General features: G+C 41.3%; 4 protein-coding genes across 8 annotated transcripts; all 4 read right to left on the bottom strand.

The window, feature by feature from the left end:
* Positions 1 to 47553: 47553 nt before the first annotated feature.
* Positions 47554 to 55183, bottom strand: LOC123587006 (apolipoprotein R-like). The gene is made up of 4 exons (XM_045456727.1): positions 55015 to 55183; positions 51421 to 51591; positions 48551 to 48726; positions 47554 to 47995 (listed from the first exon to the last, which is right to left on the bottom strand). Exons 1-4 carry the CDS (start codon positions 55097 to 55099, stop codon positions 47855 to 47857), a joined length of 573 nt encoding a protein of 190 aa, XP_045312683.1. The 5' UTR covers positions 55100 to 55183; the 3' UTR covers positions 47554 to 47854.
* Positions 55184 to 69246: 14063 nt separating this feature from the next.
* Positions 69247 to 122266, bottom strand: C4BPA (complement component 4 binding protein alpha). 2 transcript variants are annotated; one of them, XM_045456724.1, is made up of 12 exons: positions 122028 to 122241; positions 112028 to 112194; positions 111038 to 111220; positions 109876 to 109975; positions 104871 to 104956; positions 104501 to 104695; positions 103313 to 103495; positions 102436 to 102636; positions 98010 to 98195; positions 70870 to 71043; positions 70217 to 70392; positions 69247 to 69660 (listed from the first exon to the last, which is right to left on the bottom strand). In XM_045456724.1, the coding sequence occupies exons 2-12, from the start codon at positions 112167 to 112169 to the stop codon at positions 69487 to 69489; spliced, it is 1800 nt and encodes a 599-aa protein (XP_045312680.1). In that variant the 5' UTR covers positions 112170 to 112194; positions 122028 to 122241; the 3' UTR covers positions 69247 to 69486. The 2 variants fall into 2 exon arrangements, with proteins under 2 accessions (XP_045312680.1, XP_045312681.1); XM_045456725.1 differs by lacking the exons at positions 69247 to 69660; positions 70217 to 70392; positions 70870 to 71043 and adding exons at positions 93175 to 93590; positions 94113 to 94288; positions 94766 to 94939 and having other exon boundaries at positions 122028 to 122266.
* Positions 83685 to 84838, bottom strand: LOC123587005 (anaphase-promoting complex subunit 13-like). Its single transcript, XM_045456726.1, is given in 2 exon segments — positions 83685 to 84600; positions 84603 to 84838. Coding segments are annotated over 2 exon segments (303 nt in total). The 5' UTR covers positions 84676 to 84838; the 3' UTR covers positions 83685 to 84370.
* Positions 122267 to 127009: 4743 nt separating the features above from the next.
* On the bottom strand, positions 127010 to 137871 carry C4BPB (complement component 4 binding protein beta). 4 transcript variants are annotated; one of them, XR_006707063.1, is made up of 8 exons: positions 137191 to 137540; positions 136497 to 136667; positions 135117 to 135293; positions 129892 to 129985; positions 128071 to 128138; positions 127919 to 127977; positions 127567 to 127676; positions 127010 to 127222 (listed from the first exon to the last, which is right to left on the bottom strand). XR_006707063.1 is itself a non-coding variant. In XM_045456723.1 (7 exons), the coding sequence occupies exons 2-7, from the start codon at positions 137246 to 137248 to the stop codon at positions 127070 to 127072; spliced, it is 780 nt and encodes a 259-aa protein (XP_045312679.1). In that variant the 5' UTR covers positions 137249 to 137368; positions 137784 to 137871; the 3' UTR covers positions 127010 to 127069. The 4 variants fall into 4 exon arrangements, 3 of the variants coding, with proteins under 3 accessions (XP_045312679.1, XP_045312677.1, XP_045312678.1); XM_045456723.1 differs by lacking the exons at positions 127567 to 127676; positions 127919 to 127977 and adding an exon at positions 137784 to 137871 and having other exon boundaries at positions 128012 to 128138; positions 137191 to 137368; XM_045456721.1 differs by lacking the exons at positions 127567 to 127676; positions 127919 to 127977 and having other exon boundaries at positions 137191 to 137539.
* Between the last annotated feature and the right edge of the window lie 6308 nt (positions 137872 to 144179).

Here is a 144179-nt window from a genome sequence, read left to right as displayed (position 1 = left end):
CATGCATAAGAATGAAACTGGACCTCTTTCTTACACCACACACACAAAAAAACTCAAACTGGATTAAAGACCTAAATGTAAGCTCTGAAACCATAAAAATCCTTGAAGGGAGTACAGGCAGTAATTTCTCTGACATTGGCCGCAGCAACATTTTTCTAGATATGTCTCCTGAGGCAAGGGAATCAAAAGCAAAAATAAACTATTGGGACTTTATTAAAGTAAAAAGTTTTTTCGCAGCAAAGAAACCAATCAACAAAACTAAAAGACAACCTATGGGATGGGAGAAGATATATGCAAATGACACATCCAATAAAGGGTTAGTATCCAAAAAATACTATATGAATATATGAATATTCATATAGTAAAATTCATATATGAATTTTATATATGAAATAAAGAACTTATACAGCTCAACACCAAAAAAACCCCCCAAATAATCCAATTTAAAAATGGGCAGAAGACACAGACATTTCTCCAAAGACATCCAGTTGGCCAAAAGACACATGAAAAGATGCTCCACATCACTCATCATCAGGGAAATGCAAATCAAAACCACGATGAGATACCACCTCACACTTGTCAGAATAACTAAAATTAACAACAGAAGAAACAACGAGTGCTGGTGAGGACGTGGAGGAAAAGGAAGCTTGTACGCTGTTGGTGGAAAGGCAAACTGGTGCGGCCACTGTAGAAAACAATATAAAATTTCCTCAAAAAATTAAAAATAGAACTACCATATTCAGTAGTATTTATGGAAGGATACAAAAATACTAATTTGAAAAGATCTATACCCCCCCCCCACGTTTATTGCAGCATTATTTATTACGGAAGCAACCCAAGTGTCCATCAATGGATGAGTGGATAAAGATGTGGTACACACACACGCAGACACACACACACACGCACATACAATATTATATACGGATATGTCATATTTGAAATATATATTACGTATAATATACATGGAACATTACTCACCCATAAAAAAAAGGATGAAATCTTGCCATTTACAACAACATGGATGGATCTAGAGAGTATAATGCTAAATGAAATTAGTCAGTCAGAGAAAGACAAAGACCACGTGATTTCACTCATATTGTGGAATTTAAGAAACAACACAAACAAAAGAGACAAACCAAAAAAAAAAAAAAAAAACCGGTTAACTATATAGAACAAGCTGATGGCTAGCAGAGGGGAGGTGGCCGGGGGGATGGGGGAAATAGGTGAAGGGGATTAAAAGAACACTTATCATGATAAGCACTGGGTAGTGTATAGAATTGAATCATTATATTGTACCCCTGAAAGTAATGTAACACTCTACGTTAATTATACTGGAATTAAATTTTTTTAATGAAAAAAATACAACACATTTCAGGGCAGAAATAACATTTTCTTCCTGTGTCTGGCATCTCTGAGTATGACCAGCCCACCCAAAGACAATTATGCTGAGCAAGTCCTTTGTCGTTTGTAAACCAGACAAAAGTCTCTGGGAAAAACCATCTTTCCCATAAAAAAAAAAAAAAAAAAAAAAATCTGACTTTTATGGCTAATTCATGGGGAGGATTTGGTTTTGTATTTATAGTTCTTTAAAACAGATACAGCAGTACCCAAACCAGGGTGAGTAAGGAAAAATAAGCTCTCTGTAGGAGGGAATTTAAAGAAAGAGCCCCACAACCCATATGGCATCTGTTATAAATGCTTTATGAAGCGATTCTTTGGAATCAGCAGTCTTATTGCCAGAGAAGGAAAGCTGAGAAGCTGGTCACTATGGACTCCTAGCCACAAAGAAACTACCGAGCAACTGCCACATCCTTCTATTGTGTTTAGTCAGTTAACGTTGCTCCTCAAGTGGAACCTTCTCGCACCGTGTCTGAGAAATCTCTTCCGGCGCCATTTAAAGTGCAGATCTCTGGGGGAGGGGGAGGGGAAGGGGGCGGGCAGATTCCAGCCAGAAGGAGCCCTGCCTGCTTTGAACCAGGTGTCTCAGTGGCTCAGATGATGCTCAACCCAGGGTGTTCTGGGCACACCCAGGCCTCTAGGGCTTGACGATAATATTACAGGAAAGAAAGAAGAGTGACCGGTGACGAGGGAAGAAGGAACACAAGAGCTGCGTGTTGTGTCCTGGAAAGGGCTTCTACAGTGTACCATGCAGGGTGCCTATCACCCCCGAATTCCTATACGTGGCCCTGAGTTTAACCAAAACAGCTCTGACTTTCCACTTCGTTATTTTGCTACCGACATTTTGTTTTCCCACATGGATTTTGGTTAGAGGGAGGAGGCCTTGTGTTTAGCTTTCCCTTTATTTCCTAGTAACACCTGCTTCAATAGGCCTATATTAAGCACTTGTTAAATCCTTGCTTAATTAATGAACAATTCTTCCTCCCGTTCCCTTCCGTCAGTCCCATCAGACTAAATGGATTCCCTCAACATTTTACACTCTAGAGTCCAACTGGTAAACTGGTTCCGCAGTTCCTCTGTGAATCCTCACGGTCTTACTGTCTGCAGCAAAATCAGACGGACACCATCGGGGAAGAGTTGCCCAGTGGTATGTTCAACGTGAGACCCTCGACGTGCTTTTTGCAACTCTCCTTCTTCACCCTGCCAACAACCTTCAAAGAGGAAGGGAGGGGGCAGAACACAATTTCCCGACTACAGTGTCACTGGGAACCAAGTAAAATGGACAAGGCGGCGAAGTTACATAGATCGTAATTAATGTTGGGAATACAAGCCTGGTTAGATGACACTCTGCCTATGTCACTTGCACGGCAACCCTCAAGGTCATTGCCATTTCTAAACTGAAAAGAAAGCCGGTCAATGAGACAGCTATCACCAATTCTAAGCAGCCTGGACGTAGGTAAAGTTTGTCCCGGGGCGCCTCGTACCCACTGTTCCGTATTCTGCCTCCAAGTCTATTGTTTTAGACTTGACTTGTCACAAATGGTCCAGTTTTCTACTATTGTTCCTGCTTTCAAACAAAAATTAAAAAAAAAAAAATTCCTTCCTTACAAATAAATGGAGCTTGTTAACTTTTCCCCTGTGAGGAAAACCGCTTTTGAAAACATGTAGGAAAACAGTGATAATTAATACAAATACATTGGTAATGACAGAAACTCAAGCATTAGCCCACTCAAGATTTTAAAAAACACATTTTTTTTTTTTATTTAGGAGAAAGGAACTACTGACAGTATGTATTAATGAGGCCAGCTGTAACTGTAATAATCGTCTCTTACAGAAAGAAGTCGTCAGATACTGTTACACAAATCACTTAATGTTATTTTATTTTTAAAGGGAGGGATCATCTCGCCCAGCTGTTTGGTGATCCAGTATCCTGGAATAAAAACAACTAAAGGTCAACAATGAATCTTTCCTGAGACTGTGATGATATTTTCACTTTAGAGGTCTGGGTTTGCCTGGAAGGGAACAGCCAAATGCATTACTTAAAGGAAAGGAAGCACGTCTAAGCTTTTATTTTGTAAGAGAATCTTCAAAAGGGCCCAACAGCCAGCCAGTGGCTCTTTTCCTCCTCTACCTGCTCTCACACCTGGGTTGTTTCGGGCACCTTACACTCACCTGTATTTCAACTCCGTGCCCTTTAACTTTGGCCAAAGTGCAGACACAAACTCATCTCTTGGCTTCTTCCTTAGCACGGCGAAGACAGATTGGAACTTTCACAAAACTTTTCTAAAATACCAATTAAAACAAAACAGAAACAGTAAATATAAAAATACACAAAAACTGTGGTATATGAACTACAGCTTCCTGATTTTTTATGTGCTGATGTGCACCGAAGCCTTATAGACCTCGTCCTATTTTATACGCTATCTGAGATGGTTTACTTACCCCTAAATGGCTGGCACACATTTACAGCCTTCTGCCATAAGGAAGGAAAATTTTTCCTGACCCTCTTAGTGTCTCTGGCTGGGTGTGAAAGTGAGACTGACAAAGACAGATTCGTAGGAGAAAAGCATGCGATTTTTATTAAATTGGTTACATGTGCGTGGGAAACTTCGCAAGACAGTGAAGACAGAAGAAGTGAGCAGAGCAGGGAGCTTTCATACCTTTTAGATGAGGGAACAATAAATACGTGACAAACAGGCAAGACAAAGAGGTTTGGGTAGGGGTAGCAAATGGTGAAGAGGTAAGAGGGTTTATTTATTACCCTTGTCAGCTCTGAAATCCCTGTTTCTGGTGATAAGGATGTTTCCCTTTCCCCTCATATAGGGAGGATACCTTTCACATGAGAGATTTATCTCCTACTCTTGTATTTTTTTATAAGAGGTTGGGGAGGAGGAGACAATCAGAGTGAGCTTCCTATTTCTGGCGTTTTCTCAAATTCTTCCAGCATAAGATATTCAGTAGGCTAAAGTACCATATTGGGGGGTGATGTGTTCTGAACCTCACTCATTCTGCCCGTGTTCTGACCTCCAAAGTCTGATTTAGCTTCCTATGGAAGAAATCATTTGAACATCCTCAGGCTCCTTCTAGACATGTTGGCTACATGGTGGTCCAGATCAAGAGAGAGATTTCTGGGCTTCCCTCTTCCCTTCCCCACCAGTACCAACAGAGCCTCCTTCTATGTTCTGATGGGAGAAACACATATTTTAGTCAAGTGACTGGTGCCATGAACCCACAAACCACAAGATCATGACCTGAGCCAAAGTCAGACGCTTCACCGACTGAACCCCCCAGGCACCCTTAGATTTTTATCTCCTGAGTTAGGTTTATTCCTAAGTATCTTATGGGTTTTGGTGCAATTGGAAATGGGATTCATTCCGTGATTTCTCTTTCTGCTGCTTCATTATTGGTATGTAGAAAGGCAGCAGATTTCTGTACATTGATTTTGTATCCTGTGACTTTCCTGAATTCATATATCAGTTCTAGCGATTTCTTGGTGGAATCTTTCAGGTTTTCTGCATAGAGTATCAAGTCATCTGTGAATCATGAAAGAGTGACTTCTTCCTTGCCGATTTGGATGCCTTTTATTTATTTTTGTTGTTGTTGTTGTCTGATTGCTGAAGGTAGGACTTCCAGTACTATTTTAAGTAACAATGGTAAGGGTGGACATCCTTGCCTTGTTTCTGACTGTAGAGGAAAAGCTTTTAGTTTTTCCCTGTTGAGGATGATATTAGTTGTGAGTCTTTCATGAATGGCCTTTATGATGTTGAGCTATGTTCCCTATATGCCTTCTTTGTTGAGGGTTCTCATCAAGAGTGGCTCTGTACTTTGCCAAATGTTTTTTCTTTATCTGTTGGGAGGATGGTTCTTATCTTTTCTTTTGTTGAAGTGGTATAGCATGTTGATTGATTTGTGAATATTGAACCACGCTTGCCACCCAGGAATAATTCCCACTTGATCATGGTTACTGATTCTTCTAATGTACGACTAGATTCAATTTGCTAGTATTTTGTTGAGAATTTTTGGATCCATGTTCATCAGGGATATTGGACTATAATTCTCCTTTCTGGTGGGGTCTTTGTCTGATTTTGGAATCAAGGCAATGCTGGCTTCATAGAATGAGTTTAGAAGTTTTCCTTTCACTTTTATTTTTTGGAACATTTTGAAAAGAATGGGTATTAACTCTTCTTTAAATGTTCGATAGAGGGGCGCCTGGGTGGCACAGTCGGTTGAGCGTCCGACTTCAGCCAGGTCACGATCTCGCGGTCCGTGAGTTCGAGCCCCGCGTCAGGCTCTGGGCTGATGGCTCAGAGCCTGGAGCCTGTTTCCGATTCTGTGTCTCCCTCTCTCTCTGCCCCTCCCCCGTTCATGCTCTGTCTCTCTCTGTCCCAAAAATAAATAAAAACGTTGAAAAGAAAAATAAATAAATAAATAAATAAATAAATAAATAAATAAATGTTCGATAGAATTCCACTGGGAAGCCATCTAGCCATGGATTTTTGTTTTGGGGGAGATTTTTGATTACTGATTCATTTTCTCTACTGGTTATTGGTCTGTTCAAGTTTTCTATTTCTTCCTGCTTCAGTTTATATGTTTCTAGGAATTTATCCATTTCTTCCATGCCGGAGTCCAGCCCCAGCCGGTCCAGGGGTTTCCGAAGGATGAACGGCATCGGCGAAAAAGTGAGAATAAAACAAAACTAAAATAAAAAATGAAAATAAAAACAAAAAATAAAAATGGACACAGACAACAGCAATGTTGAACTGGCCGATTTATTGTGGCAAACGTAGCATTATATTTGTTAGTGATTTCCTTGTAGCATACGTCATCTATGTTTTCTTGCATTACCTAATTCTAAAAATGTTCCTATGTGTCATCACCCTTTAAGGAATAACATGGTTATTTTCTCATAACGTTCCCTCCTGCCCTTTGCTTACTGATCAATTTCTTACATTATTTTCATTACGTATCTATGTTTATCTATAATCTATGAAGCGTTTGCTTTGCTGTTTTCATGAAAGGTCATCTGTCTCTCAACACCTCAAGTGGAACAGTTACAGGGACATGACCTCTTAGTTGTTTCCCTGAACCATTTGTGGTTTGAGGAACAAAAGTGTTCGCCTCGGTCCGAGGTGCCAGGAGGGGGCCAAAAGGGCCTTAGGAACCCACACTTCATACATTCTCAGAGATACAATTGCACCTAGGAACGAATGAACCATTTTGTGCTTTAACCGACTAGGTTCAATCATCATCTGAAATGCCTCCTGGGGGCCAAGAGGGCCTAGGGGTTAGAGTGACTTGTGCCTGTAGATACACTCCTTAGTTGGCGGAGTGGGGCTTTCAAATACATATGTCTCTCCTTTGTTGGTCTCCTTTGTTGGCAAATGTATGAGGCTATCCTTCCTGTAAGTAGAGGAGTCTCCATAGGGGATGTCAAGGGCCAAATGCAGGGCCACACAATTTTCTTGCGGAACCTTATTTTCTTTTCCTAATGGTTCTTTTCCCAGGGGGGCCTGTCGAGGACAATTCGCCCACGGACAATACCCCAGGTACTTTTATTAAGGCCAAATTACCTAAAAGCGGGAGTACAAGAAGCTTCACTGTCGGTGGGCCGCCTTGAAGTCACCAATCCGTCCCCAGCCTTGGCCTTGCCATCAGGCTGGGATAGCTCGGCTTCCAGCATTTCCAGTTGCCCAATTTGTTGACATATAATTTTTCATAACATTCTCCTGTAAATGTATTCCTATGGCGTTGGTTGTGATCTCTCCTCTCTCATTTGTAATTTTTTTTTTTATTTGGATCCTTTGTCTTTTCTTTTTGATAAGTCTGGCTAGGGGGTTATCAATTTTATTAATTCTTTCAAAGAACCACCTCCTAGTTTCATTGATTTGTTCTACTGTTTTGTTGTTGTTGTTTCTGTATGTATTTCTGTTCTGATCTTTAGTATTTCCCTTCTTCTGGTGGCTTTAAGCTTCATTTCTTATTCTTTCTCTAGCTCTTTTAGGTGGAAGGGTAGGCTGTGTATTTGAGACTTTTCATATTTCTTGACGTAGGCCTGTATTGCTATATACTTCATGCCTATAACCACTTTTTGCTGTATCCCAATGGTTTTGGACTGTAATGTTTTCATTTTCATTTGTGTCCATGTATTTGTTATTTCTTCTTTACCTTGGTTAACCCATTTATTCTTTAGTATGATGTTCTTTAACCTCCATGTATTGTGGTCTTCACAAATTTTTTCTTGTGGTTGACTTCAAGTTTCATAGTGTCATGGTCAGCATATATGCATGGTATGATCTCAATTTTTTTGTATTTGTTAAGGCCTGATTTGTGATCCAGTATGTGATCTATTCTGGAGAATGTTCCATTTGCATTCAAAAAGAATGTGTATTCTGCTGCTTTGGGATGAAATGTTCTGCTATTTCTGTGAAGTCCACGTGGTACAGTGTGTCATTTAAAGCCATTGTTTCCTTGTTGATTTTCTGCCTAGATGATCTGTCCATTGTTGTAAGTGGGGTGTTAAAGTCCCCTACTATTATTGTGTTATTATCAATGAGTTTCTTTATGTTTGTTATTGATTGGCTTATACATTTGGCTGCTCCATCTTGGGGGCAGAAATATTTACAATTGTTAGATCTTCTTGTCGGACAGACCATTTTATTATGATATAATGCCCTTCTTCATCTCTTGTTACAATTTTTGCTTTAAAATCTGGTTTGCCTGATATAATTATGGCTACTCTGGCTTTCTTTTGTTGTCTATTAGCATGATAAATGGTTCTCTATCCCCTCATTTTCAATCTACAGGTGTCTTTTGGTCTAAAATGAGTCTCTTGCTGGCAGCATAAAGATGGGTCTTGTCTCGTTATCCATTCTGACAAAAGACATCCTATGTCTTCTGATTGGAGCATTTAGTCTATTTACATTCAGAGTAATTATTGATACATATGAGTTTAGTGTCATTGTATTACCTGGTAAGTCATTGATTCTGGGGATCGTCTCTATTCTTTTCTAGTCTTTGTCAATTTTGGTCTTTCTTCCCCACTCAAAGAGTCCCCTTTCATATTGCTCGCAGGGCTGGTTTAGTGGTCACAAACTCCTTTAGTTTTTGTTTGTCTGGGAAACTCTTTATTGCTCCTTCTATTCTCAATGCCAGCTTTGCTGAATAGAGTATTTTGGCTGCATTTTTTCCCATTTAGTAGATTGAATATATCATTCCACTACCTGCTGACCTGCCAAGTTTCTGTGGAGACATCTGCTGCTACCCTTATTTGTCTCCCCTTGTAAGTTATGGAGTTATTTTCCCTTGCTCTTTTTAGGATTTTCCCTTATCTCTGTATTTTGCAAATTTTACTATCGTATGTTTTGATGTTAGCTTGCATTTGTTGATTTTGATGGGAGTTCTCCATGCCTCCTGGATTTGGATGTCTGTTTCCTTCCCCAGATTAGGGAAGCTTTCAGCTATAATTTGCTCAAATAAACCTTCTGCCCCTTTTACCCTTTCTTCTTCGGGGAATCCTATGATACAAATGTCATTACGCTTTATGGAATTGCTGAGTTCTCTATATTTGCATTTGTGATTCAATGTTTTTCTTTCCCTTTCCTTTTCTGCTTCTTTATTTTCCATAGTTCTATCTTCTATATCACTTTCATTCCTCTCCTTCTCCCATCTTTGTGGTCATAACATCCAGTGAGTTTCACATCTCAGTTATTGCATTTTTTTATTTCGGCCTGCCTACTTTTTAGGTCTTTTATCTCTGCAGTAAGAGACTCCTTGATATCTTCCATGCTTTTCTCAAGCCTGACTAGTATCCTCGTGCTTGTTGTTTCAAATTCTGGATCAGTCATATTACTTATTATCTGTTTCAGTCACGTCCCTGGCCGTGATCTTTTCTTGTTCTTTCTTTTGAGATGAATTCCTCTGTTTTGACATTTTGTCTAGGCCTCTGTCTTCTTCTCTGTGTTAGGAAAGCCTGTTCTGTTCCCTGCTCCTGAGAATAATGCCTTTATTAAGAAGAGGTCATATACTGTCCAGGGCCTGGTGCTTCAGGAAGTGTCTCTGGTGTATGGTGTGTGCACTCTGCTGCTGTGTTTTACCTGTTCTTTCCCTCAGGTCAGTCCTCTGCAGAGCTTCTCCTTGTCTGCAGTGGGGAGTGTTTGGACCTTGGCCAGAGTGTGACGAGTTTTAACCAGATGTGTTCTGGTCTGCTTGTTAAAAGAGGCTATTCCCCCTAGAGCTGAAGCTTTGCAGCTCTCTATGGTCTGTAGATTTGGTGCGTTTGGGTGGTTTGTGTTGGTCTTCTGGGCAAGGGGCCCTTTGCGCTGGTTCTCGGGCACACTTCCCTAGTAAAGAAGCCCCTGCAGAGTACAGGAGGGTGGGGCTTGGTGTGAGCAGCTCAAGCCTCCACTGTGGGTGTTGTTCTTCTCAGTGAAGTCGGTCCAGGCTGACAGGTGGGGAAGAAAAACCGCACTAGCCTTCTCCCTTTTTTTCTGGAGAGGGAAGTTCATAGTCACTGCTCCCCGAGAATCCCTCCCAGAGGAGCGAACAATCTTCCCTCCTGTGTTCCAGGCATCCTTCCTATCCCTGCCTTCACACTGTCTGTGTCTGAGCCATCTGTCTGCCCAGGATCACACCGTGCACTTGTCTTCTATATCAGGCAGACTGGCTTTGTTTTAAAACCTCAAACTTGAGGGAACCAGCATGGTGAGAACCCATGCTGATCCTCCGGGGGAGGGTCTCGCCACGCTGTGGGTGGTGCCAGTTTGTCCCAGAAACGTAGTCTCATGAATATGGAGGAGCTTGGAGTTTAAAGCACAGCAAAAAGTCAGAATCCAGGTTAGCTGCCCTCAGCGGGTGTCTCTGCCACTATGCTAAGGAATGGGGCAGTGCAAAGGCACCCGCTGACTTTTTGGTCCCCTGAGAGGCAATGTCAGCTCTCCCAGATAGGCTCCAAGAAGGGGGAATGCCTCTCCCAATATGTCCTGGGGATCCTCAGATCATGCTGTCTGCTCCCAGTCCTCTGCTATCCTTCTCTACAGGAACACCACAGCCCCTGCCAGGCTCAATAACAGCCAAGGAACAGACCTATAAACTCCAGCCTTGGAGCTCTGCTGGTTGCAAAAATTGACAATACTCAGCCTCTCTCCTTTTCCCAGTCAGTTGCTTTGGGGAAGTGTTTTCCTTGTGCGATCTGCTGTGTGCCGCTCTCTCTCCCTCTCTCTAACTCTCTATCACACTCTCCTCTCTCTGTGATCAGGGTTCCCTCACCTCTGCATCTATCTCACATCAATTTTATTATTAGATCGGTCAGAGGAACAGAGAAGAGTAGAAGAATCCACCCCAACCACACAGACACACATACACAGAGATTCCCCAAATTGAGGATTAGATATTTGGTCATTACTAAGAGTGTGTGTTTGTCATTCTAAGTTCAGCCATTCTGACTGCGTGACAAATGTCTGAATGCTAATGGGTAGGAAAAAGGAACCTGCTGAATTATGGCAACAGCTACTTCCTATTTATTTACTTATTCATTTATTTTTAAAGATTTTTTAAATTTTTTTTAATCTTTTTTTAATTTTTTTTTATTATTTTTTTTTAACGTTTATTTATTTTTGAGACAGGGAGAGACAGCATGAACGGGGGAGGGTCAGAGAGAGAGGGAGACACAGAATCCGAAACAGGCTCCAGGCTCTGAGCTGTCAGCACAGAGCCCGACGCGGGGCTCGAACTCACAGACCGCGAGATCATGACCTGAGCCGAAGTCGGACGCCCAACCGACTGAGCCACCCAGGCACCCCAAGATTTTATTTTTAAAGTTTATTTATTTGAGAGAGAGAGATAGAGAGACAGAGAGAATACAAGCAGGGTAGGGGCAGAGAGAGAGGGAGAAAGAGAGAATCGCAAGCAGGCTCAGCACTCTCAGCATGGAGCCCGATGCGGGGCTCAAACTCACAAATTGCAAAATCACAACCTGGGCAGACACCAAGAGTCGGCCGCTCAACCAACTGAGCCACGCAGGTGACCCAAGATTTTATTTCTAAGTAACCTCTATGCCCAAAGTGGGGCTCAAGCTCAGAACTCTGAGATCAAAAGTCACACTTCCCACTGGCTGAGCCAACCAGGCACCCCATACCTCTTCCTCTTTAAAAAAAATGATGAATGATCTGAAAAAAAAAAAAAAAAAAGATTCACTTTCACTTCTGGCCTCTGAATTCTGAGAAAAGCAGGATATGGACTTCTGACCTATTAGTCCTACCAAGTTCATAAACATGAATTCAGACAAAACCAATGTGTTTTCTATTCATCGGAGAAGGAAACAGCTCTAGAAAACATTCATTGCTCAACTCTTAAATATGTGGTCAAATTCAGGAGTGATTACTTGAACCAACCATGAATAAATGGACTATATAATAAACAATGAATAAATCTAACAACTCAGAATCTTTCTTTTTTTTTTTTAATTTTTTTAACGTGTATTTATTTTTGAGACAGAGAGAGACAGAGCATGAACGGGGGAGGGTCAGAGAGAGGGAGACACAGAATCCGAAACAGGCTCCAGGCTCTGAGCTGTCAGCACAGAGCCCGACGCGGGGCTCGAACTCACAGACCGCGAGATCATGACCTGAGCTGAAGTCGGAAGCTCAACTGACTGAGCCACCCAGGCGCCCCTCAGAATCGTTCTGCCACCCACCTGAAGCACCCTCAACCAACTGGATTTGCTCTAGCTTGTTCTTCCTGGCCGGACTGCCAGATTTTGTTCCCAGCCTACTACTTAAGCCTTCAGTTTTACTTCATCCCCGCTATTTACTCCGACAACCTAAAACAAAACAAACAAAGCCAAACAAAGCAAAAACAAACAGATCAAAACCATCACGCCCTGCTTTCTCTTCGAAATAACCCGAGGGACTCCAACCTTGCCATCCACCGTCAGACTTTCCTACTAGGCCCGCACACCACACCCCAGGCTGGCCTGTGGAACAAGTCCCTCTCTATTCCCTCCTACCTTGACAGAAACTGAACTACCTTGATCATACTCCTACCCAGTTGGCGTTTCCTGGGAAATGCTAACCTCCTACTCCCACTTATTTGATGATAGAGATGTCTATCTTGTTGTGCCTTTAAGCCCATCAATCCATTTTTATTAAAAGTCTTGCCAACCGTTGGTGAAATTACTTTCGGACTGTGAGCCCACTGTCAATAGGGCTCCGATGATGACATTTGCTCCCCCATTTTTTGGTCTCAAGGAATTTATCTCTTCAGCAGGGGCTGGAATCATCTTTCTAAATTGCATATCTGATTCTTTTATTTCTCCCTTTTCTTTTTTTTTTTTTTTTTAACGTTTATTCATTTTTTGAGAGACAGAGAGAGACAGAGCATGAGCCGGGAAGGGGCAGAGAGAGAGAGGAAGACACAGAATCTGAAGCAGACTCCAGGCTCTGAGCTGTGAGCACAGAGCCCAAGGCGACACTTGAACTCTTGAACCGTGAGATCGTGACCTGAGCCGAAGTCGGACGCTCAACCGACTGAGCCACCCAGGCGCCCCTAATCTCCCTTTTAAATTGTTGAACGATTCTCTGTAACTTATCGGGTAAGTTCCAAACCTCTCACATGCTTGAAGGTCTTTTATTATGGCACTGTTCCAATTTGACTTTCGCACATGCCCCGTCCCCCAAATGTCGCGTCTGTCGTGCCAGCCGTGCCAAACTGCTGTACCCCTATGTACACACAACACACCCTTTCTTGTCTTCACCCACCCGTACTTGTTGCCTCCTTTGGTGGGGTGCCTGCTTCCGCCCACCACCTTCCTGGGTAACTACAAACCCCTCCGTATTCACGGACACACCCCGGAAGCCCGTCTTTCACTTTTTAGGAGGCATAAGTGTTTTTCTGCTATGTGGGTCTTGCCACAAAATATCCGATCTCACTGTGGCAAGAATACAGCACGTCTGGGGATGGATCGCTGGCTCACTGCTCTTCAAACATATGCTATCCGACCCGTTCTCGGAGCATCCTGGACCAGAGTGTGACACGTGGGTGCTTGAATAACCGGCACCACCTTACGTTGTTGTTGTTGAAACCGTGGTTCAATACTGATTTAGTAAAATGGGAGAAGATGACCTTTAGTGATAAAAAAAAAAAGTACGTCGAATTATGCTAACGCTTACAATACGGGATTCGTGCGATCTTCATTAGCATTCTCCTCCTCACGGCTAATATTGTTTACAATATATCACATACTGTGATAAGCATGTGATACCCATTATTTGATTTGTTCCTCAAACTATTTAATTCTAGTCTTATCATCTTATTTCAGGTCACACCCCCACCCATTTCTGTTGTTTTTGCTATTTCCCCAACCTGCGATACTTTCTCTTCCTTTCCAGAGCATGGTCACACTCAGATATACTATTTACCTGCTTTTCTGTCTACTGCTTCTTTCCTGGCTTTTCTTGTGGACTATAAATTCCACAAGCACCAGCCTTTACAAAAAAAAAAATCCTAACTCATCATAGAAGCACCTAGTAGGTGCTCTATAAATATTTGGTTTTTTTAATTTTAACTTTTTTTGAGAGAGAGAGAGAGAAAGAGGGAGGCAGAGGATGAGGAGGGGAAGGTCAGAGGGAGAGAGAGAATCTCAATGTGGGGCTTGAACTCATGAACAGTGGGCTCATGACCTGAGCTGAAATCGAGAGTTGGACGCTTAACTGACTGGGCCATCCAGGTGCCCCAATATTTGTTTCGTGAGTAGCCAAAACTCTATGAGATAAATATTTTTAAATCTTCATTTTGTGAATAAGGGAATTAAGACACAAAGAAGGTAGGGCACACAGCAGGTTGATGGAGGACTCAGAATTTGAATCGATAGTAGGTTCCAGAGTCTGCTTTTTTAACATTACATGGAACACAACACAGCAATCTATTTGGAATTATCTTTCATTTAAAAATTACCACCAGTCAGAGGAGCCAACAGGGCAGAGCAGCATGGAAGTTTTCTGCTTCTCTTGTCCCTGAAATGCAGCTAGATCAACACCAAACCATCTTGCACACCTAGAAAATTGAGCTGAGGATTAGTACAACAATCTGCATAATTTGAGCCACAGAACCTGGCAAGTATGCAGCACTGAGAGGCTAACTGTGGGAGACAGAAGCCATGGAGGATACGGAGCTATTTCTGTTTGCTGAGTGAGGAGGGAGTCAGTGGGGAGAATACAGGAAAAGCACTCCTCCTGAAAGCAGCTGGAGAAAAAGTGGAAGAAAGTAAACACCCACAAAAGGTGGAACAAGAAAGGGAGAAAGGAGAAAGGAGAAGGAAAAGGGTTCATTTTTATTTTTTAAAAAATTTTTTTCAATATATGAAATTTATTGTCAAATTGGTTTCCATACAATACCCAGTGCTCATCCCAAAAGATGCCCTCTTCAATACCCATCACCTACACTCCCCTCCCTCCCACCCCCATCAACCCTCAGTTTGTTCTCAGTTTTTAAGAGTCTCTTATGCTTTGGCTCTCTCCCACTTTAACCTCTTTTTTTTTTTTTCCTTCCCCTCCCCCATGGGTTTCTGTTAAGTTCCTCAGGATCCACATAAGAGTGAAAACATATGGTATCTGTGGAAAGAAGAGGGTTTAAATACCATTAGGGCTCTATAAACAGGGGATTGCAGAATCTGAAACTGCGTAGCAGCTTGATACCTGGCGGAGCTCTGGTGGGAAGGACGAATTCCCAGAAGCAGACAGTGAGGTCTGAGGGGTCCTCGGGCCACACAGGGAGAGGCAGATCCCCTGCTGAGAGGACATTGGATAGAGTCTGTGCAGCCTCCCCGCAGACAAAGGTCCCAGCACACCCTTGGAGAACAGCCATGCTTGCTGGTGTTGGAATAAGGACATTAATGGGCATTGAAACTTGGTGCCCGATGTGTGTTGTGATTTACCATAATCCCTGACATGCTGCGGTTACACCATCGCATGAACTTTTTCTGGGGCAGGCTGGCACCTGGATGCAGTCTCTAGGCATCTGCAGCAGCACAGTCGTGCAAACATTCCTGGGGGCGGGCTGGCACCCAGCCATCGCTCGGCGAGACCGTCTCCCAGAGGGTCAGAGCGGGTCAAAGCCACAGGGCCCTCGGAAGTGAGCAGTTTGGAAACACAGCCCAACCTGAGATAAAATTCAGGAGGGAGGTGCGGTCTGGCAGGCTGACGACTTCTTCGAGGTTGCAGACAGCATAGAGGAGGGGAGCGGATGGAAGCCAGAGACAAAAGAGGGGTGCTCAATTGACAGTTGGTGAGAGCACAGGGTTCTGATGCTAGAAACTGGGTAGCTGAGCAACACCATTTTCACTTCTCTGGAGCATGTGCATACTCACCTACAGGCACCCCTATCATCCACCCCACTAAGGTAAGAAGCGCCATCTAGTGGAGAACAGAGCCATTATGCCAAGCCCCATCAAACTGCACCAACCATGCTCTGGAGGACCACCACAATCTCTCCGCCTGCTTAGTTTATGGACTATAATGTACTTCATAGTTTGACTTCTAGGGGAAACTGGATGTAATTTCAATAATGTTTCATTCTGTTCTCTGGCCCATGTATTCAATCTTTTTTTCTTGTTCTTTTCTTATTCTTAAATACAGAAAGAGAGAAAATTTATTTTTCTCTTCCGTTTTTATAAAAAAGATTTTTCCTTAATTTTTTCTGCCACATTTTTAATTTTTTTTGTAAATTTTTAAATTCTATTTTACTTTAATCATTTTATTTTATTCTATTTTATGTTTTCATTTTTTAATTTCAAACATTTTCCTACTTTTTTTTACTTTTTAAAAAATTTTCTTTTCTTTCCCTTTTATCTCTATTCTACCAAGCTTCTTTCAACAACCAGATCAAAATGCAACTAGGATCTGATATCCTTTATTTGATTTTTTTGTGTTGTTTTAAATTTTTTTATTTTAGTTATTTTATTTTATTTTTTTAATTTTTTTAATGTTTATTTACTTTTGAGAGAAATGCAGAGTGTGAGCAGGGGAGGGGCAGAGAGAGACAGAGACACACAATCTGAAGCAGGCTCCAGGCTCTGAGCTATCATCACAGAGCCTGACGCGGGCTCAAACTCACGAACCATGAGATCATGAACTGAGCCAAAGTTGGATGCTCAACCGACTGAGCCACCCAGGCGCTCCTAGTTTTTTTGTTTTATTATTTTTCTTCCTCCAAAGTGACAAAATGAAGGAATTCACCTCAAAAGAAAGAACAGGAGGAAATGAAAGCCAGGAACTTAACACAGATAAAAGCAAGATGTCTGAACCTGCATTTAGATTCATGGTAAGAAGAATACTAGCTGGGGATGAAAAAAAGCATAGAACCCCTTTCTGCAGAGATAAAAGAAGTGAAATCTATTCAGGATGAAATCAAAAATGCTATAACTGAGATGCAATTTTGAATGAATGCCACAGCAGCAAGGATGATGGAAGCAGAGCAGTGAATCAGCAATATAGAGGACAAAATTACGGAGAATAATGAAGCAGAATAAAAAAGGGGGAACTAAGGCAAAAGAGCACAATATAAGAATTAGAGAACTCAGTAATTCATTAAAAAGGAATAACATACAAATCATAGGGGTCCCAGAAAAGGAAGAGAAAGAGGGGTAGAAGGTTTATGTGAGCCAATCATAGTGGAAAATTTTCCAAACCTGGAGATCGACACAGACATCAAAATCCAGGAAGCACAGAGAACTCCCATTAGATGCAACACAAACTGACCATCAATAAGGCATATCATAGTCAAATTCACAAAATACATAGACAAGGAAAGAATCATGAAAGCAGCAAGGGGAGAAAAGTCCTTAGGCTACAAAGAAAGACAGATAAGGTTCGCAGTAGACTTATCCACAGAAACTTGGCAGGTCAGGAAGGACTGGCAGGATATATTCAATGTGCTGAATCAGAAAAGTATGCAGCCAAGAATTCTTTATCCAGCAAAGCTGTCATTCAAAATAGAAGGAGAAATGAAGAGTTTCCCAGACAAACAAAAACCAAAAGCATTCATGACCACTAAACCAGCGCCACAAGATATTTTAAGGAGGATTTTCTGAGGAGACGAAAGATGAAACAAAACAAAGAAGACAAAAGCAACAAAGACTAGAAAGGAGCAGAGAACACCACCAGAAACTCCAACTCCACAAGCAACACAATGGCAATAAATTCATATCTTTCAGTACTCACTCTAAATGTCAATGGATTAAATGCTCCATTCAAAAGACATAGGGTAACAGAATGGATTAAAAAAAAATCCATCTATATGCTGTTTACAAGAGACCCATCTTAGACCTAAAGACACCTTCAGATTGAAAGTATGTGGATGGAGAACCATCTATCATGGTAATGGCTGTCAAAAGAAAGTCAGAGTAGCCATACTTATATCAGACAATCTAGATTTTACAAGAAAGATTGTAACAAGAGATGGAGAAGAGCATTATATCATAAGGTGTCTATCCACCAAGAAATGTTAACATTTATGCGCCCAACGTGGCAATCCCCAAATATATAAATTAATTAATCACAAACATAAAGAAACTCATTGACAATACTACCACAGTAGTAGGGGACTTCAACACCCCACTTATAGCAATGGACAGATCATCTAAACAGATAATCAACAAGGAAACAATGGCTATGAATGACACACAGCACCAGATGGACTTAAGAGATATATGTAGAACATTTCATCCTAAAACAGCAGACTACACATTCTTCTCAAGTGCAGTGGAACATTCTCCAGAATAGACCACATATGGGACACAAATAAACCCTCAACAAGTATAAAAAGATTGAGATCATACCATGTGTATTTTCAGACTACAGCACTATGAAACTCAAAATCAACCACAAGAAAACATTTAGAAAGACAACAAATACTTGGAGAGTAAGCAACATCCTACTAATGAATGAATGGGCTAACCAAGAAGTTGAAGAGGAAATTAAAACGTGCATGAAAGCCCATGAAAATGATAACACCACAGCCCCAAACCTCTGGGACACAGCAAAGGAGGTAGTCAAGGGAAGTATATAGAAATCCAAGCCTCCTGGGGCGCCTGGGTGGCGCAGTCGGTTGAGTGTCTGACTTCAGCCAGGTCACGATCTTGCGGTCCGTGAGTTCGAGCCCCATGTCGGGCTCTGGGCTGATGGCTCAGAGCCTGGAGCCTGTTTCCGATTCTGTGTCTCCCTCTCTCTCTGCCCCTCCCCCGTTCATGCTCTGTCTCTCTCTGTCCCAAAAATAAATAAAGGTTGAAAAAAAAAAAAAAGAAAAAGAAATCCAAGCCTCCCTAAAGAAGGAAGAAAGTTCTCAGGTACACAACCTAACCTTATACCTTAAAGATCTGGAAAAAGAACAACAAATAAGACCCCAAACCAGCAGAAGATGGAAATAATAACTATTAGGGCAGAATTCAATAATATTGAAGTCAAAAAAAGAGTAGAGCAGTAGAACAGTGAAACCAGGAGCTGGTTCTTTGGAAGAATTAACAAAATTGATAGACCCCCTAGCAAGTTTGATCAAAAAAAGGGAAAGGACCCAAATAAATATAATCAAGAATGAAAGAGGAAAGATCACAACCAACACTGCTGAAATATAAACAATAATAAGAGAATATTATGAGCAATTATATGCCAATAAATTGGGCAATCTGGAAGAAATGGACAAATTCCTAGAAACATACAAACTATCAAAACTGAAACAAGAAGAAATAGAAAATTTGAACAGACCCATAACCAGTAAAGAAATGTTATTAGGCATAAAAAAATCCCCCCCAAAACAAGAGTCCAGGGCCGGATGGCTTTCCAGGAGAATTGTACCAAACACTTAAAGGAGAGTTTACACCTATTCTTTTGAAGCTGTTACAAAAAAGAGAAATGGAAGGGAAACTTCCAAACTCATTCCATGAAGCCAGCATTATCTTGATTCCAAAACCAAAGACCCCACTACAAAGGAGAACTACAGACCAATTTCTCTGATGAACATGGGTGCAAAAATCCTCAACAAGATACTAGCCAACCGGATCCACAATACATTCAAAGAATTATTCACTATGACCAAGTGGGATTTATACCCAGGATGCAGGGCTGGCTCAATATCCACAAAACAATCAATGTGATACATCACATTAATAAAAGAAAGGACAAGAACCACACGATCCTCTCAATAGATGCAGAGAATGAATTTGCCAAAATACAGCGTCCTTTCTTGATAAAAACTCTCAAGAAAGTAGGGATAGAAGAATCATACCTCAAGATCATAAAAGTCATATATGAAAAACCCACTGATAATATCATCCTCAACGGGGAAAAACTGAGAGCTTTCCCCTAAGGTCAGGAACATGACAGGGGTGTCTATTCTCACCACTGTTATTCAATATGGCAGTGGAAGTCCTAGCCTCAGCAATCAGACAACACTAAAGAATAAAATGCATCCAAATCAGCAAGGAGGAAGTCAAACTTTCACTCTTCACAGACAACGCGATACTCTATATGGAAAACACAAAAGATTCCACCACAAAACTGCTAGAACTGATCCATTAATTTAGGAAGGTCACAAGATGTTAAATCAATGCACAGAAATCAGTTGCTTTTCTATACACCAATAATGAAGCAACAGAAAGAGAAATCAAGGAATCAATGCCATTTACAATTGCATAAAAACCATAAAATACCTAGGAATAAACCTAACCAAAGAGGTGAAAAGTCTACACACTGAAAACTATAGAAAGCTTAGGAAAGAAATTGAGGAAGACACAAAAAATGGAAAAATATTCCCTTTCTCCTGGATTGGAAGAAAAATATTGTTAAAATGTTGATACTACCCAAAGCAATCTACCTATTCAATGCAATCCCTATCAAGATAACACCAGCATTTTACACAGAGCTAGGACAAACAATCCTAAAATTTGTATGGAACCAGAAAAGACCCTGAATAACCAAAGAGATCTTGAAAAAGAAAACCAAAACGGGAGGCATCACAATCCCAGACTTCAAGCTGTATTACTAAGCTGTAATCATCAAGACAGTATGGTACTGACACAAAAACAGATACTCAGATCAATGGAACAAAATAGAGAACCCAGAAATGGACCCACAAATGTGTGGCCAACTAATCTTTGACAAAGCAGGAAAGAATATCCAATGGCATAAAGACAGTCTCTTCAGCAAATGGTGCTGGGAAAACTGGACAGCGACATGCAGAAAAATGAATCTGGACCACTTTCTTACACCATACTCAAAAATAAACTCAAAATGGATGAGAGGCCTAAACATAACACAGGAAGCCATCAAAATCCTAGAGGAAAAAGCAGGCAAAAACCTCTTTGACCTCGGCCACAGCAACTTCTTACTCAACACGTTTATGGAAGCAAGGGCAACAAAAGCCAAAACGAACTGTTGGGACCTCATCAAAATAAAAGGCTTCTGCACAGCGAGGGAAACAATCAGCAAAACTAAAAGGCAACCTATGAAATGGGAGAAGATATTTTCAAATGACACATCAGATAAAGGGTTAGTATCCAAAATCTATAAAGACTTCATCAAACTCAACACCCAAAAACAAATAATCCAGTGAAGAAGGGGGCAAAAGACATGGATAGACATTTTTCCAAAGAAGACATCCAGATGGCTAACAGACACATGAAAAAATGCTCAACATCACTCATCATCAGGGAAAGACAAATCAAAACCACGTTGAGATATCACCTCACACCAGTCAGAATGGCTAAAATTAAAAACTCAAGCGACAACAGATGTCGGCGAGGATGCAGAGAAAGAGGATTTCTTTGGCACTGCTGGTGGGAATGCAAACTGGGGCAGCCGCTCTGGAAAACAGTATGGAGTTTCCTCAAAAAGTTAAACAGAACTACCCTATGACCCAGCAATTACACTACTAGGGATATATCCAAGGGATACAGGTGTGCTGTTTCGAAGGGACACATGGACTCCAATGTTTATAGACATGTTATTGACAATAGCTAAAATATGGAAAGAGCCCAAATGTCCATCGACAGATGAATGGATAAAGAAGATGTGTGTACACACACACACACACACACACACAGACACACAATGGAGTATTACTTGGCAACCAAAAAGAATGAAATCTTGCCATTTGCAACGTGGATGGAACTAGAGGGTACTATGCTAAGTAAAATAAGTCAGAGAAAGACAAATATGACTTCAGTCATATGTGGAACTTAAGATACAAAACAGATGAATATAGGGGAAGGGAAGCAAAAATAATATAAAAATAGGGCGAGGGGACAAAACATAAGAGACTCCTAAATACAGAGAACAAACTAAGGATGCTGGGAGGGGTTGTGGGTGGGGCTTGTGGGGGGGGGGAGATGGGGCAAATGGGCAAGGGGCATTAAGGAAGACACTTGTTGGGATGACCACTGGGTGTTACACGTAGGGGATGAATTACTGGGATCTACTGAAATCATTATTGTACTATATGCTAACTAACTTGGATGTAAATAAATAAGTAAATAAATAAATAACCAACGAAGAGGAAAAAAAGAATAAAGACAAAAAAAAACAGGGAGGGGGACAAAACATAAGAGACTCTTAAATATAGAGAACAAACTGAGGGTTGCTGGAGGGTTGTGGGTTGGGGGGACAAGCTAACTGGGTAAGGGGCATTAAGGAAAATACTTGTTGAGATGAGCACTTGGGTGTTATACATAGGGTATGAGTCCCTGGAATCTACTCCTGAAATCATTGCACAATGTGCTAACTAACTTGGATATATAGATAAATAAATAAGTAAATAAATAAATAAATAAGTAAAAATTATCATCAATCTTGCTCACAAAGGCTAGCAGTCCCTTTTTACAGAAACAGGCATGAATTCTCATGAAAACGTCCAATATTGTTTAGGAAACTTTATTCCTGGTTTTTATGTTCCAAGAAGTGTTTCCTTCTTTAACATTGCTCATGTTCTCTCTTTAGGTTTTATTTGTTTCTATTGTTGTGGTATCTTTCCAAAACAGGAAACTTCTTTGGAAGTATATTTAGGGTGTTTAAATTTAGATTAAAAAAACTAAATTGCTTGTTCCAGGCAAAAGTGTCACGTCATCATGTTTTCTGTGGTTTCAGAATTCTAACCGTCAAACCCAAGGGCTCATCAGCCAGCTGGCTCTTTCTGATGGCTGGTGTCACTACTTTTAGCAATATACATTCACACTTCACAAAAATCTCCGCAGAGACATGACTCAACCAACAAGGGCTGGTGAGTTCAGTTCTTCTAAAGGATGTCAGCATAGAAACGCACAGGGATGAGACTAATTTGCATTTTTGCTACTAAAGAAAAACACACTTCTCCTGTGTCGCCTCTATTCTCAACACTTCACTGCGACACTACTGCACGTCTCCACCAGATGTGTGGGGTTTACACACACCAAGCAACTCTGAGATACCACCTGGATACCCTACAATTCAATTCAATTCTGATACTATCGACCTGGTGATAGCATCAGATCCCACACACTGAGGGTCAGTCCTCCCAGACTGCTCCCCACCCCCACCTAGATACCAATGGCAGGTCCAAGTTGTCACCTGTACTTCTGACCAATCGGTATAAATTGGAGACTCCTATGACACCCTCCTCGGGTTCCATTGATTTGCTAGATTGGTGTGTAGAACTCAGGAAAACATTGAACTTACTAGATGACCAGTTTATTGTAAAAGGATATAACTCAGAAACAGCCAAATGGAAGAGACACATAGGCACGGCATGTAGGACGGGGTATGGAGTTTCCATGCCTTCTCCAGGCACCACTCACCCTGTATCTTCACATGTTCACCAACCTGGATGCTCTCAGAACGCAGTCCTTTGGTTTTTGTTTGTTTGTTTGTTTGTTGTTTCTATGGCAGCTTTATTGCATAGGCACAATTGATGAAATCATTGGTCTTTGGTGATTGAACTCAATCTCTAGCTCCTCCCTTCTCCCTTGAGGTCAGGCGGTGGGGCTGAAAGTTCCAACCCCATAATCACAGGGTTGGTTTCCCTGGCAACCAGCCCCCACCCTTAGGGACTTGCCAAAAGTCACTTCATTAACCTAAGCTCAGCTGTAATTGAAAGAGGCTGGCTGTGAATAAGAAGACGTACATTTCCCCTTTATAGGTCTGAAGACATTTCAGGAACTGAGGGCAAGAGACCAACTATTATAACCACAGATGCTCCCTTTGTTCTCATCACTCAGGCTCCAAGCATTTGGGGAACTGTGAGCCGGGAGCATGGGCAAAGACCAAAATGCATATTTATGGTAAATCCCCAAATCACAATGATGCCGTATACTTGAACAGGAATGAGACTAAGTTGCGTTTTCTCTACAGAACTGTTCATCCTGACATTTTGTGCCCGAGATGAGTGCCTCACTTGTGTCACTCTGGTCCCAGCCTGTGGCTCAGGGTGGGTACAGGAATAGCTGTAGTAGTGGCAACTATTTTGGACTCACTTTGGTTGCATTTTGCATATGCCCAAGAAGAGAGTATATGAGTTTACTGACTTGGCCTCTCCCTTTCAGGTTCTGAGTGACTAAATGTATGTTTTGTACATTTCTTTGGCTTTTTGAAAAATGTCCTGAAGATCTCCCACCAAGATCTATCAGTAATTTACAGGAAGCTGAGGTTTTGGTGGTGTTCACTGACCTGGTGAAGCATGAATGATGAAAATAGTACTTGATATAAAATGGGTGTGTTCTGAGTGAGGATGAAAGTAACATAGACAAAACCCCACTGTGCTGGGAAATCAATACCCAATTATCATCGTCTGCTTTTTGGGTAACTGTTAGCAATTATTCCAGGACTAATTTGATAGATTGTGTCTGATCCTGTTCGGTGAGCACAGATGTGGAGAGCCCTGGGGCTGAAAGGGATCTTCAGGGGCACCTGGGTGGCTCAGTCCGTTCAGTGTCCCACTTTGGCTCAGGTCATGATCTCACAGTTGGTGAGTTGGAGCCCCCCATGGGGCTTGCCACTGTGAGCACAGAACCCACTTCGGATCCTGTCCCCCTCTCTCTGCCCCTCCCCTGCTAGCGCTCTCTCAAAAATAAACATTAAAAAAATGAAAGGAATCTTCAGGCACATTTTGAGCCTTGGGAGATGAAGCTAAGCCAAGCAGCAAGATGGCCTCTGGAAGCAGAAGGAACTGTGGGAAACCTTAAAGTCTGGCTTGAAGGTTAGAAGTGTGCCACACTGGAAAGGGTGCCTCCAAGGTTTCATCGAATGTACGTTTTGGCCTGGTGCCGAAAGGCCAAGGGTTAGAGCATAATATTTGATCAAAGTGGAGGCCAAAGCTTATCACCAGTATCTTGGAATGCACTGGGCAACTGGAGGGAAAAAACTTCAACATGCTGGGTAAACAAGTATTGCAAATGTATTATGAAAACTGAATAGTCAGACTTTTAAAGTTTGCTATTCTCATGCGCAAAGAAGAATTTGTCAAGAATTTATCAGCACCACCAGTGGCTGGATTGCTCCTAGGGCTACTAGGCCACTTCTTTGTGACACTTCAGAGACCTTCATTTTCAAACTGAAATCAGAAGAGGAAGGTATTTGGGAACTACTTGATTTTTTCTTAACAATTTCTTTTCTTTATCTGTTTTATAATAATGTATTGCATTATGATTGATAATGCTTTATCAGGAATGCCACATATGATTTGGAAGTTTTTCATTTCTTTTTTTAGGTGAAGCCCAGCGCAAGGCCAGGCGTTGGGCTTGAACTCATGACCCCGTGATCAAGAGCTGAGCTGAGATCAAGAGTCAGAAACGTAACCAACTGAGCCACCCGAGCGCCCCTGAAAAGTTTTCTTTTTTGGTCAAATTTGAAATGGCAGCGTTGAATATTCATCTCCTTTCTATTCTGCTTGGGTGAGTTCTTCTAGGACTCATGTAAAAACATAGTGGCCCAAAGGAAATAAAGTAACTCAATAGAGCTATAAAAGATCATTTTGTTTAACACAATGAGTACTACTATATCGAGCAATTCCATAAAAAGTATCACTTTGATGCAAACTATTGTTTTGCCTTCTACAATTATTTAATTTTGTTAGATGTTTGTTGGCTACAAAGTTATGTTTTCCCTAAAGTCATCTCTATAATGCACTGTCGATATTTAGTATTAACTATCAAACTATTTCCTTTCTTATTTAAATATGTAAACATTTTTCTGTGCATACAATCAATAGGTTTAACAGCCATTAATCACACCAATCCACATAAGGAATATTTGTAATAATTCATGTATAGTGTATATCCTTCAACTGACTGATAGAATTTTAATGCAAAGCACATAAGGTGACTTTTCACCCTGAGTTGCATCTAGAATATCTACCCATATTTAAAAGAGAATGTTCAGTAGTGACTATAAATTTCAATGGTATTCTTTTTATGCATTATCATCATTGTCATTCGGATTAGATGTGATTAGATATGGCTTTGAGGAATGCCAGAAATTACACTGCAAGAGGCATTGAGCTCTTTGACCTTCCCGTGACAAAGCTGAAAAAGCAAATAGTGGTCAAGTACTGAGGCTACGAACTGCCTCTCTGGTATCTGTACCACCAAAATGGTATTGTGGGGCTGGAAGAGAGTTACTCTGTTATGAACTCAAATGTGATCATTTTCCTGGCTCACAGGGACAGAGGCAGGTGCATGCATTGCTGGCCTGGGTGCCTTGTCACCGGTAGTGACGAGCTAAAGGATGTTGTCATCCTTCAATTGTTGTGGGCACATCACCAGAGACCCACTGGGCCCTGCTTCCCAAGAACCCATATTACTCATAAAAGATAGAAATTGCATAATAAGCTTTACAATGACTTTAGGTTTCCCTCCCATACAAACTTTGAAGTTTGGGAGAGGGGCAGCCCTGGCAGGATTGGGAGACTGTAGAGATAGGACCCGTGAGAGGGAAAACATCTCTAGCAGAACCTCACCTAATGAGCTCTCAAGGGTTGCTACGTCCGTTCTTGGGACCATATTTGGAGGGATGGTGGCAGGGAATAGAATGTGGCCACAAACTAAACCTAGTAAATGGCATGATAAAGGAAACAGCTTTACAGCAAAAATAGCTGAGCTCCCCTCCACCCCTTTTAGAGGACTTGGGACACTCTTCAACCAGACTAGTGATGGGAGTTCAGGTCCCAGGAGGCAGGAGCTAAGGCAGAGTGTTCTGATCTCCAGAGGGCCAGGGATGTCTATATTGGATATTGCACAGGGATTTGGATGGCAATAAATAGCAATACACCCAAGGAACTCAGGAATACCTGAATTATGCCTTACCAAAGACACCCTGCCTTCTCTGTCATCACTCTATGCCTTCCCTTGCTGCCTTGCCCTGGCTTCCTAACTGAGGGATAGAAGTTTGGGAAATTACTGCAGCTAGGGCCTGGCCTCCCAGTTCCTTGAGCTCCGAATCTCTAGTGACATTCTCCTCACTCAGCACCCTTTCTAACGGCTATTTTAGACTTTGTCATTACCCAGATCTGTTTTGCCTGAAGAGTAAAAAATTTCAGAAAGGCCATTTCGTGACTGCAACTTCTTGTCTTTCCAGTTTGTTCATTCTTAATAGTTTCCTGCCATTGAACATTTTGCTCCCAACATCACTACCAACATCCCCCCTTCGGACTGAGTCAATGCACCATTTTGGTCGCTTATCAATATCTTAAAACTGCCTTGTCCCTTTGCCCTTTTGTCGTATTCACCTAACAAATTTTAAACTTAAAATAGAGCTCAGTCGCTTTAAACCAACAGAACTCTTGGGGGTGGGGGGGGAGAAAAAAGCCCATAAAGTTAGGCAGATTGGTACCACCATAAATTGATGGGTACCCACTTCACCTGGGTCTTCAACTCTGACTCTGGAAATTCTCTTTTCAATAAGGTTGCTCTTAATGCTATCACATTTTCAACCCTTCTCTTCCCTCCTTAGAATGTAGACTTCCCTACTTCATCCCTATCTTTGAGGAAATGTTCTTTACCCCTACACAAGTGGAAAAACAGAAACTGTAATATACATCTCATATAAAAACAAATAGCATCCGTACTTAATCTTTTCCATGTCCCCCTCTAACATGGAGATGCCCAGCCTCCTGTCTGAGATCATTCTCTGCAGCTGAATTCTAAATCTTATCCACTATGGCTTTATGAGGAAACCTATGTTATTCTCCCAGCCATTGTCCTCTGAGCCACCCCCTGTCTACAGCAGCTAATCTACCCCTCAACCCAACGTGCCACTGCAGCCCTCTGTCTTTACTTTCTTTCGCAGTCAAATATAATTTTTGTTAGTCTTTAAAATTATACTAGTGTTTTCTATTATATGTACATAAAGTTATGGTTATTATGTATAAAAACACACTCACATTACAGGAGTATGACACGTCAAATAAATACTTTCTCTTCCTACACATCTCCCAAATACCTATCCCAGAGATAATCACTATGAAATTGTGTATATGTGTATGTAATATACAGAGATGCATAAGAATTTCTTACACAAATGGAATCATATGATACATGCTGTTTTGCAACAGGCTTTTTTCATTTTATATATTTTTGGATATCTTTCCACGTTTGTACATATAAATACCTCATTCTTGTTAATATCTGCATTAAATTTTAATGGTTTTTTAATATTCACGACTCTACATTCAGTGCCTAGAACGGTGCCCAGCACATAGTAGGTACCTTATGAATATTGGTGAATAAGTGAATTAACTTATTAATCCACTCATTCAGCAATATTCATAAATGAATAAATTCATAAATCCCATTGCCCCTATGCACTCGGCAAATACGTCACCTCAGCTAAGAGAACAGCTACTCGAGGACAGTGAAAGACCATAAGATAATAAAGCTTGGAGTCAGCCACAGAGGAGTCCTTTTTTTTTTTTTTTTGGAAACTGAAGTTACTCAAGAAACATCTGCGACAAGGAGACATTGTTCTGTGAATACTTGTCAGGAGCCAGGACCGTATGAATCCAGAATCCCCAAGTACCTCCTTCCCTACACGTCAACAATACTCTCTGGTTTTGAATCTTTTATAGAAAAGAATCTTGGGGGGAAATTTTTTGTTTTAATTGCTTGAGTGATGAAATAAGAATTAACCCACGTGAAAAGACATTGTGTCAAATTTCATAAAGCCTTCTTGGAGAATTGAGTAATATATTTTAGTACATTGGTAAATACAGATAATTTTTTTTAAAAAGAGGTTTTAGGGAAGATCTCTATGGGGATCGAGAAAGGTTTTATAACTGTGTATCTTCTGTAAATAAAAGATTAAAGCCATAAGGCAATTGTGAGGTTTTTAGAAAACCTTTTTCCTGGCTTTGCTCTTTGAAAATGCATGCTCAGAGAGCATTCTGCCATCATGCTTTGGATTTCCAGATCTGTGTCTTTACTTAATGCAATTTTTTCTCTGTACCATTTCCTTGATCCTTCTGCCTTCCCTGTTCTTGGTGTTCTTGGACCCAATTTCAACATGTGGGGTGGGGGCAGGGAGAGGTAGATCATGCCCCATAATACCTCCAACAAGCAACCCTCCAGAAACCAGCTGGGTGCCCTACCGCAGATGGTGTCAGATTCCACAAGTGAAGGGTTCAGTCCTACCAGACTGCATCTCCCCCCAACTTCAGACACCAGTCTCAAGGCCAGATTGTGACCTGTACTTCTGACCAAGTAGCTAGAAGTCAGGTTTCCACAACCCCCCTTAGGTTCAATTAATTTGCTAGAGAAGCTCATAGAACTGAGAGAAATTTTACTGAATTTTACTTACTAGGTCACCAGTTTATTAGAAAAGGCTATAACTCAGGAACAGCCAGATGGCTGAGATGCACAGAGCAAGCTATGTGGGAAGGGCCAAGAGCTTCTATATTCTCTCCAGGCAAGCCACCCCTCACCATCTCTGCATGGTCACCAACCCAGAAGCTCTCTGAACCCTGTCATTTTGTTTTTTTATGGCAGCTTCATTACTTAGGTATGATTGATTAGGTTATCGGTCATTAATGATTGATTCACCCTCTAGCCCCTCTCAGGTCCCTGAAAGTCAGTCAGTTTCAGTCCTACCCCTGGCAACCCTCCTTAGGTACCTTACAAAGGTCATTACATAACAAAAGACACCTTTGTTGTTCTCACCACTTAGGAAAGTCCCAGGGTTTGGGGAACTGTGATCCAGGAACAAAGGTCACCTGAATGACCAAATATATGTTTTTCTTATACACTACAGTATCACATCTGTGAACCTCCTTGGCTGCCCTTGGTACGCAACAATCTTTGGTTTCTCTGAATTACAAACTGCTTGTTAGTAAAAACAGAAGTATTTATCTATGTAGCAAGCATTGTGTTAAGCTTAATTCTTAGATCAACCTTATTAAGTGTTACTATCATCCGCATTTATAGATGAAGAAACAGACTAACAGAATAAATAAATTATAAATAAAAAGGGTAAGTAAATAAACCACACAAGGTCACTCGATGAATGGAGTAAAATTCAGGTCTATTTGCTTCCATAATCTGTGTTCTTACCAAAATTCTATTCTTTGCCTCACTGATTTGGCCACTGTATTATGATGTGTGTGTGTATGTATCTATGTCAATGGATAGATAAATAAATGGACAGGTTTTTTTTCTTTTTTTTTTTAATGTTTATTGTTGAGAGACAGAGCATGAGCAGGGGAGGGAAGTGAGAGGGAGAGACAAAGAATCTGAAGCAGGCTCCAGGCTCTGAGCTGTCAGCACAGAGCCCAACGCAGGGCTGGAACCCACAAACCACAAGATCGTGACCTGAGCCGAAGTCGGTTGCTCAAATGACTGAGCCATCCAGGCGCCCCATAAATGGACAGGTTTTTATTATAACTTTTGCACTTTGAGAGCAAGGAGCACATTTCCTACCTCTCCATGCCGCAGGCATTTAGCCTGCATGCTCCTCTGAAAAGAGTAGTTCCCAAATACATATTAGCACGAAGGTGATATTGTTACCTATACAGAAGGTTTAGAGCTGCAATATGGCATTTTTCTCGACTCATACAAAATAAACTTTTATTAACACAATGGACACAAGATTGTTGCACTAAACTCCATGGAGAAGACTGAGGCACATACTCGTATTTTGTTGGGATCCTAAGGCATAACACATGAGTAGTTAAGTCAGAATACCAAGGCAGAGCCTGGCAAATGTCCAAAGAGAGCAGACAATAGGTAGAATAGGAAGAGAGAAAGAATCAAATCAAATTTGACCAAGAGTCAAATAGGTCAGGAAAATCCCTCCTGGTGTCAGGAATTGGAATTAGATAAGTAGCTGCATTCGTGGAAGGCTTTTTATGTTAGGGAAGAATTATATTAGCAAGAAGGGGGAAGGGAGAAATGCATGGAAATACTCATGGTTAGTTAATAGACTAACTTAACGAGAGAATCATATGGAGCAGAACTGAGAGATAAGACTATAAAGGTAAATTGAGATCAGAGTACAGCAGGCTTTGAACAACACATTGAGTTAAAGACGTAATTCCATAGACAATGGAGGAATTTTTAAGGGAATGAAAAAGAAGGAATTTATTCAAAAGCTAACTGAATAACTCACAAGACTTATTGACCAATGGTGTATGGCCTTCCTTCATTAACTTAGTCAACATTGAATAAGAAATTCAATGACGAACATGAAAGATTGGTAGAAAAAATACACCACACACACAAACATACATGCACGTGCACAAAAAGAAGAGAATTTGACTATTTACTAAATCTGATCAAAAATCACCAGATCCAATTCTTAGCCAAAAATTAAGAGGTTCATAATCTGACACTAACCCTTTTGCCTAACTTTCAGCCTTCTATAGATTATTCTCATCTTTTGCTGTAGAAGAAATAACCAAAAGAAAGATGCCTCCATGGCTTCTTAGAAAAATTGCCCCAATGTCACCAGGGCATTAAGGCATTTCAAAAAGTCTGAAAAAGTATAGTTAAACTTAAATTTCTTTAGGCCCATAGAAATCAATCAGCACATCTTCCGTTAATATTCAAAATCTTGTATTTTAATGTTAAAAGAGATGGTATGGGAATTTCTGAATAAACATTTTCAGATTCAGGTTAAAAGTTAACTCACAAAAAATCACATAAGAGAAAGGGAGGGATCTGTAAGTTCAAAAGGCCTTAAGAGACGTATCAAGCAATTGCAATGCGCAGCTATTATTTGGGTTCTAATTTGAACAAATAAACTGTTACAAAAACATTTATGAGACAATCAGGACAATTTGAACACTACCTACATATTTGATCTTACAGATTTCTCATTTAACTTTAGGTACGATAAAGATTTGTGGCTATGTTCTTAAAAATACAATGCTTATCTTTTAGACATACATGTTGAAATATTTGGAACTGAAATACTATACCTAAGATTTCCTTCTAAACAACTTAGAATGGGCAAAGTGGAGACAGATGGATAAAATAAGATTGACCATGAGTTGAAAATTGTTGAAGTTGGGTGATGGCTACATGGAGTTTTATAAATGTTTCAAGGAAAAAAATCATCATCACCTAACTAAAAAAAAATCACCTTTAATGCATAGGTATTCATTTATATAAAACTTAATGAAATGCTGCAGTCACCATATTTCCCCCCATGGAGTCCTATAATACTTCCTAACCTTTTCAATGTTGATTAATTTATACTTCCTTTGTGGGAAGTATAAGTTGTTTTATTAATGTTAATTCTTATCAACAGTTAAATTGCTTTATCAATGGTATTAATACATTGTTTACCAATTTCCATTTTATCAATGAAAAGATTGAATTCCAAGATATTTTCGAAGGTTTTAATAATTTTAGGTGTATGTATTGCTATTGTCAGAGAAAACAGTTTTTCGATATGCATTCCTAAGGATCTGCCCCTGTAAACGGATAAGAATAAGTTGCAAGTAACTTCACTTTGATAAATATAAGTTCATTAATGCTTAAATTTCCTATATATTTTTAATTACTTTTTAGTTTATTTATTTTTTGAGAGAGAGAGAGAGAGAGCAGGGGAGGGGCAGAGAGAGGGAGAGAGGGAATCCCCAGCAGGCTCCACACTGTGAGCACAGAGCCCTATCTGGGGCTCGAACTCACAAACTGTGAGATCATGACCTGAGCTGCAATCAAGAACCAGATGCTTAACCAACTGAGCCACCCAGGTGCCCGTTAAAGTTCCTTTATTTTTTAAACGAGTTTTTTATTCCCAGTGATATTTTTGTTTCTAATTGATTGTCACATTTTGATTACCTATAAAGCAAAAGTGAAATCATAATTATCACTCATTATGAGAAAATGCACTAAAGTCTAAATTCATGAGTTATGGGTATAAAGTTCCTGTGTAAACTGTAAGACATTTTGTAAATGTAAAGTTTTATTTATTTATTTATTTATTTATTTATTTGCAGTTTGGTAAGTAATTGTCATAAATGAATCAACATGGAATAAATTTGATGTACTGTAGTCTGATCATACTTTAAAAATTCCTAATACGGAATCAATTTGGAATTAATTGGTCTCAACGACTTTGTCTTCATTAATTGAGCACTTCTCTCTTTTTTTTTTCCTGGGGCTCTAAGTGAGTAACTGCCTTACTCACCATGTAGGCTGGCTGGGCATAGGAACACAGGCAGAACCCCAAGGAGGCACAGAGCTGGGGCGTGGCTCCCCGGGGCAGGCCTCATGGTTCCTGCCTGCACCAAGGGAAGTTCAAAGGTCTCAGATTTCACCTGGAAATATCTGGAAGAAAGAGAGTAAACTGGCAGCCACGTTTGCCAAACTGGAGTTCAGCTGTGCAATAGTCAACAAAATCCTAGGAGAAAGTCCAGGTCACGACCCAGCCCTGAGTTCGGGAGAAGCCAAGCAGAGATGGGTGACATTAGGGCTCCAGGAAGCAACTGAATCAAAGGGCACTTGAAATCTCTCTTCCAGCCTTGGTGGTTGATGCCAGGTGCAAGCAGCCTCTTGGAACTCTGAGGGTACTTCGAAGTATAAACCTAGTCTTTTGTTTTCATGATAGAAGTGGGAAGCTGCCATCTAGAAATGTAAATCATTCATTTTCGCGTAACACACAAGGCATTGAGTGGGGGGAGGGAGGGAATAAAAGCCTTTTAGTTCAGAGTGGGCAGGCTCAGCAACCCTCAAAGCAAAACTTGAGTACCGTAAAGCTGGGTGCTAGGCCCACTGGCGTTTGAAAATTAGTGTGAGAGAAAGCTATTCCTGAGAAGCATTACCCATTAGGAGAAGTTGTGACTTCGCTTATGAGTTTGGTCTGGCCACAACAGAATGCAATTAAAAAACAAATGCAACAAAAAGTGTCAGAGAAAGTTAAATTTCCTTCCCGAAGTTCTAAAGCCTAAGTGGGGAATGAGAAGGATGAAAAGTCTCAGGAACACAGGCTGGCCTGAAAAACATTCCTCAGGCAATATTTGAGTATGAAGTTCCTGTTTTGTCATTCCTGATTTACCTAAGACACGTAATGAATCACACCCCCGTGCTATTCTAGTCTGTTCGAAGAAGGAACGTGGTGCCTGAAGCATCAAGAAAGTAGTCCCAGACATGAAGGGGTTGGAAGTGGTAAACTATGAAGAGAGGAAGGTTCCATAAGGCTTGAAGAATATTTGGAATGTGTTCAAATCAGCCAATAGATACACCCAGTCCTGTGTTATGTCGCTGGCTAAAGCAGCGAATGGTAAGTATTTATATGCACAATTTTTATCTTTCAGGGGAAGTAATATTTGAAGATAAGCTAATGTTTATCGAAACAAGACAATGAGTTTTGAGAAATGCCTAGATACAACCTTCTTACAGAGGTCAGCTGCAGACTATTATTGGTGTTCAAAATCCAAAGTACTTAGCTCTCCCCAGAGATAAGGGGGTAAATCATGATGAAATATTTATTGCAGCACAATTAAATTTCAACCTTCCTGAGAAAAAGAAAGGCAAATAAATTCACCATGAATTTGCTTTACTTTGGAAAATGAATCCAAGACAATACTAAACATTAGTTAGGAAAAAAACAAGCAATTAAAATATTCACTAGAAGACTATTTTGAATCATTCCTTCTATTAAGCACCTACTGTGTTCAGAACATGTTCCATAAATGCTTCCATTTACTCTTACAATAATCCTGTGACTTTTTTTAAATTTTTTTTAATGTTTATTTCTTTTTAAGAGAGATGGAGACAGAATGCGAGTGGGTTAGGGGCAGAGAGAGAGGGAGACACAGAATCCGAAGCAGGCTCCAGGCTCTGAGCTGTCAGCACAGAGCCCGACGCGGGGTTCGAACTCCCGAGCCATGAGATCATGACCTGAGCCCAAGTCGGACGCTCAACCGACTTAGCCACCCAGGCGCCCCAATCCTGTGATATTTTTAACCCTCTTCTCAAAAAAGGTTAAGTAACACTTGCCAAAGAAACTCACAAACAATAAGTGGCTGAGCCAGGATCTGTGCTAAATACATGTTTTCCACTATAACCTAATACTTTTAAAATAATGTAAATAATTGTCAAAAAAGTACATACCTATTTAGAGACAAGGTAGAGACAGAGAACATGAGAAAATGTGGTTAAGATCCAGAATGCAAAAGCACTATCTCCTTCCTCCAAACCACAAAAGGACTTCATCAAGAGCTATTGAGTGGATGAATTTGACCTTGATACAATCCACTGATCTTACTCAAATTTTTATACTTGTGTTTCAGTGCATTCAGTTCTATACAGTTCTATCACATGTGTAGGTTTGTGTATCCACCGCCCCTGTCAAGATACGGAGCAGCTCCAAGGATCCCTCATGTTGCCTTTTTATGACCACATCCACCTCCCTCCTGGCCATCTCCCCAGCCCTAACCCCTGGTAACCACTAATCTGGTTTCCTTTCCTAAAATGTTGTAATTTCAGAAGTGTATAGAAATAGAAGGATCCAGTGTGTAATCTTTTGGGATTAGATTCTTTTCACTTAGCATAATTCCTTTGACATCCATTCAAGTTATTTTACGTGCCGATAGTCATTCTTTTTCACTGCTACATAGTAGTCCATGACATGGATGTACCCTAGTGTGTTTATCTGTTTGTCTACTGAAGGACATCTGAACGGTTTCCAGTTTTTAACCAATGTGAATAAAGGTGATAAGAACATTCACGTACAAGTTTTTGTGTGAACGTAACTTTTCATTTCTCTAGGATAAATAAAAGGAATACAATTGGTGAGTCGTGTAGTGGTGGCATGTTTGTAGCTTTAAGAAACTGTCAGGCTGTTTCCAAAGAGGCTGTACCATTTTACATAACTACCAGCGTGTATGAATGACCCCGTGTCTCCGCATCCTTGCCAACATTTGAGGTTGTCACCATTTTCCATTTTAGCCAATCTAATAGGTGTGCGGTGATGTCTTGCGGTCTCAATTTGCAATTTGCATTTCCTTAACAGCTAAAAATGTTGGACACCTTTTCACCTACTTGTATTCTTTTGAATGAAATGTGTATTCATGATTCTTGCCCGTTATCTAATTGGATTGTTTGGTTTTTTACTGTTGCATTTTGAGAACTCTTTATTCTAGATGTTAATCTCTAGTCAGATATATGGTTTGAAAATATTTTCTCCCTGACTGTAGCTGGTCTTTTATCACTTTCACATGGTACTTTGTACATAAAAAGGTTTTACTTTTTTTTTATTATTATTATTTTTTTAATTTTTTTTTTCAACGTTTATTTATTTTCGGGACAGAGAGAGACAGAGCATGAACGGGGGAGGGGCAGAGAGAGAGGGAAACACAGAATCGGAAACAGGCTCCAGGCTCTGAGCCATCAGCCCAGAGCCTGACGCGGGGCTCGAACTCACGGACCGCGAGATCGTGACCTGGCTGAAGTCGGACGCTTAACCGACTGCGCCCGCCACCCAGGCGCCCCCATAAAAAGGTTTTAATTTTAATGAAGTCCAGTTTGCCATTTTTCCTTTTTGTGAATTGTGTTTTTGGTGTCAAGTCTAAAAATCTTTGCATAGCCACATATCCCAAGACTTTCTCTTATTTTTTTTCTAAAAGTGTTATAGTTTGGGGGCGCCTGGGCGGCTCAGTCAGTTAAACATCTGACTTCAGCTCAGGTCATGATCTCGTAGTCTGCAAGTTCAAGCCCTGCATCAGGCTTTGTGCTGACAGCTCAGAGCCTGGAGCCTGCTTCAGATTCTGTGTCTCCTTCTCTCTCTGCCCCTCCCCTGCTTGCTCTCTGTCTCTCTATTTCTTTCAAAATACATGAATAATGAGTAAATGAATAAATGAATAAATGAAAAAAATGAATAAACATTTTTAAAAATCTTTTTAAGTGTGATAGTTTTATAATTTACATTTAAGTCTTAGATTCTTTTCTCTAAAAGTTTTTTTTTAATTTTATATTCTACATTTAAGTCCAAGATCCATTTTGAGTTAATTTTTATATGAGATGTGAGGTTTAGATCAAGGTTCTTTTTTTGCCTCTACATGTCCTGTTGCTACACCATTATCTGGCAAAAAGGTGACCTTTTCTCCATTGATTTGCTTTTGCATTTGTCAAAAATCAGCTGAACATACTTATGTGTAGATGTATTTTTAACTGTTTAGCGTGGGCTACTAATTTAACGAGTATTTATTGAGCCCCTACTATGAGCTAAGATTTCTAGGTGTTGAGGATGCAACACTATCCAAAGCAGACAAAAATTCATAGAGCTAATAGTCTAGTGAGAAAGATAATCATAAACAAAAATATCAATTAATGTATTCCATAAAGTCGGGAAAAAAATACTATGAAAATAACGCAGGGTGAAGCGGTAGATAGCCATGTGTGAGGTGGGGTGGGTGGCATATATGAAATAATATGGTCCAAGAAGGCTTCTCTAAACAATTGACATCTGAGAAAAGAGTGAAATTAATAGGGGAGTAAACCATGCAAATATCCCGGGGAAATTTTTCCCTAAAGAGAAAACGACATCCTGCAAGCTTGAAAGATTCCATATGTGGAAGAGTGTGGAGGGTATGGGTGTGTGAGTTTCTATAGCTTTATTCTCCCACAGGTAACTCTTACAAATTCTAGAAAAGATATAAGGTGAGGGGAAACCCACCTGAAGGGACCAGAGAGTGAACCAAACATACGCATTTTAGAAGAGTAATGGGTACTGGAAGAAGGGAACAGAATCGAATGTGTTTCTCGTTTGTCATGGCTGTTGACCTGAGAGAAGATGGTATTTGGCCCGGTGACGGATGGCTGAAACTTAATGGGAAGCTAGCAGTCTTTCTGACATGAAGAAACAGAAACAGAGTTTGGGGCCACAACAGCCACTGCAAAATGAAGGGATACTTGGAAATAAAAGAGCGAGAGAGACAGGGCGACCATACTGGGTAGAAACTCTGCCCGAATCCCTGCTGATTCCCAAATCACTCATTAGTGGGACAGACTGAAAGCAGGCCAGCTCAAGAGGAAAAGAACGGAACTCAAATCTGAGCTGCTATTCAAGATAGAATGTTCAGTTTGGATCCAAGTAAGTTAATTGCCTGCTTAAACAATCAAACAAACAAACAAACAAACCGCTTCTTATTAGAGGAGTGTAATAGAATCCAGGCCCAATGTCCTGGGTACAATCCAAAATTACTCAACATGCAAAGAAGCTACAAAACCTGAATCAAATAAGGAAATAACCAATAACCAATATACCCATATTATAAAAAATTTCCATAATCTAACACAGACTTTTTGTCCATTCTCTCAAAAACATTTCGGAGGAAGCAGCAACTAAGTTACATGGCCAATTGGATGCAGAGGACAAGAAAAAGAGAAGAAAAGAAACTTTAAATGTTTATTTATTTTAAGAGAGAGAGAGAGCACAGCAGGGGAGGGGCAGAGAGAGAGAATCCCAAGTAGCCTCCACACTGTCAGTGTGGAGCCTTATGCGGGGCTCAAACTCACGAACTGTGAGTTCACGACCTGAGCTGCCATCGAGAGTGGGATGCCTAACTGACTAAGTCACCCAGATGCCCAAGAATGGTACTATTGAAGAAAAATACAATGATTCGGCTGCAGAGAATATCAGGATAGGCCTTAATGGCTTATTCACTTGATTTCAAGAGGTCCCAGTAACTAACCCTTATTCCCATTCAGAAATGTATTAGCCAGGGCCAGGTTAGCCAAGGAGGCCATCTTTATACCTGGGACCATTCTGTATACTGATGAGGGACACTTTGGCCCAGATGAGCGAGTTCAGCCCTTAGCAAAAGCAGCCAATGCGTAGAACTGCTCCAATGTTTTCAGGCAGTCCTCAGAAGGTAACATTTGAATTCCCAGAAGTTCTGATGAAGCTCTTGCTCAAATGAAATTATCTCAAGAGTGCATTCACTGTGATGATTTTGGAGGTCTGGAAGCTTGACCTCTGCCTCACTTGGAAAATGTGACTGATCTCTCTGCCCGATGTCCTGAACTTGATGATTCCCTTCTGTATCTCTGGATCTTTTCTGTAGGCAAAGGTTGTGATTTACTTAAGCATTTGATCTTCTCATCAATCTGAGATTCATCTTAACATTTGTCACACTGTAAATACTATTGCTGAGTTGATTAGTGGTAACAGTAGGGTTGAGCAGAGTCCTCACCTCCGTTATGCCTAAATCGGAGTGAAGAAAAGTTGGGACAATGAAGCGGTATAACATCGTGCCCCCAGATTATCTTACCGTTCACAGTTTGAGATACCTAAAGCCTTGAGATGTATAGAGGGAGGTAGAGCTTACCAGTAGGGCATAAAATCTACACCGTTAGCCCCCAAGAATCTGGTGTAGTGGAATCATCTGGAGAACACCACCACCAAAATCTAATGCCCTGTTTATGGTTTACTACGCTGGCAAAAATCAGTGAGCCATTAGAGGGAGCCAAAACAGCACAGACGAAACTTCTGGATACTGGGACTGCTATCCCACAAAACTGGTGCCATAGTAACTAACAGTGGATATAGGGCGTAGCGGTAAAGGGGCAAAAAGTGGCAGCCGATAAAACCATTGAAAAGATGAACTCTACTGTGAGGAAAACAACTTCTCCTATACCACAATGCGCTATGGTCAAGAATACTCTAAGTAAATGAGAAAACCTGCCATTACCTCCCAGATCGCTAGGGTATAGAAGATCCACTCTTTTCAATCTTTAATGTAATTTCCATTGAAGTGCATCATACATGCAAAAAAAAAAAAAAAAAAAAGTGCAATCTCTCCTAGATCTAGCTGACTTTTTACACACTGAGTCACGCCCACGTGTCACTACTGAGGTGAAGAAACAAAGTATTACCAGGACCTTTGTGGCCCTGCTGATGCCCACTTCCCAAGAGCGATTTCTATTCTGACTTCAAACACTATGGATTACTTCTGCCTGCTTTTGTACACTCCATAATCAACCAATCAGTACGTACTATTTTGGGGTCAGTCATCTTTCGGTAAACATTGTATGTTTTGAAAATTCATCCATACAACCATTCCTTCCATCGTTGGGTGTTTCATCATCTGACGTGCCCCAATTAATTCATCCCCTCTACCGCATGTGAGCACTTCGGTGGTTTTCGGTTTGGAGCTGTTACAGACCGGGCTGCTACAAATACTCTAATACTTGCGTGTTGTTGACCGGATGCATGCACATCCGAGGGGGAAGGCCTATGGGCGGAATTGCTGGATCACAAAGTAGGCAAATGCTCAGCATTAGTAATCACTGCCACAGAATTGCACCGGGCAGTTGGACAAATGTACACTTTCACCAACAGTTTTTCTGAGTTGGGGTTGCTACCACTAACATTTTTTTTTAATGTTTATTTATTTTTGAGAGAGAGAGAGAGAGAGAGCAAGCAGGGGAGGGGCAGAGAGAGAGGGAGACACAGAATCCAAAGCAGGCTCCAGGCTCCGAGCTGTGAGCACGGAGCTGGATGCGGGGATCCAAGTCATGAACCGTGAGATCAAGGAGAAGTCAGCCGCTTAACCGCCGGAGCCACCCAGGCGCCCCTATCCCCATGAACATTCTTGCTAACAGTTGCTGTTTTATCATTTTAACAGTTCTTCGGGGTGTGTAGTGAGATTGTTCTGTGGTCTTTTTTTTTTTTTGGAAGGAGTTGTTTTGTTTTAGATAGTTGCTCTATTTTTGCTGTTGGCAATAAACCCAGTTTACCTTCTCAGTACATAACCATTCACTGTACCTATATTTGAAAGTTCTTATGAAAAAGGCTGATCCCTTGCAGGTTTGTGGGTGGGGTGTGTGGGGGGGGTATGGGTGGGTGGGTGTGCGCGCGCGCGTGTTTTCTTGACCAACTTTAATTCTTTTTTTTTTTTTTTTCAACGTTTATTTATTTTTGGGACAGAGAGAGACAGAGCATGAACGGGGGAGGGGCAGAGAGAGAGGGAGACACAGAATCTGAAACAGGCTCCAGGCTCTGAGCCATCAGCCCAGAGCCCGACGCGGGGATCGAACTCACGGACCGCGAGATCGTGACCTGGCTGAAGTCGGACGCTTAACCGACTGCGCCACCCAGGCACCCCTTGACCAACTTTAATTCTTAGGAAAATTAACAACCACTTAAAACATCCAACCAAGTGTTTCTCTCCAACTTCCTCTCTAAGAGACAAAACTTAGCTGGGGTTCTTTATGTGTGCAAAATTATATCCCACTTCAAGTTCATAGTCAAGTGAGCAAATGCATTTCTAGAGAATTAATTTGTTTTCTGGAGTTTTTATGCCCTGTAGAACATTGAAATATTATTCTTTTGCTGTCTGAACGCATATTTATAGGAAAGTATTTCATCAGTGTGTGATGTTTATTCTTTCATGTTAAAGGAATCTTCGTTTTATTTTTAAAAATGCATTCAATTTGTTTAAATAACAACAAAAAAACAGTCTACCCATTTCTCTCATCCCTCCCACCCCTTTCCTCTGACAAGCAACCATCTGTTCTCTGTATCTGTGAGCTTAGTCATAAACATATATTAGATTCCACACAGAAGAGAGATCATATGCTCTTTGTGCTTCTTTGACTTATTTCACTTAGTATAATGCCCTGAAGATCCATCCATGTGGTAGTCCTACCATACACTGTTGTTTTCATTTCAGTTTCCCTGATAATTAATCAAATTGATCATCTTTTTATAGGTCTATAGGCCAGTTGAATGTCTTTTTTGTGGAGGCACTTCTGGTCTTTTGTCCATTCTTTTGGTGGGTTGGTTATATTGTTCTCATTGATTTGTAAGAGCTCTTTATATATTTTGGATATAAGTCCTTAGCTGGACACGGGTATTACCAATACCACTTCTCAGCTTGCAGCCTTTGCACTCCCTTAACGGTGTCTGTGTTAGCGTGCCCATGCTGCCGTAGCGACCTATCAGAGATTGGGTGCCTCAAACAACAGAGATTTATTTTCCCACATTTCCGGAGACTGGAAGTTTGAGATCAAAGTGTTAGCAGGTTTGGTTTCTTATGAGGGCTGGGAGGGAGATTTCTGTTCCTGAATATGGTCATCCCTTTGTATGCACACATGTCTAATCTGTGTGTGTGCGTGCGTGTGTGTGTGTGTGTGTGTCCAAACTCCCTCTTCGAATGAGAATACCAGTCATATGACTAAGGCCCACCTCAAAGACCTCATTTTAACTCAATCACCTTTCTAAAGACTTTATCTCTGAATACAGTTACATTCTGACATACTAGAATACCTCAGACTTGAACATATGAATTTGGGGGGTGGGGGGAGAGACAGTTTATCCCAATTCACTGGCCTTTTCTTTTGAGATACAATGAACATTTCACAAATTCACCATTTTAAAGTGTGTGATGCATAAGGTCATGCAACCATCACCACTATCTAATTGCAGAACATTTTCTGCAAAATGAAACCCCACACCCTTTAGTAGTTACTCTTCATCCTTCCCCTCCAGTCTCTGGCAACTAGTAGACAGTTAATCCACTTTCTGTCTCTATAGATTTGGCTATTCTGGACATTTCACATAAATGGAACCATTACCTTCATGTCTGGCTTCTTTGACTCAGCGTAATGATGTCAGGGTTCATCCATGTTTAGTAGGTGTCAGTATTTCATTCCTTTTTATGACTGAATAATATCCTATTGTGTGGTTAGACCCCATCTTGTTTATCCACTCGTCAGATGGGTGGTGTCCACGTTTTTGGTTATTATGAATAATGCTGTTATGAATGTTCATGTGTGCACATGTTTGTACGAAGATAAGCTTTCAATTCTCTTGTGTGGATAACTAGAAGTGAACTGCTGGATCATATAGTAATCTAATTTTTCAAGGAACTGCCAAATTGTTTTCATAACAGCTACAATATTTTCCATTCCTACTGACAATGTATGAACGTCATCGTCGAGGATGGGAACTGTGGCGTTATTGTGGCTTTGATTTGTGTTTCTCTAATGACTAATGACCCTAAGTATCCTTTCATGGGCTTATTGGCCGTTTTTACATCTTATTTGGAAAGCCTTTATTGTGTCTTTAAATGAGCAGAAATGTTTATTTTAAAATTAGATAATTTATAACTTTTTTCATATTGCTTTTTATATTGTTGTATAGAAGAGATACTTGCCTACTTTAAGATCATGAACATAATCTTCTATAATAGTTATTTATTTTTTACCTTTCACATGTAGACCTATATTCCACTTTGGATTTCTTGGGGGCAGGGTAAGGTAAGGATCAAGGTATAATTTTTTCACGTAGCTTTCCAACTGATGTAGAAAATATGTATTGAAAAAAGCATCCGTCTCCACCACACTGAACAGTCAAATTTGTCATAATTATGGTGGCTATTTTAAGGTAAATATAAATTTTATATATCAGCTTGATTCTACTTGTACCAACACTGTCTTAATCTGGTTTTATAACCAGTCTTGAAATCTAGCAGTATTAGTCCTCCAGCTTTGTTTTGTTTCCAGATTATTTTGGCTGTTCTTGGCCCTTTTCATAGCCCTGGGCTTTTCTGTTAAACCCAGAAAAGGAGCAGATTACTTGTTTTTGGTTTGTGTTATCGTAGAGGGAATTACATTCAGCAGAGAATTTTAAAAATTGATCTTTTGTACTAAGTCTTAGCTCGTGTAACTCCAAACATCCCTTTATGAAATGATTATTGAACACTTACTGTGAACCAAGCCCACAGATGAAATGGTAAGTGTATCGTATGGCAAAGGTTAGTTCTACCTTCGATGGGTAGTGGTCAAAGATGTTCAACAGAATCAACAGAATCAAAGTTTTTATGTAGTAAAAACTCAAGAGAAAGGAACAAGGTTGATAGATCAATATGGAGGGGATCATAGAAATCCCAGGAGACACTGATCATCCCCTTAAAAAGACCTATAGATACATGTCCCATTTAAAAATAAAACAGGGGAAGCATGCCCTAGTGACTCAGTCGGGTTACATGTCTGACTTCAGCTCAGGTCATGATCCCATGGTTCGTGAGTTTGAGCCTTGCATTAGGCCCTGTGCTGACAGCTCAGAGCCTGGAGCCTGCTTCAGATTCTGTCTCTCTCTGACCTTCCCCTGCTCACGCTTTGTCTCTCTCTCTGTCTCCCTTAAAAATAAGTAAACATTTAAAAAAAAAACTTTTTAAAAGTAAAAAGTTCATTTCAGAACCACTGAATAGGGGACCCAGAAAGGAAATCTCTAGGGTGGAGGGCAGGAAGGGGGGTGGAACTGAAATTGCACCTGACGTGTCTGAGCATTCGGAAGTAGAGCGCTAGATTGCTTTTCCATCTACAGTACAAGAGGGTTCCCGTTTTTCCATATCCTCGCCAGTGTCTGTTGTTTCCTGAGTTGTTCATTTTAGCCACTCTGACTGGTGTGAGGTGGTATCTCAACGTGGTTTTGATTTGTATTTCCCTAATGATGAGTGATGTTGAGCATCTTTTTATGTGTATGTTGGCCATCTGGATACCTTCTTTGGAAAAGTGTCTATTCATGTCTTCTGCCCATTATCTTCACTGGATTATTTGTTTTTCAGGTATTGAGTTTGGTAAGTTCTTTATAGATTTTGGATACTAACCCTTTATCTGATATGTCATTTGCAAATATCTTCTCCCATTCTGTCAGTTGCCTTTTAGTTTTGTTGATTGTTTCCTTTGCAATGCAGAAGCTGTTTATATTGATGAGGTCCGAATAGTTCATTTTTGCTTTTATTTCCCTCATCTTCAGAGATGCGTCAAGCAAGAATTGCCGAGACTGAGGTCAAAGAGGTTTTTGTCTGTTTTCTCCTCTAGGGTTTTGATGGTTTTCTGTGTCACATTTGGGCCTTTCATCCATTTTGAGCCAAATCATGGAAAGAGCCCAGATGTCCATCAACGGATGAATGGATAGAGGAGATGTGGTTTATATATACAATGGAATACTATTTGGCAATGAGAAAGAATGAAATGCTGCCATTTGCAGCAACATGGACAGAACTGGAGAGTATTATGCTCAGTGAAATAAGTCAGTCAGAGAAAGACAGATATCATATGTTTTCACTCATATGTGGAACCTGAGAAACGTAACAGAAGACCATGGGGGACTGGAAGGGGAAAAAATAGTTTCAAACAGAGAGGGAGGCAAACCATTAGAGACACTTAAATACAGAGGAAAAACTGAGGATTGATAGGGGGAGGGGCAGAGGAGAGGGGAGAATGGGTGATGGGCTTTGAGGAGGGCACTTGTTGGGATGAACACTGGGTATTGTATGTAAGCGACAAATCAAGGGAATCTTGATTCCCTCCAAAACCAAGAGTATACTGCATACACTGTATGTTAACCAACTTGACTATTAATTATATTTAAAAAGTAAAATAAAATAAAATAAAATAAAATAAAATAATAACCCCCCCCCCAAAATAAATATATCCTCCTTCTGGTTAAGTTTTCAGGATACAAAATTTATTTAAAAACAGGAAAGAAAAGAAATATAGCGCTAGACTCTAAAAAATCAATGGGAGCATGTGGCAAGAATCGGCAACAACAACAGAAAACGTAACCAAAAACCAAGATAAAATATTCATGCCATAAAAAGTAAAGCATTTTCTTGTAAGGAAATACATTCACAAATCATTGCTTGGCTTCCCTTGGGTTAGCAAAGCTTAAGATTTGCTCAGTCACAATAAGGTAAACCCTGACTATTAATTCAATCAAGGAGTCGGATACAAGTATATCGAGGAAAGATGGTACACTGTAAAGGACCTAACCTCTAGTCTCTCTTGAGAGTGAGCCAAAACATAATGAAAAAAAATAAATAAGCATAAGTGGAATGAGAGTGTTATTTGGAAATCTGTAGATAAATATCCTAAGAAAGAGCTAAAGGTGTTGAAAGTGGTTATTTGGGGGGGCAAATGACCAAAGGATGGGATTGGGTGGGTCGGGAGTACTAGAGTTTTCATTACAAGAGTTTTTGGATTATTTGACTTTTTAATTACCTGCTTGCATTCCCCTAATAAGACAGTAAGTTACTGAAAATTAAAGTTGTATAAATAATGGAGGTTTAAATGAGTTATTTAAAGCCATAAAGATAAGTCATCAATAAGAGAATATAAAATTAAATGAGACCGATGGAAAGAGAGACGGGAAAAGTCAGTGCTAGATTGATCATTTTGTAGCAGGAAATCAACATATATGCTTCAGAGAGAACAAGTCAAATCATATAGTGCGTGCTTCCTCTCTAGAATGATTAATCTCACCAGTAGAAAAACCCAAAACAGAATAGGACTTAGAAGGAGAGAAGAATTTCATTTTTATTTTTTATATACACCTTTGTAAGGTTTGAATTCCTCTGTGTATGTGTGTGTGTGTTTTCCCTGATTATAATTATGTGTAATTAATTTAGAATTCACAAATACAAAGACTGTGGCATAATTCTCATCGGTGTGAAAATGTCTCCACACTGTCCTCCCTAGAGACTGCGGGAAAGGAAATACCGAAAGATTCGTTATTTCAGAGATTCTTCTGCATCTTCTCTACAGCGTGGGACCCATGCCTGGAATGGGTGACTCTTTGTTTATTTCACACATTCATGAGTTTTGGGGTAAAAACCCTGACTGAGACTAGGGAAAGATGGTGAGCTAAATGCTTTCCCTAATAAAGTGAAGGGAAACGAGTTTCCAGGACAGCGGGAGCGAGAACGGATGAAGTTCGACGAGGAGAGATTTGAGAAGGGAAAGTGTCGGACTGGAATGGCCTCGAGGCTGACAAGGTCATGCAGAGAAAATCAGCCAGAAGATATCCCCTGGTGGAAGGGAAAAGCAACGGTCTTTTAACATCACAGTTCTGGAACATTCAGTGTGGAAGTCCAGTCTTGGGTAGCCATCCGTATACCCCTCTGTTAAGTCTAAAGCTTTATAAAAGTCTGCTATGAAACTTTCTCACGTGGCACCTGTTTTGACACAACCAAAGAAAAGAATAGAGATTTTCTCTATTATGGATCAAGATGCGGTGGAGAAGCAGAGGCCGGGGTAAAGCAAGCATGGGTGGCAATGAGATTTCAGAGGACGTGAATGATTGGAAGAAGAGGCGACTGTCCCAAATGAACATTTCCCCAGAGTATCCACAGCTGTAAGGGGAACATCTGACGGACAAGCCCCTGAGGAGTTTCCCCAGCCCCTTCGGTCCTTTCTCCCATTTCTGTGTGCTCCTCTACAGGCTTCCCTGGGCTCTGGCTTCTCAGGGTCCGGCCTTCTATTCTCTTGGGGAGACTCCCTTCAGGCGGCTAGACAGTTTGTCCCCCAGAGAGAGCTGGGTGGCCGAGGAGCTCGTAGGCCGCCAGGGTGGCTCTTCGCCAATAACAGACAGGTGCTGCACAATGACAACCCAGTTCCTCTCCCTGGAAAAACTTACCTGGGACAAAAGTTCAGCAAATTCGTCATCCAGAGTTCTCTCTGGGTCAAGGCTAAACCACTAGGGAAAGAAAGCAGAAGACTTGGAGGAAAATGAGATGTTTGGCCTGGGCACTGAAGGCGGAGTACGAAGTGGAGAGGGCGGGTAAAGATACCCCACACAAGGCACAGGGATATATTTTTGAGGACTACATACACCTTGTGAGGCCATATAATAGAGACGAGAGTTAATTAGAGAAACATTAGGAGGTGATTTGTACGGGGCGTTACGCTTTCGTTACACGGGATTTTTGACAGGTGATTATTTCTGTCATGCCATCACATCCAGGACAGCAGAAGCGTAGGCTGAGCAAAGAGACAGACCCATAGCTCCACGTGATCGGTGGCACTAAGGATATCAACAGATTCTCCTAAGACAGGTTTTTTTTTGTTTTGTTTTGTTTTGTTTTGTTTTGTTTTTTAGTAAACAGTACTTAAGGAACAATTAGTAGGGTTGCTAATGGAAAAATGTACATAATTCTCTCTTTTTTGCAGGGAGGCGGCAGGCGTGGGGGGTGTGGACGTACTGGTTTCTCAACGGCATTCCCCTCAAGCCGAACTCTTGTCCAGGCGCTCAATCTCCACCGACAGCTTATACACCTCCAGGGCCATTTTCACGTCCTCCGGGGAGGGGAGGCATTCCAGGAGCTTTTTGCCTTTTAGCACGTGCTCACAGCCCATCTGCTCTACCTAAAAGAGATCCAAAGATAGATTCAGAGATTTCTCTCCAACTGTGAAAGTATTAAGATTTCTTCAGGAGGCCGCAGTGATGACAGCAAAATGGGAGTAACGCGACCATCCTCGGGGCTGGTGGAAGAAATGAAAAGATTCTCTGTCTCAGCAGGGCGTTCGCCCTAGGGCCCAGCACTCGCCCAGACCTCCCCATCCACGGCGAATAAATAACTGCTGAAGCAGGGAAGGAGCAAGCCTGCAGAAGACATCCAGAGGCTTCTTCAGGGACAACTGGCAAAATCATAGCACGCGTTGTAGAAAACATGGCGCGAGGGGCCGGGTGACCTGGATCTACGGAACCCTCCTACCGAGGGGCTTGGTTTTTCTTGCCAGAAAGATGAGAGAATTAGAACTTGCTTTAACGAGCTCACCAAGTGCTTTGAGGCTGATTTTCAACAACTCAGAAATGAGTCCGGGTCAAAGTCAGATCTCATCCATGTTGGTTGACAGTGCTCTGCCACCGATGACCAGTTTTAGAATGGGATGGGACATCCTGAAATGTGTGCCACTTACCCACTGACACTTGGGCACTGCTGGCAACCACATTCCGTTCCCGGAGCAGGTAAGATTTGGAGAACCAACCATATCATAGCCATCATCACACCGGACGGTCACATTTTCAGGCTCAACGTACTGGTCCTTACGCACAGTCAGGTCTCCATTCTTTATCTCTGGTTTCTGACACAGGGCTAGAATGGAAACACAGTTTTGATCATCCTGTGATTCTCAGAGTAAGATCTTATGAAAGCGAAGAATCCCGAGGGGGTGAGAAACACGGATGGTAAATTATACCCGCATGCTGAGAGTTGTACTTTGTCTCCATTTGTTGTATGATTATGACAATAAAATTGGTAATGAGAATAATGCTAGTTTACACACTATCGTCAACATAAAACACTATGATTGTCTCCATTGGACTAGAGAGGAAAAGCAATCATGTAAAACGCTATTATTGTTTCTATTTTGCTAGAAGGAAAAACTAGGTGCAGAGACTTTATGTGACTTGTCTAAGGTTGCACAGCTTTTAGGTGGCGTGACTATAATATAAGCCTAAGTACGTGGTGCCAGAATCTGAGTTTTTAAAACTACTCTATCTGGAAACCTCACTCTTCTTATGATCTTAAGTACGTAATTTTTCTTCACATACCCTTGACCGCTTTCTGTGTTAAGTGAAGACAATGGTGAGAAATTAGCCCCTTGTGTTGCTATTTGCAGTGTGATTTTTAGGCACACCTAATCTTGGTGGTCAACCAGAAATCTCCTGTTAGGCCAATTTCATTACGAGAAGATGAATGGGATGTGTGAGGCTCTGATGGAGATATCAGACACCCCGGGGAGGTTTCGAATTTATCCATAAGAACAGTCATTGAAAATGAAGCAGGTACTCACAGAAATGTTGGGAAATCCTCACTGATACTTTCAAATTAAAAACTGCTATCTCTCTGTGCAAGAAACAGAACCACACACACATAGACACTTGAATTATGTCAAAGGCAGCAGTTGTGGAAACTATGGCCCGTTTAATAAGTGGCACACAGCTTATTGATGATCCACCAGGGAAAACCGAACTTTGAACCCCACTCTCTACCACAGATGCATAGGAATTTCAGGTAGGTTGGCAATATCAGTGTGAAAGGTGAAACAGTAAAGACCTGTATTTATATACATATATTTATATATATATAAACACAGGAGAGTATTTTTGTTGTGTTTTGTTGTTGTATAGGCTGTTGCCTTGTGGTGAGCAAATATTTCTTCAACAAGACACAAAAGTTTCCAATACCAAGGAAGATACTGGAAAATGGAAGTAAATTGGGATTTAAAACTTATGTTTATCGAAATTGGAATTTAGAACTTATGTATGAATGTAAATTGTTATAACCGCTTTCGGACAAAATTTGACGTCATCTACTAAACATGAATATATGTACACTCTACAAAATAGCAATTTACTCCTGAGTTTATTCCTAATAGAAAGGTTTGCACATTTGTACCAAGAGACATGCACAAAAGTGTTCCTAAGAGTATTATTCATAATGGCCAAAAACATGAAAAACCTCAAACGTTTATAAAGTACATGAAGTGTGGTCTATTCACCCAAAATAGTATTATAAAGTAGCGGAAATGAATAAACTATCACTATGTGTAAGAACACAGATGGTTTTCCAAACCTAATGAAGAAAGAAGCCACGCACCAAAGACAAGCATGACCTCCTCTGTATAAAGTTGGCAAAACTAATCAATAGTGTTGGAAGGTGCGAGAGGGACAGTAAAGTATCTCCCAGGCTGAAAAGTTACTCTGAGACCAAAAAAAAAAAAAAAACCAAAGCAGGCCATTCCAAACAGTTCACACAGAATTTTATTGAGGGTACCTTACTAATTCAGGGGGCGGGCAGAATCAGGCAGACGACGATCCAGGCCCTGCACAGCAATTCTCGAAAAAGTCTGGACTTCAGTCCACAGATTTCTTTAGAGCGAGGGGGCATTGTAGTACAGGCCACTATAGTAAGATCAAAGGGTTCAAAGCACCTAACTGACAGCTAACGTTTAAGCAGATCTTGTGGTGCTATCTAGACTTTAGGAAGAGGAAAGACTTTTATCTCTAAGATTCGTGAAAGGCCAAAGCAAGCCTCCCCCTGTACCAGCCTTGGAGGGCATTTTTAAGGTATGTTTAGTCATCTCCAACAGGCCTGAAACACATAGCCCCAAGAGAGGTCATCAAGGGAACAGGAACAAGGTGCAGTCAGTGTCATCAGCACTTCTACACGTAGAATGGGCATAGCAACCGCCTTTGGGGAAGAGAGCCATGCGGTGTGTCAAGGTCAGGTTCACATTGTGATAATTGTTGACCTTCACACCCAACATTGCTACACTTTTCTGTAGTATGTTACATTTCAGGTAAAACTTTCATTGAAACAAAGCAGGGGCGCCTGGGTGGCTCAGTTGGCTAAACATCCAACTTCAACTCAGGCCACGATCTCGTGGTCTGTGAGTTCGAGCCCCGCATCGGGCTCTGAGCTGAAGCTCGGAGCCTGGAGCCTGCTTCGGATTCTTTCTCTGCCCGTCCCCCACTCATGCTCTGTCTCTCTCTCTCTCTCAAAACTACATAAACATTGAAAAAAAAATTAAAAAAAAAAGCGAAAAGTGGCCCTCTAGATTACCTCTGAAAACATACACAATTGGTAACAATGGTTACTTCAAGAATGATAAGCTGGATGATGGTTCAGACTTTTAAAATATTGTATATATGCATGTGTTAATGAGTCGATAAATAAAATAAAAATTTGTAAGTGTTTCCCCTGGCTGGGAAGAGACGCTACAGTCAGAACTTTCCTGGAGGCTCTACTTTTTTTAGTCAGGGTCATCAGTAAAATTGAGGTTACCTTTACATTCAGGAGCCGAAGCCGACCAGCGGGAGTTTCTGCAGGTGATTTTGGACTGTCCAACCAGAACGTAACCTTCATTGCATTTATACTGCACCGCAGTAGTAAAGGAGAAAAATGAGCTCACGTCTTTATGGAATCCATGGGCAACGCTTGGGAACATTTTGCAATCTTGAATGATAAAAGAGAAGGGTGGAAGGCAATGAGCCAAATATAATGAACAATTCCGAATGAGGGACTCTTCCTGTTTCATAGAAGGAAGTCATTAAGTTATACTGTAGAGGGGTATTTTATTTCCTTGACAAAATCAACAGGAATGATTTGCCAAGGTCTTAGCAACTTGCTAGCCACTGGGTTAACCATTTTATATGTTATACCAATTAACGCTCACACCAGCTGAGTCACTATGATCATCAAACCCATTCTAGAGAAAAGGAAACACAATCTTAGAGGGATCAGATGTTCCGCCAAAGGTCACAGCTAGTAAGTGCTTGCAACAGGAATCGAATTTAGACATTGAAGTAAGGTTTGCCTCCAAGTCCAAGGGTACTTACTGGAATACTGTTATTTTCTTTTCTCTGCCGTGATCATTGGATACTTATTCTATGTGGCATCAGTGGGTATGTAAAGGCCATCAAACGGAAGTCTTTGTTCCTATTTTTTGCAAAGTCAAGTGGCATCTCATAATTGATGAACTTGGTGGCTCAGAATCAGTTAGAAAACCCTTAACTTCTTTGCCCAAACCAAAGGCACGAAAAGATTAGGAATTTCATTTTTGCCATTTAAATTAGTCTCAGGTGAGTCAAATGAGGTGGGTGCATTTCTCCTTCGCAGTGACAGGGCGCACTGAGAAAGCCCAAGACATCTCTTTTCAACTCGGAGGGACATTAGACACAGTGGCCTAGTGTCGCGCTCCTGCCTGGGAAATCGAAACTGCAAAGGTGGGCTGCCTAGTGGCCCCGCTGGTGAGAGAGAAGGACAGATGTCTGCTGCCTTGAGATTGGCCTGTACTCCTGACATTATTCGGGACAAGGGATGAACGCATACTTCCGGTGAATTGGAAATGGGCCGCATGAAAAAGACAGCCCTGGTGGTGTTGTCTTCAGGCCCCGTGCAGAGGGAGCCCTGGAGGTGGGAAGAAAGCCTCTGGGTAGATAACATCTCCAGGAGTCACCAGGTATATAGGAGACAGGAAAGAGGAAGTGATCAGCCAGTATTGGAGATGGATACGGGATCAAGCCGACCAGGGGACTGCACTTAGCAGATCCTCAGCCATCGTGATGAAGGCTCCACCAAGAAACAACAAAAACACGGGCGAGACAGCACGCCCGAAACACTCTTGCTGGCAAGACTCGGCTCAGATCGAGTACTGTTTCCCTTACCTCTGCTGTTCGCAAAGCTGCAACTCTGAGGCGTTCGGAAAGCATAGGCATAGGGATCCCAAAGTCAGTCCTGTTTTTGTTACGAGGAAAAGGAACCGGCCTGTGTAAGTCAACAGCTGCCATAGAGCTTTCCTTGAACTGCAGATCAAGCACCTCCATAGAAATATCAAGAATAGCTCTTCATTTTTATGAATAAACATACAGAGGGAGTTTTGTACCTCAGGCTCTTCAGGTAATATTAAGGAAGCATACTCGCAACGTACTTAGCAAGATAAGATGTCGCCGCAGGCGGGGTTATACCACTGTCCTAGTCACTGAAACGCCAGATTCGGACCGGAAACGAGTGCTGTAGGAGAAGGTGTTGGCAGAATGGAGGGAAGGCCTCCAGGTGTAAGCTGGAGATACATCCTGAAGGACGGGGGAAAGCTGAGTCATTGATAAGATAGGCGAGGCAGCGTCATACGGAGGCAATGAGCCAAGTCTGGCGTCAGAAGCTTATTACCGTGAAGGAAGGGAGGTTCAAGTCAGAGCGGACAGACATTATATACCATTTCAGAGGGTTGGGGCCATAGGGAACAGGAAGAGAGGAGGCAACAGCAGAGAGAGGGGGAGGGAAATGGACACATGAAGAAATCATTGGGAGGCTTGACAAATTTGACGGGGCCTTCCTCTGCTACCTCCGACTCCAAGAGAGAGGGACTCAGAGATGAAGCTGGAAAACTAAAAATCCCCCGAGCACGAGGTTCTTTATCCCGCATCCACTCTACAACCTAAAATTAATACTGCCACCCAACAATTTTCATGCATCTGATGTGAGAAGTCATCCTCCAGAGAAGGATGCTTCCTTAGTAAACCCACGCTTTCCACCCCCTCCCCCCCCACTCTCAGTGATGAAGAAAGCATGGCTTCTACACTCTGAAATCAGTAAGAACATGCAGCCCTTGCTCTGGGTTGGGATTTTCCAGCCAAGCCATCTCAAGTCCTCAGTCTTCAGGCCATGAAAATCCTTTCAGAGAATATGTTTATAAATATTTTTTTTTCAACGTTTATTTTTGGGACAGAGAGAGACAGCGCATGAACGGGGGAGGGGCAGAGAGAGAGGGAGACACAGAATCGGAAACAGGCTCCAGGCTCTGAGCCATCAGCCCAGAGCCCGACGCGGGGCTCGAACTCACGGACCGCGAGATCGTGACCTGGCTGAAGTCGGACGCTTAACCGACTGCGCCACCCAGGCGCCCCTAAAATTTTTATTTATTATTAGTTTTTAATTCCAGTATAGTTAACATACAGTGTTATATTAGTTTCAAGTATACAATACAGTGATTCAACAGTTCTCTATGTTATTCAGTGCTCATCATGATAAGTGTGCTCTTAATCCCTTCACCTGTTTAACCATTGCCTGCATCCGTCTCCCCTCTGGTAACCATCAGTTTGTTCTCTATACTTAGCAGTCTGTTTTTTAGTTGTCTCTTTTCTTTCTTTCTTTCTTTCTTTCTTTCTTTCTTTCTTTTCTTTTCTTTCTTCCCTTCTTCCTTCCTTCCTTCCTTCTTTCCTTTTCTTTCTTCCTTCCTCCCTCCCTCCCTCTTCTTTCCTTCTTTTCTTTCTTTCTTTCTTTCTTTCTTTCTTTCTTTCTTCCTTTCTTTTGTCCTCCTTCCTTCCTTCCTTCCTTTTCTTTATTCCTTCCTTCCTCCCTCTTTCTTTCTTTCTTTCTTTCCACATGAGTGAAATCACATGGTATTTGTCTTTCTCTGACTGATGATTTCGCTGAGCATTAAACTCTCTCAAACCACCTGACAACAGAAAATATTTTTGCTTTTTCAATGGAAAGTATTTCTAATCAGTCAGTAACTAAGATTTTGGATGGCACAATTAACCTATTTGGAAAGTAAATTCGTCTTAAGCATCTTGCAGTATTTAAATATAAGACATTGATTTGAAAATTCAAGATTATTCCTTGCTAAAGCAGCCTCACAAGGATTTTTGCATATCAACATGTTTTTATTCTAGACATAATCACAGCTTCCACCTGAATTAAAATAATTTCTTTTATATTTTAAAATTCTTCATTTTTATTAGCATATAGTTGATTATACTCTCTCAAAAAGGTTACGAACTACCACTACTTGACTATGTTCAGTTAGTTCTTTATTAGATATTTGTCCTCCACATCTTAGAGAGACTACCCTCCTTTCCCCGTAACTATTGTACTCACCACACAAGCCAGAAGGGCACAGAAGTAAGGTCAAGACCCCAAAGAGACACAGTGCTGGGAAAGCGCTCTGCAACTTGGAAGCCATAGCACAGTCTCAGAGGTGCCACACTGGGGCTCAGTGCTTCCAGACCCTTGAAATCGATATGAAGAAAAGATCTCTAAATAACAATTGAAATGGTGCGTAAGTCAAAGCCTTGGCAAAGTCTCAGTTACGTGTCACTAAAGGGGAGGGGCTGGGGGAGTGACCAGAAGACCAAGTGCTGAGCACAGCTCTGATAGGGTAAGCTTTCTGTCTTCTTGGGGAGAAGAGTCTGGAGATTGATGGAAGAGCCCTCTGGAATTGTGCATGTCGTTACTGTTGTAATCCCAAGATTCTCTTGCTGTCCAGATGGGGCACATGATGAGTTCCTTTCTGGATATATTCATGATTCCTCTCCAAGTAACCAAAAGCAAAAAGGTAAAAGGGACTGCAGCCCATGATGCATAGTGTCTGTGGTGGGTTCCACAGGAATTAGAACTCATAGCATGACAGAAAATAGAACATCTGAGAAGTGGTATCTGTTTGGGAAGTGGTTTCTTTAATCAGAAGTAGGTATAAATTGCCCATAGAAGAATGGATTTTTTTTTAATCTCAAAAATTAAATGTCTTTCCAGATAGCACATGGTCTAACCAGAATAGAGTAATATGAGTCTCCAAGTGTGAAAATACTCAAGAGCTTGGTCCCTATAATTACAATTACAATTATAATTACAATTACCATATTTCAATGGTAACTCCTTTTCCCTAATCCTGTGTTTTCTTTCCTTTAAAAAAAATTTTTTTTTGTTGTTTACTTATTTATTTTTGAGAGAGACAGAGACAGCGTGAGGGGGGTAGGGGCAGAGAGAGAGGAGGAGAGAGAATCCCAAGCAGGCTCTGTGCTGTTAGCACATAGCCCGATGCAACCAAGAGTCAGACGCTTAACCAACTGAACCCACTCAGGCACCCCTGGGTTTACTAACATACATAAAAACACCAAATGATTCCCTCTATGAAACTATTCTAGTGTGGAAGTTATTCTAGTCTGTGTTGCAACACGGAAAAAGCATGCACTGAAAGTTAAATGGTTGAGGGTGATTAATTAAGAAAAAAAGGAAGATTTATTAAGCTTTCAGAATATCCGAATGATGCTGGATCCAGGAGAAGCTCAGCATTTTGTTTCTAAGCACTAAAGACAAGATGATGGAAGGCACATTCATTATTCTTCTTGGATTGTTAACCCTAAGACTATGGTCTCCTGAAGCATCTAGGCTTGCCTAGATATTCGTTCAGATCACTTCCTAAATTTAGTATTCTTTTTTTTTTTTAATTTTTTTTTTTTTAGCGTTTATTTATTTTTGAGACAGAGAGAGACAGAGCATGAACAGGGGAGGGTCAGAGAGAGGGAGACACAGAATCTGAAACAGGCTCCAGGCTCTGAGCTGTCAGCACAGAGCCTGACGCGGGGCTCGAACTCACGGACCACGAGATCGTGACCTGAGCCAAAGTCGGACGCTTAACCGACCGAGCCACCCAGGCGCCCCATAAATTTAGTATTCTTAAGCGGGACAGATGAACCTGCCAACCCGGATTCTGTATCTTGCCCACCAACTGTGGATATCTGTTCCTAGAAGAGACAAAGACAGTTGTCTAAATAAAAGAGCAAACTTTGGAAATTGTCTTCACTACTCAGCTGTACTGGAATGACTGCTACATACCAATAATAGCCAAAATGCCTATCTCTCAAAAACAAGGATTACCAAATATAACTGAACAAAACTCTCCGGAATATTGAGGAAAGCACAATTAAATTTCAACTTGTTAAAGAGAAGTCTACCAAGTTAAGTCTACCAAATGGCTGTTTCCTTTAAAAAGAGGAACCACAATAAAGAGAAGTCATTTAAATGATCACCCAACATGTTTTGTTAACCTGTTTTTAATCTTTAAGCACGTAGTATGCCAGAACTCTACATAAATTATTGTAATTAATCCTCAAAAACTCCGGTGACAGGGCTCTTGCCTTTCTTGTTGCATAGATGAGGAAGCAAGTTCAGCTAGATTAAATAAACTGTCCCCTAACCTCCTCAGATAATTAGAGGCTAAGCCAAATTCTGAACCAAGACTGATACTTAAATCTCAGCTTTTTATTTATACCAAAAAATTTTGCACTTTTTGGCCAATCACTATTTCCTGTCAGGACACTGAAATAGTCATTTGGGTGTCATTTGGGAGTTACCCAATGGTGTGCCCACCCCCCAGATGCTGCTAGCACTGCAATTAATGGCTTAGACCTGTGACCTCCAAAGCATGCACTGTGATGACAAGGGCCACCTCATCCTGATAACCTAGAAAGTTATACCCTGTACCCCTAGGAGCAACCAGTGCCCAACTGGCATTGGGATACCAAATCCCTGATTCCTTGCCTCGAGTCTGGACAATTCTGTGGTGCAACTGATGTCCTAGAGACCACTGTGGATCGGGTAAAGATTACACTTAACCTGAGAGTACATTTTTGCTCAGCTCCTTTCCCTCTTGTTGTTTCATTCTTATACTTCTCCCCCCACCCCACCCCCGAAAAGCATACCATCAACAGCTCATATGCATCTGAATCCCTTCTAGAGACATTGACTCAAGAGAGTTTATACCATAAATGGGTCTAGGGAGCAAACTCTAAGAATGAGATTCTAGAATTGGATCACCCACCAGCCAACTGGCAATCAAGACTCCATCATTAGGGACAGATGAAGTATAGATAGCCCCGGCCTGCAGCAGCATTGCAAACATGAACATTTTCGCTGTCTGGTAAACTGTCATGAAACATAGATGGAAGAAGATGCATTAGCTAGTGAAATATCTCTGCCATTTGAGAGCTACAGTGGAAATAGCAACAAAAAAGGATTGTGAAGTTGGGTGACTGAGTACTGTTGATGCAAGCTCAGTGCCCTTTAGCTGCAAATGCAAGTTCAAGGAAATAAATAAATGTGAAATCCAGGAGGCCCCCCTGTTAGTATTTAAAGAAACTCTTATCTCAGCTAGCTTGGAGATTAATTATTTGAAGGACCAGAGTCAGGATATAATCATAAAATAATAGTAAAACATCAGTAAAAAAATAAATTCTTAGCCCTGGCAAGTCTCTACTAAAAGGAATGTTATGGAAGGAGTGGCGCCTTTAGACTTGGCATTAGGGTACCTGAGCAGATGCACTACAGAACCTCGAACTCCAGATTTCCCTAAACCCAAAGAGCCTGCATAATTGGCCTTCTTTCCCTTGTTATAAGACAGTGCCCCTGTTGTCTGAAGACCATGCATAGTAATCAAATACAGCAGGTTTCTTCTAAGGGCATAACTGCTCTCCTCAAGATCCGTCCCCAACTCCCCTCTAGGCATCAGAACAGTAGCTGACATCAAAACTTGGTATGAATGGACTAAGGACATCTGAGCCTGCTAAGAGAGGAAAGGAATCATATACAGGATCTGTGAGACCTAGCTAGCATGTGTTAGCAGGTGGGAGAGTAAACGTAGGAGGGGATCCTAAAGCTGGATAAGGGAGAGTTTGTCAGGATGGGGACACTGTTCCATAACACAAGATAGCAATGCAAGTGCCCTGGGGGTCAGCTCTCGTGTACTTCTAGGATGCTTTGGGAAGCTTAGGAAAAATGATGGTCAATAAATGGAATAAAGATGCCAGAACTGCTAAAGTAGACTAAGTAGGAAATGATGAAGGACTCAGAGAAGAGGACATATTAGAATGATCTATTTTATAAAACCAGAAGTCCTACCAGCTCTTTTCTTCACAGGAACACTGAGGATATACCATTTACCAGGAGAATAAGGAATACACCAGTGACAGGGACCAATATTATAAAGAAACTCTATTGTGGCTAATCATCTGTAGGCTACATTTTTGGTAGGAGATGCTATTATCAAATGTGGCTGCCTAACAGCAGTAAGGATTATCGAATCCTGGGATAGCAAGGTTAAGTGACAGCCCTTCATCTTCAGAAGCAGGTTGGATGAAAAATACTAGAGGGCCGGGACTAGGTGATGCAAGAATGTGCCTACGATGCACAAAGAAGGCACTCATTCTCAGGGTTTTGCAAGTGCCGACCCTCAGAAGGAGTGCCTCTTTAAGAATAAGGCGTGTAAGGCAGCAAGGTTGGGATGCAGGCAGGGGAGAAGACACCCTGACCTGTAGGAATCTCTGAAGAGCGTTAACAGAATATGGTGTTCCTTAGGGTAAGGGTCAGCCCACACAGAATGAAATCTTGCCATTTGCAACGATGTGGATGGAACTAGAGTGTATTATGTTAAGCGAAATAAGTCAGCCAGAGAAAGACAAATACCATATGATTTCACTTGTATATGGAAGTTAAGAAACAAAACAGATGAACATAGGGGAAAGGAAGGAAAAATAAAATAAGATAAAAACATAGAGGAAGGCAAACCATAAAAACTCTTAACTCCTAATCATAAGAGAATAAACTGAGTGTCACTGGAGGGGAGATGGTAGGGGGAAGGACTTAAATGGGTGACAGGCATTAAGGAGGGCACTTGTTGTGATGAGCACTGAGTGTCATATGTAACTGATGAATCACTAAATTCTACTCCTGAAACTAATACTACACTATACGCTATGTGTTAACTAACTTTACTTTAAATAAAACCTTGAGGGGCGCCTGGGTGGCGCAGTCGGTTAAGCGTCCGACTTCAGCCAGGTCACGATCTCGCGGTCCGTGAGTTTGAGCCCCGTGTCAGGCTCTGGGCTGATGGCTCAGAGCCTGGAGCCTGTTTCCGATTCTGTGTCTCCCTCTCTCTCTGCCCCTCCCCCGTTCATGCTCTGTCTCTCTCTGTCCCAAAAATAAATAAACGTTGAAAAAAAAAATTTAAATAAAATCTTGAAAGAAAAAAGAAAGGTCAAGAATGAGTGATCCAAAGACTGAGATAAGCAACTCCAATAAAAGTCATGATCTCTTGCCCAATTATCTTTTTTGTTTTTCTTCTTGGCAATCTTCTCCCCAGTTCTCAGACTCAAATTAAGGACAGATTCCTATGAGGAAGGACCATGGAACACCACAGCAAGCATATATAGTAGTATTTCTCCAATCCTTCCCGAAAGAAAACTCCAGTGACTGACTTTCGTAATTGTGCACTAGAATCTTTAGAGACGTGTTGGATCTGGGCTGTCTCTGAAACCTGGGAACAGAAAGTATCACCATAACCCCAAGGAGCTACAGGAGCCAGGCAATAAAAGGATCCCTAGTTCCTGTTTATCTCACAATGACCCATTGGGCTTATGGACCCACCTGGTGGTCATTTCTATGGCTCTGAGGTGTGTACAATTTGTAGGACCCTCACATTAGTTCTTTGATCTTTGGAACAGGAGCTATCAAAGTAAGAAAACCCACGTAAAAAATTCTACAAACAATATTTAATACTGAAACACTGAGTGATTTTCCCTTAGATTAGGAATCAAAGCAGGGAGGGGCGCCTGGGTGGCTCAGTCGGTTAAGCGTCCGACTTCGGCTCAGGTCAGGATCTCGCAGTCTGTGAGTTCGGGCCCTGCATCGGGCTCTGGGCTGATGGCTCAGAGCCTGGAGCCTGCTTCTGATTCTGTGTCTCCCTCTCTCTCTGCCCCTCCCCCGTTCATGCTCTGTCTCTGTCTCAAAAATAAATAAACGTTAAAAAAAAATTAAAAAAAAAAAAAGGAATCAAAGCAAGGATATCTACTCTCATCATTCCTATTCAGCAATACATTAGAGGTCCTAGCTAGTGCAATAAGGCAAGAACGATAAATAAAAGACACTCATTTGGGAAAGGTAGAAACAAAACTGTGCTTATTTTCAGATAACATGATTGTTTATTTGGTAAATGCCAAAGTATTTGTAGAAAACCTGCTAGCACTTATGAAAGAATTTCATAAGGTCACAATATACGTGGTCAATAGAGAAAAGTCCATTGTATGTCTACTACTAGCAATGAAAAATTAGAAATCAAAATTTAAAAAGTCCTACCATCTCAAGGGCAATATGCTAGGTGACAAAAGCCATTTTCAAAAGATCACACATTGTATGATTCCATTTTGTAAAACTTTGACAAGGTGACAAAATGACAGAGGTGGGGAAGAGATTAGTAGCTATGAGTGGCAGGCATGGTGGGCCAGGGGAGAGGGGTGAATATAAATATAAAGAGGTAGTTCAAGGGGGATCTGTGATGATGGAATAATTCTGTACCTTGATTGCTGTGGTTGTTACATTAGTCTACACTGTGATAAAATAGTATAGAATTATACATAAACATTGACTAATGTCAATGTCCTGATATTATCAATGTTATTATAGTTCTCTAAGATGTAACCATTGGGAGAAACAGGGTGAAGGCCACATAGGACCTCTCTGTACTATCCTTGGGATTTTCTGTGAATCTAAAATTATTTCAAAATAAAAAGGTTTTAAAATGACACAAACTCTATATGATGCATGGTAGCTGAAAACTCCAAAGCATTCATGAAAGAAAACAGAGAAAACCTAATTAAATGTAGTAATATACCGTGTTGAGGAATTGAATTCAAAGACTCGACATTATTAAGATATCAGTGATCCTCAAATTGATCTAGAGATTCATAACATTCCAAACCAAATCCCAGCAGATGTTTTGTAAAAGTTGATGAGCTATTTCTAAAATGTACATGAATAAGGCAAGGCCCTAAAATAGCCAAAAAATTTTTGCAAAAGAATGAAATTTGAAAGACTCATACTTCCTGATTTCAAGACTTGCTGTACAGCTACATGATCAACCCATTTTGACATTGGCATTGGGAATGGACTTATAGATCTATAAGGTCCAGAAATACACTAACACATATATGGTTAATTACAGACAAAAGTGCCAAGGTAATTCAATGGAAAAAAGATAGTCTTTTCAACAAATATTTCTCAATGGCACAATTGGACATCCATATACAAAAAAAATTTTTTTTAATTAAAAAAAAAAAAGAACCTTGACTCTTACCCTTCACCATATGCAAAAATTAACTCAAAATGGATCATAGACATAAATGTTAAACTAGCCAATTTGGGAATTACTGGTTTATTTTATTTTATTTTATTTTAGGAGATAGTATTTTTTTAATATGAAATTTATTGTCAAATTGGTTTCCATACAACACCAGTGCTCATCCCAGAAGGTGCCCTCCTCAATACCCATCACCCACCCTCCCCTCCCTCCCACCCCCCATCAACCCTCAGTTTATTCTCAGTATTTGAGAGTCTCTTATGTTTTGACTCCCTCCCTCTCTAACCTTTTTTTTTTCCTTCCCCTCCCCCATAGTCTTCTGTTAAGTTTCTCAGGATCCACATAAGAGTGGAAACATATGGTATCTGTCTTTCTCTGTATGACTTATTTCACTTAGCATAACACTCTCCAGTTCCATCCATGTTGCTACAAAAGGCCATATTCATTCTTTCTCATTGCCACATAGTAGGGAATTACTAGTTTAAAAGAGATAATATTTACGTATTTCTCTGTGTATTTCACAATCTAATCTTTGTTATAAAATTAGATATTTAGCACATGCATGCCTGGACCTCAGTAACACTTTGCAAAAGAGTCAATGCTGACTTATGTTTTACTATGTCATCTCAGTTTCAATATATTTGGCTTTCTGAAAAACCCATGAACTGAAGTTGAAGGCAATATTACATTTTTCACTGTTCCTTGTAAAATAATTGCTGTAGTTAATTTACTTCCTATTTTCAGAACAGAAAAAAAAAAAAACTTCTAATATTTTCTTTTACCAAACAATGTAAATATTTGATTCATTATATTTTCTACTTATTTTAACTGAAAATAAACTCAGTTGCTATATGAATTAAATTTTTAAAAATTAACTTCTATCTCTTGGGGTGCCCAGATGGCTCAGTTGGTTAAGCATCCGACTTCAGCTCAGGTCATGATCTCATGGTTCATGAGTCTGCTTTGGAGTCTCTGTCCACCTCTCTCTCTGCCCCTCCTCCACTTGTACTGTCTCTCTCTCAAAAATAAATATTTAAATATATATATATATATAATATTATATATTATAATATATTTAATATATCTCAATAATATATCTCAATAATAAATATTTAAATATATATGTATATATGTGTATATACATATATGTATATATACATATATATACATATATACATGTATATATATGCGCATATATATGTATATACATATATATATGTTTTTTAAAAAGAAAATTAACTTTTATCTCTTACACAATTTTAATTTTTCATTTTTATTTTAGCAAGTTTAAATTATGCATGTCTACTATAAACTGATATATTCTACTTTTTAAAAAATTATTAGGCTTCTACTGGGTGCTGAGCAAACCGTAAAGGAAAGGAAAACTACTTAAGAAAACGCTTTAGCATGAAAAATTTTCAGTTATATAAATATGCATCATTTGTTAAGTATAGATATTCATAATGAATGGTAATTAATCTTATTTTTAAACCTAAAACTATCAGTACCAGAAAGTTGATGATCTGCTAAAAATGATGGGAATACAGGATTAAGAGTTACTCACAGGACTATTTGTGAATCACAGAAAATTTTGGAAAACAATGTTCCTTTTCTGACCGTTTGCATCCCTCATTACAAAATGACAGCTAAATCCACAGTCTCCATTCATACACAAATTCTCATCTGAAAGCCTCTGATTTACCAACTTCCTTCTCCCCAAGATACTTTCTTGGGAAGGGAACAATCATCTGAAGGAGGAAAAAAGGCTGTCGGTACTGACAGAGTGAAAATAGTGTTGCATTAGAAATAGGCTGAGGGATTTAGGGAGAAGCAGAGGAAGTAATCCCATCTTGCACGGTAGAAATTCAAGTTACCGTGAGAGATTCAAGACTGGAGAATCCTTTTCAGAAGAAACTGAACAGCAACAGAGAAGACACCTATAAACACTGATATTTGGGGAATCCTCTGAATTTGTTAGTGTGAATTTGCTAGTTAAGCTAAGTTGCTAAAACCAAGGCAGGAGTTTACATCTCTTTCAGGCAACAATCCAGAGGCAGAAACGTATTCAGGTTGATCAGCTGTTCTGTCCAGCAAGGGCATCTGGGGTTAAGGTCCCTTCCTCTTTGTCACTTTAACATCCCCTGGGGCGTTGTCCTCAACAGCTCACCAGCACCCTGTCAGCATCTGAGAGTGAAAGAGGAAGTAGAAGACAAGCAGCTTCTTTTTTAAGAAAATAACTAGGAAGTTGCACCCATTAGGAAGTTGTGCCAAGGGAGCACATGTCCTGCTGATATTTAAAGGGGCGAGGGTAGTTCTATTACCTAAAGCAGGTAGGGGGAAATGGATACTGGGAAATAATCATGCAGCCTCTGCTATAGCTCCCAAAAAGAAAAGCACAGCTTACTGTCTAGTCTCTCCGTTTACGTAGAACTTAAATCAGCCTGTGTGGGTCTCATCCTTAAGAATGGACATGTAACCTAGAATCATTATCAACAGAGGTTTGCAGAGAACAGAACTTCCAAAGAAAGTATTATTAATATTCTGACATATGTGAGTAGTTGTTACACCCATAAAGAACAGAACACTTTTTTAAAATAATGTGAACATTTTATAAAATTGATAAAACAATTAAAACACAAAGGCAAGGAAATATCCCCAAAGAACATGGGGGAGGAGGGGTGAAACAGAGATGATGGTATAGGAAACAAAAAATATATATATAAGAAAATGACAGGATTGACGAAGAGGTCCAACATCTGAGCAGTAGGATATCCATAAAGAAAAAGAAAAAAATAGACAAGAGAAAATTACTGAAAAAACTATACCAAGAAAATTTCTCAGAAAAAAATGAAGGCGTTTCCTTATGGAAGAAAAGAGATAAAGAGAAAAACTCTATACAATCTGTAATAAAAAATAGCTTCTGGGGGCGCCTGGGTGGCTCAGTTGGTTAAGTGTCCAACTTTGGCTCAGGTCATGATCTCGCAATTCATGGGTTTGAGCCCCGCGTCAGGCTCTGTGCTGACAGCTCGGAGCCTGGAGCCTGCTTCAGATTCTGTGTCTCCCTCTCTCTCTCTCTGCCCTCCCCTGGTCGCATTCTGTCTCTCTCTCTCTCAAAAATAAAGATTTTAAACAAATTTTTTAAATAAATAAATAAATAAATAAATAAAGCTGCTGAGGTTTCGATTGCAATACTGGAAACTAATGTACAAAGAAGATCCTCTTTAAAAGTTCTAAAAGAAAATTACTTTTAACCCAGTTTTCTACATGCAATGAAATTATCAACCAAATATTCAAATAAAACAATTTCAAATACGTAGAAGTGCAATATGTATTTTACTTTCTACGTGTCATTTCCGAGGCAGCTTATTGAGGAAGTCCTCCAGTAAATAGAGGAAAGAAACCAAGAAACAGGAGAACTTGAATCACAGAAGCAAACGCAGAGCAGGAAGGCGAGGCTACAGATGTGAGATCACCCATTCATATTAAGTAGGTAGCAGATGCTATCAAGTTCCCACCCATTTTACTAGGGTTCTATTGCTTTGGCACACTCTTGAAAACCTCTAAAAGGCAGTATCTGCTTTGCTCAGGTTTTTTCAAGAACTATTGAAGGTTACTCCGACAACATGCCCAGCAGGTCAAACATAGCAGGTGATTAACACCTTAAGATCCATAGAAGTTACTGTATCACTACACCAGCTCCTTAGCGGTTTGAGTGGGATAACTCTCAAGTTTGTGTTTGACTCCCCTTCATAGTTTCCCGTGGGTTCAGGTCACTCACAGAGGTAGGTGGCTTGACAATGCACCTCTGATCGGCTGCTAAAAACATTTTGAACACGTACATAACAATGCATCAAGTGTTCTGAATATATATCACACGTAAAACATCAGTTACCTAAGTATCTATCACTCAGTGAACTCAAGAATGAGTTTTTGCAAGCAGAATGCAGTGCTATGGTACAATACAAAGTACAAATTAGGTGTCCATTCTATTCTCAAAAACAAAAATCGTTTATTCTACTGTAAATGACCAGTGGAATACCTTGTTTAAGATATAAAACTAATTCAAATAGCACTTAACAAAGAAAATGAGAAGTAGAGTTTACATTTTATTTTTAAGGATTGAAGACCTGTGAGCCAGTCTTGGTGGCAACAGGGGGGACATGGGGAGGGTCTAATCACTCTGGCTAGTGGGAGAAGGTGAGTGAAAATTAGTGAGAGCAAGTGGAGAAATAGTTATCCATATCTAACCTTAGGGAACTGGTTAACATCCTCTTTTTCAGGCCACGCGGGCCTTGGAAGTACATAGAAAGCTCCACTTCAGGAAGCTAAATACATAAAATGGTCATCTGTTGATGGCGTGACCGCACTGGTGGTTCACCAGCATCCTGGGGACGGTGATGGAGGGAAAGCAGATGTTGAGAAGAGACAAGTTGCCAAGGAAGCGGAACATGAGGCTGTGGAGGTGAGGTCCAAGGGGATGGCCAGGATGTTGAGCAGATTCCCCATGTACCCAGTCAGATACAGGCTGCAGGACAAGCCAAAGAGCACCTGTTGCTACAGGGGCCGCTCAGAGAGGCAGAGGAGGAGGGATTCAAAGACTCAGGTTTGATGGTCCATGTCCGGACAGTTATTTTTTTAATGTTTATTTACTTTGAGAGAGAGCATGTGCGTGCACACGCACACGGGTAGTGGGGAGGGGCAGAGAAAGAGACAGAGAGAGAATATCTCAAGCAGACTCCCTCTGTTTTCAAGGTGGAACCGGACTTGGGGCTTGATCTCAAGAACCATGAGAGCATAGCCTGAGCAGAAATCAAGAGTTGGACGCTTAACCACCTGAGCCACTCAGGCACCCCCCTGACACTTCTAACGCCAGAAACAAGGGTGTCAACAAAGAGTAGACCCCCCCTCCCAGGGAAGAAATGGATCATCATCCCATTACTGTCCTTCCCAACCCTTCATGGTGCATCTCACTAACCTTTTCTGAGCCTCAGTTCCCCATCTGTTTCATGGGACTAATAATTTCAGCCTGTTAGGATAATTACGGATTAAGTGAGAAAAATACAAGGGCTTAATTCGATACCTGACATATAACATGAACAAATATTTTTATTACTGGGAACTGCTAATGAGGCTATCAAAATAAAGAGTGATATGTTACATAAAATAAAATAAAGTGGGAATGTGTTAGGGTTTCCGTTGCTTACAATCACACAGCTCCTGCTGAACGTGAGACTACGTTGGCCATTCAGTTTTTGTTTTTGTTTTTTATTGTGATGCGTTGGCCCACCTCCTGATAAGGCAATGGCAATTATTTTTCTGTATGTTTTAAAATTAATTCTTAATATTTGGTATAAAATTATTTAGGCTCTTTCCCTTTCTCTTCCTCCAAGATTCAATGAGCATCAGATTGAACAAGCTCCTCTCTTATAAATTCTGCTGATAAGTCTCTTTGCTGCCTCTTGGTCTCACCGGCAAACTTAACAGTCTTCTCTACTTTCATAGATCAGATTTTCAGTAAATAAAGTGGAAAATGGTATTTAAAATGCACGGGACATCAAGCAGTGAGTAGCAGATTTACTCCTCCTGTGAAAATGTCTAAGTTACCCCAGGGGCTCACGGCACATCCTCATGCCCTGAACCCAAGAGGGAAACTCAATATTTGTCATAATGGATTTTTCACTTATTTATAAGTTTTAATTAGGTTGTGTTTCAGGAAGGTTTAGTAAGAATTTGATTTGCGAGCCTGCAGATAACAAAAGATACATCGATAAGCCCAGAGTCCAATGGCAGATAGAAAGGTAAATGACTAAGAAACTGAAAAGAATTCTGGTGGACACAACTGATATAAAATAGTGCAGGGATCGGATAAAAGGAGGGTTTTGAGGAGAGAGAGAGAGGTAGACCAGAACAGATGTCAGAAGAGAGCCATAGAGAAAAGGAAACTGGAAGAGGCCACATGTGCCCTGTGCACGTCCCGACCCTGGAGGCTACTGCAGGCAGAGCCAAAGAGCCATCGGCCATCAGGGTCTCTGTGCCTGATGGTGCTCCCTGGCCACAGGAGACTGCTCAGGGGGCCCACAGGGTTGGCTGTCGAAGATGTTGGAACAAGTCTCCACCAACGGGAGAGGGGAATTGGTGGACAAACGTTCCGGGTCCTCATCCCTGGAAGGACTCTGCACAATTGTGATCCACAGGCTCTCAGAGAACAGTCTCAGATCTGCACACCTGTCTGCAGCCTCAGTCGACACCCTCAGAAAGCTCCCTTCTTCGCTGTGTTCCCTTTCTCATCTTCTCATCCCGCTACCCACTCGCTCACCATGCTTTCTGGGGCCACCTTCCAAGGAAATTAGTCACCCACAAACCTCTGTCTAAGATGAAATCCAGAATAAACATCTCCTGGGTTCCCCGAGGCTGGGGCAGACGAACGGCTTCCGGGACCGTCAGTGGAACCTTCCATGCCAAGTGGGTTTCTCTCGCAGTGCCAGCCCATCTGGGACATGTAAAGTTCAGTGAAAGCCTGTGGGACACCAGTGCCTCTGCAGAGTACGTTTGGGGAAATTGAAACAAAGAGGCCAACGTTCCCCTAGAGAAGAGACTCGCTGAAGGAGAGATTTCAGAGGATGCGGGCGTCGGAGGAGGTGGTGAGAGAAGGAACAACAGCCTCCAGGATGCCACCTGTATATCACAGGGGATTGATGGGGGTTTCTCCTCACGTATGGGATAGTCGCTCAGGCCGCGTTACATTTCCATCAAGGACAACGGGGCCAAATCAGATGGTGGACTTGGGAACACACAGGTGGCCATCATGTGGGCCTCACATTCGGCAGCCTTTCAGCGTTGCTTCCCTAAAAATGGAATAAAGAGGTTCGGACACAAACACAAATCCCATTCGTGTCAGGTAGAAGTCGAGGGGCAGCATTCGAGAGGCAGAGGCCAGGTTCATGGGGTTTGGTAAGGGACGTGACTCCCTTCAAAGGGGGGAGAGTGGACGAGGATTTGAGGGTGCATCAACATTTCATCTAGATGCTGACTGACTTGCACATGGGAAACTGTGCGGTGAGGAAAGTTGGAGAAATGCTTTTCTGTGAGCCCACATCCATGTCCGAGGCCCTTACAATGAAGTGAGTGTATAACTTTAAGCAATGGGTTTGTTCAGGTTCCTCATTAAAGACAGAGTTGTAATGACCACACAGACAAAATTGTTTCTGATACGTAAATTTTTTACTTGAAAGAATAATGGGCACTTGGTGTCCAAGAAAGCAAAAACATGAGCCACGAGATGATCAATAATTCTATAGTCTCAAAGCACTAAATGTGAACAAATTGTCCTTTCTAGACATTTATTACCATGAATGATGGTGCAAAGGGGACAGGAGCATTGGTAAGCTGAAGTGATCTGCGCTGAATTGAAGGCAGCGTGTTTTTCCCTCTTTTGGGAGAAATTACAGTGGGGGGTCCGCAGTTGTTTTTCTTGCGTTGTCTCTTTGCAATTCCAGTAGTTCAATCTCTAAAGACAATTTATACATCTCCAGGGATATTTTCAGATCCTCGGGGTTGGGGAGACACTGCATGACCTTTCTGCCTGCGAGCATATGGGCACAGCCTTCAGGGACAACCTAAAAGAGACATAGGTGTTGAGTGTGGTTGAGTGGTTTCTCTCCAAATCAGAAGGGGTGGGGGAGGTGGGATCTGCTGACAATGACAAGGCTACAGGCTCAGGGCCAAGGCGAAGCCCAGAACTTGCAGGTGAGCAGGAAAAACAGAAAACACCTCGGGCCCCAACTTAGTCCTCCCTAGATGAATAGAGACTGGTTCTCAGACAGCTTCACAAGGGGCCTCTGTGAACACAGAGGCTGTTTCTGAGACCATCCAGAAATGGAACACAGAATATTAGATAGTCTAGAAAAAGTCAAATTGGGTCTCAGTGCTGCGGGCATCCGACACCCTCTTCTCCCTAAGGGGCTCAGGTTTTCCTATCTCCAGTGAGAGAGGAAAACTTGTCACTCCTAAGGGACCACAGTGCTTCAAGATAAAAGAGAGTTCCTTGGAGGGACTCAGGAGTGAATCCTGACAAGTCAGATCTCACCTTTGCTGGCTGGGACAGCGCTTGTGGAGAGGCACCATTTTTAGGGTTTGATAGGACTGGAACTTTCCTTGAACTGTGCCACTTACCCACTCACACTTGGGTACCTCGGGGTCCCAGGTTGTGCTCTCTGAGCAAGTGATGCTTTGGGGACCGACCAACTTATAGCCAGAGTCACACTGGATGTTGACATTTTCAGCTTGAACGTATTCAGTCTTATCCACGGACAGCTTTCCGTGGGCTATTTCCGGTTTCAGACAGAAAGCTACAAAGAAAACAGGGTTTCAAGGAATCCATAAGTACAAGAAAAAGGACACGACAACAGGCTAGGATTATAAGATTAAACTATCGTGGGTGCTGCTAATTGCTTTATCTTTTATTCGGTAGCAATAATATTCGTTAGCATTTTTGTTGCGCACTGACCACATATCAGACTCGAGCTAAGCACTTTATGTGATTCTCTCAGCTCTGTGAAGGGAGGACTGTTATTAGTCCCATTCTACTAGGAAAAATTTCAGAATATTTCTTGAAAGTGGGAATCAGACTGAGATGTATGACTGGGAGAAAGACTGGGGAGGTTGATGTTAATGTAGCCCCTTTGTAATGTTTGCATCCGGAACACAGTAATGATTTCAATCAACCACATCAAATGTTTCTGTGCTGCCCCTGGCAGGAAGAAGCTGTACTCTCAGTGCTTTTGTGACATTTCCACCCACCTGACTGGAAAGGGGGCAGGAGTTACCTTTACATTGAGGGGCTGCAGGAGACCAGCCTGAAGAACTGCAAGAGAGTCGAGCTTCACCAACCAGAGTGTATCCTTTGTCACATTTATATATCACCTCCGTACGAGCGAATACACCGAATCCTTGGGTTCGTACATAATATCCATGGTCAATGGTAGGAGGAAAATCACAGCCTGGATGGTAAGAGATAAAAGTGACAGGGCATGAGCTTATAAAATGTAAAATATAGCTTACCCCAGAATCTGCGTGGTTTGTAGGAGGCTTCATTGTGTCCTGTCGTCCTCTCTGCCCATAGGATCACTTAGCCAAACCCAAGACCTGGGCTGCCCTCCTATAAGCCTCAGGCTGAGGAACCACCATGGCCCCCCTCATTAGACCACTTGATGGTCATTGCCAATATCTTCAAAAGTATAATGGGAATAAACAAAATTAATACTTGGTCCAAACCCCATGTCGAGTTCCTAGTCTATGGGGTAGGACAAGTCATGTTCAAGAAATCGAATAGAAACTACTGATACTGTCCTACCACTCCCCCTGAAGCAAAGACACTATATTAAAAAATATATCATATACCAAGGGGAAAGTGGAAATGGGAAAATTGGTGCCACTCTTGAAGAACAAAAGCTACGTTCCCATCGTATTGACATTTACTTCCCCAATCTGTCTACCAGGAAAATTAGGATTCTGGGAAACTACAGTAAAGTATTGAAAATTGAACATTTTAGTCTCATTTCACATGAGGTATCTTTGCTAGAGTAGATTTAGTTATCCTCAGGTAAATGGGGTCACTGGTTTAGCTAATGCCTTCTTTTCATCCTAATCAGAAAAAAAAAAAAGGGTCAAAAACAGCATACACATGAAATGATCAAATCACACATTTGTAGTTTTAGACCTGGGTATGATTAGTCACTTGCCCCTGTCATAATAGAGCCTGAAGATACTACAACTATCTGGACATCCACATTGATCCAGTATATCAATGGCATCATGTTAATTCTGCTGTGTGGGCAAGAAAAAGCTAATGTGTAGGTAGATAGATATATCATCTAGATCTAATTATAGATATACATATGACATCATGGACAAGAAGATTCTAGCATAATGTCATATATATAGATAGATATCTAGAACTACATGATAGATCGATGGATGATAAAGAGATAGAGAGATAGATTGATGATAGATAGATAAATAGATAGATATCTGTCCCAGTTTCTGATGCAGACTTCCTAAACCCTTGTAAATTCCTAAGGGCTGAGAACCCTAAGAACATCTTTTGTTCTACTGAGGCAACTTTCAGTGGCTTCTGGATGGGAACCGGTCACCAGAAAGACCAAGCCATGAATAAAGCATGGAATTTTTCAGCCCCACTCTCCTCTCCAAAGAAGGGGGAAGCAGTGTCAATAATTGGAGGGTAAGCCTCCATAAAATCTTAGGAGTGCATGGTTTGGAGACCTGCCAGGGGGGTGAACGCATCCGCATCCTGGGAAGGTGATGGATCGCAATTCACAGGGACAGAGGCTCCTGTGCTTGGGACCCTTCACCTAAGTGCTCTTGGTGATGGAGAGGTAGACATTTCACACTGGGGCAGAGTCTGAAGGTGAACGAAGAGACAGCAGAAGGAAAGAAGGAAGTTTGAGGAAGGAAGGAAGCAAGTTTAGATAGATGGTTTCAAATAGGTTTGAGTGGGTATTAAACTGCAGATTAAGGCATATGGATCAGAAAGAAGGCAAGAAAAGACAAAAATACCAAGAGAAACAAGGCAATAATTGAAAAGTCCAGCTGATCTATTACATGGGGCCGATTTCCTGATTCAGAAAAGCAAAGCGAAGCAAAGCAAAGCAAAGAAGCAAGGTCAAGAGGATGGGAATAAACAATGGGGGGGGGGAAGGAAAGGTGGACTGGGGGTGGGCAGTGCTCTTTAACAAATTTATCCACTCCAAAAACCCTGCAGGGTATACAAAATCTTTTAGCGAATTTCAAACCTTCCCTTAATAATCTCCATCGCTCTGATACAAAGAAACATCTAAAATAACACAAATCCAAAGCTCTTACTCTCATCACATGTTGGTGTCTTGGGATACCACTTGCCATCTGCTTGACATCTAGCTTCAAACTGGTATTTCTCATGACACGTATATAAAATTGTGTCTCCATTGAAAAAATCACAGCTACTGACAGAACTAGATCTCTGTTCATTGATTTTGCCATTCTTCAGCTCTGGTGTTGGGCAACATACCTCTAAAAAATTAAAAGTGAGACTAAAGGTTAGTAAAATCACTTCAATGAAGTTCCTATGGATAATAAGCTCATTTCCACCTTCCGAAGATGTCGCCACTGAAGAGAAATTGGAGAAACAGAGGAGGGTACCAGAGACACTTGGATCTGCTCTCCCTGCCCCTGATTGCTCAAGGACTCCAACCCAGTCATTTCCCTCCAACTAAATAATTTCATTAGGAGCCTCCAAAACGAGAAGTGGGATGAAACCTCTATGAAAATGTACATTTTCAGAAGTATTCAAAAGCAATGACAAATGACACCCATCGCTTTGTGTTTTCACTAGGGTCACAGCATTACTAACCCCTCTAATAACTTACGCTGCCTCAGTAACAGGAGGAAAACCATCCTTAAAAGTTTATAGCCACCTGACAACTAATGCACAGAAAGACATTTAAATTATTGCATATGGCCAGGAGTTTTCTTTTTTGATGCCAAATTTAAGAGAAAGAGCTATTAAGGTCTTTAATTTTAATGCAATAAGAGCTGATGTAAAGATATAATTTCTTATTCATTAGTAGAACTACTTTAAGGTAGAACTTGATATAGTTTGAGGTAAAGAAAATATCAGAGCAAATTAAAATGTCCTGTTCTTCACATGAGGAGATTGACTAGCACTACAATCGGGATCTTTTGGGCATACTCAAATACTCTCACCACTCATTTATTTATAAATTACAATAAAAATATCCAAAACTGATATGTTTTCTAAATTATAACATTAATATTTAGGTAACACTGTATAAAATACTTGTATTTAAGTCATGAGTGCAATTCCACACTGAATCAGATTTTCTGATTATTTCAGAAGTAATTCTATTTCAGTGAAATAAATTCCATTTCACTTCTGCTTTTTATTTATTTTTTTAATAATTTCTTTATTTTAAGTTTATTCATTTATCTGTTTTAAAAAAATTTTTAACGTTTATTTATTTTTGAGAGAGAGACAGAGCGCAAGAGAGGGAGGAGCAGAGAGAAAGGGAAACACAGAATCCAGAATCTGAAGCAGGCTCCAGGCTCCAAGCTGTCAGCACAGAGCCCGATGTGGGGCTCGAACTCATGGACCACGAGATCATGACCTGAACCACGCAAGTGCCCCAGTTTATTCATTTATATTAAGAAAGAGAGAGAGAGGGAGAGAGAGAGAGAATTAGCCAAGGAGGGGAAGAGAGACAGGGGGAGAGAGAATCCCAAGCAGGTTCTTTGTTGCCTTATCTCACGAACCTTGAGATCATGACCTGAGCTGAAATCAAGAGTCAAATGCCTAATTGATTGAGCCCCCAGGTGCCCCTCACTTCTGACTTTTAAATGGTTAAAAAATATCCTTTATTAAAGAATTAAATCAAGGGGCGCCTGGGTGGCGCAGTCGGTTAAGCGTCCGACTTCAGCCAGGTCACGATCTCGCGGTCCGTGAGTTCTAGCCCCACGTCGGGCTCTGGGCTGATGGCTCAGAGCCTGGAGCCTGCTTCCGATTCTGTGTCTCCCTCTCTCTGCCCCGTCCCCACTCATGCTCTGTCTCTCTCTGTCTCTCAAAAATGAATAAATGTTAAAAAAAAAAATTAAAAAAAAAAAAGAATTAAATCAATAAGACTCTAACGGGTAAAATAAATGTGAGTTTAAAGTAGGTTTTCAAATTTCCAACAAACAAAAGCCCCAAACCTGGTAGCTTCACTATTCACAGATGAATTCTACCAAACGTTTAAAGAAGAGTTAATAAACAAACTGAGGGGTGATGGGGGGTAGAGGAGAGGGGAAAGTGGATGATGGGCATTGAGGAGGACACTTGCTGGGATGAGCACTGGGTGTTATATGGAAGTCAATTTGACAATAAATTATTTAAAAAAAAATAAAGAAGAGTTAATATCTATTCTCAAACTATTCTGAAAAAAGGAGAAGAAGGAAAAATTCCAAGTTCATTCTACAGGGACAGCATTACCTTGATACCAAAGCCAGAAAAAAACACCACAAAAAAAGAAAAATGTAGGCAATAATCCTAATGAACACAGATGCAAAATTCCTCAACAAAATATTAACAAACCAAATTCACCAATACATTAACGGGACCATCCAATATAATCAAGTGGGATTTATACCAGGGATGGGAGTGTGGTTCAATATTTGCAAGTCAAGGAATGTGATACATCAAACAAATAAGGGAAAAAATTTTAAGATAATATGATCATTTCAAAACACGCAGAAAAAGCATTTGACAAAATACAACACCCATTCGTGACCAAAAGTTTCAACAAAGTGGGTTTAGAGGAAACATACCTCAACATGATAAGGTCACATATGAAAAACCATAGTTTTTCATCATAATGATCATGGCAAAAAACTGAAATCATTTCCTCTAAGACCAAGAACAAGACAAAGGTGCCCACTCTTGCCACTTTGATTCAACGTAGGACTGGAAGTCCTAGCTGCAGCAATCAGACAAGAAAAAAAAAAAAAAATAAGAGGCATCCAAATGATAAGGAAGAAATAAAACGATCACTATTTGCATAGGACCTGATACTATATATAGAAAATCCTAAAGACGCCACCAAAAACCTATCAGAACTAATACATTCAGAACAGTCATAGAACACAACATTAATATGTAGAAATCTATTATGTTTCAGGGTGCCTGGGTGGCTCAGTCAATTAAGTGTCCACCTCTTAATTTTGGCTCAGGTCTTGACCTCACCGTCTGTGAGTTTGAGACCTGCATCAGGCTCACTGCTGTCAGTGCTCCGCCCACTTTGGATCTTCTGTCTTCCAATATCTCTGTACTCCTCCCTGCCCCCCACGCTCTCTCTCTGTCTCTCTGTCTCTCTCTCTTTCTCTCAAAAATAAATACATACTAAAGAAATAACTTGTCTGAGGTCCTCATACTCTTAAGATGATATAAAAAAGCATGTGACTTACAGGGTATATAAAAGCATGTGACCCCACTTTCTCAGCTTTCAAACCTTAGCCCTGGAAAATAAGTCATAACCGCATAATTAGCAAAACCACAACTTCAGTCAGTTTACAAAAATGTGTCCAAAGACAAGCAATGCCAACAAGATAGGTATAAAAAAGAAAAAAGAGAGAGAGAGACAGAGAGAGCCAAGGGAGAAAACATAAGGTAACACTTTCTAAGGGAGGCTGGAAGTATTTCTTACGTTTTGGATAAAAGTTGCTTGGATGGATGAGATACAGGCAGGAATTTTGTCTTGGAGCGAGAAGGTGAGCAAAGGTTTACAGCAGCAATAAGTTGGTACTGAAAAATGAGGAAGAAGGCAAGCTCAGAGACCGAAATGAGACAGATTGCAGTGTATGTTATCCTGAACATGGACCAGAAGAAAGATGGGGTATTGAAGGAATAGAAGAGACGGGGATAAATCCAGAAAAATCTAAAGGTATTGTGGCAGGTCTCAGTGACTTGCTGGACATAATCTACCTTCACTGTTTTGTAAAGGAAGAGGAGGCCAGGAAGACCAAGGTAATGGCGCTCATGGAAAACAATGAGAGCGTCGGGAGTGTGGCTGAGCTTTGGAAGAACAACAGAGGCAGCCATTTCAATTTCCAACCGAGGAGAATCACCCAGGATATATGAACTTCTCTACCTAGCATTGAAATTTCTCTTAAAATACCTGCCACTATGATGAGGTAAAAAACTTCCCAACTAAAATGCTTCAGTACTCCGCTTACAAAAAAACTCTGAAGTTATTCTGTACTCTTAGGAACATTCCTAAAGCCGGAACAGCACGGGATCATGCTGGGGCTCGAGAAATTAATCTTGACAAAGGATGACAAGAGGGCACCTTGGACCTCCGCATTCTTCTGCTTGGCAGGTAATCCTTGTATCATCAGAATTTGGAAAACACCCAACGTCATGTAAATAGAAAACATAGTCTCCATTGAAAAAGACATAGTTCTTGGGGAAATTTCTTCTCTGTTGAATGATTTTGTCATTCTGTGCAAAATGCTCTATGTTAAATGCTCTGACAAATGGTCTAAGGGACACAGATGTAAATATTTAAAATAGTCTTAGAAATCCTTTCTTTTGAATAAGAGATTGTATAGGCAGATGAATAAGAAATGTTACTTTTATTGGCATATTTCCACTTAGAAACTAAAAAAACACTCATGTCTGCATTTATAATCAGCACTACCTTGGTGGGGCCTGTAGGTCCTGACAACCCTTTCGGGGCTCAGTGGTTAGGGACAATTATTCCCTGACCTGCAATACGGTATCTTGCACTTATATAATGTTTTCAGTGTATACAGGGCTTTGTAATCTTACTCTGATAAATTCGCTCATTGTTTGTGATAATATAAAATTTTACTTTCTGGTTGGCAAAAGTTTTCTACTCAGTTATTAATGCCATAGAAAAATAATGAAACCTGTGAAAGACTGAAATCTTTAAGAATTGAACAGCATCCATTTAAATATAATACATTGATATAAAAATTAAGGGGCGCCTGGGTGGCTCAGTCCTTAAGCGTCCGACTTCAGCTCAGGTCACGATCTCGCGGTTTTTTGAGTTCAAGCCCCGCGTCGAGCTCTGTGCTGACAGCTCAGAGCCTGGAGCCTGCTTCGGATTCTGTGTCTCCCTCTCTCTCTGCCCCTTCCCTGCTCACTCTCTGTCTCTCAATAATAAATAACCATTAAAAACATTTAAAAAGAAACAGTGTGTGTCATGGCACTGTTTGTAAAAAATTAATTAGTTAATTAATTAATTAAATTAAAATGAAAAGATTTTTGTGACTAGATGGGTTGCTCTTAGATTTGTTATATTATGTGTTCTGAGTTACCATGGACTGTATCTGAAGGACTAAAAATTTTTAAATATATTTCTCAATACATACTTCATGGTTCTTCTCCAAAATTGTACTGAATTATTGTCATACGATTATATGTAACTAATTCTTAACCAGGAATTATTTTCCATACCTTGGTTTCAACTCGCCCCCTTTCCTTATCATGAGTGTACTCACCGCACAGGACAAATGGGCATTGCAGTAGAGACAGGACCCCAAGGAGACACAGTGCTGGGAAAATTCCCTGCAACCTGGGGTACATGGTGAAGAGTCTCAGAGATCGTGCACTGCGACCCAGTGTTCTCAGATGCCCCGAATGAGGCTGAAGTGAAGCTCTAAGTCAGTAGGAAATTGATGCCCGAACCAAAAGTAAGTCTGAGTCACTAAAGGGGAGGGGCAGAATTAAGTACACCCGGTACTGGGCAGGATCTGATAGGGCTCCAATAAAGCTCCAGGTCTTGGGAGAATGATATGAGCCTGACATGAATGTTCTCTCGGATTCCATGAGGATTTACAGATGTGACCCCGAGAATTTCTCAGTGTTGTGGGGGGGCACTTGGTGGCTTGTTGTCTACATGCAGACAACATTTCTCTTGGAGAATTCTAGATAAACGAGGAAAATGGTACGGGATGTGTGGCCGTTTCTTCAGGGATGAGGGCGAGGTGCTGCTCTATGCCATCTTCCTGCTGTGACCTGTCTTCATGCACTGGCGTGAATTCCCGGTAGAAAGGCAGGAATAAAAAAGATGTGTAGTTCAATTTTATTTCTACACCCGTCAGAGCCTAATTGGAATAGAAAAAGCTTGCAAGTCTACCTTGTGAAAAGACAAAAATATAGTCAAAACAGCAATTATTCCCTCAGTATTGAAGTTTCCTTGAGTATCTATGATGCCAAGTTTAATCAATTGTGGGGTTACGCCATTTGGAGAGTCAAGGGAAATTTCTCAGCATGGTGTTCACAGCCAAGATAAAGCGCGCATGGAAAATTAAGTGGGAGAGGATCAAGCGTGATAAATGGACAGAAGGTCGCGACAAATTCAAGACTTTCTCAATGGCACTGGATCGGAGTGAAGGAGCTTCCAGCCTAGCATTGTATTTCTAACTAAAGCACTAACTTCTATATCGTAGAAGGCATATTTGTTCATTTCCAGACTTAGCTTATTAATAGCTATCTGGGTGAAGACTGGTCCCTTAATCACTGCCTTAGTCTTTCACTCAGCTTATTTCTTTTAGTCTCTGCCAAGGGCACAGAAGAAGTTACCAACCTGAATTTCGTGTGTTCCCTCTTGGACCAGCTGTGTATATTTGTCATTTAAAGATACACAGATATTCATCCACAGAGGGTCATAAGCACTGGGAAATGTCTGAAAATGACCTACGCCGCCCAGCTGAATTGAGGTAAGTGCAAATGAAGCATGCAACAGCCAAAGTGCTTAGCTCTCAAAACTAAAGAGGAACATTCCTCAGAAATAAGTGACTCAGAAATAAGTGCATCCGTCTGTAATATTGATGACAGCACACAATTCAATTTCCTTCCCTGGAGAGAAAGGAAAGTGGATAAACACACCATACAGTTGCTTCATTTTATGAAGAGGAACTAGAATAAACCCTGAGGATGTCAGATAAAAGAGGTGATTTCAATAGTTTAACAGAAGATTATTTTTTAGAAAGCACTTCTGCTTATTAATCATGTTCCAACGTCCACATAAATCATTGCATTTAATTTCTTCAAATAAAAATGTGACGTAGGTGTTATAGCTACATGTAACAGATGAGGAACCTAACTGGGAAAGACCTAGTAAATCTCCCCCAAACCTTTCTCCTCAGTGGTCGTGTCAGATTCTGAGCCCAGATCGGATTCAAATCCTAAGCTCCTTCCACTGTACCTTTTGGGGAACATCATCGGAACGACGGGACCACCAGTTTGCCTATGAGCTGGACCTGTACCCTCGAAGGCTCCCACGCCTCCCCTGTCCTTGGAATGTGGGTTCCTCTCTCCCTTTCTCACTCCTCCAGGCTGCTTGAAGGACATATCCTTGAAACAGTGATGTGGTGTTGAGAACACCTGCATGGTATATGCGACTGAAACCAGTTTAGGCCTCTTTATAAACTCAAGATTTGGTGGAAAGGTACAGGGGTCCATCTGTCTTCCCGCCACCCAGGACAGCACTCATATGTCAGTTCCCTTTGCTTATTAAAACCACCCATCTGGAGGTGCCTGCCTCTTCTGTCTCTCCCTGCCCTCCTCGTACAGGGGTCAGTTTCCTATTATAGCTGGGAAGCTACCAGGAGTGTTGCAAACCAACAGTGTCAAAGAATTTCCATCTAATGTACGGGATCCTGAATCTATTACTTAGGGAAGTATGCCTAGGAACATTCTGCCTCTACCAGGGTGGAGAAGACCCCAGAACAACTCCTTCTTCATCACGTTGTATGAATGTCAACGCCTCCTTAACTGACCTATGGATACATTGCATCATAATCAAAATCAATAGCATTTTGATTTAAACAAATGATAAGCTGATTCTACAATTCATATGGAAAGTAAGGGATCAAAAGTTGTAAGAGCAATCTCTAAGATGAGGGAGGAGAGAGATGGAGGGGGGATGAAGGGGATAAGTAAGGGAGGAGAGGAGCAAAACCAAAGAACTACATGGCCACATATCAAGACCCGTTATGAATCTTCAGCAAATAAGATAGTGTGGTATTTGTGTAGGAAACCAAATGGACTAAAGGTTAACAATTGAGAGTCAGGTAATAAGCCCCAAGCAGGCACGATCAATTGATTTATGACAAACTGACACACTACAGAGCAATGGGGGAGACGAAGGTCCTTTCAATAAAAGGCACCAGGTCAATTGGATATGTACATGGGAAAAAAAGGAATCTTGGTTCTTTACTTCACACCGTGACAATATTGGGTGGTCATGAATATAACTGTGAAAGTAAAGCCATAAATCTCCTAAAAGAAAATATGGGGCAAATACAGTTGTGATCTTAGGGCAGACATAGATATCATTTCTTTATTTTTCCCCCTTTATTTATATCTATTTTGGCACAAGTTTATTTTTAAAAGGCATACAGGCAATAACCAAAGAAAATACTTACTCCAACCTTAAGTCCTGCCAAGTATTGTCTGTCATAAAATTGTTCCATGAAGTTCCAGTCTGCTAAAGATTTTAAATCGATTCATCGTCATCCTCCTCAGAATGTCTTTTCTTCTGTTGAATTTAACTGTTGTGTTTCAAGAGTTTCCACTAAACTTTGTCCTGATACCTGCCCACTTAGTCGTCCGTCTCTTGCCGTCTATATAAAGTCATTCTCTATTGCTTTCGTCTTGGGGGACTTTTCAGGTGCTAAGTGGTCTGGCTGGCTGACCCGCCACTTTCCACTTACTACCATGTTTTGTTAAGCTTCTAAAGCCATAATCTGACAGAACGTTTTTGAATACAAGCAGACGTTAGGGAAGAAAATCGCTGGACTATGAAACGGCATTTTACGTGGTAAGAATAATCTCTGGAAAATAAAATGTCCTTCAGTATGGGGGATGCCGATGATTCCAATGGCCCTTCCTTCCAGGCCATGCCACTCCATCCCTAACACAGGACGCTCCCTCTGTTTCCAATACAGTGGTTATTTGAACATTTTGTTGATAGGATTAATGTTTAGTAGCTGGCTCCCGCCCTGGACTATCAGCTTTTGTGGAGTGTGTGTTCGTCTATTCCCTGCTGTACCCTCAGCACCCGGCACACAGCAGACTGCCAAAGGATGTTATGATTGTTGAGGTCAAAACAACTACATTCTAGAAAAAGTTTTGGCATATGGCTGCAACACTAGTTCAAGCAGGCTAGATCAAGTAGCTAAGCATACAGAGTGACCCAAGGGCCTTGAGCATTCTGCCTTGGACGCCTACCTGAGCACAGCAGAGGGGATAAGCACACGCCTTGCCTGTGCACTGAGTGGGCTTGGCCACACGAGCCAGCAGGCAATAGAGAAAGGGGCTGAGGATGCCAGGCAAGGGATGAAGAGAGGGAGTAAGGCCGCTAGGATAGATTTCTTAAACAGGATACAACCCCCACCATAAAACAAAAAAATAAAACAACAAAAAAACACACAAAACATACCAAAAAAAAAAAAAAACCCAATAATCAAACTGAAAAAAAAATTTTTTTAAAGAACCAAACCACTACTTAAAGTAAAAAAAAAAAACTTGAAAAATTATAACCACAAAAACGTAGGAAATTATGCTTAGCAAGCACCTTATGAACATTAAATAAAAGGTAAGCTACCAGAGCAGGAATACAGAATTTTACAATACCTAACTCACCAGAGACTTTTTTTGCAGATAATGTTAAAAACTCTTACAAATAATCAGAACTAGGTAGACCACGGAGCATGGATAAAAGACTTGCCATAGCACTTCACGTTAAGATGATATCCAAATGGTCGACAAATACAGGGAAAGTAGTTCAACCTCAGTGATCAGGAGGGAAGTGCAAGTGAAAAGCACAATGTGATACCATTTCATACCCAGCAGAATATCGCAAATACATACATACATACATAAATAAACAAACAAAAAATAGCAATACTGTAAAGAACTTGCACGTTGTGCAGGGATAGGGTGGGAGGCTACCATCCGGTACAACCACTGTGGAAAACTGCTGAACAGATGCACCCATCCAGCAGCTCTATTTTTAGGTACTTTTTCATCAAAAATAGACGTGTTCAGGGGCACCTGGCTGGCTATGTTGGTGGAGCGTGCAACTCTTGATCTCGGGGCTGTGAGTTCAAACTTCACAGTTGGCCTAAAAAATAAAATTGTTTTTTTAAAAAAATAGATGCGTTCAGCAAAAGACATGTGCAAAAATGTTCCTGGCCACAAACAAATGGAAAATACCCCACTGTTCTTTAACCCTAGAGTAGGCAAGTGAACAGGGTTAGATTCATGCAATGGTGGAATGCTTAACAGAAATTAAAATGACTGAACCTTGACTGCACACAACGTGGACGCATCTCACAAATATAATGGTTAGCAAAAAAAAATTAAAAGACATGGAAGAAAGAACACATAACGTATCATTCCATTTCTACGAAGTCAGATAACTTCAAACCAATCTGTGCTGTTAAAGTGAGGAGAGCAGAATTCTTTGCAGGTGACATGAAGGGGGCCATGACTTACTGAATTTTACTTTGAAGAAATATAAATGTAAACATTTATCCCATATTTCTGATATATTTTAAGAAGTAAAAAATGTAATTAGATTTGTTTGCTCCGTTAGATCACTGTGATCCTTAAGGATGTGATATAGCGACCAGTTATCCATACAAATGTATGTTCTTGAATATGGTCGCACTTGCTCGTAGGGAAACAAGGAAAAGGGATATATAATTGATATCCTTACCATCAGAAAAGTATCTCCATGTGCATTCCTAACCGACTTCTTCCAAATAGCTTAGGCGATGATAATTGTGAAGACAATTTTGATCAAAGATTGCCATTTCAGATAAAGAATTCGGTGAGTTCCTGAGAGAACATTCCCAAATAAAACAAAAGCACAGGTGAGAAAAATAAATGTTGATACTTACTGACACAAAAGACACAACAGTCCTTTGGGCCCCTAGCATGAGAAGTAATACAGAGTGAGCTGATTCTATGACAGCCAGGATGGCTGCTGTATTTCAGGGCAGTCCCAGTTTTGAAGTGTGTCTGACGCAATTTGTTTATTGGAGAAGCCAGTCAGCAAATCAGGTGGAGGACCACCATTGCCTGGACACCCAAACGACAAGGAACATCAAGTGGTAGCTTGAACACAGTATCTCAGTGCTTCAGCAGGAAACTCTTTGGAACAGACACCATGATTTTCTTTCATCAGAATTCCTTTGTCCCACTGCTCAATGAACCCCATGAGTAATCCATAATGCATGTTTGTTGGTTGATGGCAATGACAGGAAGGAAAAAAGGCAGAAACATTTCATCTGTTCTTTCCTGTATGTGTGACAAATAGGAATCCCAGGAATCAGTGAAAGGATTATCTCAACACCCATTGTACCTGCGGGCGCTAAACACAGCCACTCAGACTGCTTCGCAGAGCGGGGGGCACGTGGGAAGTTAACAATCCCCTCATGTCCGCCTTCCTCTTTCTTTGTCCTTCCCTCTGTCTCTTCAATCGCCTGTGTCACAGGACACATATAAGAAGTTGGGAAATGTTAAACTCTGACAGTAAAGCAAAATCAGAGTTAAAGGTCAACGTTTATAATCAGTCCCCTTCAAACACAAGCTAGTGAATAAACAACTCCAGCTCAAAGGGCTAACTAAGTATTTTGCATTCTTGAGAAATCTCCATCAGTTTCTCATTCCAGTGAGTATTGTCACATTTGCACTCTGCTGCCACAAACTAAGTGAGTGTCCTTTTTTGAGTATAGATTCGTCACTTAATGATCTGCATTAGGAGACTGAAAGAAAACACTTCGTATCTTTGTAATTTTTAAAAATCCGTCCACGAAAAAAGAGCCAGCTCTTCCTGTAGGGGGAACATTCTCTCGGAGGTACTCTAAGGCCAGTGAGTCCATGTCACGTCTGGTTCTTTTAACAGATTCCGTGGTGCCACCCTCGTCCTCTTCCAGATCAGGAAGCCCATTCAGCAGTATTGCAACATCTTCCTACACAGCTTGTCCTCTCACCAAGATTTGTCAATCAAATCCAAGATCCTTCCGTCTCTCTGCACCTCACTGTCCATTCTCCTGCCGCTTTGATCTTGTCAGATCCGTGTTGAGGCAGTGCTCCACCTGTTTCTGCCATTAAAGTTCTATATATATCTAAAGTTTATTTATTTTTGAGAAAGAATAAAAGTGCAAGCGGGAAAGGGGCTGGGAGAGAGAGAGAGAGAGAGAGAGAGAGAGAGAGAATCCCAAGCAGGCTCAGTGCTGTCAGCACAGATCCCAAGGTGGAGATCGAACCCACAAACCATGAGATCATGACCTGAGCAGAAATCAAGACTTAGACACTGAACCGACTGAGCCACCGAGGCGCCCCCAAATTATATATTTTAATAAAAGCAAATAAGGTCCTTTTTCAGAACTGTGTTTCTTTTCTCAACCAATAGCAAATATATAATCATCGTATTTTCCTTGTTTTCCTTGCCTGAAAATAAACTCAAACAAAATGACTTTCCTAATCTAAATTGTAATACATCTGTTGCTACTCTTCTGGCACTTCCTCTCCCACGGTCTACCTCTGAGCAATCCTTGCGTGGTTTTGACTTTGCATGTTTACTTTAGCAACTTCCAGCTGTCCTGCTGTGCCAGTTAGCGCTATGTTGCCTTTCGGCTCTACAGTCACTGTTTATCGCAGCTCGGAGGTATGGAATCAGAACTGCTTGCAGTTTCTCAAGGTGATCGTGACGTTGAACTTTCTCAACAGAGGGTGCTAGAGGGACACTGAAGGAAGAAAGGGCTCTCCCCTGTTCCCTGCTGCTTCCAGGTAGGTTAGCCCAGTGAGAAGGAGGTTCTTCAGTGGCACTCTGCCCCAGGCTTGTGCCCATCACACAGAATCCGTCCCATGTCAACCTTGCAGCCCTTAAGTGGCCCGGCCATCACCTTCCTGTGGTTCTCCCGACAGGGGTGCTATCTCAAGCCTCTTACCATGCCAGCTTCCATCTGCAAGCCCATACACCTGACCCACCTCCCAGCTCCGCCCTGCAGGATTGGCGTGGGGCTGGGCTCCCGCTCGCTGAGCACACCCGTGTGCCTGGCCACCACGTGCCGTTCACGTCACAGTCACCCAGTGCTCTGGTGCCCCTTCAGCAGCCCAGGTCCATGTTGCAGCCATCACCTGCAGGTCACTTATGCGCTGCCTGAATTCTGGAGCGTCGGTTTCTGCAGATCAGCTCTAGTGCATGACATGCCGCCCGTGAACTTCCCTGGCATCTAGTGGGTTCCAGCTATAGCCTTGGGAGGGACCCTGTTTGAAGTTTATTCTTCTCTTGCTACCCTCTCCCAGCCCTGGGATTACCATGTAGAGTTTCTTTTATATCCTATACTTAATCTTTTATCAAAGTCTAATAATGCTTCATTAAAAAAATATGACGTGATATCTGCCTCGTGATTGGCCCCATTGATGCTTGCACATTTTGGCCTACAGTAAAGGTAAATATAACTTAAAACTTGTAATATTCGAGCTTCCACTGGTATTGAGCCAGATACCATCTAAAGTTTCAAATAAAAAAATGACATTTTAGAAAGAAAACTTTCCAAACTGCACAAATCCATTCAGAGTATTTAAATTTCTTAAATATTTTGAATAACAAGAATTCATACCTTTAAGTCTGCAAATGGGTTCACTATCAGGATCAGAATGTTGAGTATTTGCCTAAAGTTGACAAAAACGCAGAACTGGGGACGGTCACTCCTGGACTCACAGGAATTTTAGAAAGTAACATACCCCCACCCCTTATAGCTCCCATCAATGCAAAACGGCAAAACTCTTACTTGAGTTAAGATTTTTTGTAGCAGAGCCTCTAGCTTACCAATGTCTTTCTCCCTGTGGTTATTAAACCTAGAACAGAAAAAAAAAATCACTTGATTTTAATTTATATTCTTCTAGTCAGAGAATAGGTGTTAGCAGGGGGTTCCTGGTTGTTTTTCTGAGGCTAAATTAAACTGTAGCACCAAATGAACGTTTCATGTAACTTGCTACAGTGTTTACTCATGGTGTAATTGCTCAGCACCACCGGACAAACCTCTGCAAGAAAGGTGAGGACAAATGAGTCGTAATGGAGGGTAAATACTTCACCTAAAACAAGGAAACACCGGCAAATGTCCTACCTTCTAGGGTTGGGAACAATCAGTTCAGGAAAGAATCAAAGTCTCTCATTGTTAATGGGGCGCAAGTAATGTGATCGTGGAAATGGGCACAGGAACGGAGGGAGGAATCGGAATTCAGGGAGAGTATAGAGGCGACAATCTCCTCACCTGGCATGGTAGAAAGTCAAGTTGTAAAGAAGCAGGCAGAAGACCAGAGCATCTTTCTCTAGAGAAACCAGACGGTGAGGGAGAAGGCACTAATATTCACTAGGATCTGGAGACTCCCACCCCATACTTGTCAGCAGACAGGACACCCCAAAACTTAGTGGTTCAAATCATGTAGAACTTGGTTTTTCTTTCATGGAAAAAAGAGGCATAAGAGCATGTAGGATGGTCAGCAGCCCCGCCCAATATGGTCAACCAGGGACCACTGTCCCTTTCTGCTTGTTGTCTCCACATGCCTTGGGGTGCTGTCCTCCTCAGCAAGGCGGAAGTTGGCTCCAAGCACCCTGTCAGCCCTTTGCAAGAGGAAAGAGGAAGCAGAGAACAAGCAGGGGAGTGACTGGGAAGTTGCAGCCGTGGGGAGGCTCTTGCTGAGGGGTCACGTGTCCTGCTGATATTTAAAATGGTGGAAGTGATTCTGTTCCTTAAAATAAAAGCGGGAGGGGTTAATTTAGGAAACCGAGGAGCAGTTTCTGCCACAACTGCAATTTAAATGCCTCACTGTACCATCAACCCTGCAAGTAAGCCTAATGCCGGCAAAAGTTGTTCATATCCATAGAACTTTAAATTAGGTGATTTGGGCTTTGCTCTTATAAAAAGAAAAACTGACCAATGATCATTCGCACACTGTAAAGAGAATGCCTCTTTATTTTAAATAGCTCCATGGAGACAAGAATGAATCTAGGTAGAAAGAACAAGATGCAATTTTTTGGAAAAAAGAATAAAAATCTTTTGGAAGCTATAATGAAATGGTCTTAAACGAAATTGAAATATTCAACAAAGAGCCTGGAATGTAAAGCCAAAGAAATTTCTCGAAAAATATGTGGAGTGTTGAGGGTAGGAATGAAGACAAAATGCATAACAAAGGTACCTAATGAACAAAGGGAAACAATATTGGGTTAATTTTATGTCCGTGAAGAGAAAACAATGAAGAAACGTAACTAAAGAAGTTATATGAGAAAATTTCTCAGAATAGAAGAACATGAGTTTATAGATTGAAAGGGCTCATCAAGAACTGCATATAATACATGAAAAGATAAAATTTAGCAAAGTTCTTGGCATGATATTTTAGAACATCATGGGTAATGAGTGTATCCTAGAAGTTTCCAGGGTAGGGGGAAACATCAGGTCAGAAGGTAAGATACGCTCTGACTTCTCAGTAGCTGTACTGGAGTTAATAGGACAATGAGGAAATTCTTTTTCCTTTTTGACAACGGAGAAATTCTTTCCAAATGAGAGGGAAAATTATTTTAACCTAGCTTTCTATACCCAGCTGAATTGTCAATCAAGCGTCAACCTAAAGACGGTTTCAAATATATTAGGATGCCTATTTTTACTTCCTATGCATCATTTCCCAGGTAGTTCTGAAAGGATAGGCTCCAGGAGAATAAAAAAGCAACAGAAAAGAAAGCACGGATCCAAGACCCAGAGCAAGTAACAAAACCGAATCTGCAGACGTGAAAGCAGTCGCTGCACAATGCAGTATACAGATGTCCCGTCTATATCACTAGGACGCTGACACTTCAGCACAGTCTGGACAAATTCCAAAGGTCACTTCTGCCTCCTTTTGCTCAGACTTCTTCTGGAATCATTTAAAGGTACTCTGCCTTTTTACCTATAAAGACAAGAGGGAGGTAATCAATCAACACCCTCCAGAAGCAGATCTCACTTAACAACTGATGGCAATTATCGGATCGATACCCCAGCTCCCTCACCTGAGAGTGGTTACCTACTTTGAGGTGTGAATTCATCATCTTTACCAGTTTCCCTGGGATTAGGCTCTGCTCATCCTAATAGACCTTGAGAGAACAATCCATGGAGACTAAAAAGGGAGTTGATACGCATGTGTTTTCTGCAAACATTGGGACAATTTCGATGGACTGAAAAATCTCTTGGAGCACTTAGGAGGACTTGGAAATAGAAAGAGGGATAAGGAAGCAGGCAAACAACATCACTAAAAAGAACACTATCGACCGGCGTAAAATAAAAGACCGTTGATAATAAGTAAATGTTACACTACCGATTTAACTAAAATTGGGCAATAGCCACGTTGGAAGAAAGAGCGAGAAAAAGCAGATGATTTGATCTTTGGCTGTGAACGATAGATAAATGGATAATTCATTTAAAAAGAAAAAATATATACTCTCTAAAAAATATGGTGATAAATACCAGGAAAAAAAATGCCCCAAGAGGTGACAGTGGATCTCTGGGACAAGGGAAAAGGAATTGTGCGGGTCTGATTGGTTCACTACTTTGCTAAAGGTGCACATATTTTAAATTAATTTCAAAGATAAGTAGAGTTGCTAGGTCAAGAAACAGTTGCACTTGTAAGGTGGTTTATAATTTATACAATTATGTACAAAAACTGAAATGTTAAACATGAAATTTCATTTTTTTTTTTAATTTTTTTTTCAACGTTTATTTATTTTTGGGACAGAGAGACAGAGTATGAACGGGGGAGGGGCAGAGAGAGAGGGAGACACAGAATCGGAAACAGGCTCCAGGCTCTGAGCCATCAGCCCAGAGCCTGACGCGGGGCTCGAACTCACGGACCGCAAGATCGTGACCTGGCTGAAGTCGGATGCTTAACCGACTGCGCCACCCGGGCGCCCCTAAACATGAAATTTCAATTAAAAATGGAAAGAGAAAAGGAAAAAAAAAACGAAATGGAGTCATTTATACCCAACTTTATTATTTCAGTATTTGTTTGCATATACATGCATTCAATTTAGACAATTTTGAGATGCATATATACTATTCATCTAGGATCTGAGACATTTATCCACCAAAGAATATACTGTTAAAGAGTGAAGGAAGAATTCATATCAGTGTGAAAATAAGACTCTGCACTGCTCATATACTCATAGAAAATGTTAAGGAAGGAAGCAAGAAGGATTGGCATTTCAAGCCTCAACTACGTCTTCTGGACAGATAATGAATGATGCTTGAGGTAGATAATTCTTTGTATGAATATACTCGAATAATAGGAAAATATAATAGGAAAATATAATAGGAAATAATAGGAAAATATAAGCCTATTTTGTTATTCCATTATAATCCACCATAAAATGGTGTGGAAGGTGACTTTTCAGATAGCAGGAACATTAGTTTTCCTTATGAAATTGGGAGAAAGTATTCATTCCCAACCCATGCCAGTATTCAAACCAATTCATTCGTATCAGCACAACATTCTTAAACACAGCTGCAAAAATACACCAAGGATTTTTACGTAGATAATACATTTAAAACATCATCTAGTTCTCTAATATTCAGCAGTGATAATATGCAGTATCAGTCAAAATGAGGTTTTCTTGTATGCCAGAGAAAACATGTCTTACGGAAAAAAATAAAGTAAAATAATGCGATATGAATCACAATGAAATAGAACACTAATTCAAATAGCTTACAACAAAACAAAATAAGCAAACTACTGTTTTTTAAAATTATTACTTAATTAGTGAAAACTCTTCTGAGTAGAAGTTTGGTGGCAAAGAAGAAGGATGGAGGGCATATAGTCACCCTCTCTGGTGGCGAATCAGTGAGAGCCAGTGGGTAAACCAGCAGTCATCTGATATTCAGCCACATTTCACCCCAGAGAACTGGTCAACACCCTCTCCCCCAGTCCCTGCTGATGTTACAAGTTGATAAACAGAAACACACCAGAAAGACACAGACAGGAGCTAAATGGTGATCCGTTTGAGTTTTCTCTGCTTGCAATGGCATAGCTCCTGCTAAGGTAAGATGATGCAGGCAATTCAGTTGCTTTGAAATGATACATCTGCCCCGTTCTCATAAGATGATGCCATTGTTTTTCTGAATGTTCTCAATTTCATCTTAGATTTTTGGTATCAAGTGCCCAGGCTCCTTTCCTTTCTCTCACTGAAACCCTTGATGAGCAACAGACTGAACAAGTTCCTCTGCTACAAAATCTTCTGAAAAGGCCTTTTTTAAGCCTGCTCAGCTCATGCATATGACTAGCAATATTTTCCACAATCTTAGATCATATTTGAGAAGAAAAATTTGGCCATGGGGGAGGGGAAGAAAAAAAAGGAAAAAAAAAAGAAAAAAAAAGGTTAGAGAGGGAGGGAGGCAAAACATAAGAGACCCTTAAAAACTGAAAAAAATCTGAGGGTTGATGGGGGGGTGGGAGGGAGGCGAGGGTGGGTGATGGGCATTGAGGAGGGCACCTGTTGGGATGAGCGCTGGGTGTTGTATGGAAACCAATTTGACAATAAATTTCATATTTTAAAAAAAAAAGAGAAGAAAAATTTGGAAAAAATAGTTATGATGCACAGCTAATTAAACAATAGCAGCAGACAATGTTGCAATTCTATTCCCAGAATGTCTGCGGGACCCCTGAGGCTCCTTCCACATCCTCACTCCCCAAAACCAAAAGCGAGGATTGATGTTTGTTACAGCAGATTGTTGACTTGTTGGTGAATTTTAGTTGTTTTGTGCTTAGTGTAGATGATTATTCGTTTTATGAGAATTCAGATAACAAGAGAAACCTCAATGCGAGATAAGAACTCAATAGCTCACTCAAAAAAAAAAAAAAAAATGCAGTCAGGGAGGACAAAAGCAATGCCACAGGGGACCTGATAAAGAGAAATGAGAGTTTAGAGTGGTGAGAGAGAGGTAGACCAGAACAGATGTCAGAAGAGAGCCATAGAGAAAAGGAAACTGGAAGAGGCCACATGTGCCCTGTGCACGTCCCGACCCTGGAGGCTACTGCAGGCAGAGCCAAAGAGCCATCGGCCATCAGGGTCTCTGTGCCTGATGGTGCTCCCTGGCCACAGGAGACTGCTCAGGGGGCCCACAGGGTTGGCTGTCGAAGATGTTGGAACAAGTCTCCACCAACGGGAGAGGGGAATTGGTGGACAAACGTTCCGGGTCCTCATCCCTGGAAGGACTCTGCACAATTGTGATCCACAGGCTCTCAGAGAACAGTCTCAGATCTGCACACCTGTCTGCAGCCTCAGTCGACAGCCCGAGAAAGCTCCCTTCTTCGCTGTGTTCCCTTTCTCATCTTCTCATCCCGCTACCCACTCGCTCACCGTGCTTTCTGGGGCCACCTTCCAAGGAAATTAGTCACCCACAAACCTCTGTCTAAGATGAAATCCACAATAAACATCTCCTGGGTTCCCCGAGGCTGGGGCAGACGAACGGCTTCCGGGACCGTCAGTGGAACCTTCCATGCCAAGTGGGTTTCTCTCGCAGTGCCAGCCCATCTGGGACATGTAAAGTTCAGTGAAAGCCTGTGGGACACCAGTGCCTCTGCAGAGTACATTTGGGGAAATTGAAACAAAGAGGCCAACGTTCCCCTAGAGAAGAGACTCGCTGAAGGAGAGATTTCAGAGGATGCGGGCGTCGGAGGAGGTGGTGAGAGAAGGAACAACAGCCTCCAGGATGCCACCTGTATATCACAGGGGATTGATGGGGGTTTCTCCTCACGTATGGGATAGTCGCTCAGGCCGCGTTACATTTCCATCAAGGACAACGGGGCCAAATCAGATGGTGGACTTGGGAACACACGGGTGGCCATCATGTGGGCCTCACATTCGGCAGCCTTTCAGCGTTGCTTCCCTAAAAATGGAATAAAGAGGTTCGGACACAAACACAAATCCCATTCGTGTCAGGTAGAAGTTGAGGGGCAGCATTCGAGAGGCAGAGGCCAGGTTCATGGGGTTTGGTAAGGGACGTGACTCCCTTCAAAGGGGGGAGAATGGACCAGGACTTCGGGGTGTGTCTACATTTACTCTACTGAAAAGAGAGGGAAACAAGCCACAAGAGAGTCTTAACAATACAGAAGTAACAGAGTTTGTGGAAGGAAGTAGGGGGGAGGATGGGCTACATGGGTGATGGAGGGCACCCCAACTGTATTTAACTAAGGAGGGCACTTGTCGGGAGGAGCACGAGTGTTGTATGTGAGTGATGAATCACTGAATTCTACTCCCAAAACCAACATCGCACTGAATGTCAACTGACTGAAATTTAATTAAATAAATAATAATAATAATAATAAAAACTACTAAAGCCCTGAGTGATTTGTACACTGAACCTGTGTAGTGAGCGATCCCGGGAAACGCTTTGCTGTGAGCCCACATCAGTGTCCAAGGCCCTTACAGGGAAGTAATGAATTACTTTAAGCAATGGATTACTTCAGAGACCTCATTAAGAACTGAGTCCCAGCGACCACAAATAACAAAACTAAATTTGATGTGTAATTTTTTTTTACTTGAAAACAAAAATGGGCACTTTGTGTCCAGAAAAGCAAAAACATGAGCTATGAGGTGATCGATAATTGTACAGTCTCAAAGACTAAACGTGAACAAATTGTCCTTTCTAGACGTTTATTACCATGAATGATGGGACAAAGGGGGCAGGAGAGTGGGTAAGCTGAAGCGACCAGTGTTGTATTGAAGGCAGCACGTGTTTCTCCCTCTCTTGGGAGAAATTACGGTGGTGAGTCCATAGCAGGATTCCTTGCCTTGTCTCTCTGTATTTCCAGCTGTTCAATTTCCAAAGACAATTTATACACCTCCAGGGCCATTTTCACATCTTCTGGGTTGGGGAGACACTTCATGACCTTTCTGCCTGCGAGCACGTGTCCACAGCCTTCAGGAATCACCTAAAAGAGATGTAGGTATGGAGTGGGGTTTTCAGTGTCCTCCTGACAATGACAAGACTAAGGGCTCGGGGCCAAGGCGAAGCCCAGAACTTGCGGGTGAGCCGGAAAAACAGAAAACACCTCGGGCCCCAACTTAGTCCTCTCTAGATGAATAGGGACGGGTTCTCAGACAGCTTCACAAGGGGCCTCTGTGAACACAGAGGCTGTTTCTGAGACCATCCAGAAATGGAACACAGAATATTAGATAGTCTAGGAGAAGTCAAATTGGGTCTCAGTGTTGCGGGCATCTGACACCCTCTTCTCCCTAAGGGGCTCAGGTTTTCCTATCTCCAGTGAGAGAGGAAAACTTGTCACTCCTAAGGGACCACAGTGCTTCAAGATAAAAGAGAGTTCTTTGGAGGGACTCAGGAGTGAATCCTGACAAGTCAGATCTCACCATTGCTGGCTGGGACAGCGCTTGTGGAGAGGCACCATTTTTAGGGTTTGATAGGACTGGAACTTTCCTTGAACTGTGCCACTTACCCACTCACACTTGGGCACCTCGAGGTCCCAGGTTCTGCTCTCTGAGCAAGTGATGCTTTGCGGACCGACCAACTCATAGCCAGCGTCACACCGGATGTTGACATTTTCAGCTTGAATGTATTCAGTCTTATCCACGGACAGCTTTCCGTGGGCTATTTCTGGTTTCATACAGACAGCTACAAAGGAAACATGGTTTCAAGGAATCCATAAGTATAAGAAAAAGGACATGACAACAAGCTAGGATTATAAGATTAAACTATCATGGGTGCTGCTAATTGCTTTATCTTTTATTCGGTAGCAATAATATTCGTTAGCATTTTTGTTGCGCACTGACCACATATCAGACTCGAGCTAAGCACTTTATGTGATTCTCTCAGCTCTGTGAAGGGAGGACTGTTATTAGTCCCATTCTACTAGGAAAAATTTCAGAATATTTCTTGAAAGTGGGAATCAGACTGAGATTTATGACTGGGAGAAAGACTGGGGAGGTTGATGTTAATGTAGCCCCTTTGTAATGTTTGCATCTGGAACACAGTAATGATTTCAATCAACCACATCAAATGTTTCTGTGCTGCCCCTGGCAGGAAGAAGCTGTACTCTCAGTGCTTTTGTGACATTTCCACCCACCTGACTGGAAAGGGGGCAGGAGTTACCTTTACATTGAGGGGCTGCAGGAGACCAGCCTGAAGAACTGCAAGAGAGTCGAGCTTCACCAACTAGAGTGTATCCTTTGTCACATTTATATATCGCCTCAATATGACTGAATATACCAAATGCTTGATGTCGTTCATACCGTCCATGGTTAATGGTAGGAGGGAAATCACAGCCTCGATGGTGAGAGACAAAAGTGACAGAGTATGAGCTTGTAAAATGTAAAATATAGCTCACCCCAGAATCTGCGTGGTTTGTAGGAGGCTTCCTTCTGTCCTGTGATCTTCTCTGCCCATGGGATCAAGTGTCAAACCCAAGACCTGGGCTGCCCCCTTGTAAGTCTCAGGGTGAGGAACCACCATGGCCCCCTCATTAGACCATTTGACAGTCATATCCAATATCTTCAAAAGTATAATGGGAATAAACAAAACCAATGCTAGGTCCAAACTCCATATTGAGTTCTTGGTCTATGGGGTAAGACTAGTCATATCCAAGAAGTCAAATAGAAGCCATTGATTCTCCCCATCGTCTTCCCCAGGAAGGTGAGATACTATATTAAAAAATACATCATATGCCAAGGGGAAAGTGGAATGGGAAAATTGGTGCCACTCTTGAAGAACAAAAGCTACGTTCCCATCATATTGCCATTTATTTCCCCAATCTGTCTACCAGGAAAACTAGGATTCTGGGAAATTACAGTAAAGTATTGAAAACTGAACATTTTAGTCTCATTTCACATGGGGTATCTTTGCTAAAGTAGATTTAGTTATCCTCAGGTAAATGGGGTCACTGGTTTAGCTAATGCCTTCTTTTCATCCTAATCGGAAAAAAGGGGTCAGAAACAGTTTGCATACACATGGAAGGATCAAATCACACATTTGTAGTTTTAGACCTAGGTATGATTAGTCACTTACCCCTGTCATAATAGCATCTGAAGATACTACAACTATCTGGACATCCACATTGATCCAGTATATCAATGGCATCATGTTAATTCTACTGTATGGGCAAGAAGAAGCTAATGTGTAGATAGATAGATAGATAGATAGATAGGTAAATAGATAAGAGAGAGAGAGAGAGAGACAGACAGATAGATACCTGTCCCAGTTCCTGGTGCAGACCCCTAAACGCTTGTAAATTGCTAAGTGCTGAGAACCGTAAGAACATCTTTTGTTCTACTGAGTCAACTTTCAGTGGCTCCTGGATGGGAACCGGTCACCAGAAAGACCAAGCCATGAATAAAGCATGGAATTTTTCAGCCCCACTCTCCTCTCCAAAGAAGGGGGAAACAGCGTCAATAATTGATCATGCTACAGAGGGTAAGCCTCCATAAAATCTTAGGAGTACATGGTTTGGAAAGCTGCCAAGTGGGTGAACGCATCCACGTCCTGGGAAAGTGATGGATCACAATTCACAGGGACTGAGGCTTCTGTGCTTGGGATCCTTCCAGACTTCACCCTATATATCCCTTAATTTGGCTGTTCATTGTATCCTTTGTCAGATCCTTTAATAAACTGGTTAATACAAAAGTGTTTCCCTGAGTTCTGTGAGCCACTTTGGCAAATGAATGGAACTCAAGAAGGAAGTCATGGGAACCTCAAGTTTGTAGCCAAGTTGGACAGATTTTGGTGGTAACCTGGGGACCCACTACCCACATTTGAGATCTGAAGTCAGGAGGGGCGGGGAAGTTTTGTGAGACTGAGTCTTTAAGGTGTAGCATGTGATACAATCTCCAGGTCCATACTGTTGGAACTGAGTAAATTACAGGGCATCCAGATGGTGTTGTGGAGAATTCTTTGTGTCAGAAAAAAAAAAAAAAAACACACGTTTGGTCACCAGAAATGCTGTGAGTATTCTGCGTGAGTAGTAAAAGGGACACACAAGGGAGACAGGAGGTGAAGGGAAAGACTGGGCTTTTCCATCCTTCGTAATGATGCTCCAGCATATAGAAGGTAAAGATTCAAGGGTTTGCCAGATCAATGCAATATTTAGAGGTCCAGGGTACACGGCTTGTTAGGCTATCCCTCCAAACTAAAGTCGAACTATTATAAATGGCACACCACACCAAGGAAAAAAAGATGCACAACATATAATAGAACTTTCCCGTTTCCAGAGGCAGGATCTTCCATACGTGGGAATACGATTCCAGCCCATGAGCTAGATGACATAAAACATAGCTGGGTTTGTGTGCAGCCCATGTTGGGATACAGCTCGGCAGCTAGTTCACTGTCAGTGAAATCGTCCTGTTGCTTGGACCTTAGGACCCTGCAGAGCCTCGTATATTGAAGGTGGCTCTAGTCGGAAAACATACATATGTCAATGGCACGATCACAGCATAGACCCTTGAGATCCTGAAGCAAGGCCATGCACTGCTGCAGAGAATTACGTGCTGTTGGAGACACAACTCTTGGCATGTTGTTTGGTCCTGATAGGAACCGTGCCTGACATTGGGTCATGAAGTGAGCCCGTGCCAAAATCACTCTTCATGAGCTTGGTCTCTCAGAACCAACAAGTTAGAAGGCCAGGCAGGGAGCAAACCGTTCGTTTATAAAGTGGAAGTCGTCATCTGGGATTGAGCATGAGCAGGACCCGATAGCACAAAATCTGGCACAAAGAGGCTGCCCGGATCCTACCTGTGCCCATCCACCATTGCCCAAGTGCCTCTTTAGCTCACGCTTATGGCTATGTGGGAGGTATCCATGATAACCAATTGACAGAACAGAGGAAACCCGAGCCTGGTTCATAGGTGTATATTTGGGGTATGTGTGTGCAAGCTAAATGGATGAACACAAAAGGAAAGGAGTTTGAGGAAGTTTGAGGAAGTTTGAGGAAGAAAGGAAGCAAGTTTAGGCAAATGGTTTCAAATAGGTTTGAGTGGGTATTGAACTGCAGATTAAGGCATATGGATCAGAAAGAAGGCAAGAAAAGACAAAAATACCAAGAGAAACAAGGCAATAATTGAAAAGTCCAGCTGATCTATTACATGGGGCCGATTTCCTGATTCAGAAAAGCAAAGCGAAGCAAAGCAAAGCAAAGAAGCAAGGTCAAGAGGATGGGAATAAACAATGGAGGTGGGGGAAGGAAAGTTGGACTGGGGGTGGGCAGTGCTCTTTAACAAATTTATCCACTCCAAAAACCCTGCAGGGTATACAAAATCTTTTAGCGAATTTCAAACCTTCCCTTAATAATCTCCATCGCTTTGATACAAAGAAACAACTAAAATAACACAAATCCAAAAGCTCTTACTCTCATCACATGTTGGTGTCTTGGGATACCAGGTGCCATCTGCTTGACATCTGGCTTCAAACTTGTATTTCTGGTAACACGTATATAAAACTGCGTCTCCATTGAAAAAATCACAGCTATTGACAGAACTAGATCTCTGTTCATTGATTTTGCCATTCTTCAGCTCTGGTGTTGGGCAACATACCTCTAAAAAATTAAAAGTGAGACTAAAGGTTAGTAAAATCACTTCAATGAAGTTCCTATGGATAATAAGCTCATTTCCACCTTCCGAAGATGTCGCCACTGAAGAGAAATTGGAGAAACAGAGGAGGGTACCAGAGACACTTGGATCTGCTCTCCCTGCCCCTGATTGCTCAAGGACTCCAACCCAGTCATTTCCCTCCAACTAAATAATTTCATTAGGAGCCTCCAAAACGAGAAGTGGGATGAAACCTCTATGAAAATGTACATTTTCAGAAGTATTCAAAAGCAATGACAAATGACACCCATCGCTTTGTGTTTTCACTAGGGTCACAGCATTACTAACCCCTCTAATAACTTACGCTGCCTCAGTAACAGGAGGAAAACTGTCCTTAAAAGTTTATAGCCAGGGGCGCCTGGGTGGCTCCGTCGGTTAAGCGTCCGACTTCGGCTCAGGTCATGATCTCATGGTCCGTGAGTTCGAGCCCCGCGTCGGGCTCTGTGCTGACAGCTCAGAGCTTGGAGCCCGTTTCAGATTCTGTGTCTCCCTCTCTCTCTGCCCCTCCCCTGTTCATGCTCTGTCTCTCTCTGTCTCAAAAATAAATAAACGTTAAAAAAATAAAAAATAAAAAGTTTATAGCCACCTGACAACTAATGCACAGAAAGACATTTAAATTATTGCATATGGCCAGGAGTTTTCTTTTTTGATGCCAAATTTAAGAGAAAGAGCTATTAAGGTCTTTAATTTTAATGCAATAAGAGCTGATATAAAGATATAATTTCTTATTCATTAGTAGAACTACTTTAAGGTAGAACTTGATATAGTTTGAGGTAAAGAAAATATCAGAGCAAATTAAAATGTCCTATTCTTCACATCAGGAGGTTGACTAGCATTACAATGGGGATACTTTTGGGCATACTCAAATACTCTCACCACTCATTTATTTATGAATTACAATAAAAATGTCCAAGAGTGATATGTTTTCTAAATTATAATATTCATATTTAGGTAATACTGTAAAAAATACTTTTAAGTATTTAAGTCATGAGTGCAATTCCACACTGAATCAGATTGTCTGATAATTGGAATAAATACCATTTCACGTCTGCTTTTTATTATTTTTAATAGTTTCTTCTTTTAAGTTTACTTATTTGTCTTGAGAGACAGAGAAAATGAGTGAGGGAGCGGCAGAGCGAGAGACAGGGAGAGAGAACCCCAAGCAGGCTCCATGCTGACCGTGGGGCTGGATCTCACAAACCATGAGATCATGACCCGAGCTGAAATCAAGAGTCGGATGCTTAACTGGCTGAGCCACCCAGGTGTCCCTCACTTCTGCTTTTTAAATGGTTAAAAAATATCCTTTATTAAAGAATTAAATCAATACGACTCTAGTGAGTAAAATAAATATGATTTTAAGCTAATCTTTTTTTTTTTTTTCAACGTTTATTTATCTTTGGGACAGAGAGAGACAGAGCATGAACGGGGGATGGGCAGAGAGAGAGGGAGACACAGAATCGGAAACAGGCTCCAGGCTCCGAGCCATCAGCCCAGAGCCCGACGCGGGGCTCGAACTCACGGACCGCGAGATCGTGACCTGGCTGAAGTCGGACGCTTAACCGACTGCGCCACCCAGGCGCCCCTAAATATGATTTTAAAGTAGGTTTTTGAACTTCCAACAAAAAAAGTCCAGGGCCAGATGGCCTCACTATTCCCAGGTGAATTTTACCAAACATTTAAAGAAGAGTTACCGCCCATTCTTCTCAAACTATTCCAGAAATAGCAGAAGGAAAACTTCCAAATGTATTCTATAGTGACAGCATTACCTTGATACCAAAATCAGAAACAAACAGCACTAAAAAAGAAAACTGCAGGCCATAATCCTAATGAACACAGATGCAAAAATCCTCAACAAAATGTTAACAAACCAAACTCACCAATACATTAACAGGACCGTTCAATATAAACCAGTGAGATTGATACCAGGGATGGGAGTGTGGTTCAATATTTGCAAGTCAATGAATGTGATACATCAAATTAACAAGAGGCAAAACATGTTTAAAAACATATAATCATTTCAAAAGATGTAGAAAAAGCATTTGACAAAATACAACATCCCTTTGTGACAAAAAAAGTGTCCACAAAGTGGGTTTAAAGGAAACATCTCAAAATAAGGTCACATGAAAAACCCATGGTTTTTCATCACAATGATCACGGCGAAAAACTGTAATCTTTTCCTGTAAGACCAAGAACAAGACAAAGATGCCCACTCTTGCCACTTTTATTCAACATAGGACTGGAAGTCCTAGCTGTAGCAATCAGACAAGAAGAAGAAATAAGAAGCATCCAGATTGATAAGGAAGAAGTAAAACTGTCACTATTTGCATATGACATGATACTATATATAGAAAATCCTAAAGGCTCCTCCAAAAAACTGTTAGCACTAATAAATTCAGAACAACTGCAGGACGCAAAATCAATACATAGAAATCTATTGTGTCTCAGGGCCCTGGGCGGCTCAGTCGGTTAAGCGTCCAACTCTTCATTTCATCCCAGGTCACGATCTCACAGTTGTGAGTGCAAGGCCTGCATTGGGCTCTGTGCTTTCAACGTGCAGCCTGCTTGGGATTCTTTCTCTCTCTCCCTCTCTCTCTGTCCCCCTCTGCTCTCAGTCTCTCTCTCTCTTTCTCTTTCAAAATAAACAAATAAAAGCTTTAAAAAAAGAAATCTATTCAGTTTCCATATACTAACAGCCAAGTAGCGAAAGAGAAATTAAGAAATTAGTCCCATTTACAATTGCACTAAGAAGAATAAGATGCCTAGGAATAAATTTAACCAAGGAAGTGAAAGACCTATACTCTGAAAATGATACGGCATTGTTGAAAGAAATTGAAGATGACACAAACAAAAGGAGAGATATGCCATGCTCGTGGATTGGAAGAATTAATATTCTTCAGATGTTCATACCACCCAAAACAATCTATGGATTTAATGCAGTGTCTATCAAAATACCAACAGTGTTTTTCACAGGACTAGAACCAATAATCCTAAAATCTATATGGAAGCATAAAGACCTCTAATAGCTAAAATAATCCTTAGGAAGAACAAAGTTGAAGTAACACAACCCCAGCTCTTAAGACATACTACAAAGCTGTAGTAATTAAAAATGTCTGGTACTAGGACAAAAATAGACACATAGACCACTAGAATAGAATAGAGGGCGCCAAAGTGAACCCATGCTTATATAAACAACTAATCTGTGACAAAGGAGGCAAGAATATACAATGGGGAAAGCACAATATTTTCAATAAATGAGTATTGAGAAGACTAGACAGCTACATGCGAAAGAATGAAGGTGGACCACTGTCTTACACCATATACAAAAATAAACTCAAAATGGACTAACGAGCTGAATGTGAGACCCAAAACCATAAAACTCCTAAAAGAAAGCATGGGCATTAATCTCTTGGACATTAGCATCGGCAACATTTTTATGGATCTATCGCTTCCAAGCAAGGGAAGCAAATGCAAAAATAAATTGTTGGTGCTATGCCAAAATAAAAGGCTTTTGCACAGTGAAGAAATCCCTCGACACAGCAAAAAGGCAACCTACTGAATGGAAGAAGATATTTGTAAACGATGCATTCAGTAAGGGGTTAATATCCCAAATATATAAAGAACTTCTCAAACTCAACACTGAAAAATCAAATAATCTGATTAAAAATGCCTGAATTGACATTTTCCTGAAGAAAATATACAGATGGCCAACAGACACATGAAAAGTTGTTCAACATCACTAATCATCAGGGAAATGAAATTAACCACAGTGAGATATCACCTCAACCCTGTCAGATTGATTGGTAGCAAAAGAACAAGAAATAGCAGGTGTTGGCTAGGATGTGAAGCGGGCTCCAGGCTCCGAGCCGTCAGCCCAGAGCCCGACATGAGATCATGACCTGGGCCGAAGTTGGACGCTTAACCCACTGAGCCACCCAGGCGCCCCCCCATTTGATTTTGAACAAGGATAAGGAAAGGTTATAATTCTCAGCTCCTCCAAGACTTGCATGATGCCTCCTGACAATAATACTGCACTATTCTGTTGAATTATTATAATTCTCAATTTCTCTTGAAAGATAAAATTTCCTCCATTTAAGGTAAAAAAAAAAAAAAAAAAAGAAAGAAAGAAAAGAAATACTAGCCCAGGTTGGGCATTTAATATACAAAAAGATTTAAAAAGCAGAAACTCACCCTTACACTCTATGTACGGGGTCCAAGTCAAGTTTTCCTGACATATCACAGTCGTAGGCTCATCTGAAATAGGTTTATAGCCATCATGGCACCTGTATTTCAGCATAGTTCCAATAGGATAAACTCCCTGTTTTGTTGGCATCTGGTAGTTATACATCTCCCAGGAGGTATGTGGGATGTCTGGTAAGCCAAGACAACTATCTGCTCGTCAAAGAAGAACAAGGGGGAAGCGATGCCGTTACTCGGGATGCAACCGTGATCATCGACTAGCCTGTCCTACCAAAGGATTCCATGTGTTCATTCAGTCAGGAACTATCTTGCCCTGGCTGATGGATCAGCCACACCAGAAAACAGACTAGCACCAAGTTATCGTTATTAGTATTAACGTAATTCTCAGTGACTCACATAAGTTTATAATTGCAGAGTGTCAGAATCATAGTTAGGCCATATAATCCTTTTGTGGAAGTTAGGAAAAGGCATTCCCCCCCTCCACACGGGACACTTTATTATTATCTTTCAAATCAGTTATCATAATGTACTGATTTTTTTTTTTTTTTTGGAACAAAACAATTTTCTACTAACTGCAAGAGAATTGTTGAACGAAATATACTAATCTACAATGTTAATGTCTCCCTTTAGGGTTGGAGAGTCCACAACCCATGCAACGATATGTGGCAGCATTTTGTGGTTATAGAAGACCTTGCCCAGTGGACTCTAATCATTTTTTTCCCAATAACTACAAGACAAAGACAGTCATTGATCTAAATTTAAATTTTCACGGTGGGACAAGTGGGTCTAGGCATACAAGTATGCCCTCACCAGCATTTCTGGGTAATTTAGATGGAAACATTGAAATCCTTTCATGGCCCGTACTTACTGAGCTCACAAGTGGGAGGAGGAGGGTCCCAGTTGTTATCTTCTTCACAGTGGATTAAACTGCTTCCTTTGAGGATAAAACCTCTATTGCAGTCAAACACCATGGAGTCTTTATAAGTATAGTGGGGTCCAAATCCCAAGATGATTTTTCCATTTTGAATCTCTGGCTTAGGACAAGTGACTTCTAAAGAATCACAAGAAGAGACAAGTGGGTCATAAGAGAGAAATGGCAATGAAGATATTACTGTTGTTGTTAATCCTGTGTCAACTATAACACAAAAGCCTAATAACACTATATGTCAAGCGGACCCATAGAGAACATTTTTAAAACATTTATTTATTATTTTGGGGAGAGAGAGACAGAGAGCAAGCAGCAGAGGGGCAGAGAGAGAGAGGGAGACACAGAATCTGAAGCAGGCTGCAGGCTCCGAGCTGTCAGCACAGAGCCCGACGTGGGGCTCGAACTCACGGACCGTGAGATCATGAACTGAGCCAAAATCAAGACTCAGACACTTAACTGACTGAGCCACCCAGGCGCCCCCAAGGCTCTTTTTAAAAGCCAGGGCATGATTTACTTTTCTCTCTTCACCCACTGAACAGATTTTGAAAGCTCATGTTGGTGTGGAAATACCACAAGATCAAAGCTGCTAAGTTTGTTGCTAAATTTCCACCTAGACTACAGCTGCCCTGGAGTCTCCTGGACACTCAGCAGACTGAGTGTGAATGAAAACCAACCTTTACTTTGCAAAGCCAATGAGATATTGGTGCTGTTTGTCACTGCACAGCGGTACATCATGCATAAGTACCAGTTGAGAGAATACATGCATACATCATGGCAATAATTAGTCTTGTCATCATCCCATTTCCCCCAACAAATTCACCTTCCAAGCCAAATTCACCTTCCAAGTCAAAATGTATCATTGTGACTTAGCTTTTTTTTTTTTAAGTTTTTTAATTATTTTGAGAGAGAGAGAGAGTACACATGAGTTCGAATGGGGCAGAGAGAGAGGGAGAGAGAGAACCCCAAGCAGGCTCCATGCTCAGGGCGGGCGGAGGCTGATGAGAGGCTCCATGTGGGGTTCGATGTGGAGGAGAGGGGCTCGATCTCCTGACCCCGAGATCACGACCTGAGCCACTGTCAACGGTCAGATGCTTACCCAACTGAGCCCCCCCAGGCACTGTGACTTACTTTTACAAGTAGGAGGACTTGGGCTCCAGACGCCTGTTTTTTTATTTTTCACTGTGCAAGAAATGGAGGCTTTGCCTAAGAGCGAGAAGTTGGGGTCACAGCTGTAGGTGACAGAGGAGCCATATGTATAGAAATCTTCATCTCCACCGTTGTGCTTCCCATTACTGATGGCTGGAGGAGGATCGCATTTGGCGACTGGGATGAGTGAGTGAAGAGAAAGAAATCATCAGGGAAGGTATCCTTGCAAATCTAAACTTCATGATGCAGATTTTAATGGCGGGTAGAAGACGCAGCAAAGATACACGGGACTTTTAGTACCGAACATGGTTGATATAGGTTTGTGGTCAAGTCAGAAAAAGTCTTTACTTACTTATACATTGTGGGAGAGGATGACTCCAATCAACTCCTCTATCTTGGATCTCACAATGACTAGTGGCTGAACCAACTAAAACGTATCTGAATAAGAGAGGGCCAAAGATTGTAATGAAATTCCTCTGACTCTAAATGAAGCTGGACAAAGGGGTCTAAATACGTTAACTGGTTACACAATATTAAACAGTGAAGAAACAATATTTTCTAAACAGCATTTCCTACCGAGCACTCCGTTCAGTAAAACTTATCACCGCAGTGAGATGTGTGTGTTCGTTCATTCATTCTTTTATTCTGGAATCTGTTGGCGGGCAGCGACTATCTGTCAGGCATGGGGTTTATCCCGAGCTCAAACGGGACAAGGTAGGGTAAAAGGCTCATTCGAGTGTGTTCCGAAATGTTTTGTAGATGTCGGTACCAGCCAGGTTACTGGCCCCAAACTTTCCTGTCCTTGGGCAGGCAGCCTTCCTCTGACTTACAGGTGCTTACCCTCTCCAATACACCATTAGCTCTCTGTTCACGATCCCCATTTTTATAGCTCTTGACAAGTTCTAAGCTTTCTTCAGTTTGTCTTAATGCCCTCTGTATATTATGGTAACAGAAAGAAAAAGCACTGTTAGTATGTCTTAAAATTGTGCTATCATCAAGGAATAAATGTACACTCTTATTGAAGATTAATGCAAATGGGACCTCCAGTTGGCTTTATTTAATAATAAATAATAATACGTAATAATCCTAGTTGGATTTATTTAATAATGACTTAAAGAAAAACTAATCTGGGGCGCCTGGGTGGCGCAGTCGGTTAAGCGTCCGACTTCAGCCAGGTCACGATCTCGCGGTCCGTGAGTTCGAGCCCCGCGTCAGGCCCTGGGCTGAGGGCTCAGAGCCTGGAGCCTCTTTCCGATTCTGTGTCTCCCTCTCTCTCTGCCCCTCCCCCGTTCATGCTCTGTCTCTCTCTGTCCCAAAAATAAATAAACGTTGAAAAAAAAATTAAAAAAAAAAAAAAGAAAAAGAAAAACTAATCTTTTAATAAGATAAGAGACACTGAGATGTAAGCATTTCTTCATTTTGAAACTTCTTAAAAATGTACATTTTCCAAACTACCCAGGAAACCAAGTGAAAAGTGTGGTTTCCAGCTATTCCGATAGGAACACTTTAGTGTTCCGACAGCACTTGCGTTGTGAATCTTCTCACTTTCTGTCTTGGGAGCCATAAGGGATAAATAAGGATACATGTGAGAAGACCAAACTAAAGGGAGCAACAACATTAGAGGAAAATGTGAAGCACGGATAGCAAGCAAAGGAGAATCAACACATACTCAGTCGGAGAACCTGAAGAAGGAACACAACACAAAACAAAATAGCTATTTTGGGGGCGCCTGGGTGGCGCAGTCGGTTAAGCGTCCGACTTCAGCCAGGTCACGATCTCGCGGTCCGTGGGTTCGAGCCCCGCGTCGGGCTCTGGGCTGATGGCTCAGAGCCTGGAGCCTGTTTCCGATTCTGTGTCTCCCTCTCTCTCTGCCCCTCCCCCGTTCATGCTCTGTCTCTCTCTGTCCCAAAAATAAATAAACGTTGAAAAAAAAAATTAAAAAAAAAACAAAATAGCTATTTTGAAATGCACATCAAGTAAGTATTACAGAAGTAAAATAATAATCTACATTTTAAAATAGCAGCTCGCAGCACAAAATGTTGAACTAAGTGACCTGTTCCAAGACAACAAAGAGTAAAATTACTAAAGATTATTTTGAGCTAAAAGCACTTGAAATGGCAGACATAGGAAGGGCACTTAGACTTCTTTTCTTTCTGAAAGCAGGAGATCAAACTCTTCATGTAGAAGATGCTCTCCCTATACCACGAGGAAAAAAACAACCTTTTCACCAGAGATGAGGGGTTGAAGCCAAGAGAAATCTATACAGACAGACCTTGCAGAAATAACCCTTAATCTTCCTGTAGCCTCCCCATGTATTTTGTTACTTTTCTACAATTGTTACTTTTTATTCAGCCTCGCATATAAACACTTAGGCCTAATCACTTCTTGGGTCTTCAGTTTTCCTGTGTAGGCTCCCATGTATGTCTAAAAATAAAATGTGTATGCTTTTCTCCTGTTAATCTGTTTTATATCAGCCTAATTCTCAGGCCCATTCAGAGACCCTGAGAGGGGAGAGGAGAAGTTTTGCATCCCCTATAAGAACCTGTTCTTGTCCAGGGAGACTCAACATTAAAAAAAGAAAAAAAAAAAAAAAGTCTATTCTTCAAAAATGAAGTTAAACACTAATCCAGCACTGACTTTTTTTTATTTTTATTTTTTGCATTTTAATATAATTTATTGTCAAATTGGCTTCCATACAACACCTGGTACTCATCCCACCAATGCCCTTCTCAATGCCCTCCTCAATGCCCATCACCGACTTTCCCCTCTCCCCCAACCCCCCAGCACTGAATCTAAAATATGCCTAAATTTAGGGATGCCTGGGTGGCTTAGTCAGTTAAGCATCCAACTTTGGCTCAGGTCATGATCTCACAGTTCCTGAGTTTGAGCCACGCGTAGGGCTCTGTGCTCTTCGCACAGAGCTTGCTTTGGGCCCTCTGCCCCCGCTGTCTCTGCCCCTCCCCCTCTCATTCTCTCTCTTTCTCTCTCTCTCTCTCTCTCTCCCTGTCTTTCAAAATAAGTATACTTTTTAAAAATAAAATAAAAGATGCTTAACTTAAAACTTTATGTAGAAAACAAGTATTGTCAGGAAAAATTTTTTTAAAGGCAAGGAGGCAGGACTACCCATATTGGCTATTAAAACACATTATAAAGTCTTGATAAGTAGGTCACTGTGAAATATGTATGTGAATATACAGGCAAAACAATGGCTTTGAGTAGAAACACATATAGATACATACACGATATATACAAGACACATATGAGAATGTATTACAGTACCAAAAAGCACTCTCAAATTTGTAAATTGAAGATGGACTTTTGGGGTAACAGGTTCCAGTCATATGGAAAAACATTGCCTAAAATAGGCACCTCATGCTGTATATTGTATATTGACTCCAAATGGATCAAAGCTTTAAACATCAAAAAATATGAAAACGTACAAGCAGTAGAAGAGATCTAGGCAAATCGTTTAAAATCTTGTATTGGAGAAGGGCTTTTAAATGAAGACCTAAAATCTAGAAGTTACTTTATTTTATTTTATTTTATTTTATTTTATTTTATTTTATTTTATTTTTTTCACTTATTCATTTGAAATGAAGAGAGAGAGAGTGCGCATGCAGGGGAGGGGCAGAGGGAGAGACAGAATCCTAAGCAGACTCCAAGCCCGGCATAGAACACACTCATGAGAATGAGATAATGACTTGAGCCAAAATTAAGAATCCAACACTTAACTGACTGAGCCGCTTAAGCACCCCCAGAAGCCATTTTAAAAAGAGAAATCGATAAACTTGAAGCCGAAGTACAGTTTTTCCTTGAGAAGAAAAAAAAAAGGTATCAATACCAACTCAAAAGAAAAATTATATACTTGGGAGGAAAGTCTGCAGTTCATATCAGAAAAAAGGTCTAAACCCTAATATGCGTAGGTTATCTTGTGTGTGTGTGTGTGTGTGTGTGTGTGTGTGTGTGTGTATAGGTTTATGTATGCACATATCTACCCTAGAAATTAAGAATAAAAATTTCAACAAATTAATTGAAAAAATAAGCAAAGGAATATGGCAAATAGTCCACAAATAAATACAAATGTCTCTTGAACACATAAAAATATGTTCAACCTCGGGGCGCCTGGGTGGCGCAGTCGGTTAAGCGTCTGACTTCAGCCAGGTCACGATCTCGTGGTCCGTGAGTTCGAGCCCCGCGTCGGGCTCTGGGCTGATGGCTCAGAGCCTGGAGCCTGTTTCCGATTCTGTGTCTCCCTCTCTCTCTGCCCCTCCCCCGTTCATGCTCTGTCTCTCTCTGTCCCAAAAATAAATAAACGTTGAAAAAAAAATTAAAAAAAAAAAAATGCTCAACCTCACTCATAATAAGAGAAATATACATTGAAACTATGCTGAGCTTCCACTTTTACCTCTTAAATTGGAAAATTTTCAAAAAGTTTACAAGGTTTCTAAAGATTGACAATACAGAAAGTTTTTGAAGAGAAAGGCATTTACATACCCCGCAAAACACTGTAACCTCTAAGGAGAGCAATTTTGCAGTATCTTTAAAATTTTCAAATATGTGTACTTTTTGACCCAGAAATCCCACTCTGGAAATTGACCCTATAGATACAACTACATCTGTAAAAATTTATATATGTGCCAAGTAATGCATCCGAACACTGTTCAGAATAGCAAAAATTGGAAATATCTATGGATCCATCAAAGAGATTGTTAATCCGTGATGCATCATACGATAACATTCTTTGACGTTGTAAAGGCAAATCAATAAGAAACTTCTAGGCACAAACATGAAACTATGTCCTGTATACACTGATGAGTAGAAAACAAGGCAAGACTCAGGGGTGCCTGGATAGATCAGTCAGTTGAACACCCAACCCTTGATTTCAGCTGAGGTCATGATCCCAGGGTTGTGGGATCAAGCCTGGTGTTGGACTCCATGCTGAACTTGGAGCCCGCTTGGGATTCTCTCTCTCCCTCTGCCCCTCTCCCCCACCTGCACTCTCTCTCAGAGAAAGAAAGAAAGAAAGAAAGAAAGAAAGAAAGAAAGAAAGAAAGAAAAAGAGAGATAGAAAGAAAGATTCAAAGTTATGTTCGTTATTGGAAAGGTGCGATAAAAACGTATACTAATTTCTTAACTTGTATTTTTAAAGATAAACACCAGAAAGATACATAAGAAAGCAAAAAAAATGGATCCCTGTTTAAGGACACAAAGGAATGGGTGGAGGGTGAGAGAGTAGAAGTGACAATCCTCAGCGTATATGGTCTTATATCACTTTTACTTTTGAACTATATGAACACATTAGCTACTGTTTAAAAAATTAATTTAAAAGAATTGTTTCTAGATTGCTTCGCACTCACCCTGTTGAGCAGACGAATTCTATGCGTGATCCAAACAAGATATCTGTCTTAACTATCACTTGCCCGTTTTGTAATTCTCCAGGATGTCTGCATCTTTTCTCTGACAAAAAAAAAAAAAAATGTAAATGATAATTAGTGATTCCAAGTATTCACAGATAAGGCATTAGAAAAGAAGATTGATTGATTAGCTCTGGCCTATGCTTCCAGAAAGACCCAGAAGCTGAAATTCAAACTTATTTCTGATCCTGAATCACTAAATGTTTACTTTGGGGGATAAATGAATGCAAAACATGATCCCATATTTTTCTGGTACATTTCACCACTAAAGAAAAGGACTCCGCTAAATCACTGTGGTAATGGAGTCTACGACCCAGGATAGACACTGATTAGGGAGCTATGGTCCATTCTATATTTGTGGCATATACTTTGTATTTACGCCAGTCGAAAATGCATGTCATGAGTTACAAAAGGTACAATAAAAAGCGTAGACTGTATACGCTTACTATTGGAAAAACGTTACGGAATATATTCTCAACCACAAGTGAATCACAGAATCTTCTTCCAAACACAGCAAATATTTTGGGTGAAGTTTCTTTGGAAACTACATTACCACTCTCTAGCCACATAACTTTTTGTTTTAAGTTTACGTGTTTATTTTGAGATGACAGAGTGCATGCAAGCAGCGGAGGGGCAGAGAGAAAGGGAGAGAGAGAGAATCCCAAACAGGTTCCGTGCTGTCAGTGCAGAGCCCAATTTGGGGCTCAATTCCGTAAACGGTGAGATTATAGCCTGAGCCGAAATCGAGTCGGAAGCTTAACCTACTGAGCCGCCCAGGCATCTTTGTAAAGAATGAATATGGTTTTCAAAATAGTAAAATTGAATTTGCAGTTCACTTTGGAAAGAAGTGTTTACTGAACTACGTTGTAAAGGATAAACTTATTTTTCACTGCAACTAGGTACTTTGTAATTTTTGTTTTCTTTGTTTTTTTTATTTATGTTTTTCAAAAGGTAGCACACATGTGTACTTTGGAATCAGTAACTGACAACTGGATGGTTTCTTAGTAACCAAATATTATCACTTGCAGTCAGAAAACTTAATTCCTGAGACAATTTTGCAAAGAGGGGCAAAGCTCAAATAAGAAAAATAAATGTTCATACTTACTGACACAGAACTCATCGTAGTTCCATGACCTGTATCGGCAGGTAACATCCTGACTTTTATAAGGATCCCTACTGTAGCCAGGACGGCAGGTGTATTTCAGGACAGTCCCAGAGGTGAAGGAAGTCTGGTTCAACACATTTATTGGGGAAGCAAAGTATAAACTCGGTGGGGGACCACAACTACCTGGACACCAAAATGACGAAGAATGGCGGAAGTTAATGCCTTGAAACACAGCATCTTAATATTTCAGTAGTATGATTTTTAGAGGAAGAACCATTCTTTTCCCCTCTAATCAAGAAAAATTACAACTCCTATTATCCTCATTGTTCAAGGAATCCAGTGAGTGATGAGTAACACGCATGTGCTGGTAAAGGATAATGATGATGGTAATGATAAAAACGTCGTGTCAGATTGGTTGCCTCCGGAAAGGGAAACCCCGGTGGCTGGGAGATGGATAAGAACAACATTTTTAATTTGCATTTTTTTGTACATGCTGGATTTTGAATGATATGAAGGAAAAAGCATGGAGCCCTTGAAACATGAAAGTCTTAATCCTGCTGACCTTGCAAGAATTAAATAAGAGGATTCATTTACATTTCCGGAGCCCAAGTAGAAGTCTATACTTCATTCCCCTCTCTATTCTAGATAGACCCAGAAGCAGTGAAAATTGCTCAGTCAGGCTGATAGATCCTATAGATTTGTTTCAAGTCATGCTTGGGAGACAGATTGTTTTGGAAATCCCTGGAGGAGAAATGGAAGGAGGAAGTGTCTAGAAAACTGCTTCCTTTGTGGATAAAACAAAGCACCCTTAAATCCCAAATAACTCCAAATCCTCTTAACCTTCAAATTCTAAGTTTCTGATCAAATAAATCCCTTGTTGCTGAATGTGGCTTTCTGCTCAAAGTTGAATCATCTGTTAGTCTTAAGAGTGAATGAGTGGATGATCTTGAATATCTGTTGCCAAAATGAACATACCTCTCTATTACTCACCAAGGACAGTAGCAAATAGAGCAGCGACCAAGGTCATTTGGAACAGAGTTGGATCAGAGACTTTCCACAGCCTAGGTAAGGGCCAGGCTGCCATTTTCTTTTTTCTATGACGGATCCCATTTAGAGGAGCACTGGGGTGCATGACCTGATGCTTCTCCCACAGTTTTCTGCCAAAAGAACTCAATTTGATAAACAGTCATTGAGGGACACTTGGGTGGTTCAATCTGTTGAGCAGCAAACTCCTAATTTCAGCTCAGATCATGATTCCAGCGTTATGGGATGGGGCCCTGAGTTGGGCTCCATGCTGAGTGTGGAGTCTGCTTGGAATTCTCTCTCTTTCTCTCTCTCTCTCTTTCTCTCTCTCTCTCTCTCTCTCTCTCTCTGCCCCTCTCCCCTGGTCACTCTCTCTCTCTCTCTTTCAAAAAACAAATAAACAAAAATAAATAGTCATTGAATTCCTACTTGTCATAATGCACCAGGATAAATGCTGTGGGGTCCACATCTTCAAGAAAATTAAGGCCTAGAGTGGAAGAGAGGACATGAATACAGTGTCACAGCACAAGACAGTGAGTGTTAGTCTCTGTGGAAGTACTTTGCTCAGAGGAGAGGAGAGGGGGTTGCTAAGAAGGGGCAGCTTATACATGTGTCTGAATGGGATGTAAGGGTCAGGTTTAGGAATTTATAGATGCTATTCTTTAGGGAATAAAGAATCGTTGTTTTTTGTTTTGGGTTTTGTTTACCCTTTGTTTACTTTGAAGCTAAGGAGTGACTCATTACCATGCTCTGAACAGAGCAGTATGGCAGATGTGTACATGACAGACTGAAGTAAACAGAGAGAGGAAACAGGGTAGCTAAGGAAGACTATTGCAATTGGCCACGTGAGCCACAAGATGGTCTGACCAAGGAAATGGCAGAGGAGTTGGAGAAGAAGGAACAAATGTAAAACAAAATAAAACCAAAAGGCAGGCAAATGATGAGACAGAGAAAAGGAGCCAGATCTGTGTAGTATTGAGAGTTCCTCATGACAACTGTCAACAAAGACAATAAACCATCAAGCAATTTGCAGTTTTGAAAGAATGGTTTATAGAGAGATACATATAACTATAGATATACATATAGATATACAAAGAAAAGTAAAAATTTATGTGACAAATGTACTTTCATTATTTAATCAGACTATTTAAAGACTTGTTTTAAGCAAAATCATGAGGGACACTTTTCTCTCCACCACTCCTGTTCTCTTTGGGAAAAACAATGTATCTTAAATTTACATTAAAAATAGTCCTCGTTCTCTGGGACGCCTGGGTGGCTAGTGGGTTAAGTGTCCGACTTCAGCTCAGGTTATGATCTCGCGGGTCATGCGTTCAAGCCCTGCATCAGGCTCTGTGCTGATGGCTCAGAGCCTGGAGCCTGCTTCGGATTCTGTGTCTCCCTCTCTTTCTGCCCCTCTCCTCCTCATACTGTCTTTCTCTCCCAAAAATGAACAAACATCAAAAAAAAAAAAAAAATAGTCCTTGTTCTCAAAGGACTGTATGAAGTTAACTCCTAAGGAAATACTGAATTTCATCTTTTATTCTGATACGTATTAGATCCAGATAATTCTACACTTCCCATGTGTCCATAATTCATATTATGCACATATCTGTGTAAATAAAGGGAGGGCCCTCAAAATTTCCCTCAGAGATATTTCTGTCCCACGTTGTAGAAGAAAAAAAAAAAACAATTTATGATGACCTATATTTCTGTTCCACATTACTGGGGGGGAAAAGTTTATAATGACCCTTCACACTATGTGGAGGGGCCTAATGTCCTCATTGAGTAATGGCTCATTTAACCTCATCTTTCCAAAATTCATTTCTGATGAAGCAATGCCTTCAGCTGCCGTTGGCTGTGGGCAATTCTTTCTGATGCTCAGCTTAGTCCCTGAGCTCCAAACATGGCTGCTAAGACAGTTCTGCTGAAAAAATAAATTCAATCTGATGACCAACTTATCAAATGTATTCTCTTACTAAAATATGTTTACAAAATATGTACCAAATACATGCAAGCTGTCTAAAGAGGTAGAAAGGAGCCAGGACCAGATTTTGGGCCCTTACACACCACCTTTCTTTTTTGTTTGCGCCTCTCTTTTCTCCTTCCTGATCTCTAGTCTCTCTCTTCCTCTTGCCTAACCATCTGGATGAGACAGGAGACAGACGGGGGTAAGGCTGGTTCCACATAGTGAAAAACAATGCACCAAATCATCTGTGAAATTTGCAAGTATGATAAATTTCTCCCATCCAATAAAAACTGTTATGAACATGGGGCGCCTGGGTGGCGCAGTCGGTTAGGCGTCCGACTTCAGCCAGGTCACGATCTCGCGGTCCGTGAGTTCGAGCCCTGCGTCAAGCTCTGGGCTGATGGCTCAGAGCCTGGAGCCTGCTTCCGACTCTGTGTCTCCCTCTCTCTGACCCTCCCCCGTTCATGCTCTGTCTCTCTCTGTCTCAAAAATAAATAAAAACGTTAAAAAAAAATTAAAAAAAAAACTGTTATGAACAGTAAAAACGATAGAAATGAGTTTCTTCAATTTTTGATAAGTTCGTGTTTGTTGAATTTCAGTGAAATTGAGGAAAGAGATATAAGAATACCCATACGTATTTTTAAAAAATTAAATGGAAGCTTTTTAATTAAAAAAAATAATAATAAAATAAAAATACCAATGCATTGGCAAAATAAAATTTGGCTATAAAAACTCAAGAGGCTAGTACTATAAAGTGAAAATTACTCATATGAATTGTTGCAGTTGTTATGTTCACAATAAAAATATACACATTGGATATACCAGGGGAAAATATTCATGAGAATATTTATAAAAACACAGCCATAAGATTAAATCCCTACCTTTAAGAATTTGAATAGAAATACCTAAGATACTGCTACAAAGAACATATTCGTTAGTTATGTTCAAAATTCATATATTTGTAATCATTGAGTATATTCAAAATGCATATTTAAAACAATGTTCAGAACTGATGACTGGATAAAGAAGATGTGGTTTATATATATAATGGAATACTACCTGGCAATGAGAAAGAATGAAATCATGCCATCTGTAGCAACGTGGATGTAACTGGAAGGTATTATGCTGAGTGAAATAAGTCAGTCAGAGAAAGACAGATACCATAGGTTTTCACTCATATGTGGAACTTGAGAAACTGAACAGAAGACCGTGGGGGAGGGGAAAAATAGTTACAAATAGAGAGGGAGGGAGGCAAACCATAAGAGACTCTTAAATACAGAGAACAAAGTGAGGGTGGCTAGGGGATGGGGGAGAGGGAAAACGGGTGATGGGCACTGAGGAGGGCACTTGTTGGGATGAGCACTGGGTGTTGTAGGTAAGCGACGAACCATGGGAATCTACCCCCACAACCAAGAGTATATCTTACACACGGTATGTGAGCCAATTTGACAACAAATTATATTAAAAAAAAAAAAAACAATGGTCAGTAAATTGATAATCCGATAAATTCAGCAAATTGGTTTCAGCAAACTGATCCTTCAGGAATTGGCACTCACTCAGTTGGCTTCTGGCAAAGACCTTTTCGGGGGTTTGGTCTGAGCCCTCATGCTTTGGCTGGCCTGAACAACCTGGATGTCTGACAGTCCCAAATACTTTCCGAAGACACTCCTGCCGGGGCGCCTGGGTGGCGCAGTCGGTTAAGCGTCCGACTTCAGCCAGGTCACGATCTCGCGGTCCGTGAGTTCGAGCCCCGCGTCGGGCTCTGGGCTGATGGCTCAGAGCCTGGAGCCTGTTTCCGATTCTGTGTCTCCCTCTCTCTCTGCCCCTCCCCCGTTCATGCTCTGTCTCTCTCTGTCCCCCAAAAAATAAATAAACGTTGAAAAAAAAAAATTAAAAAAAAAAAAAAAAAGACACTCCTGCCCGTATCACCTGCTGGTCCTTCTTCCCTCTTTAATTCCTACTCATTCTGCCAGCCCCTTATCCAATGGCCCCTTCTTTCCTCCAAGCCAGTCTCCATATTCTAATTACAACTCAGTGTTTATCATTTTGATTCTGACTTGGCTTATAATTAACATCCGAAGTCTGTCCGCAACACTAGACCGCAAGGTCCTTGAAGTCAGAGGTGGGTGCTTACTCGTCTCTGCCTCACCTAGTACCTAGCACTGTGCCTCACACAGTTAAAGTACTCAATAAATGTTTGTTGAATTCACATGCAGAAGCATTTCGTGACGGGGGCGCCTGGGTGGCTCAATTGGTTAAGTGTTCAACTTAGGCTCAGGTCATGATCTTGTGGTTCATGGGTTCAAGCCCCAAGTAGGGCTCTCTGATGTCAGGGTAGAGCCCACTTCGGATTCTCTGTCCCTCCCTCTCTCTCTGCCCCTCACCTGCTCACACTCTCTCTCTCTCAAAAATGAATAAACATTAAAAAAAAAAGCACCTAATGATAAAATGTTTTAAAGAAAGGTAATACTGCCCCACATCCATATCTACTCTTAACAGTGTTTATTTTGTCAAGGCCAGAGCTTAACTGATTTTTTAAAAAATTTTTTTAAATTTATTTATTTATTTTGAGAGAGAGCGACTGGGAGGGGCAGAGAGACGGAGAAAGATTAAGAATCCCAAGCAGGCTCTGTGCTGTCAGCACAGAGCTCGACGTGGGGCTTGAACTCCCGAACCACGAGATCATGACCTGAGTTGAAACCAAGAGTCGGATGCTTAACCGACTGAGCCACCCGGGCGACCCTGAGCTCCTACTGATTTTAAGGTGAGACACACCTGTCTCTTAATCAGAACAGACCACAACGATTTTACCCCAGGCTCTTCCCCCTCCTTAACCTGAAGTCCTCATATCCTCAACCATTCAACAGAGGACCGTGAGGAGGGAAAGAATGAACAAAAACTAGTTCCCCTCCCTCCACAGGCTATGACAGGAGATAAAAGGCAGCCACACACACAGACCCTACACTAGAGTGAGGAATTCATGTCTCAGCCTCACGCCGAGGCCACAGACACAGTGCTGGGGACACAAGAGGCCAGTATGTGGCCAAGCCCTGGGGCATGGGCTCTGGAGTCAGATCCAGGCTATGTGGATTGAATCTTGGTTCCACCAGATGGGAACTGTGTGGCCCTGGGCCAGATACGCAGCTCCTCTAAGCTTCAATTTCCTCTTTTATAAAATAGGAATGAAAACTATACACGCCCCTCGGAATTGCTGCGAGGTAGCTTGGCGTGGCATACAGCTGGAACTCAGAAAACATTGAGAAGAAATGTTAGAGAAGGAAGTGAGGGGATCGGGGTTGGCATGTGACCCTAACAGGACCAGAATTCCCGGAGTCAAAGCATCATCAGAATAATGATATACAATTGCAATGACGTCTGCCTGCATCACAAGGGAACTTCAATTAAACCCCAGCGCAGAGGAAAGCGCACTTGGACTTGACCCAGAAGTCATTGGTTGGGTCTTCACTGTGGCCTTTGGTGATCGTGAGACCCAACACTACACCCAGAGCAGAGACTCTGGCACCCCTGGGGGCCTGTTCTGGGGGGTTCTTCTTCCCCCCCAGTCTTCATCGTCTTCCGGAGAGGAACTCACCTACTCCCGTGATGATGACCATCACCCAGGAATCACTCACAGACCTCTGAGCCCAACTGTCTTCTGTAGGTGCAAAAACTTACACGCTTCATAAACTCTGTCGTTAACAAAACTCTTTTGCTGCCCTATTCAGTCCCATATGTAAATTTTGAGTCTCCAAACTGTGAAAGTTTCTACAAGTTGGTTGAAGAAATCTCGGCAAAATAAGGAGGAAATATTTTGTCTACCCCTGTAGTCTCACAAAAGCAGGTACCTGCATCATAAAACTGACCTTGCAGAGGTTATTTCTAAGACTTTAGAGATCATTACTCTGCCGCTTGGCTGTAACTTTCAACTCTGGAAAAGTCTACAATTCCAACGGGTTACCTTCACAAATTATTTTTTGTCTGGGATCATATTTAAATTACATTGCTGCTTTTGACTGTGACAAACACCTGTGAGCTTTCTTTGCAAATCCAGAAACAAAATCAGCGCACTTGTCACATGTAATCCTGAAAGTAAACTCAAACTTTTCACTCTGTTGGATTTCTTTTTTTAAATATCAGCTTTATTGAAGTGTAAGTGACTAAATTTTAAGATTTTTAAAGAACATATCACTCTGATTTCATATTTGTGCACCTTGAGAAAAGACTGCCCCCCCCCACCCCGGCCATCCATCTTTTTATTTTTTTAATTTTTCAATGTTTATTTCTGAGAGAGAGAGACAGCGTGAGCAGGGGAGGGGCAGAGAGAGAGGGAGACACAGAATCCAAAGCAGGGTCCAGGCTCTGCGCTATTAACGCAGAGCCTAAAGCGGCGCTCGAACCCACGGACCATGAGATCATGACCTGAGCCGAAGTCGGATGCTTAACCGACTGAGCCATCCAGGTGCCCCACCACCCATCTTGTTGATGAACACATCCACCATCTCACACACTTATCCATTTATTGTGTGTGAGAACATTTAAGTTCTACTTTCTTGGCAAATTTCAATTATATAATACAGTGTTATCAAATATAGTTCGTGTGTTTTATTTTAGATCCTCAGAACTTCTTCATCTTATATATGAAAACTTATAACCCTTTACCAAGCTCTCCCTATTTCCTCAACCCTCCAGCCCCTGATAACTGATTGTTAGATTTCTTACTGAAGCAAAAATCTTTTCTCTTCTGTTTTTTTTTTTTTTCTTTTAAGCTTAAGGTCTAATTCCGAAAGTCCTAACTGCTTCCTTTGTATCTCCCAGGCACCTCGAATCCAACATATCCCAAATGAAACCCACTGTCTTCTCTCCAACACACTTGACCCCCGTGTCAAAGATCTCAGCTAAAGTAATCATCTCCACGCAGCCGCCCAGACTAGAAACCTGACTCATCCCAGCCTCCTCTCTCTTGTCCCTTCCCATATTCAGAGTCTCCAAGTCCTATCACGTTGGCCATAGGAGCAGTAGAATCTGCCACTCTCTCCTACAACCCTTGTCCATAGTCTGGGTTTAGGCTGTCGTAATTCCCTTCACCCACCCTCGGCCACTGCAGAAACCTCCAAACAGGTCTAAGCCAGCTTCCAGGCTGATGTTGTTATATTCCTAAAAAGCAGTTGGCTTGAAACTCCTGTGGTCCTCCGTTTACAAGGTTTCCATACCTCTCCCAAACATCCCTCTGTTTCTGCTCACTTAAAACACTGCACTTCAACTTCATGCAGGTGCTTACCTTTCCCAAAACACATCCTGGATTTATTGAAACACCTGCAAGCATTTGCATATAATATCTCATGTGCATGGATGCGCTTAACCTCCAAACGCCTCTTAATTCACTGTCCAGGTCAAATGTCACCTCCTTAATGACGAATTGTCCAACCCCACCGAGAAATATCAGCCTCCTCCAGGTGCCCCTAGTATTTTGCTGATGCCTCAGTTGTAATACCACATTGTATCGTATCTATTCACTATCTATTCACTTTTGCCTCCTAAAATAGATTGTGGGTCCCTTGGAGACAAAGATGCTTGTTCAACTTCCTGGTGCTGATCTGATATTGGAACCGACACATAATAGTTATCCAATAAATGTGACATAAATAAATCAATATAGTTTTCCCTTCCGAGTGAGAAGGATTAACTGCCTTCCCGAGGACCAAATGGAATAATATCTGTGAAGTGCTTTGCAAGTTGCGAAGACATAAATGATACAGTGAGCCCACTTTCCTCACTGGTTCTTAGTGAACTAAAGAGTATGGTGACTCGGTGGGCCAGGGGTGGTATCCGCCGTTTGCCATCACTACTCCCTGTGGTTCCTCAGCAGAACCTGCACAGGATTCAGCAGACCACAGAGGATGGGGTTGGAGGCTAGGACTTGTGAGGCAAGGACCTGAATTTGAGCCTCAGTCAATACCACAGTCTAATTCTGTGATCTTGAAGAAGCCATGTCAGCTCCTTGGGTCAGTTTCTCATCTCACAAATGATGACAGGAAACTTAGATCATCTTTCCATTCCGTACAAAGTCTAGAATTCTATTAGCTGCCCACTGAAAAGCTAGGACTTCCCTAGTAAATATCCTCGCATTTCAATGACATCATCACCTTTTGAATTCCAATAAAAGTGAAACCAACTCAAGAGCTACAGTCAACGTGACAGGTGTGTGGTGGAAAATATCATTGGTGGGGTGCCTGGGTGGCTCAGTCAGTTAAGCATCTGACTTTTTTTTTTTTTTTTTTTACTTTTTTTTCATGTTTACTTTTGACAGAGAGAGACAGAGCACAAGCAGGAGAGGGGCAGAGAGATAGGGAGACACAGAATCTGAAGCAGGCTCCAGGCTCTGAGCTGTCAGCATGAGCCATCAGCACAGAGCCCAGTGCAGGGCTCAAACTCATAGACTGTGAGATCATGACCTGAGCCGAAGTCAGATGTTTAACCGACTAAGCCACCGAGGTGTCCCTGAGTGACTGACTTTTGATTTCAGCTCAGGTTGTGATCTCATGTTTTGTGAGATTGAGCCCTGCGCTCTGTGCTGATAACACAGAGCCTGCTTGGGATTCTCTCTCTCTCTCTCTCTCTCTCTGCCCCTGCCCTACTCTCTCTCTCTCTCTCTCTCTCTCAAAATAAATAAATAAACATTTTTTTAAAAATGTTATTGTTAGGCGTACTGCAGTACAATTTGAGAGGCGCTAGGAAAATTCTCAGGCCCCAAATTTCTCCTTCCATTAGAGATTATTTTTTTCATTTTTTAGAGGGAGAGTCGGGGAGAGTGGCAGAGAGAGAGAGGGAGAGAAAGAGAGAGAGGGAATCTTAAGCAGGCTCCACACTGAGTACAGTGCCCCATACAGGGCTGGATTCCATGACCCTGGGATCATGACCTGAACCAAACTCAAGAGTCAGACACTCAATCAACTGAGCCACCCAGGTGCCTCAGTTAGAGATTACTTTTTAAGTATGTGTATTTATTTTGTCTACGCTTCCTCTTTTAAAACTCGGATGCCTCTGGAAAGGGTAATAGTTTTCTTCGGTCTCAGCTGATATCTCCTTGTTTATACCTGCACGCTCAATCACATCACTTTAAGATTCCAGAACTAGCTTCCACACTTGCACCTCTTTCCTAGAATCTCTTTATCTACATCAGCTCCTTGCTTGTGTGCTCATATTATATTCAAGTGTATCAAACCTTCTCTGATACTTCTGCCCACTCTGGATACTTGAATTGTCATTCTCTTTGTACTACCATATTTAGCGAGAGAACGGGAGTCAGCTAAGAGTGGTCAAGGAGTTGGAATGAGGACAAGAATAGTACTGTGTCTTGCCCAACCAAGAGAGAAGGAAATTTCAAGAAGGAAGAGTAATCAACATTGCCAGATTCAGAAAGTGAGGAAGAGAAAGGAGGTGAGAACAGTTAAGGTGTCTAGCTTCAGAAACTAACTGGAGGCTGACCAACGTCTTCTCATCATCAGATCAAAAGATCTTTCTTTGCTGGTGGTGGTGGAGGAGACGTGGAATGGTTAATAAAATCTCCGAAGGGCACTGCACCAATTTTTAGAAGGTAGACTATAAAAACCAGGTCTTCTATGGACCCCTCTGGGTAGTCTGGTCTACCTGTCAGAGGTATCCTAGTCTTAAACTCCCCTATGTGGAGAGATAGTAAAGAATCAATGAACCAACACGCTCGACCTTTAGATACAATAACAAGAGTGACATCTTACTTCCTTTCTGCTTTAGTTTATTAATATGCATTATTATTCCCCCATTTATAGTAAAAAAAAAAAAAAACATTGAGGCTCAGAGGGATTAAAAGTACTTGTGAAATCACATAACCTCCTAAAAACTTATGGAAAGATTTCTGCTGCAAATACCCCCAAGTGTGTGTTTGTCTTATCTTTCTAATCTTGTTCTCCTTAAAGGGCCGAACCACCAGCCTTTTCCCCAAGGTACCCCAAATAATCCACTGACCTTCGGGTAGCTGAGGAAGAAGCAGAAGACTCTGTCGTGGTGCCTCAGGTTGTTTCTCAAGGGAGAAAAGCGTCTGGATCTCTAATAGTTTTACTTCCTCCCCAGATCAGAGTTTACCAGACTACCCTGAAGCTAGCTGGTAATTGTACCACCAAAAAGTCCCTGAATTCAGCCCTGTAGTTGACTGGTCAGGGATGGCTGAATTGTAGTCGATGGGGAGAGACTTTCTACCAGCCTCGTGAATGATTAATGGAAATAAAGCACTGGTGTTTACCTAACCCTCTTCCTCTGCACCAACCCTCATCCTTGATAACATGTTGCAATCACTTATTTGCTCCTCCGCCAACCATTTCCCCTAAGTGGAAAGATAATATGAATTTGATGCCAGAATTCTTTTTTTCTTTTCATAAACACAAGACAGACATCCACAGTGCACTCCAGCTAGCCTAGAAAACTCAGATACTGTAGGGTTGAGACTAGGTCCACGAAAATGATCCACTTCCCATGATGGTAGGTCCAGCAGGCCCTCCTGGGGCTCAGGGACTGGTGACTTTACCCTCTGCGGGTGTTCATTCCACCCCAAGATGGTAAAATGGCGGTGGGGGGGGGCGGTTAACAAATTCACTGAATCCCTGCCATATGCCGAGTTGCCTGGAACAAATCAACACTCAATACGTGTTAATTAACGACTACCCCCACAGCTACTACTGCGTGCTGGTCACCAGATGACTTCCAGAAGTTGGTCAATTACTGAGCGCTGCTCAGAGAAATGCAATGAAGGGCCAGCATGCTGGTGATCATACAGATCTAGGAAGAACCCCAAACTCTGACATTATCTAATTAACGTTTTAATCCTCAGGATTAAGATTTGTGTGCTCAGGAGATTGCTATTAAAGAGCAATTTTTCCCGATAACTTCCCTTTTTCTGTCATAAACACCAAGAGTCTCATGAAGGTCTCAGAAAAGATGGAGTCGAACCACCATGGAAGCTTTGACAGAGGTAGGAGATTTGAGCTGGGCTTTGAATGAAAAGTGGAAATATTAGATGAGACTGAGAACGCTATTAGAGGTTAAGAGAACATAACCAGGTCACAGGGTGAGACAGATTTGTTGACTGACCAAAATGAGAATAGAGGAGGATTCCAGATTGTGCCAGGTCTTGAGAGCTAAGTCGAAGGAAATACCACCTTTCAAGGGGAATCTTCAAAATGCCATTTCCCAATCTCTTGGAGTGCTTTTCCTTACTTTCCACAGTGACTGCTCCAAATTTTTCTCTTCAAGTCACCAAATGGTCTTCCTCTCAGCAGGCGATATTGCCTCCTACTCTACCACACAATCGTTCCTCGGCTTCTCCCCACCTGAGATTTTCTCTCCTATTCACTCTTGTTTCAGAAGAGATCTTTTTTGCTCTTTTTCTTATTTTCGAGGTGACTTTCATCCTGAAATATTCCCCAAATCTTGCAAAAACCTCAAATTCCATTGATCTTCTGTCATGAGATGCTTAACTCTCCAGGTCTCCTGTGTTTCCTGCCTACTCTTTCTTGTTAGTCCCTCCCTGGCCCTCCCGTTGTGGCCTTCCAATCTGACTTCTTCCCACACTTGTGGACACAGCTCTTTCAGGCATGTCCTTATCTCCAAGTTCAAATTTTTTTTAACTCATGTCACGATTTCTTGGCAGCCCCTAATCCTGCTGCTAATCTCCTTTCTGAAACACTTCTCCTTTGGCTTCCATCGCCCTAAACTTTCTTGATTCCTCTCTCTTACTAAATGCTTCGTTCTTCTTACCTCCTTTTCTCTTTCTCATCCCCAAATATAGATATGTCCCAGGTTCTCCTTTTCAAAAAGTTTTCTCTCCATATATTTCATTATTGTACCTGCTGTCGTGGCTTTAACTCTTCCCTGTAAGAGAACTACCCCCACAACTACCTCTTTTTATTTTGTATTTATTTTTTTTGAGACAGAGAGATACAGAGCATGAGCAGGGGAGGGGCAGAGAGAGAGCGAGACACAGAATCCAAAGCAGGCTCCAGGCTCCAAGCTGTTAGCACAGAGCCGGACGCAGGGCTCGAACTCACAAATGGCGAGATCACGACCTGAGCCGAAGTCAGACGCTTAACCGATTGAGCCACCCAGGCGCCCCCACAACCACCTCTTTATACCTGATTACTCTCCTAAATGCAGACTGACAGTTTTTGTTGCCTCGTGGAAATCTTACAAACACATTACACTAGCACATCCAAAGGGAACTACTCATTTCCTGTCCAGAAGCCTCACCTTCTGACCCCAAGATCAATCCAGGCTTCCAGGAATGGAATTTCAAACTCAGCTTTAAACCCTTCCTCTCCCTCATCCTCCAATGTTTGATGAGTCAAGAAGTTTGATGAGTTGTTTTTGATTTTCCAGTTCTCCCATGTCTAGTTTTCTCTTTCTATTTCTGCCACCACCCAGTTCAGGTCACCATTGTCTTCTCCGGCAGCCCTTTATGTGGTTTCTCTGCCTCTGTTCTTTTCCTACTTCGACCTGTATATACTACATACTGTCATGAGAGAAATCTGTGTTCGGTCCCTATGACTTCCTTTCTTGAAAGCCTTCTATCTCGGAAACTAATTTGACAATAAATTTCATATAATAAAAAAAAAAAAAAACTCATCAAGTTGAACACTTACATAAATGCACTTTATTATTAAAAAAAAAAAAAAAAAGAAAGCCTTCTATCTCTTCTCACCGCCTATCAAATAGACGTCAAATTCTCTAACATGCTCTTTAAAAGCCTCCATAGGGGCGCCTGGGTGGCGCAGTCGGTTAAGCGTCCGACTTCAGCCAGGTCACGATCTCGCGGTCTGGGAGTTCGAGCCCCGCGTCGGGCTCTGGGCTGATGGCTCAGAGCCTGGAGCCTGTTTCCGATTCTGTGTCTCCCTCTCTCTCTGCCCCTCCCCCGTTCATGCTCTGTCTCTTTCTGTCCCAAAAATAAATAAACGTTGAAAAAAAAAAATTAAAAAAAAAAATAAAATAAAAGCCTCCATAAACGGGCTTTAATGTATCTTTCCAGCCTTCTTTCTCATCACTCCCCATGCTTTATCCAGGCCAATCCAGGCCATGTGCTGTCCCCTAGACATGACCCATCCTTCCTGCCTCTGCATAACATTTAAAAAAAATCATTATTAGAAACTTTCTTTCTTTCTTTTTCTTTCTTTCTTTCTTCCTTTCTTTCTTTCTTTCTTTCTTTCTTTTAGAGAGAGAGAGAGCATATGCAAATGGGGGAGGGGCAGAGGCGGGGGGGGGCGGGGAATCAATTTAAAACATGAAAGAACTTTCAAAGAATCAACACCTGCAAGTTCATTATCCTAGGACAACTGTTTTCATTTGTGCCTTGCTATAGCCTGGCCCTTCTCTACAAGAATAAAGGTTTTACATAAATGCGATCTTAAGTGCTTAATATTATGTATTCTCCTTTTACTTAGGATTATATTTTTAAGATTTTCTGATCATAACACCATCGAAGGTTGTGTTACATTTGGTATGCCATAACTTACTAAAACATTTTCCTAAGATTTGACATTTCAGGTGTTCACAAGGTCTCACTAGTATAGACAGTATAAGCAATAATAGAATGAGCGGCTTCAAATTAAAAAATCATTTTGCCCAAGTTAGACTAATCTGAGGAGTGGGTTTACTTGGTTCAGAAGCTTAAGACTCTTTACGACTCTCTTGCTATATTTCCCAAACCTTCTTCCAACTTGCCACGTCCCCTTCCTTAATTTTCATCTCTCAATCCTCCTCAGTTTTTTTAAAAAAATTATTTATTTTGAGAGAGAGAGTGTGTGTACGGGTTGGGGAGAGGGGGAGGGAGAGAGTCTTAATCTCGATCTCACGACCCTGGGGTCACGACCTGAGCTGAGATCAAGAGTTGGATGCTTAACCAACGGAGCCACCCAGGCCCCCCAATCCTACTCACTTTTAAAGGCCCAACTAACTGTGACTTTTCTTAACAATTTTCCTGCCTCCACTTCCTCCCAGACAGGAGGCCTCCTCCTGGAAGCTGAGCTCCCATGGCACATTCTTCTGTGAAAAGTGTTTATTACATTCTAACCACCCTGAATGGATGATATGCGTCTACCATCTTGTGTCTATTAATAGACTGCGGGCTACTTGAGAGTTTCTTATTCCGAGGTCTTATTCTCCTTCATAACTACACCGAGGGATGTTCCATTGGTTCAAGCTCTCTTAGGCGTTTTCTTTGTATTTTATCCGGGTTTCCTATGTGTTTTGGTAGAGAACAAAGTGAGAGATGGGAGAAGTTTGTCATATCATGGCAGTATGACATCTTGGTAAGAAAACCTTAGGATTCTTGCTTATTCTGCCCTCAAAAAAAAAGAAAAAAAGGAGAAGAAAATACGTTCACTTATTTTTCACCATCTTAAATTTCCGATGCCGGGCTGGGTTTCATCTAAATGTGGTAAGCAATATTACTGCAGAAGATTCAGAAACGTGGTTCCGTAAACAGGATATAGGGGAGACTCAGAAGACACGGTTTAGGTCCTAACTCTACTTTCGTCTCAATAGGTCGTTTTAAGGATATAATTATTCGGAGTCTATTTTCTCAAATTGAGAGGTTAATTTTTGCCTCATAAGTGTTGGTTAATTTGAGGTTATTTTGTGCCTCACCATTTGCGTCTCATTAACCTATGAGGCATCCCCCTAGCTGGGATCTGAGCTTCCCATTCTCCTTACGGACTGGAAATTAAATCCTTCACTCCCCATTGATGTGCTGCTAAATTCTGGCCTTAAACAGACAACCACCACGTAAGAGCAGCACACACACGCTCACACTTTCACATACTCTCTCTCTGCCTCTGTCTCTGTCTCCGTCTCTCTCACACACACACACACACACACACACACAAGGTGCTTTATGCAACTACAGTTGGTTACTGTACAGTGAAGCTGTGTTTCAGTCTAATGAGAGAAAAATCTGAAACCGGTTTTAGAACCAAGAAGAAGGTTTATTCATAGGGTGCTTTTCTATGACCCAGCCTGCTCAGCTATAATGTCAGGGCATCATTTTTTGGCTGCAGCTTGGCTTTCTGAATTTCCAGAAAATATTTTAGTTCCTCCATCGTTAAGGAATTTTCCTTGAGTCTTTTCATAAAGTTCCACATGGCTTTGCAAAGGTCTTTCGTCTCCTGAAAGGCAAGCTGAAAAAGAATTTTTTTTTTTTTTTAAGTAAGTTACAGCTTAAGAACTGAGATTCTCTGAAGCCATATACTCCGAAGCTGATGCATAGCGTTTAGGTCCCTGATCTGGGTATTCAACGTGATGAATCACTTAAATTTTTCTAGCTTATGTATACTTATTGTTATCCCAGTAATAATTAAAAAAAAGAGGGATCTATAAAAGGGATCTCAATGAAAATTGATCTGTTCAGGGTTTTTTTTTAAATCTAGAAGAATTTCAGAGACTTTTTACAGCAATACATACAAGTCTAAGACATAAGTATATAAAACTCGCTCTATAAAGTCCATGAGACAATAACTCTTACCAACACGTTCTCATGAGGTGTTTGTGATGATGGTGGTGAATGAGAACTTCTCATGTAAAAATACGAATTAATAGTTTATGATCCCTCTTCTACAATCGGGCCAAGGCCAACTCTTCTTTTTTTTTAAATTTTTTTTTTTTCAACGTTTATTTATTTTTGGGACAGAGAGAGACAGAGCATGAACGGGGGAGGGGCAGAGAGAGAGGGAGACACAGAATCGGAAACAGGCTCCAGGCTCTGAGCCATCAGCCCAGAGCCTGACGCGGGGCTCGAACTCCCGGACCGCGAGATCGTGACCTGGCTGAAGTTGGACGCTTAACCGACTGCGCCACCCAGGCGCCCCGAAGGCCAACTCTTCAAAAACATCCCACAGTGAACAGATATTTACTGAGCATGTGCCAGGAGATACAACTGTGAACAAGACAGACAAAAGCCTACTACTTACAAGCACCCGCTCAAACTTAGTCTGTGGAATTGGTTTGGGGGCTTCTTGGATCAACTCACAGACTGGAAGTGCACTGCTCCACTCCCCATCAACGCACCGTTGGTCCCGCGTGCCCACCAAGTGGTACCTGAACAGACATTAGCATGGCAACAACACTTAACCTTTCCACCTCTGATCTGGGCTAAGGCAGCCAACTAAGATTGGTTTTGTATAGTTGTTTTCCGCATTTCATATGGTGATAGGATCCACCTCCCCGAGCCTTAATGAATGCTTAAGTTATTTCAGTATTACAAAGCAGCCATCAACTATAGTCACTCTCCTTTTGGGGGTGGAGAGGACCCAAGTGATAATTCAATCTGTAAAACATGGACCAGTGAGATCTGAATACGTGTGTTCACACACAGTTGTCGGGTGGAGAGGGTGAGGGACGAAGTGTTCATCATTCAATAACTTAAAAAAACATCTGTCATCTACTCTCTAAAAAGGAGTGGAAAGCTAGAGAAAATCCTCAAATAAATCTTAGGAAGGAGATATAGCTTTTAATCAGAAAAAAAACATGCCCGGGGCGCCTGGGTGGCGCAGTCGGTTAAGCGTCCGACTTCAGCCAGGTCACGATCTCGCAGTCCGTGAGTTCGAGCCCCGCGTCGGGCTCTGGGCTGATGGCTCGGAGCCTGGAGCCTGTTTCCGATTCTGTGTCTCCCTCTCTCTCTGCCCCTCCCCCGTTCATGCTCTGTCTCTCTCTGTCCCAAAAATAAATAAACGTTGAAAAAAAAAAAAAATTAAAAAAAAAAAAAAAAAAAAAAAACATGCCCACTGGAAGTTTATAATGAGACTGAAATGCTAGTGAAGCATTTCACTAGTTAAGAGTTAAGAAGGTTGAAGCCAAGGAAAGAGTAGGTAATCTGTAAGCTAGAGGATGAGGTAGTCTAAATTAAGGTTAGAATTTAATTAGGATGTATTAAAGCTCTATAAATCATTCTCTTTCTTTTTCTTTTTTTTTAAAGGATATATATTTTTTAATTCAAAGAACTGCAAATAGGAAACCAGATTGGGGGGGGGGGGCAGGTGGCAAGCTGGGACAATAAATCATTCTCTTTCTTTACCTCCATGTGTTCTGTGTTTCTTTGAGTTTTTGTGCTGAGAGTCTTTAGAAAAAAACATACATTTTAAATATCTTCTCTTGTCTTTTTTTTTTTTTTTTTGAGACAGAGTGTGTGCACAAGTAGGGGAGGGGCCGAGAGAGGGGGCAAATGAGAATCCCAAGCAGACTCCATGCTTAGCCCAGATACCAACATGGGGCTCGAGGCCATGACCCTGGGATCATGACCTGAGCTGAAATCAAGCGTCGGACGCTCAACCCACCGAGCCACCCAGATGCCCCCGTCTCAACTAAGAGAAAAAAAATGTAATACTTTAGGATAAATACACTAAATACTTTAGGATAAAGACATGAGTCTATCTTTTAGAGATTGGGGACAGCTGGCAGTGGCCAAAGCAGCTCTCATCAGAATGAGCTCAGACTCCTGAAGCAGTAGGAAGTCAGGGCACGAGGTGACACAGGCTGGGTCACTCCCCACAACAAAGCTACCAGTCAATGGGCAAGATCTCACTTTGTGGGGTTTTTTTTAATAATTTTTTTAAATTTTTATTTACTTATTTTGAGGGGGGGGGAGTGAGAGAGAGAAAGAGAGAGAGAGAGAATGTGCGCAAGCAGGGGAGGGGAAGAAAGAGAGGGAGAGAGAGACTCAGAGCACAGAGTCCGCCCTGGGGCTCAACCTCACAAACTGTGAGATCATGACCTGAGCTGAAATCGGATGCTTCACTGACTGAGCCACCCAGGCGCCCCACGATCTCACATTTGAAAGGCTGCGTACACTTACCTGTCTTCACAGTAATAAGTAATGGTCGAACCTGAGTTGAAATCTCTTCCCTCAAAATAGCCATGAGCCGGATTCCCAGGAGGGCCACAGTCTCCTGAGAAACAGGAGAACAGGAACGACGGTCATGAGTTACGCTCAGTTAACAGCACCCCCTAAGTTTAGCTGTCTATGCGGGATCTTAGTGCACCTTCTCCATTCACTTCCTTCTGGTCAGAATCGTGTTTATCCTGGGAGAGACTGCCTTCTCCTGCTCATCCGCTGAGTGATTAGGAATGGGGGAGTGCTTTCTGATTGGCATGAGTTTTGAGGAAAGGAAGTTTAAATTGTAGAGATCGTCAGGGTACAAGAAAAGAAAAAGTAAACCAGAGGTAGAGGTGGGAGTAGCAACTCCCTAAGAGAGGAGATAAATGGTGGGCGTTCAAATGGAGGCTGACGTTCTCTGTGGGACAGAAGTGTGCAACACGAGAGCTTCAGAAACGCAGGATACAACTGGGAGGAAAGATGAGTCTATAAAATTGTGGAAAGAGAGCTGGACAAAGTACGAGATATTGTGAATTTTGGGTTCTGCCTCTTCCACGACCCATGATTTTATCCTTCTCGGTTTCCCTCCTAACCTATGAGATGAGCAGGTTAAACAGAATTATTTCTTAAGTCCCTTTGAGCTCTGAGATTATATACATCTAAACATGATGATCAAGGTTAAAGGGTGAATGAAGAATAATTACGTAGGTATATATTTATGGAAACATAAATGCCTTCAAACCAAATAGTTGAGTAAAAACAGCAAAGCATAAAAGAGTATGTGTTAGTATAGTACATAGTATGTGATACTATGTATTATAATAATACATACAAATTGAAATGTAATTATAATAATAGCATAAAATGCTATTTTTGTAAAATACACTCATGCATCAACGTATATGAACAGAAAAAAAAGCCTGAAAATTATATATCAAAGTACTCTGTTACTTCTGGGTAGTAGGTTTGTAGGTAATTAAATGTTTTATTTTCTGTATTTTTCGACACCACAGATGTTTTCTTTGAGAAGTCCATAAATAATTTTTAGAAGATCAAAAACTGAGTTCAAAAGCTGTATAGAGGAAAGGAAAAAGGATTTCCATGAGTTGATTAAGGAACCCCAGTACAGACGGGGCTCTCCTGGTAACTTTTAAGAGTACAGTTTTCAACTGAAAGAGATAATATGGATCTTGGGCCTAAGCAGAAAAGAATCTGCTTTACTCGGGGACCTAAGGAGCTTTCTTTAGAATTGGGCAATGAACTAACACAAAAAGACAGAGATCCTGCATTTCAGAGCTAGAATGGGAAGTACTGAATTAAAAGAGATTAAAAGAAATAAATTCTTTAAACCTGTGTCAGGCTAATAATAATGATGTTATATGCTTGTAATTTAACTGCCTACAGTATATATGTATGTTTCAAGTAACCCCTAACTCCTTGAAAGAGGCTACATATAGTTTGTGCTTTTAAACTGCTTATTGGGGCACCTGAGTGGCTCAGTCGGTTGAGCATCTCTTGATTTCAGCCCCGGTCATAATCCCAGGGTCATGGGATCGAGCCCTGCATCAGTCTCTGTGCTGAGCATGGAGGCTTCTTAGGATTCTCTTTCTCTCTCCCTCTGCCCCTCTCCTCCACTCACGCTCTCTCTCTTTCTCTATAATAAAATAATTTAAAAAATTAAAAATAACAAAAAGCTGCCTATTATTTTAATAGCTACTGCCAAAATATATCTACAGAATGATATCTCTTTTCCTCACTGACATCAGTGACTAGCCCCTCATATCATGAACGATGTTAGGTGAAATCATTTTTTTTTATTTGCTAATTTGATCAGTAAAACATGTGTATCTCATTTTACTATTCATTTCTGTAATTATTAGTTATATTCATTATCTTTCCATAAATTTGAGGAATATACATGCTGTTTGGGGGCTAATCTTGGAATTGTCTAGTCTTAAAATTTGCCATAAACATGGGGGAATGGAAGCAAAAATGAGATAAAAACATGAGAGAGACAAACCATGAGATTCTTAAATACAGAGAACAAGCTGAGGGTTGCTGGAGGGATGTTAGGTAGAGGGATGGGTAAATGGGTGATGAGCATTAAGGAGGGCACTTGCTGGTATGAGCAATGGGTGTTAAATGTAAGTGATGAATTACTAAGTTGTATTCCTGAAATCATTATTACACTATGTGTTAACTAACTTGGATTTAAATTAAAAAAAAAAAATAGGGGCACGTGGGTGGCTCAGTCAGTTAAACGTCCGACTTCAGCCAGGTCACGATCTCGCGGTCCGTGAGTTCGAGCCCCGCGTCAGGCTCTGGGTTGATGGCTCAGAGCCTGGAGCCTGTTTCCGATTCTGTGTCTCCCTGTCTCTCTGCCCCTCCCCTGTTCATGCTCTGTCTCTCTCTGTCTCAAAAATAAATAAAAACATTAAAAAAAATAATAAAATAAAATAAAAATAATAAAAATAAAAATAAATTAAAAATGGGCCCCAAACCTTAACAGACACCTCATCAAAGAACATATACACATGGAAAATCAGCATATGACAAGATGCTTGACATCATTTGTCATCCGGAAATGCAAATTGAAACAAGGAGATACCATTATACAACCATTAGAATGGCCAGTCTGGAACACTGACAACACCAAATGCTGACAAGGATGTGGAGCCACAAGGCCTCTCCTACGTTGCTGGTGGGAATGCAAAATGATACAGCCACTTTGCAAGACAGTTTGATGGTTTCTTAGAAAAAAAACTAAATCTACTCTTCCCATAAGAGCCAACAATCGCCCTTTTCGGTATTTATCCAAAGGAGTTGAAAACTTACATCCACACAAAAACCTGCACCCGATATCTATAGCAGCTTTCCTCATAAACTTGGAAGCAAGCAAGATGTCCTTCAGGAGGTGATCGGATCGATAAACTTATGGTACATCCGGAAACGGGATATTATTCAACGATAAAAGAGAATTAGCTGTCAAGCTATGAAAGGACATGGAGGAACCTTAAATGTATATTTCTAGGTAGAAAAAAAGGCAGTCTGAAGAGGCTACATACTATATGATTCCAAATATATGACATTCTGAAGAAGGAAAAACTATGGAAACAATAAAAAGATCAATGGCTGAGATGGGCGGGGGAAGTAGAGAGACCAATAAATAGAACACAGAGGATTTTTAGAGCAGTGAAAAGACTCTGTATGATATTATAATGATAGATACACATCATTACACACATGTCCGAACCCACTGAATGTAAAACACCAAGAGTGAATCCTTAGGTAACTATGGATTTGGGGGGAATATGATGTATTAACATTGGTTCATCCTTGGTAACCAAAAAAAAAAAAAAAAAAAAAGTACTAATCTGGTGAATGATGTTGACAGTGTGGGAGGCTGTGCATATGCGGGGATAGGAAGTGTATGGGAAATGTCTATACCTTCCCCTTGGTTTTATTATGAATCTAAAACTGCTCTAAAAAACTAAGTCTGAAAAAAATTAAGTCTTTAAATCAATAAATCTGTAGTGTTAGATATGTACCCTCCCAAAGGAGATTTCAAACTCAATTTTTTGTTTTATACCTTTAAATTTGAAACTCTTGGGGCGCCTGGGTGGCTCAGTCGGTTAAGCGGCCGACTTCGGCTCAGGTCGTGATCTCGCGGTCCGTGAGTTCGAGCCCCACGTCGGGCTCTGTGCTGACAGCTCAGAGCCTGGAGTCTGTTTCAGATTCTGTGTCTCCCTCTCTCTGACCCTCCCCCGTTCATTCTCTGTCTCTCTCTGTCTCAAAAATAAGTAAACGTTAAAAAAAAAATTTAAAAAAAAGAAACTCTGGGTAGAATTCCATTGCAATACCAGTCTGTCCATGCAGGACCACAGTATATCTTTTATTCCATGTCCTCCAGTAAATTTTCATATAGGTCTCATGAATGGAATTATTTTTAAATTTCAATAGTCACATCATAATTATTAGAAAGTAATACTATTGATTTTTCAATATTTATTTTGTGTCCAAGAATGAAGTTTTTTAGTAGAATTTCTTGGATCTTTTAAGTATGTTTTACAAATAAGTATATCCTGTGACTTACCAATCATTCTAGGAATCTATCCTACAGAAATAATAGCATAGACATAAAGATATATGTATATGTATACATACATAACATTCGTTTCAGCATTGTTTGTAATAGCAAAAATACAGAAATAGAACAAACGTTCATCAATACTAGAGATATGGAATAACTGATGGTGTATCCACATTATTTTTTAAAAGCAGGAGATAGAAAAAACAAATAAATAAAAGCAGGAGATACAGCCACATATACTGATCGAAAAAGATTCCCATGTATAATGTTACATAAAAAAAAAATTAAACAATACATAGCACAAAGTCCCATTTTTGTAAGGGTATATGTGTGTAGATATGTGTGTGTGCATTTGTTTATTTTAAATGTCTGCATAAACATAGGAAAAGGCATGAAGCAAACACATTCCTACTAATTTCCTCTGAGAAGTGTGAATTACCATGTTAGAAGGAGGTACTTCTAATATACGTTAGAAGGAGGAGGTACTTTTTAAAAAAAAATTTTTTTTTTGAGAGACAGAGACAGTGTGTGAGCAGGGGGAGTGGCAGAGAGAGAGGGAGACCCCGAGCCCAAAGCAGGCTCCAGGCTCTGAGCTGTCAGCACAGAGCCCAAAGCGGGGCTCACACTCATGAACCGCGAGATCAACACCTGAGCCAAAGTCAGACACTTAACCCACTAAGCCACCCAGGCGCCCCTCAACTCTTATTTTATATAATTTTGCAATGGATGAGATATGGTCCTCTTCCCCTGTTTTCATGTATTTTTCAAATAAGAACTGTAAGGCGTTATCATGAAACAAACAAACGAACAAAAAAAGTCAGATGCCCCAAACTATCCTGTGTTGGACTTAGTAGGAAAGGAATCCTACTTGAGAGGGGAAATAAAGTGTTCATTGTTTGGATGCTGTTTGTTTCACTGGAATGTATCATTTGAGGTGAGTTTTGGCTCTATGAGCTCCATTTGTTTTCTGGCTTCCTCCGAGATCCCAGACCCTTCCCAGATACAAAAAAAAAAAAAAAAAAAGAGGAAAACATCATTGCAGGGATGTGACAAATGCCTAGGGTGTCCCTCTGGTCAGTGTCTTTGGATTGGTGCTTGGTTCTCTGACACTTACTGCTTTTGCAGATGGGTAAGGGAGGCAGCCAGGTGTGGTCGTTCATGCACTGACTCCAGTTGCTGCCCTGGAGGATATAGTTCTCATTGCACTTAAAAGTGACTTTGTCACTCACATTCACAGGACCTGAGAAACTGGGTTCGCCATTCACCAGCACAGGGTCAGGACAGTGGCCCACTGAAGAAGAAAACAGGAAGTGATCGGAAAGAACAGGAGAAAGTCCGCCACTGCGGAGGCTAGACCTCCTCAGACTTCAGTGAGAGAATAGAAATCAGAACTAAAACTGTACTTTATAACAGGGACTCCTACATGGGACCAAATCGTTATCAGTGCAGGACGCGAAGGGACTAGGTTGGCCTAAGTGTGGTAGGAAAGGTCTTGGTCATGCACAAGAGTGACAGTTGGCACTTGAACTTACGAAAAGTAACTAAGCACATAACTGGAAATGACCAATAGCATGTTCATCATCCTGGTAAGCGTTGCTGAAAATACTTCACCCTATGCTGGAGGCAAGTTTTTCCCTCCCTTTCCTCCATGAATAGACACATCACTCATCAGTTTGTACTTTGTTTCTTTTTGCTTCCCCCCCCCAACCCCCCACCCCTCCGTGGAAAAAAAACAGGAGAGAAGATGAACTTGCTGGTATAAATAAAGGATAAACATTTGGTGTGCTTTACTCTAGGTATCAAGGAGAACAAACCCAACTATTCCTAAAAATACTAATAATAACGAGGATATTGACCAGTTATTCTCTCTGTCTCTATAGACACCACAAGTGAGTTTTGTGAATTTGAGCAAATCACTTGGATCTCAGTTCTCACATCTGTAAATTGAGAATATAAATATTTCCCAGTTCAAAAGTCATATAATGGATGAAATAAAATATGACATATTTACTTCAAAATAATAACCATGCAAAACAGAATCGTTGAGAAAAAAGATTAGTTACATGTTGACAATTGTTGAAGCTCAGTGATGAGTGCATATGACCTGATTTTGCTCTTTTGTCTTTTGTATATATTTACAATTTTTATGTTATAGAAATTCTATAACTAGATTTCTATAACATAAAAATTTTAAAGGAGTATGATATTAAATTAGACCCCCCCCCAAGGCAGTTTTAATATATGGTAGAAATTCTTCCCTCCCTGCAGGGGTGATTGAGTCTATTAATTCTATTAATCAACTAATTAAATCAACACTGAGCAAGAGCTGACCATGTACCTTGTAAGAGAAGTTCCACCCGGGGGTGCTTTAAAAATTAATTCCCAGAAGTTGAGAATTTTTGTCTTACAAAGTTTTAACGCGGCCTGCGGGAGGTAGGATGTGTAAGAGCCGAGGGAGATGACAAGATACACAAGAAACAAAATTTCAACTCACATTGGCATGTGGGAGTGGGATTATTCCACTCCCCAGAGGCATTGCAAATAAAGGTTTTCTCTCCTACCAGGTGGTAGCCCTTGATACAAAAGTAAGTCCCCAGAATTTGTCCTTCGACCTCCTTTGCAACGAATATGCTATATCCCACTGGGGAAAGTTCTGGACAGTTCTCTGTTGGAAGGAAAAAGAAAACAGATTCACTTGGCATTATCACGTGCTGTGACGAGGCCCCGTTAGACAGCCATCCGAGTGTCCTTTTCCTGGATTATTGATTCTCCTTCCTTGTACAATTCCATGTCCATGTATATCCCCATCCCCCCCTTCCCAAGAATTCCCAAAGTTTTGTTTTCAAAAGGATAACGGGCATTACATTCAATTCAACCATGAAGATACAATGCCCTTTCCAAATAGCATTTCTGGAGTTTATAACAGACAAGACCTCTCAAGATTTTGAAATTGGTACTTTTTGGTACCAAATTGGTACAGTTAACCACCCGCTTCATAGAGCAGAATTATCATTAAATATTTACTAAGCCCCTACTGAGTACAGGGCATTAGGCAAAGTCATTTGACATTTTTCAATAAAGGAAATACATTTCATTTGACTTAAATTTCATTAAAACCATAGACAGCATGCTTCGTACCCCGCAGGCTGATATCAAGTACCCCAGAAACTAATCTTAAGCATACGCACCGTATGAGGCAGAAATCGGCCACACAACCACAAGATAGCACACAACCCGCAAAAACATCTTGCGATCAGTTGCTTGACCCAGGCTGGAATTAACCCAACACAGACAACACGTGATTTGGATCAAAGTAGGAGATACCAACCACCTCCCTCCTGGAGATGTTGTACTGATTTCTCTTCCCTAGGAAGAATGAAAAAAAAAAATTCTACCAAAGGAAATAAGAACAGCTGTGAGGAAGTTAGTACAGGGAGCGATTTTGCAAAAACACAAAGGGGCGGCTGATGAGCCGCCCGTTTTAAAATTCAGTTTTAGAAACTGCCTGGTTGTGTCATGCAAACCCAGTTGACCAGGCCCTTTGAACTGCAGACGGGCCAGATGGTGTTACCCTGACTCTCAGTTCTGTCAATATTTGCTCGTGTTTACCATCCAGCTTCTGTGACTCTCTCCAGCGTTGCGGGCGGGGGTGGGGGGGACCAATCTCTGGTGCTTTGCCAAGTGAGACCCAACCCTGAGTACCACCTCTCTCAAATACCAGGTGCCCCAACAGCACCGAAGGCTGAAGACGAGAAAGCTCAAGGAGTGAAACTAACCTTACCTTCCTCTGACCTTCCGGATCTATGGCTCCCAGCAAGGAGCTGATCCCAGTTACTTCCAAACCTGAGAAAAACTCCAGTCCTGCGGGGACGCTTCGTCCTCATTTGCCAGGCCTGTGCCAGGGTTTCCATCCTGTGGGTCTTTGGGAGGCAGGATTTAGCCTGAGTCCAGAGTCAACCAAATGATTTTCCAAGGAAAATAAGGGAAAAGCTTTGGTCTCGGGAATTAAAACATGTAGAATTGCTTTTGGGCTCTCCTACCTTTTATTCATTTATTCATACATTTATTCGTATTTATTTAATTATAGCAATTAGCTGGTTGTCCGTGCTCCAATTATAAAATTGGGGTAAAATTCCTCCAAATGTTTAGGTTTTAATGAAATAATATAAAGCATCATAATAAATATAAAGCATAAGGACACAGTAATGTCTTTTTGGGGGGTTTTGGGGGATGTTTTTTATTTATTTTGAGAGACAGCGTGAGAGTAGGAGGGCCGGAGAGAGAGGGAGAGAGAATCCCAAGCAGGCTCTGTGCTCTCAGCGCAGAGCCTGATGTGGGGCTTGATCCCACCAACTATGAGATCAGGACCTGAGACAAAGTCAAGAGTTGGACGCTTAACCGACTGAGCCACCCAGGGGCCCCTGGACAGAGTAAGGTCATAAATGTTCTTCTCCTCTCCATCTGTTATCATTACTTTATGATGATTTGTTCATGTGTTCTCCCACACGAGACTGTTAACAACTCTAGGACAAAGATTGTGCCTAGTGTATTTCTATGTCCTTTCTTGGCACTCCATAATGCAAAGCAGAACTGTCTGCTAAGTAAATCTGAGCAATGCAGTACAAATAAAAAGAACATAGGCATATAGAAACTGTACCACAGCCCCTCAAATCCATACTGATAATGTATCATTTACTGTATATTACCTTTATGATTTCTCCATATCTTATTTTCACTCAAATAATATGTGAATTCCTATAGGGCAAGTACTCTCTATTTTTTGTCTTTTTTTTTTTAATTTGTTTTTTTTTTTCAATATATGAAATTTATTGTCAAATTGGTTTCCATACAACACCCAGGGCTCATCCCAAAAGGTGCCCTCCTCAATACCCATCACCCACCCTCCCCTCCCTCCCCCCCCAATTTTTTTTTTTTTTTATGTTTATTTATTTTTGAGACAGAGAGAGACAGAGCATGAATGGGGGAGGGTCAGAGAGAGAGGGAGACACAGAATCTGAAACAGGCTCCAGGCTCTGAGCTGTCAGCACAGAGCCTGATGCGGGGCTCGAACTCACGGACTGCGAGATCATGACCTGAGCCGAAGTCAGATGCCCAACCGACTGAGCCACCCAGGCTCCCCTCTTTTTTTTTTTTTTTTTTTTTTTTTTTAAAGTAGACTCCACAGCCAGCATGGAGCCCAACGTGGGGTTTGAATTCACAACCCTGAGATCAAGACTTAAGCTGAGATCGAGTCTGACACTTAACTGACTGAGCCACCCGGGGCATCCCTAGTGCACATACATTTTACAGTATAATTCTCAGGGGTGCCCCGGGTGGCTCAGTCAGTTAAGCATCCGACTCCCGATTTTGGCTTGGGTCATGATCTCATGGTTCCTGAGACAGAGCCCTACACTGAGGTCTGCAATGACAGCCAGAAGCCTGCTTGGGGTTCTCTCTCTCCCTCTCTCAAAGTAAATACACTTTAAATAAGTGAGGTATAATTCTTGAAAGAGTAAATAACATGATACTCATATTAAGTATAACATGAATATGTGTCAAAGATTTTGCTCATGAATTAATGAGAGAACCATTAAGAGGCTACAGCTAATTCAAAGAAGAATTTGAGGAACAGAGATTTATGTGTTCAGTCAAAGGCCTTCTGAAGTGACTCTTCTAATCGATGTAAAACTGACTAATATCATACATGGCAACACCCTGTAATATTTGGAATCAGCTTTTCTAACTCCCGGAAATTAATTGAATCTCTCTTCTGGACAAAATTCATTTGCTTTGTTATCAGAATCCTTTGCATTGTTTTCAGAAAAAGAATCATTTGCATTCCAAATTAACCTCTAATCTTATAGAGGTGTAAAAAGACTGATTGACAATCAAAATGTCACACTCCTGTGAAATTGATAATCCCTGAGAGGGTCTACAAAACAATATTCCGTAACCTATTGAAAAATTTCTCCAGTGATTTTTTTGTCTCTTTTGTTAAGCTTTGAGTAATTTTTCTTAACACACTACATATTCTACTTCTTGAGGAATACAAGTTCCCCAGTACCTACTGTATATATTGTTTGTACAATAAATGATTTTAAAAAAACAGAAAATTGGGGCACCCAGGTGGCTCAGTCAGTTAAGCATCTGACTTCGGCTCAGGTCATGATCTCACAGTTCGTGGGTTCGAGCCCCACGTTGGGCTCTGTGCTGACAGCTCAGAGCCTGGAGCCTGTTTCGGATTCTGTGTCTCCCTCTCTTTCTGCCCTTCCCCTGTTCATGCTCTGTCTCTGTCTCAAAAATAAACATTAAAAAAAATTTAAAAAAAGCAAAATTTTGTTTCCTCCTAAAATTAGGAATTTGTTTATTCCTAAATGAGAAATTCCTAAATACCTAAGAAAATAGAGCATTATTACAGGAAATAATTGCAAGTAATTCTTCATCTCAATGGTTTATTTCGGATCCCTATTAGGGCTTCAGAAAGGCACTATATTATTTAGAATATTGTTTTACTAATATTTCTCTATGCAATGTAAAAATACTTACACTAAGTGAGATATATAGAGATTACAAACAACCTCACAAAGTTTAGGTCCAATTTTCCTGTCAAATAAATTAGAAGAGAACTTTGTTTTCAAAGCTTTTGAATTTTAGGATTACATATAAGGGAATACAGGACTGCATGTTTTATTATGAGCGTCTGAGCTTAGAAAAATTAATGAGAATTCAGAAACCCTTCTAGACCTTTGGACGTTAAGGACAGTTTGATCGAATCCAGATTGTTTTCTGGAGAACGGGGCTAACAGGTCAAGTGCAGAAGTTGTACTGACTGGCTAGCTTGCTCCACAAAGGAATGGGCTGACAGTGATGAGTAGAAGACATAAGGAGGTGAGCGGGGATGTCAGCCAGGGAGTTGTGGGAAGTTAAACTGTTGTGTGCGCGTGAGGTTTCAAGAAAACTGGGAAACGACATTTCGAGAAGTTCTCTGGTATGTTATGAGTGGATTCCCTTTCGTCTTTGTCATGATAATTCAGAAAAGATTTAAAATGCTTCTCCACCTTTTTTTTTTTTTTTAAATATATATCAAGTTGATGTCTCTTGAATATCTCGCCAAGAAAAACCTGGGCCAGAGAAGTAACCTTTACGCAGAGTACGTGAGAAGAAAATGAATATAAATTTCTTTAAAGGTCTAATTGTTCATGAAACATTGTAGAGTGAGCATTGGCGGGAAGTCAAATGAGAGACTTCGTGTGGCCTCTGTGCTCCTTCCTGTTGGTGACCATGTAGGCAGGATTCCCGTAGCTCCCCAATAGCTATGTGGTACTGTTGGGTAGAATCATTTTGATGATAATATGTTAACTTCACAGAAGGACAGAGGGGCAGAAAGTCCTGGATGACTGGGGAAGCTCCATTCCAGTCCTAGACTGTTTCTTATCTCCACACCGCTTCTCTCCACACTTCATTGTGGATGAGAGTAACCTTCTGTCACAGGTAAGGTGCTGTTCTCTGGGGTTTGCTGGCACCTTCTAATCTGAAACACTGACGAATCCAAGAAAAAAGGGTCTACCAGTGTTTGAGTAAAATGACCCAGGAATTTAAATTCAGAGAAGAATGTTTAATAGACCTTATTAGGGGCGACGGGGTGGCTTCGTCAGTTAAGCGACCGAGTTCGGCTCAGGTCATGATCTCGCGGTTCCTGAGTTCAAACCCCGCGTCGGGCTCTGTGCTGATGGCTCAGAGCCTGGAGCCTGCTGCGGAGTCTGTGTCTCCCTCCCCAACTCATACTCTGTCTCTGTCTCTCTCTCAAAAATAAACAAACATTAAAATTAAAAAAAAAAAAAATAGACCTTACTAAGTTATGCCCAGAGTCTCTTTCCCTTTCCAGCCATAAATTCTAAAAAGGCAATGGACAAAAGAGGAGATAACCTGGCAAATGAAAACTGAATGTAAACAAGAACGTAAGAGGTTCACTAATGAAGAAAATGCAAATGGATGAAGAAGCTGTTTTTCTCTGCAGGCTGTGTGGTTGAAGGCATGACATGTTTTGAGGCGAGGCTCCATGAGATCTGCAACACTGCTTCCCAAGGGTTCCTGTGCTTGTGAAATTATTTAATTGCAAGGAGAAACTGGTCTCTTGAAGGTGACCTAGTTGTCGCGGGCAAGGTGCCGCCTAATACCAACAGGGTAGGTAGGTGCCCTTGGGAACGGGAACGGAGCTCTGAAGTGAGTTGCCCTGCCCGTGGTGATGAGCAGTGGGGCATCGGCTTCACGGAAACAAAAGGAGACAGACTATGCACCTTGAGGTTAAGAAAAAGAAAACATCACGCACCCGGGGGAGGCTTAGTGAAACTATGTTGTTACAATACAAATTCCTAAATATTCTACAATGTCTGGTTTAAAATCTAAGCGTTTCAGAATCCCATATATTCTCCTCTGCTTAAAAAAGTTAATATCAAATAGATGTCTCCTGATTTTTTTTTCTTAATGTCAAAGAAAAGAAAGGGAGATGGGTTGTGTCATTATCATCTAACTCCTGCTTTGCTGCCCTGAGGTCAAGACCTCCCCTAAACTATCTGTGAAACGTACATGCATGTACCTTTTGGGGGTGGGGGTCAGGGGGCCCTTAGCTTTCGTCAAATTCTCTAATGAGTTTAAGACCATGAAAGTGAGTTTGTGGCAGGATTCTCCCACCGAGAGTCGTGGCACTGAGGCTTTTCTTTCCAGGAAGCCATTTTATTTGTGCCGGCACTGCTCACTTGGGTTCCTATCGGAACTGAGCCCCGAATGCCACGTGGCACAGTTTTTAATATACTTTTTACTTTTTTGTCTCCCATATATGGTAACACACAAACATGTAGTCTGAGGGGCGCCTGGGTGGCTCAGTCGGTTAAGCGTCCGACTTCAGCTCAGGTCGCGATCTCGCGGTCTGTGAGTTCGAGCCCTGTGTCGGGCTCTATGCTGACAGCTCAGAGCCTGGAGCCTGTTCCAGATTCTGCGTCTCCCTCTCTCTCTGCCCCTCCCCTGTTCATGCTCTCTCTCTGTCTCAAAAATAAACGTTAAAAAAAATTTTTTTTTTAAAAAACATGTAGTCTGATTAAGTTGTCTCCTATTACGAGGTCAGGAGGGATGGTGTCACATACATGTGTAACCAGGTTGCCTTGAGGTTTTGGGGTTTTTCTTCTTTCCTCAGGAAGGGGACCCTACCACAGGTTGGATGGTGCAGAATACTTCGAGACAATAAAGCATGGTGATGATGGCTGTTGCTGGACTGACACAGGAAGTGCCAGTGGGGCCGTCACCAACCTGGGCAAGCTAGTGAGCCTGAAGGCTGATCTTCTCACAGTGAGTCCCCAGTGAAGATGCGGGAGAGGTTAAAGATCTGATATAATAATTAAGGCTACAGAAATCAGACAAATAATGACCATCACCCAACACCGGGGCACTGTCTGCGGAGTCATTTTTTAACACTGGTATCTTTATTAAAGTTTCCAGCTACACTAAAAAAATAGTCTGGGGGTGCTTGGGTGGCTCAGTCGGTTAAGTGGCCGACTTCAGCTGAGGTCATGATCTCATGTTTCCTGGGGTTCGAGCCCCGCATCGGGCTCTGTGTTGACAGCTCAGAGCCTGGAGCCTGCTTTGGATTCTCTGTCTCTCTCTGCCCCTCCCCCGCTTGCACTCTGTCTCTCCCTCTCAAAAATAAACAAACATTAAAAAAATTAAAAAAAAAAAAAAGTTTGTTATAGGGGCACCTGGGTGGCTCAGTTAGTTAAGCATCTGACTTCGGTTCAGGTCACGATCTCATGGTTTGTGGGTTCGAGCCCCACGTCAGATCCTCTGTCCCCCTTTCTCTCTGTCCCTCCCCCCGCTCATGCTCTCTCTCAAAAATAAACATTAAAAAAAGTTTTTAATAATAAAAAATAAAAATAGTATATGTCTGTTGGTCCCTCATTTTTATATATCATACCATTTACCTTGTTCTGAGGTGTGGGCTTTGACAAAAACTCCGTCAGTGTTGAGGTAAGTCACTTAGTGTGTTCATTCACCTACTTGTGAAATAGGGAAAATGATTGCAGACATGCTTAGCCTTCTACAGATGATGGCTGGACCGCTGAATAAGATAACCCCTGCAAGAGTGCCTGGAGACCGTTCCAAGAAAAGGGGACAAGGACTTGGTTTT

The sequence above is a fragment of the Leopardus geoffroyi genome, chromosome C3 (assembly GCF_018350155.1).
Source record: "Leopardus geoffroyi isolate Oge1 chromosome C3, O.geoffroyi_Oge1_pat1.0, whole genome shotgun sequence".
Classification (NCBI taxonomy): domain Eukaryota; kingdom Metazoa; phylum Chordata; class Mammalia; order Carnivora; family Felidae; genus Leopardus; species Leopardus geoffroyi.
This window is presented reverse-complemented; position numbering and strand designations above follow the sequence as displayed.

Coding starts and splice junctions, on each gene's coding strand:
- LOC123587006 (XM_045456727.1), bottom strand. CDS start 55,099: ATGGCTTCCAAGTTGCAGAGCGCTTTCCCAGCACTGTGTCTCTTTGGG. Junction 48,727..51,420: donor TTCGGCTCCTGAATGTAAAG/GTAACCTCAATT, acceptor TTTCCATTCTAG/CCCTGTGTCAGAAACCAGAG. Junction 47,996..48,550: donor CAGTGCCCAAGTGTCAGTGG/GTAAGTGGCACA, acceptor GATCTCTTTTAG/GTAGAGCAGATGGGCTGTGA.
- C4BPA (XM_045456725.1), bottom strand. CDS start 112,169: ATGCACCCCAGTGCTCCTCTAAATGGGATCCGTCATAGAAAAAAGAAA. Junction 102,637..103,312: donor TCCTCCCACTTGTGAGCTCA/GTAAGTACGGGC, acceptor TTTGACGAGCAG/ATAGTTGTCTTGGCTTACCA. Junction 93,591..94,112: donor AGGTGCCCAAGTGTGAGTGG/GTAAGTGGCACA, acceptor CATCTCTTTTAG/GTGATTCCTGAAGGCTGTGG.
- C4BPB (XM_045456723.1), bottom strand. CDS start 137,248: ATGTTTTTGCGGGTTGTGTGCTATCTTGTGGTTGTGTGGCCGATTTCT. Junction 135,294..136,496: donor TCCCACTCCCACATGCCAAT/GTGAGTTGAAAT, acceptor TTTCTTCTTCAG/TGGGCCACTGTCCTGACCCT. Junction 129,986..135,116: donor CTTACCCATCTGCAAAAGCA/GTAAGTGTCAGA, acceptor CCTGTTTCTCAG/GAGACTGTGGCCCTCCTGGG.